Raw genomic sequence first — 140,163 nt, 5'->3', positions numbered from 1 at the left:
CCTGCCCTTCTCTCCGCCAGGCCCCGCCCAGCCCCGCCCCCTGCGTACTTGGCTGCCCCGCGGCCTTGCAGGTGGGCAAGGGTCGCAACGTTGCTCCGAACCGTCCTCAGACTGGCCAGGACCTGCGAGGGGGGGTGGCCAGCGTTGAGAAGGAAGGGTCGGCTCTACCTGCCCGGCACACGGGAGAAAGGAGAGGTGGGTACCCACCTGGGCAAAGGGTGTCACAATCACGTCTTCTCCGTGTCTGCGGGGAGACCAGACATGGGAGGGCGGTCAGAGGGAGCCCTCCCACACGTTCCCATCTTCCAGTTTTTTCTGGTTTTTTTTTTTTTTTTTTCCTTTTTTGCGCCACGCGGCATGCGGGATCTTAGTTATTGAACCCGTGCCCCCTGTAGTGGAAGCGCAGAGTCTTAAGCACTGGACCGCCGGGGAAGTCCCCCATCTTTCAGCTTTTACCCACACTGTGCCCTCAGCTGAGGGCATCCTCCTGTCCCGACTCCCTCTTTTGGGTGTCTTCCTAGTAGTTCCTGGACTCCCCTCACCTGACTCTTCTCTGAAAGCAGCCACAGCCCCTCTGACCAATCACTCACTTTATCCCCATCTCACAAATGGAGAATCTGAGTCCCAGGGGCAACAGGAGTCTTAGTAGAGGCAGGAAATTATTGCTACCAGAAAGCTCAAATCAAAGTGTACGTTCGGTTGCTGTTAATTGGACTTAATGTCACTGGATTGCCACCCAACCCCAGCCTAAAGTGAAGCACAGAGGATCACTGGATATCATTCTTAGCATGTCCTACTGAACAAGCAAATAGGCAAACTCCTACATAAACTTTAAGGCCCACCTCAAACGGTCATTTGAAGGAGGTGTGCCGAATGGAGGAATAAAGGAAGGAAGGAAGTAGAAAGCGGTATTATCCCCCAGCCTCAGACTCACAGGTCGCTAGCCACAGAGGAGTTCCGGGACATGGTCTTGGACGAGAGTTCGTAGTCACTGTCTGAGCGGTACAGGAAGGACTCCCGCCTCTGGCTGTGCTGGGCAGGGGCTTGGATGACCCGGCCAAGGCCAGACCCAGCCTGATGGTCCAGGGCGCTTCTTCTGCATGATAGCCCATTTTCCAGGTCCAAGCTGAAGGAAAAGGAGTCACAGTCAGAGCCGAGGGTCCTGGCATATGGATGCTGGGTCATGGCCTATATCAGTTTTGTCACATCCTCCCTGGGGCCACGCGGTGGGCTGGGCAGGAGTGGCCTGCAGCTTGTCCATCTGTCCCACGGTCACACCCCCACTCAGGGACACTGCCGCGTCCCTCACGCCTCCATCTCCACCTCTGTACCCCAGAGTCTTTTCCACTGGGACTAATCTGGACTCCAGGACGTGAGTTTCAGATCTGTCTCCAAGTGGCTGTTGTGACCATGGGTAGGTCTCAGCTCTTCTATGGACATCAACAACTTTGTTTCTAATATGGGTGTGGTAGTCTTCATCCCCAGGGTGCTTTTAGGGAGCTTTTTAGGGTGCTTTTACCGAGCACCTGAGGAGAGCGACAGGGCTCCCGTATTACTAAGGAGTAAACTGAGGTCCAAGTCGCAGGGTAAGTTCATGGGGATTGGAAACGACTTCCTGGGCTTTCCCCTCTGGAGGGGACCTGGGCCCCGCCTAGACGGGGCACACACGAAGGCTCCTCACAGCCAGGAGAGGCCCCATCCCCAGCCAGCTTTGGCTACGCCCTGGACCACCTGTCCCCTTTCCCCAGCTCCAGCCCATATGGCCCCACCCCAATCTCACCAACCATGCCTCCAGCTCGCTCTGGCCCCCTATCCTTAGCTCCCCAGTTCTTCCGCTTTATTTTTGGCCTGAACGCTCTGCCTGTTCTCTTCCACCTCTGGGCCTTTGCACAGGATGTGTCCTCTCCCCAGAGCACCGTCCTCCTCCTGTTCCAGGCAATCCCCAATCGCCCCTCCCATCCCTCCCTCCAGCCACACTCTGACGGAATAAGGAGGATCTACTACTCTCACCCTTCGAGTCAGAGGTCAGAGAAAGAGTGGCAGGGGGCATGGGGCTAGAACAGAAGTGTGGGAGGGGGAGTTAGCAACCAGGGAGAGGGGCTGCAAGTGAGTCAGGTTTCTGAGAAGGGAGCGGGCAGGAAAGACGGAGACAGGAAGACGCCAGGGGCCGCCCCTAGACACGCCCCTCCTGGCCGAGGGCCAGTGTCCACCTGGTCCCCCTCCAGGTCACCCCATCCCAGTCCACGGATGGGATCGGCGCCTGCCGGAAGATTCCGAGCAGGGAATTCGGCTCAGACCGGGTTGGGGGTGGGGAATTCGGCAGGATTCTGTCCGGTTCAGCTGGATTCGGTCCGGCTCGGTCAAGTACGGCCAGGTTTGACTAAGCTGGGTCTGATCGTACAGGATTGGACCTCTTCCCCTGAGTTCTGTCGGGTGAGTTCGGTAGAATTCGGCTACAACCGACCGCATTCGGGTAGGTTCGGATGCGTTCGGGCGTGTTCGGCTACGTCCAGTCGCGCCAGGTTTTCGAGCAAGTCCGGGTGGCACTCGGGCCAGGTCGGGCATATTCGGCTTAGTCCGGCCTCACTCGGGTGTTCGGCTATGTCCGACCGCTCTCGGTCTGTTCGGGTTCTGGGTCTCCCGGAGAAGCCCCTCAAGTCCAGCGTTTCTGAGTTCCCGCTTCGTGACATCACCCGGAGGGGCGGGACTTCTTAGCTCTTACCCGGCCTCCGAGTGTGCCCGGTGACTGGAGGAGAGACACTCTTGGGGGCGGGCTAGTGGCGGTGGATACCCTAAACCTGTGCTCAGAGGGGGAGGCCTGGGAGTGGCTACCACCTACCCCTCCCTCTCATCTCCCCAAAAGTTCTGGGAAAAGCACACCTATGGATGAATAGGGAAACTGAGGCCGGGAGAGGCCACAACGTGCTGGGTTCGAATCCAAGTAGCGAGCACGGAGAGTTAAGGGCTGAGCCGGGGTTTTGTCGCTACGGGGGAAGCTGTTTTTCTTTCTGCTCTAAACTTAGCCGAGAGCTGCTGGGTCAGGCCGTGGTTCCATGACGCGGGCAGCGGGGAGGAGCTAGCACCGACTGTGGGAACGGCGCGTCTGTCCATCTGTTAGACAGGTAAACTGAAGCACAGGGGCCTCGGAGAGACCTGCCCTCGCCCAGCCTCACGCCCTTGACGTCCTCGACGCCCCTGTGCTCACTCCGGAGCCCTCGGCGGGGACCCCTCTTCGCAAGCTTCTGGTGCCCTGGGGGCGCTCTCCCGGACCCGGGACCCCAGTCTCGGCCTGAAATGGCCCATCAGGGACCACCGTCACAACTGCCCCCCTCTCCACCAGCTGCCACTGGCCGTGTGACCTTGGAGAAGGGACCTTTAGTCTCTGAGCCGCAAGATGCCAAATTACCAAGTGAGAAAACCGCACGAGCCAAGCGCAAGGTATGAGACCCAGTCGGCGCCCACCAGCCCCACCTCCAACCCCAGCCTCTGCCCTGCGACCCACGATGTGACAGTCGCTTCCTGAAGGGCCGGAATTCGAACCTAAAGCGGTGGAACGAGTCCTTGGAGAACGCAAGCGAGTGGGGCTGCGCAGAGGCGGCGCTCTGCGCGGGTGCGCAACAAGCTCTCTTACACCGCGAACACCCTGCCTCAAAGGCCTCCATCAAATCACTTCTTCCTCCGCGGAGATCGAGGGCTTAGTGTGAGGCCACCAGGCCATCCCGTTGCTGGCGCCAGAACGGATGGCGGGGGCAGACCGAGGGGAGGAGTGACCCTCTTCCCTCCACCTCCAGGACTCTCAGCCCGCCTGCCCCGGGTTGGCGAGGGTCAGAAGGAGACGTGAGCCTCAGCCCGTCCTGCTCCAGGCCGCACAGCTGGAGAGGGACAGACGGCTGGTCCCCTGGGCGTGTGTCCAGGCGGTGGGTGGAGGGAAACAGAGATGGAGAGAGACAGTCATCAACTAAAAGAGACAGAGATAGGACAGAGGGAGAGAGATACCGAGAAAGGGCAAAGAGGCAGAGCCTTTATGCCCTGACCCCCAACCTGGCCCCAGCTGTCCTTGACTCTGCCCTTCCCACCACCAGCCCGGCTGTTCCCATGAGCCCTGCGAGGCCCACTGTCTCGCCTCACCACAGCGGATGGGCCACGGTGAAGCGCCGCTGCAGGCGGATGCTCTGGTTCACCAGGAGCTTCCTGAAGAGCCCGGGGGAGCCGCGCGGGGAGCCCCGGGGGGAGCTGGGCACAGGGGCCGGGGCGGACGCAGGGGGACCCTGCATCGCCAAGACCGCGTGGAGGCTGGACGGAGTACAGGCTGCGCGGGACCTTTTCTGGACAACCACGGGGGCGGGGCCCGGCGGGGAGAGGGCAGGAGGCGCACCCGCCCCGCCTTCGCCGCTCAGGGACGCCCTCACCGGGACAAATGGGGAAACCGAGGCACTGAGCTAGACGGGACACTCTCTGCTTCCCCTTTGGGGGAGCCCAGAAACCGCATCTTATACCACTTCCCTCTGCCACCATGTCCCCCAGTAGTGCAGCTTGCTCAACTGATAACTCGGCTGAAAAGAGATACAGAAGTCAAAAAAGGAAGCGCTCTCCATTATCAGGGAGTCACCGAGACACAGAGTTTGCCGAGGGGCTGCCCAGATCCCACACAGTGCTTGCAATACCCCTCTACCCATTTTCCAGATGGAGAAACGGAGCACTGAGCCACCAAGGGGCTGCTCAGAAACTACAAACCCTTTAATCCTTTGTCAGGGGGGGAACTGAGGCTTGGAGAAAAGCGGTAACAGACGCAAGTCTTCATGGCAAGGCAGCTCCCCCTCTTCCTGTCCCCCTCCACAAGTCCCCACATGACCTCCACCTGCTCTGACATTCCCCAGGCCCTGTCTCTGGATCGTTTCCCCTCTCCTGCTGTCTCTACTGGACAAACATCCGTACTCCACTCCTGCCAGGCCTTCCGGTCCTGTGAAGCTTCAGCTGCCACCGCCCACCCCAGGAAGGACCCTTGGAAAGGGAAGCCTTGTCCCTGGTATCAGGCGGGGCTGTTCAGGGGTCTGTACCAGCTGGCCTACCCTCAGAATGCTGGGGTTGGGTGGTCTTGCCCCATTCTTCAGAAAAGGACACCAAGTCTCGGAGAATGTCACACTTGGAGGCAAGACCCAGAACAGCCACCTCTCAGGCAGAAGCAACCGAGGCCCACCTGAGGCCACACAGAAGCTATGGGCCTGACTGTGTCCTGCTGTGGGATAACAAGCCCCCTGCCTGGGCCTTGCCCCAGGGGACTGCACTAGTTTTGGGAGTCCCAGACAAATGCCACCCAGGTTTCTGGCAATCCTGGGGGGATGTGAGATACTATTTCGGGAGATCAGGGCTTCAGTGGTGAGACCCTGACCCTCCCCTGACATCTCAATCATACTACGGTCCCCGTTGCATAGATGAGAAAACGGAGGCTCACAGAGGAGTCACACTGGGGCTCAGGAGGACAGAGAGTCTCAAGGGTCTGGCTGGGAACCCCCTTCTGTCCCTGTGGCCCTGCAACCGGACACCTGGTGGGAATCAGACTCTCTGTCCCCAAGACAAAAATACCATCTGTAGCTGCTGTGGCTATACCTAATTATAGCTTGTCCCCAGGGGATAGAGGCCGCCAGGATCAGTCTAGTGGAGAGACTGGGGCTGGGTCCAAGGAGCCTTGACACCACCTCAGCCCCATGGGGGAGACTCACAGCGTTCTCATATCCCCAAGGAGAGACTGAGGAGATGCAGTCCTTCTCCTGAATTCACAAACATAAAATGGAAGGTTAAGGCTAAACACATGGGTACGAACTGAGCACTCCTTGCTCTCCCGGTGCTGAGCCAAGGGCTGTGCATGTAAAAGTCATTTTATTTTCAGAGCAACTCTATAAAGTGGGGACTATTATTCCCATTTTGTGGATGGGGAAACCGAGGCACAGAGAGGTGTGCTCATTGCCTGAGGTCATTCAAGCCTAGGTTGGCAGCCTCCCCAGCCTCTCCCAATGGCCCCATCTCCTCTGCAGTCCCAGGTGCTACTCTGACATTAACGCTTTATCAATAGTTTTAATATTAATGTTTCATTAATAGATTCAACTTTAAATACTTTATAACCAGTTTTAACGGTAATGCATTATCAATAGCTTTTTGGATGGAGAAACTGAGCCACACAGCCAAGATTCAGCATTGAAAACCTGGCCTGCCTGACCCTGGGAGATGACCCCAAGCTTCAACCAGGAAGGGACAGAGGCCAAAGGAGGGGTTGACGTGACTTTGTTTCACCCTAACTTTGTCCCTGCACGCTATGTGACCTGAGGAGGTGCCCAGCAGCCTCTAATGTCCTTAACACTTCGGTGTCTCAATTTCCCCTATTTGAGCCTCTTCCCTGGGCAAGCACTTGTCTCCTCTGCCACCAGGTGGCCCCCGTGAGACAGGAGGTGGGTGCTGTTACACCCATTTTATGGACGAGGATACCATAAGTCTGACGCTTTGCACATTCTGTTCCTTCTGCTTGGCATACTCTTCCCTGCACTCCTCCCGGCTGACTTCTCTTTACCCTTCAGGCTAAGCTTGGATGTCACTTCTTCCGAGCAGTCCTTCCTCACCCCCTACCTCCAAAAGCTGGGTCAGAAGCCTCCTCTGGGCCCCACGGCACCCTGATCTCTCTCCATCACAGCACAGATCACTCTGTGTTGTCTCCAGCTGGTATGAGTCTGTCTGGAGAGGAGAGATGACTTGCCCAAGTCCGCCTGAAGAATCTAGTTATCTTTTTTTGTTTTTCTAATAATAAAAAAAAAAGTTTTGGCCCCACTCCAGGACATGTGAGATCTTAGTTTCCTGACTACATATCAAACCCGCACCCCCTGCCTCGGAAGCGCAGAGTCTTAACCACTGGACAACGAGGAAAGTTTCCCTTTGAAGAATCTAGATAGAGAGAGGAGGGTGGAGGCTGAGTCACATGTGCAGATGGTCACATGGGTCAGATCTCACCCTCCTCTGCTCCAGATCCTCCTGTGGCTCCCCATTGCCCTCACTTCTGAATCCATACCTCCCTGGACGCCTGTGTGGCCTCACTCCTGCCGGCCTCCCCAGCACACTCCTCTTGGCTCACTCTGCTTCAGTTTCATCATCCCCTCCCCACTTGCTGTTTTTCAAAGCATCCAGGCTCATTCCTATCCCATGCCCTTGCCTGAAGGCTCTTCCCCTGCTAACTTTTTTTTAAAATTTATTTGGTTGCACCGGGTCCTTAGTTGCGGTTCACGGGCTCCTTAGTTGTGGCATGCGAACTCTGAGTTGTGGCATGCATGTGGGATCTAGTTCCCCGACCAGGGATCAAACCCAGGCTCCCTGCACTGGGAGTGCAGAGTCTTAACCACTGCGCCACCAGGGAAGTCCCCCCTGCTACCTTTTTTGTCTTTCAGGTCACAGTTGAAGCATCACCCCCTGCAGGAAGCCCTCCGTGACCAGCCAAGTAAAATAAATATTCTCAGAGCACCCTCCTCTCATGGGTACAATTTCACATTTACTGTCCTGATTATTTGATCTGTGTCTGCCTCACCTGCCAGCCCCTTGAGGGCAGGACGAGGTCTGCCTTGCTCCCAGTTGTGCCCTCAGTGCCCAGCACTCAGTAGGTGCTCAGTAAATGTTTGTGAGATGAAGAAGAGCCTCCCCTCCCACCCTCCAGCCACACTGATCTGTGTTCATGTCCTCATATATCTGATCCTCTTGAGTCTGACGCTTTGCACATTCTGTTCCTTCTGCTTGGCATACCCTTCCCTGCACTCCTCCCGGCTGACTTCTCTTTACCCTTCAGGCTAAGCTTAAATGTCTTCTTCTTCCGAGCAGTCCTTCCTCACCCCCTACCTCCAAAAGCTGGGTCAGAAGCCTCCTCTGGGCCCCACGGCACCCTGATCTCTCTCCATCACAGCACAGATCACTCTGTGTTGTCTCCAGCTGGTATAAGTCTGTCTCTACCTTTAGCCTATGAGCACCTGCTTGCCCTTGGGCTGTGGCCCCAGTACAGGGCCTGGCACATGGTAACTGCTAAATAAATGCTTGCTGAACAAGATGCTCAGACCCTCCCAGACCCATGTGATCCACCTGGGGTACTGGGGAGGAGGGCCACAGCTGAGGACCATGCTCTGGCACAGACCGTGCATGACAAAATGCAGAAATTACGGGTTTGTGTTTGCATCTCACTGATGACACAGGCTCAGGGAAGCACCACCGCTTGCTTGGCAGTGCACAGAACATTGGCCTTGAACCTAGCTTCCCTGAAGGCTGAGCCTCTCCCACCACATCAGCACGTATATGCATGGGCAGGACACACACACACACTCACAGGAACACAACCCACCACTCCTGCCTTCCAGAGCCACGTGGTTCTCCCCCGAGATGGGCCCAAACCTAGTCTCTGTTTGTTCTTTCTTGAAGATGGAAAGTCATGAGTCACGGGGAGAGAGGGGAGGAGAAGCTGAGGGCTGGAGGGTGGAGGCAAGGGGCCTGCTGGGTCACCTAGGAAAGCTCCAACCCTTCTGGGCTGTGGGGCCCTTCTGCCCCAGACACCAGCCAGGGCTGCTGGAGGGCCAGGCTGGGGTGTTAGGCCAGGCTTGTTGATCAAGAAGTCTGTGGCCCCGGGAGGTCCAGGGACCAAGGCAGGAGAAAAGTCCAGAGAGGAAAGAAAGCGACTCACCCAAGGTCGCTCAGCCTGGCCTCAAACCCAGGGCTCTAGATCTGGCCTGATTTAGCTCCCCCTCCCATCCAAGGAGGGCCTGGGACTCCTGGATCCTGCTCTTTGGTGGCACTGAGGCCCCTCTGACCCCACTAAGGCCCCTGTTTTTCTGTGTTTCTATTCTGTCTTTGTCTTATTCTGCCCCCCTCCCTCAGTTTATATGAAACGGCAGCAGCCCCTCCCCCACCTCTACTCCCCTCTTCTCCACCTCATTCTTGTGTGGAAGAAACATCCTGTGCTCAGGCTTCCCAAGAGGCTTCCCTCTGACAGCAGGGGACACGTGAGTGTGTGCGTGTGTGTGTGTGGACACGCCACAGAGGAGGCTCCTCCCCCAGCACAGCAGACAGCCTGCCCTGGCCCTCTCATATACCCAACCCAAGCTCCCCTGAAATGCTTGCCGTGGCCACAAACCCACAAACACCCGAGGACACTCCAGGGTCTGGAGGGCCCTTGGACACCGAACTGGATCAGAGCGAGGACAGTCGCGCCCAGCCACACACACGGGCACCACAAGGGGAAACACCAAAGCACGTAGGTAACTGGTATACACACACCTGAACACATTCCCATCACCCACAGACACACAGCCAGCTGTGGACACTCACACAACAGATAGGAGCACACACGGGGTCGCAACTGCTCAGATTCACACGCATTCGGATGCAACGGCACTTGGGCACACCAGGTCACACAGACCCATAAGCGATCATGGCACTGCCACCCCCCAGCTCCACCCTCCTCTAAAGCGCCAGCCTCAGCCAAGAGGCAGAGACCCCCGCCCCTGGAAAAGCAAAGACCCTCCCCTACTCCCGCCAGGCCCTGCGCGCCCCTCCCCCACTCCGCGGGAGGGGCTGCCCCCGCCCACCTACCGCCTGTGGAAGGAGGAGGGCCAGGAGCGCAGCGACTTCTCGAGCGCCGGCCGCGGGCTCAGGTCCCGCTCCCTGCGGCCCACAGACTTGTCCGGGTCTGAGTGGAAGCGCCGCTGGATGAGGATGGGGTGCCGGGGCTGCCGCCACAGGTGCTTCGGAGCCCTGGCTATGCCTTGGCGGCTGCGAGCGCGGTTCAGCTCGCGGGATGCCTCTACCCCTTCTTGGACCCCTGGGGTCTCCATGCGACCGAGCGGGGGAGCAGGCAGAGAGCAGGGCGCGGGAGCGGTCCCCGGGAACGAAGTGTCTGAGCCCGGGTCCGGCCAGAGCCGGGGGTGGAGAAGACAGAGAGGAGCTGTCCGCGCCGGAGGTGCTGAGGCGGGAGAAGGTAGACCCAGGGGCTCAAGGTGGGGCTGACACCGAGGAGCTGTCCTTGTTGAGAGGGTGCTGAAGGATAGATAGCAGGCGAAGAAGAACTTGGGAGTGAGGGTTGAAGACAGGATCTGGGGAGATCCCCAGCGCCAAGAATGGCCTGAGGTCCCCTCTGGTGCTGAACGAAATAGGAGCAAGACATGGACTTGGAGTGAAGACAGAAATTGTCCTCCCGGTTGCTGCTGAATGGAGAGCGGGAAAACAGGGGCTCTGGGGACCCCCAACACCAAGGCACTGCCCCGACTCCTGATGCCGAAAGGAAAGAAGGCAGTAGATTCAGGAGCTCCGGGTGGCTGAGACAGAGAGGAGCTGTCCGCGACCTGTCGGTTCTGAAAGGCAGGGCAGGAAGACAGACAGGGGTTCAGGAGAACCTTCAGACCAGGGTGCCGACTGCCCAGGAGGTGCTGAAAGCAGTGGTGGGTCCTCAACCCTCCCGCATGACTGTAGCAAAGACGAGTCTGGAAGCAGAGTCAAGGGCTCGGGTCTTCAGTGGTAGGCACAGATGTCAGCCTCTGCTGAGGAAGGTAGGCTTAGTGGTTCAGCCCCAGATGGGGTCTTTCTGGGACCTTAAAACGCCCATACACGCAGGGCAGGAATCCGGGATGTAAAGAGAGATGGGGGAGGGCTGTGGCAGGGCTCTCCAATGCCTGGGATGGGCACACAGAAGCTGCCTCTGGTTGGGATTGCCAACAGTGGGGGTGGGTAGAGAGGGGCACTTTTTTATAGCCACACTGACACCCAGATCCTCAGCAGAAATGGCAGGATCTCATTCGCCCTGTGACGCCCTGGGCCCCTCCTCACTGTCACAATTCCTGCCTTCAAATCCCAGGCCTGCCCCTGCCTTCCACAGTTCTAGAAACTCAAGGCCCTGCCCACAAGGCATTCTAATCTCAGGGGTAATTTCCTGGGAAGTGGCAAAGGGAGGGCGAGAATATTTTAGATCACGGTTAACAGAAGTAGACATGGACAAGAGCAGGGCTGAGAAGGTGGGTGTGGCTGGGGAAGGGAAGCATTTGCAGCCATTTGGGAGCAGAGAGCTCACAAGGACATCTCAAGGATATTTCCCATGAAGACTCTCTACCCTCTACCCCAGTTCTCAAGGCTGTTTCCCATGAAGACTGTCTTCCCTCTACCCCAGTTCTCAAGGCTATTTCCCATGAAGACTGTCTACCCTCTACCCCAGTTATGTCCCCAAGTTGGAGGAATGGAAAATGCTTGGGCCAGGGATTCAAGCAGACTGAGCTCCAGCCCAAGTACTACCGCATCTTGCTGGGTGATGCGAAACAAACTGCTTCTCTCTGTCCATTACATATGGCTCAGTCCCCTACCCTCCAAAGCTGACAGTGGGAGACAACTTGGTCCACTGGTGGGAGATGTGGGCTCTGTCACTGGCTGGCTGTCACTTTCCCTCCACAACCCTGTTTTCTATTCCAGAAAATGGGGATAATGATGGTGTTCCCACCTTTTGGCATTGTTGCGAGGATGAAAAGAAATGTCCCATGTGAAGTGTCAACGACCAGGAGCTGCCCATTACCAGTCCCGGCTCTCTCTCACCCCCTGCTGGTGTCCACCAATGCCTGATGTGTCTACTTCAAAAATAACCTACTTCTCTCTAGCCCATGGCTCCTGTCCTGGTCCAGGCACCACTGCCCAGGCCTCTTCGTTGGGCTCCAGCTATTTCCACTCCTGTTCCTGACACTTCTTCCTACAGCAGTCACAGGGAAGTTTTTTAAATGCCAACCTCACGCCCCTGAAAACCCACCCATGTCTCCCCATTACACCCCATGAAGTCTTGTGTGGTCAAGCCCCTGCCCACCTCCCCAGGCTCCCCTCCTACCCTCCAGCCACAGTGCACCTGATCTTCTTGAGTCCAAGACTTTGCACATCCTGTTTCTTCTAATTGGCACACACTTCCCTGTGCTCCTCCTGGCTGACTTCTCTTCATCCTTTAGGCTAAGCCTACATGTCACTTCTTCCAACCGGTCCTTCCCCCACCCCTGCACCTCCCGCGCTGGGTCAGAAGCCTCCTCTGGGTTTCCACATTGCCCTGATCTCTCCAGCTAGTATGAGTCTATCTCCACCATCTCCCTGTGAACACCTACTTGCCCACGGCTGTGTTCCCAGTACAGAGCCTGGCTCACAGTAGGTGCTTAATAAATGCTTGCTGAACAAGTTAAAGAAAGGTTCAGCTAGACAGAGTACTCTCCCTCTCCTGGGACAGGGCCTCTTGACCCCCCACATGCCTCCTCACCTGCCTGGGGCCAGGCTGTGGCTTTGCTCATTCCCTCCAGCCTCGATGTTGAACACCACACAGGCACTGGGCTCCACGTCTCCAGTGGTCCCGAGACGGCTCGACAGTGGTGGCAGCAATGGGGTCCCTGAGAAGCACCTCCGGATGACACCACTGCCAAGGGGATTCGTGGGGGCCAAGCCAGAATCCGCCGACTCCCAGACTGACTGGGGAGAGAGTGACAAGATATGAGCCAGTTCCCAGGCATGAGGCCTCTCTGGGACCCTGGGGACCATGAGACTCTGAGACGCCCTCACCCAGATTCCTGGACTGACCCGGAGAGTTGTGTATCTCAGTCCTACTTATTCCCTGAATGAATTTCCTTCTCTGAGCCGCAGTTTCCTCATCTATGAAATGGGGATGTGGATCTCAACTTTGCAGGATATGAATAACGCCTGGCCCACAGTAGGCTTTGCAAACATACTTATTTATCAATCAATTAATACACAGTATATTCATTGTTTATAACATTATATAATATACTGCCAGTTATTATAATAGTACGCACTGTAATTGTATTCTAGCATGGTATATTATTTATTAAAATATAAAAATAAGATATGCAATAAGTAAACAAGTGAATAATGGCGGTACCAATAGGTAATCTTTCTTGTACACTCACTCCACATAGGTGGTGTTCTAAGGGTCCCTCATGGGTCAGCTCACAAGAACACACTGAGGCCATTTTATACAATTATCCTCATTGTACAAACAAGAAATACCGAGGCTCAGAATTTAAGTAATTTGCTCAAGGTTGCCGTTGGTAAGTAAATGGTGGAGATGGGATTCTGAATTCTGAGCTTTGGTGACTCATTTCTTGAAGGAAGGACTTAACAGGAAAAATTAAATGAGACGGCGTTTGCAAGCATGTGCTGGGTAAACACTTGGGACATTTAAAACTCAAACAGAATCGGGATGAGTTGATGAGTCGGGAGTGTGCGCTCTCCAGCCCAACAGATCTGGATTCAATCCATGTCGTGTGGTCTAGACCAAGAATGCCTCAGTGTCCCCATCTGTGAACCAGTGATGAAATCCAAACAGATTCCTTGGGGTTGTTGATAAGAAAAGGATTCGGCCGGCATGGGCCAGTCGTAGGCTGGGAGCTGTCCGCAGTGCTGACCCCAGGCAGTGGCACCAAAACTGGAACCCACAGCCATGGGGGTAGGAATGGGAGTCAAAGGAACAAACATGGGAGACGCAGAGCTCAGAGCCAGCCTTCTCCTGCTCTGCCCCTGCACCTCACAAGTGAGTCTGTCTCCGCCATCAGACTCAACATTCAGATGGGGAAACTGAGGTCCAAGACCACAAGGCTAATCAGGGAAGAGCCAGGATAGGGGGATGGGGAAGAAGATGAGAGAAGGAGACATCAGTTGAACCTCTACTATGTTTATTTCCTTCCTTATGAGGTGGATCTTCTTATTCCCATATCACAGAGGTGGATGTTAAAGCTCAGAGAGGAAATGACCTGCTGAGGGTCACACAGATGGGGGCGGCTCATGTTCCCCCTCTCCCTTCAAATCTTTGCAAGAATCTTCTCCTCCTAGGACCTAGGATACCTGACTGTTCCCTGACACACACCCCATTCAAGCACTACCGTCACCACCCTCTCCCAAGGGCGCCTGAATTCTAACGCAAAAATCGAAGTGTTCCATCCTAGGCGTCCCCAGGGAGGATTCCTGGCAGCCGGGAGGATGCGCAGGGAAAGCTGAGGGTGGGGTGTATGGAGACAGTGGGCCCCTCCCAGAACAGGAGGCTCACTGAGATGTCAGCTGTCTGTTTTCTTCTTGAGGAAACTGAGTTCCAGATGGGAAAACCACTTGCCCACATGTATATTCATTCATTTATGCATTCAGTACAAAAAGATAATTCGTATGGTGCTAGAAAGAAAATTAAACTATGTTAGAGCCTGGAGAGTGATTGGGGGAGGGGCCAGTAATATTGCTCAGGGGTAGTTAGGGGCCCTTCTGAGGAGACGACTTTGAGCTGAGACTGGAAAGAGGAGAAGGAGCTGGCCAGGAGAGAACTAGGAAAAAGCATACTTGGCAGAGGGAACAGAATGTGCAAAGGCCCCGAAGTGGGAACAAGCTGGTGTGGTTTGATGAACAGTGAGGGGAGGCCGGAGTGGAGTGCGGGGAGGTGGGTTGGTGGGGAATTGATGTGGGACCTCAGGGTTGGTTCTGGGAGTGGATTGAGAGCTTTCAAGAGATGCCACTTGTGGGACTTCCCTGGTGGCGCAGTGGTTAAGAATTCGCCTGCCAATGCAGGGGACACGGGTTCGAGTTCTGGTCCCGGAAGATCCCACATGCCGCGGAGCAATTAAGCCCATGCGCCACATTAGCCTGCACTCTAGAGCCTGAGAGCCACTACTACTGAGCCCGTGTGCCACAACTACTGAAGCCCACGCGCCTAGAGCCCGTGCTCAACAAGAGAACAAGAGAAGCCACCGCAGTGAGAAGCCCGCGCATCATAACGAAGAGTAGCCCCCAGTCACTGCAACTAGAGAAAGCCTGCACGCAGCAACGAAGACCCAATGCAACCAAAAACAAGTAAGTAAATAAACACTGATGAGTTTTGTTTTGGTTTTTTTTAATATAAATTTATTTATTTTTTGGCTGTGTTGGGTCTTCATTGCTGCGCGTGGGCTTTCTCTAGTTGCAGCGAGCTGGGACTACTGTTCTTTTTCTTTTCTTTTTTTTTTTTGCGATACGCGGGCCTCTCACTGTTGTGGCCTCTCCCGTTGCGGAGCACAGGCTCCGGACGCGCAGGCTCAGCGGCTATGGCTCACAGGTCTAGCCTCTCCGCAGTACGTGGGATCTTCCCGGACCGGGGCACGAACCCGTGTCCCCTGCATCGGCAGGCGGACTCTCAACCACTGCGCCACCAGGGAAGCCCTGGGGTTACTCTTCATTGCGGTGAGCGGGCTTCCCATTGCAGTGGCTTCTCTTGCTGCAGAGCAGGGGCTCTAGGCGCGTGGGCTTCAGTAGTTGTGGCACGTGGGCTTGGTAGTTGTGGCTCACGGGCTCTAGAGCGCAGGCTCAGTAGTTGTGGCACACGGGCTTAGTTGCTCCGCGGCATGTGGGATCTTCCCGGACCAGGGCTCGAACCCGTGTGCCCTGCATTGGCAGGCGGATTCTTAACCACTGAGCCACCAGGGAAGCCCCCGATGAGTTTTTAAAAATTAAAAAAAAAAGGGGCTTCCCTGGTGGCGCAGTGGTTGGGAGTCCGCCTGCTGATGCAGGGGACACGGATTCGTGCCCCGGTCTGGGAGGATCCCACATGCCGCGGAGCGGCTGGGCCCGTGAGCCATGGCCGCTGAGCCTGCGCGTCCGGAGCCTGTGCTCCACAACGGGAGAGGCCAGAACGGTGAGAGGCCCGTGTACCGCAAAAAATAATAATAATAATAAAATTAAATTTAAAAAAAAGAGATTCCACTTGCTTTATGATTTTAAGAAGCCTCCTGTGTCTGCATCAGGGACCATTGGGGGAGGATAGAGGCTGGGGCAGCATCTGGGTGGGACATGGGCCAAGGTGGGGCCCATGAGTGGATGCGGGACATGTTTTGGTGGCCGAGAGATGGGCCATGGCCATGGGGTGTTCAAGAAGATTCAAGGGTAACTCGTGATTATGATGGGTGACTTGTCACACAGTTCTCTGGATGGGTGGGGCCACCATGACCTAGATGGGGAAGATTTGGGAGGAAGCGCCACGATCTGGTGAATTCAGGTTCCACATGGCCTCCAGGGGGAGCCAGAGGAGGCAGTTTGATGTTTGGGTCTGAGCTTGTGGGGGGCCTGGCTGGTTTTGGGGTGAAACAGACAAGACAGGCCCTAGGGGGAGCAGTCGACAGCATCTGCAGGGGCTTGGGTGGTGGATTCTTCAGCAAGCCCCGACTCCCAGGATCTAGCCCAGCTGCTCCCCCCCCGGGGTAGTGTAAGGTAAGGATGGGGGCTCTCAGAGCTGCAGGTGGGGAGTGGAGGGTCCTCCGGAACTCTCAGCTGCAGCGTTAATCAACCTGCCACCCCAGACTAATTGCTTTCCTCCTTGAGAGTCTGGAGTGGGGACAGAAGGCCTGGCGGGATGGGTGGGGAAGGGATGGCGGGGAGGCTGAGAAGCTGTCTTTTGATTTGTCCATCTCTGCTGTCTCTGAGATCCTGATATGAGCTAGCTCTGGCTGCAAGCCCAAGTCCTGCCTCTAAGACAAACCCTAAATCTGTCCCTTGACTGATCCTAACCCTCCCGTGGCCTCCAGCACCCCTAGATCACAATCCACACCCCTCACCACAGCCCCCAAGACCCCACGTGCCCTAGTCCCTGCCCTCTATCACCTCTCACCTTCCTCTTCTCCCCTCACTCAACCTGCCTCAGCCTCACCAACCTTACCGTAGCTGCTCCTTAAACCTGCCTCAGGGCCTTTGCACAGGCTGTGCCTTCTGTAGGAAATTCCCTTCCCCCAGCTCTCCCCATGGCTGGCTGCTCGTTTTCATCCATTCTTCAGCTCAAAAGTCACCTCCACAGAGAAGCCCTCTCTGCCCGGCCTGGGCAGCCTTACTCACATTCACCCACCTCCAGAGGTTATCCTTTTTCTTGGTTTAATTTCTGTCTGCCCAGCCTGTGAGCCTCCATGTTCCCAGGCCCAGCACGGTAGGCACTCCACGTGCAAGTGGAATGACTGATGCTGTAAACTGAGTGTTTGGAGGAGCATAATGTGGTCCCCACTTTGCAGAGGAGGAAGGTGCGACTTGGAGAGGGAGTCAGCTGCCTGACCACACACCACATTAAACAGGGGGGCCAGGGCTTGTCCTGGGTGGTTGGAGCAGTTGGGGCTCAGCTCAGTGGCAGGGGTTCAGAGCACAGACAAGGGTCCCAAAGACTCAGGTTCAAATCTTGCTCAACCATTCACCTTAAGGGAGAGGTAGCCTCTCTGGGTCTCAGTTTCCTCATCTGTAAACTGGGACTACCCTTATCTTTCTCCTCCTCCCACAGACAGCTGGGGCGTGACTCAATGAGTTAAAGCATGTGGGACCTTGCCTGTTGCCGGGGCCCACCTCATCCTGACTTCTCTCCAGCCACAAAATGTTAGCCCCCACCTTTTTTTACACAAGCATATAGAGTCCCAGAGAAGTTAGCAGCCACTCAGGCATCAGCCTGGGATTCAGATCCAGCTCCTGCCCAGTTCCCCACTCACTACTGTCATTTTCTTCTGCCTCAGTTTCCCTGCCCCGAATGTCTGGCCTCACACCCTCCCCACCCTGGACTGAGGGCATCCAGGCCCCCTTTCCCTGGGCAATCAAAAACCTTGCATCCATACCCAAAGGGTCCCTAGTGCCCTCCCTCCCCCATGCCCCCCACCCCGGTCCCCTGCTCCCCAAAGCAATGGCTGCAGCCTGGGACTGGAAACTTGGATCGAGGCTTAGTGGCCTTTACGGGCCTCAGTTCCCCCATCTGTAAGTGGGTTTCCAGGCAGCTCTGGGTGTTTCCAAGTACTGGAACCCCCCCTCCCCCATGGCCTGGACAAGGGCACCCCACTTCAGTCGCAGCCCTCTCCCCACTGCTCACCTCGTTTAGCGGGAAGGAGAGCGCTGTTCTGCTGCGCCTCATGGCAGCACAAGTTGTCTCTGAACCTGGGGAGATGGACGTGAGACCTCTGGGCTCTGAGAGCCCTGCTATACTCCTGTGAGAGCCCCCCCCCCCTAGACAGGGAGCCCACTCCCATACCCTGCATCCTCTCCTGGAGCCCGCAGACACTCAGTCAAGGTAACCTGGGCCAGACCACAGGCACCAGTGTGGGGCAGCCACCCGGCCCTCTGCAGGGGCTTCCGTCTAAGGGCAGCGGGCTCGGTGCCCAGATATACTCCCCCAGCCCCCTCCCAACTCCCTGCCCAAGTCAGCAGCTTCGGAGCATCAGGACCCTCAGGAGGAAGGCCCCTGGCCCCATGGGAGATCCATTTAGCTCCCAGCCAAGCTCTGGAGGGTGCAGGGACCCCAGCCAACTACTTGAGAACCCCCCAAACTCACACCAGCTCTGCGAGGCCTGGGTAGGCCGGACGCTCACTGCCACCACTGAGTCCTGCCTGAGTCCTGTGACCTCGCAGGCAGCGGGGGAGGGGAGGACTTAGCCTGCCCAAGTGGCGGCCCAGGGTCCCCGCCCAAGTGGAGCCCCTTAACTGTCTGAGCGCCAGGCCTGAGCAGGATACACCCAGCCGGGAGGTGGGGGGCAGAACGACTGGGAGGGTGTGAGGGTGTCACCAAGAAGGTGTGAGAGAGAGTGGCCAGGAGCGAGTGACCACGTGTGTTTGCAGGGGGAGTGAGGGTGGGGCGAGGGGCGGGCCCAGAGTGGGCAGGTGTTAAGTTGAATTGTTCTAGCGTTTGCTTATGAGAGGTGGAGGGAGCCAGAGAGAGAAGAGGAGAGACGGGGAGAGAGATGGAGAGAGACAGAAAGATGGAGACAGAGACAGAGAAAGAGAAGCAGAGAGACAGAGAGGCAGAGAGAGGTGCAGTTTTGAGGTCAGAAGAGGAGAATTTTACCAGCTTGGGGTCTGGGACATGGGCTTCACAGCCAGAGCCCATGAGGTATGTCTTCAGGAGTTTGAAGATGGCCTTCAGGAGGTCCCTGGAGGCTCCGGGAAAGTTGCCCACCGTGCTCTGCTGCCCCAGGGAGATTGATGACCCTCCCTGGTCCTCTGGTCAACACTCTCTACAAACAGTGGGGGCTGGAGCTGCAGCAGGAACCTGGGGCCCCCAGGAGGGGTTGTGGGGTGAGGAGGGCTGTGGCCAGGGGAAAAGGGTTCATGTGACATTGCCACTTCCCAAGCTGCCATGAGTTAATGTTTCACCAGACCTGCTGCCTGCCTGGGAGGCCCTGCTGTCCCCTCTGCCCCCAAGAATCATCAGAGCATGACCCTCCCCTGGGCGGGCTTCACCTCGATGTGCTGGGTAACTTTGACCCTCAGCCTCTCTGACCACCCATCTCATTGTGGGTTAAACTCAGCCTTGAGGGGGCAGCTCCAGGCCTGAGTCATGGCCAAGGCACACGGTCGAGACCCAGCCTGCAGCCTCGGTGTCCCAATCTGCTAGAGAAGCCTGGAAAATCCCTGGGGGCGGAGTGGGTAGAAAGAAGAACCCACAGACCCACCAGGGTCCCCAGTCCCAGGCCTGCCCCTCCCCAAACTCAGTTTTCCATCCTGTACAATGGGAGGGAAGAGAGTGGACGCCCATGCTCAGACCCTGGGAAACAGAACTGAGACAATGGGAGTCGAGGAGGGGAGGGCATTTTGACTCCCTGTTCTCTGCATGCTTCTGGCCCTTTCCAGTGTCTAAGCGTTTGCACAGGCTGTCCCTGCCTCCTGGTTACCCCTGCTGATCTGCCCTCCTAAAGACTTGAAAGAAGACCGGTCGGATTCTGGAACTTGCTGGCTGGAGACTCCCCCATGGTGTTCTGGCTAAAACTCACACTTCTTCCCATAGCCCACCTGGTGCCCCACAGATCCCTCCCTCACCCAGCTCTGACCCTGCTCACCTCTTTGTTGTTTCCCAAACACCCCTAGTTTTTCCTACCACAGGGCCTTTGTACTTGCCGTGCCTGCTTCCTGGGACACCTTCCCTGGTTTTCCCCAGGGTGGCTCCTTCGCCCTTTCAGGTCTTGGCACAAATACCACCTTCCAGGGACTTCCCTGGGCGGTCCAGGGGTTAGGACTCTGCGTTCTCACTGCCGAAGGCCCGGGTTCAATCCCTGGTCAGGGAACTAAGATCCCACAAGCCTCGTGGTGCACCTTCCAGAGAGACCTCCCTACCCTCTCTGCAAACCTGGACACATGGGACCCTGGGATCCAGCCACAACCCCAATCTGTGACTTTCTGGCCCTCAGCCATCTGAAATTATGTCACTTGATCCCCTGGCTGTCGTCAGTCTTTCCCCTTGAGACCGTTGGCTCCGTAAGGGTGGAGAAATGGTCCCCACTGTGACCCCAGCACATAGTACGCACTCAGGAATGTTTGTCAAATGAATTCGTGATTCAGGATGCCTCAGAGGAACAGCAGGGGCTTTATTCCCACAAGCCTTGCCCCTCTCCAGACACCCCAGCCCCATCCAAGCCCCCCATCCCAGCCTCTTGAGGATCACTCCAGTGTGTGACAGGCAGAGGATGACCTTCAGCTCACACGCCCCTGAAGGAGGAACACACACAGGAGGTTGTTCAGGCACCAGTGGGCTTTGCAGCAGGGGCCTGCCCTGCTTGGGAGGGCCATCCCCCCAACCTAGCCTCCCCCCAACCCCATGGATACCTCATCCAGCTTCTGGAACTCAGACACACCTTTGTGGCAGCACCTCACGGCCATTATCACACATCAGATGAGCAAAACACACACCAGCAGACACACGGCCACCACCACACCTGGGTTCCTGTGCAACTCGGGGGCTCCAGTGTCACCTGGAGGGGAGCTCTGAGTCAGCCCTAGACCCCATCCCTTCTAAGGCTGAGACACCCACCAGGGCCCAGTGCCTTTTAAGTCCCCTCTCAGGAAGCTGTGCTTAATTCCCTCTCCAGTCTCTGCTATAACCATTTTTTCAAGCACATTTTTATTCTTTTACTTTTGTTTTTCTTTTCCTTTTTCTTTTTCTTCTGAATATATTTGTCTACAAGCAATCAATTTTGTTCACTGTGTTTCCACAACCATTGTTGGCCACTTCTGGGAGTTCTTGCAAAGTGAAAAAAATAATGCAACCTAGAACTCTGTTCCCAAATGCAGCGACTTTCTGAGGATACGTGCAAAATTTGACACTTTGTGAAGATGGTTTATATCCTGTGACTTTAAGCAAAATGTTATTACGCTTCGTGTTCGCATTCTTCTTTGCATGTTTTGGAGACAATGTATTATTTTGAACGACAGATTTTTCTAGACCCTCTGAAAATGCTTGGCCTCTATTGGACCCCTGGGGCCCTGTATGATCACACCCTGCAACTTCCTCACCCTCACTGCTCCCCACTAGTACCCCCACTCGCCCCATTCCAGCCATCTCACTCTTCTTCAGATGCACCAGGCGCAGTCCTACCTCAGGGCCTTTGTACTTGCTGTGCTCACTGCCTGGGCTGTTCTCTCCCTAGCTACCTGCGTGGTTCCCTCCTTTGCCTCCTTCAAACCAAGACCTTGGCTGAATAGTCTTTAAAAATTTCAAAACCTTTGCACTCACGTTCCAACCCCTATCCTGCTCTACTTTGTTCTTTTATAAACAAATATGTAATTTACTTATAACCTGTCTCCCAACATAACTGTGTCTCACAGGGCCCGACAGAGGATAGGTGCTTAATAAAACGTGCTTGGAATGAAGAAGGTCTGAAGAGGTTTAGGTGATGCTGGGGTGGGAGAAGAGGTCCTTCCCAGCATATTCTTAGGACTGTGTCTCCCCCTGGTGGCCAATCTCAGAACTGCACCCTGGTATCCGCAACCATCCCCCCATCTGCCCAAATGTCCCAATACTCACCAAGGTCAGAGGCCACGGATGTCCCGTCAGTGGTGGCCGAGGACACGGAGGAAGGCACCGTGCTGGGATTGGGGTGAGTGGGGCTCCGATGCAGGGTGGTCAAGGAGACAGAACTCAGGGGGCTAGAGTGGGATGTGACGGTGTGCTCTGAACTGGGAGAGCCGGAGCTGGAGTGGGTGACTGTCTCTCTGCTTGTGAGGAGATGGGCTGCATGGTGGACGTTGCCCCTGAATCTGAGGGGGTTATGGAACCTGCCTCTGAACTAGGGGTGCTAGGGTGAGGGGGTGGAGCCTGTCTCTGGGCTCTCTTGGCTGTTGTGGTTTTCCACTGAAGTAGGGGAAGGGTGGCTGGAGGGAGAAGTCAGAGATTAGGAAGTCAAGTTCTCCATCTCTGAGATTGTAACCCCTGAAAAGAAAACACCATTGGGGCGCAGGGAGAAGATGATTAGGAACAAGGGCTTGTGACCCTGGCCCAGACTCCCCTCTGGACGCCTCTTTCCCTATTACGTCAGATAGATGACACCCACCACTTAGGGAGACTTGAAGGATTTAGTGCCCCACGTGAGTGCTCAGTGGGAAACTGAGGTGCCCTCGTCTGAATTTCCTTGTCTGAACTCCCACAGCCAGGGTTCCAGTTCAGGGTGGACCCTCCCTGCCCCTTACTCTTGCTTCAGGGGTCTAGAAATCTCTGGATATGGGGAATGGCTGCAACCCAAGCAGCATGCTGAGCAACTCTCTTCTGGGACTCAGATTCCTTGTCTGTAAAATGGACATCACAGGAAGTCAGAGTCTCTGAGAGCTCACGCAGGTCTGGTACAAGGTGATGTTTGACGGCAGAGATCCACCTCTGAGCTCCCAAGGGGGATCAGCCCTAATCTGCTTCCCCAGGCACCTGGAAGGTCCCCATGGACCTTAGAGCCACAGAGGCCTGGGCTCTAAGACTCTGGAACCCCCACTACCTTGCTCCAGCTGCTCCCTAGCTTCTACCCCATCCTAGACACGGAGGCCAGAGGCCAGGCTGAGGGTAGGTAAAGATTTCATGGGCTGCCCCCCCACAATTACTTCCTTCCCAGTTCCAGGCTGCTGGGCACCTTAACTGCTTGCAAAGTTCATTCATCAACCACTCCCTGCCCCACCCCATCCACTGTGCCCTGGACCAATCTTTGTGCTTCCTCCCCTGACTCACCCCAAGCAGCAGAAATGCAGAAATAATATCTGGCACTGGCCCCAGGAAGGGGCAGGGTCCGCATGCAGACCCTGTTTCTCTGTCCAGTTTCCCAGGCCCCACGGGGATGACAGATGAGTCTAGAAGAGGCATGGTGTGCTGGCCTGACTTCATCCCCATTTTACTGGTGGGGAACTGAGGCTCAGAATGGTAGAGAGTCTGGCCCCAGGTGACTGGAAAGTGGGAAGAAGGCCCCTCAAAGACCTCCGAGGAGTCAAGGACTAAGAGTTCAGCCTCCCCAAAAGGCCTCCCACCATTATTTGAGGAAGAATACAGATGAGAAGAGTTATCTGCTGAAGTGAAGATGACTCAGGGGCCACAGTGGACCCCAAGCCAAGCTAGACCTCTGAGGAGTTGAACTTCTAAAGCAAACTGAGGAAAACTAGTGGGCCTGCAAGGAGGAGGTTGTTGAGGACATAAACTCTACTGAGTGCCTGGCACAGAGCAGACACTCATGAGCGGCTGGAGAGTTGACCAGAAGGTAAAATGGGGCTGTTTCTATGCACTGTGCCAGGAGTTTGCTTTGCCCAGAGACTCCTAGACCAGGAGACTGGCATGAGCCAAGTCAGCTGGTTCTAATCTGGGTCTGGCACAGGCTGGGAGACTCGGCTTGCCTGAGCCTCAGTTTCCAGAGCTATGAAATGGGGATAAACGTGGTGCCTTCTGAGTGAAGCCCTTGTCTGCTATAAGAGTCTCACGTGTGGTGGCCTCCACTCTGATATTCCAGGTTTGGGGCTGGGACATGGGTCAGAGAGAGCGATGACTTCTCCACCCTGGGAACTGTCTTATAGGGGAGCAGAAGGAAATTAAGTCAGGCGCCAAGAACTTCTTCTGGGAGCCATCGATGCTCAGTGACCAGGAAGTGAGCCCTTCTCCCGCCCGCACCCCCATGGTCCTGGGGACCTCACACTTCTCCCTTTGGGGTCTGGCTAAGAAAAACTGAGATTTGAAACGGAACCTCAAACTGGGTATGAGGCATTCACCAGCCTCTCGCTGGCTCAGGCTATGCTGGGGTGGCCGAACTGGCGGCCTCAGGGCTGGGGGTGGGGGTGGAAGGGTGGTGGTGCTCCCACTGTTCTCACGACCTCCCCACCTTGCTTCTGGGAGAAGGAGCAGCCCTTTTGGGGGGAGGGATGGAGTGCCAGAGCAGCGTGGCCTAAGGGAGGAGTCCAGATGCCAGGTGTGTGGCTAGGCCATATGCCCCCTCCAGCTTCCTGGAAGCTGGATCTCCTTCTTACCTGTTCTTACCTGTAGAGGTGACACTGGCAGTTCCGGAACTCCCACCAGGTTTCAGCAGCAGCAACAGAAGCGGCTGCGGCAGCTGGGAGCCCGCCATTCCTGCGTGGGGAGGGGGGACTGCGGGCTCCGCGCCGGTGTGTGGCCAGGTGCCTGCTCTTTACACCTGTGCGCCCCCTGCTGGCGGCACGCGGAGCTGCTCAGGGGCGAGGCGGAGGCGGGGCTTCCGGACGCAGGGCCTCTGGGGGGCGCTACGGTTCAGCAGGGGCGACATTCCTGACCCCCTCTCCACTTGGACCCCTCCACCTCTCCTAACAAACCCTCCTGATTCATGACCCTGAAGCCTTTACACTCTGCCTATCCCCTCAGGATACCCTCTGCCCCTTCTAGTTCCCCCTGGAGCCCCCATCTCTCTGTGCCCCCTCTATGGCTGCCCCACACCCACGCTGTCACCCCCCTCTACCCCTCCTCTTGGCCAGGCTGCCCCCTCTCTCCCTCTCTGCCCTGTCCCTGATCCCACCAGCTGGGGATGTCTATGTACGGCTCTCTCTCACCCAGATTGGGGCCCCTTGGGGCTGGGCCCAGCATCCCCCCAAATCTGGATGTGGCTGGAACCCTCTAGAAATTCCTGAATGAGGCACCCATGCATGCACCTGTAGGATTTTCCAGGGCCAAGGGACCCATGGTGGCCATTCTAGGCCAGGTCCCCAGACACTGGCTTCTGGAGTACCTCCATCTGGAACCGACGACGCTGCCCTGCTAGCCGTGGATGAATATGATGGTACGTATGAGGCCACGCTGGCAGCCCTGACCTCTGGGAAAGGCTTGGGGTCCCCATCCCAGCCACAGACCCTAGGTGCCAACTGCATGGTTGGAAGTTTTGGGCCCCTCCTGTCCAGGATGTTCCAGATCCCTCTCATTTTCCCTCGCACCATGCCCGAGACACCCCCGTAAGCATAGGTAGACCAAGACCCAGACTGTGGAGGGCTTTATTCATTAGACCCAGAGAGCCACATGGCTCCTCCCCTGGAGTTCCCCCACTGGTAAGCCAAGGTCCTAGACACCTAGCCACGGCATGTGCTGTGAGTTGTCCCACGCCGCTGGTCCCAAGAGCGCATCCGTGGTGAGAGAGGCCCGGGTGCAATGGCCGCGCCAGGTGGCTTGAAGCATCTTGGCTGCTAACCGCCGCTGCTTCAGCTGGCAGCGTACAGCGAAGCCCCTCCAGGCTGACTGAATGGCCGTGGCTGCCTTGCTCTGGCTCTGGTGATGGGGTTGCCAGGGGCTCTGGGGGTTTGACCGGGTGAGGCAGCCCCGTGGCATGCCGGCCTGGCCCGCAGCACCCTGGCCCGTGCCATGCAGCACCCGGGTGGGCAGGGTATGGCCGCATATGTGGCATGTGCGGGAGCTGGAACCCACAAGCATCACCACGATGGGTGGGCTCCCCAGTCCGGAGCTCAGTGACTGGCAGAGACTACAGACACGTGGGTGGCAGGACTGGAAGCAGCGGTGATCAGACGTGGTCCTGGCCCTGCTGCCCGTCTCAGCCCACATGCCTGGGAGCAGCATCTGCTGGGTGCAGCGCCGGCGGATGCAGAAGCCTCGCCACGCAGCCTGGATGACTGTGGCGGCTCTGCAGAGCCAGGCCAGGTCCCGCCGTACACGGTAGCCACGCCAGGCAGCCTGGATGGGGATGGCCCACTGATGCCACACCTTGATGGTACGGCGCACCAGGAAGCCACGTGTACACGCCTGGAGGATGACCACCGCATGCACGATTATCTCCTCCACAGCCTGCGCCGACGACGTCACCAGCTCCCCCGGCTGTCTGGGATCCACCACCGCCATGACATCCCACGCGCCCCCAGGGGCCGCAGTGCCGTCTCTGGGCCCGACCGCTCCACTGGGGACAGCAGAGTTCCACGCTTGGCTGCCAGACACGCCATTGTCCTCAGGACCCTGGAGTACAGCGGGAGTCAGGGATGCCCCGTGACTGTCTGCAGGAGCCACGGAGCTAAGGGAATTCCGAGACACCGGCGGCGACTCCTGGTTAAAGAGGGGCCGCCGGGAACCACTCGGTGAAGGCTCATAGCCCAGAGGCACACTCCGAACCCCCGGATTCAGCCTAGGGAAGACCATCCGTTGTGCCACCTCACCAGTGTAGACTGTTGGCGCCAGGGCCAGCGGTGCGCCTGTGGAATGTTTAGGAACTTCCTGTGAGGACCTGGGGGCATCCTTCTGCTCCTGATGGGCGGGGCCCGTCCCAGCCACAGAACTGTCCGGCATTTGTGGGAAAGGGACATCGTGCGTGGCCCTGAAGGATTTTCTAGGGCCGAGGGACTCATGGCCATCCTGAATCAGACCCCCAGACACTGGCTTCTGGAGCGCGCTGGATGCCACCCCTCTCACCAGGGGTGGATGAAGTGGCACGTGTGAGGCCACGCTGGTGGCCCCTGACTTCCGGGAAGTGCTTGGGGTCCCCATCCCAGCCACAGATCCTGGGTGTAAACCGGTTGCCAATAGTACTGCCATGGGCCAGCTTGGGTGACCCTGAGATGACAGTAGAAGCCATCGTCCCACGGGAATGGCTCCGGGACATGTGAGCCGCCGAGGGGCTCTGGGGCACAACATGAACCATGGAGGGGCTCCGGGGTACAGCGTGAGACACTGATGTCTGTTGATGAGCCAAAGTGCCCTTGACAGACCCTGTCTGCGCACCGGGGACCCCGCTAGCAGCCACAAGGTGGGAACTGGGGGCCCCCCAATTGCTGGCTGACCTCTGATGCAGAGTTGGGGTGCCACCACTGGCCATGGAGTGCTTGGCAAACCTCGGGGACTGTGGAGGGACAGAGGCCATGCCGCTGGTCATAGACATAGCTTAGCTGGGAGCCGCCTCCTCCAAGAGCGGCATTTGGTCTTTGGCAAGAGTCTGCAGGGAATTCTTGACTGTGGTCGATGTCAGTTGCCAGGGGACTATGGGACATCCACGGGGTTGCCTCAAGGACCTCGGACTCCCAGTTGGATATGGACCCCTGGGGCAAAGCCTCGTCCAGGTCCTCTGGCTTTATCACAGTCTGGTGGCCTGTGGTCTCAAACAGCATCATCCCAAGAGCTTGGCTCAACTGTGAGGCTCTTTGCAGAACCGTAGGCACTTGGTACACTCCCTTGGCTGTGCCACTAGCTTCCTGGAGACAAGCTTGAGCCAGGCCAGGGGTACGGGATGCCTGGAAGGAGGCTGTGGACGCTTCTCCTGCCAGGGCTCCGTGATATTGATGGGGAGAGAGCCCAATCAGCGTGGACCCTTGGGGCAGGCTCTGGGCTACGCCTCCAACTGTGGAGGGTGGACCAGCTGTCCTAGCCATGGACTCCAGAACTAGGTTCTGATCCAGTCCCCCAGGCATAGGGGGGTCCACACTAGAGGCCACAGGACAAGGAGGGGTACTTGAGCCCACCCCACTTGCCGCTGAACCTAGGAGCAGGCTTGGAGCAGTTAGACTAGCTGACGGTCTTACAGAGAGACCTTGCCTCTTCCCACCAGCACCGGATGCTGCATTCAGGCTGGGGGACACTGCAGTTGTGACAGAACTCAGAGGCAGGGTTCTGGCCATGCCACTGGCCCCAGAACCTGGAGGAAGGCCCTGACCCATGCCACTGATCACGGACCCTGGGGAAAGGCCCTGGCCCATGCCACTGACCACAAACCCTGGGGGAGGTGTCTGAACCACACCACTGACCATATAACCTGGTGGTGGAAGGCTGGGGCCACACAACTCATCATGGACCCTTGAGGAAGGCTCTGGCCCACACCCCTGATCACGGACCCTGGGGAAAGACTAGGGGTCATACCACCGGCCCTAGTACCTGAGGCCACAGCTGTGGTCATCCTACTGGCTACAGAACCTGGCAGCACACCACTGGCCATGCCCATCCCAGGCTCCTGGCTGACAGCATCTGCTTGTTGGTAACTGGATTTGGAGATTGGAAGCACAGAAGGACACTGTTGGTCCAAAGATATTGGGAGATCGACATTGACCTGAGATATGCCGGGGCCCACATTGGTGAGGGAAAACTTGGATGAACTTACATCCAATCCACCGGGCACTGAAGCTGGAGAGAAGCCAGGTCCCGCCTCTGAGGCTGGTTCATGGATCAAGGGGGCACCAGCCACAGAGGCCCAGGATGTAATGGGGGCCGTGCCCCCGGTCACTTGAGATTGGCTTGGGCCCATACCAGTCACCACGCTTCTCCACCCCATACTCCCTGACATGCCAGGGGATACAGGTACCCGAGACATACTTAGGAAGATACCAGCAGCCAAGGTCCCCAGAGGCACATTTGGAAGCATGCCAGCAGCCACGGTGCCCTGGGACATGCTTGTAGCCCTGCCCCTGAACAGAATCCCCTGAGATATACTGGTTCCCTGGCCCAGACAAGAGTCCTCTCCACTGGCCACAGATGCCTGGTAGAGACTTGGAGCTGAAAGAGTGACAGCAGACTGTTCAGTTATGCTTGGGTGTCTCCCACTGATACTGGATGGCTGATGAAACCCAAGGGCCACCTTGCGGAGCTCAGGGGCCTGGGGATGTGGGGTCACCCCACTAACCATCAGAGGATCTTGACACGGGTCCACCCTAGTAGACACAGCTGGCTGGCTCAGACCCCGGCCCATGCTGTTAGCCACTGATGGACATGGTGCACACGAGGTGACTTCAATGGCAAAAGAGGAATGACGCTGACGGGGAGCCACTGCACTCACCCTTGAGGACGGTAGATTTGAACCCATGCTACGGGCCCAACTTGGCTGACAGAGTGCACAACCGATACCACTAATCACAGAGGGCTGGGCCAGGCTGGGCATCCCCCTCCCAGCCACAGATGGCTGGCCTAGGCTGGGGGCCACCACATAAGCCATAGGAGGTTGGCCTAAGCTAGGAGCCATCCCACTGGTGAAGGATGGCTGGGCTAGGCAGGGGTTTACTCCAATGGTCATAGATGGTTGGCCTAGGCTAGGGGCCACCCCAATGGTCATAGGTGACTGGGCTAGACTGGGGGCCACCCCACCAACCCTACATGTCTGGCCTAGGCTGGGGGTCATCCCATCAGTCATAGGTGGCTGGCTTGGGCTAGGGGCCCTGCCATGAGTCACAGGCAGCTGGGCTAAGCTGGGGGCCACCCCACTGGTCACAGGTGGCTGCGCAAGGCTGGGGGCCACCCTGGTGGTCATAGATGGCTGGGCTAGGCTCAGGGCCACCCCACTGGTCACAGGTGTCTGGGCAAGGCTGGGGGCCACCCCACTGATCACACGTGGCTGGGCTAGGCTGGGGGTCCCCCCACAAGTCACAGGCAGCTGGGCTAAGCTAGGGGCCACCCCACTGGTCACAGGTGTCTGGGCAAGGCTGGGGGCCACCCCACTGATCACACGTGGCTGGGCTAGGCTGGGGGTCCCCCCACAAGTCACAGGCAGCTGGGCTAAGCTAGGGGCCACCCCACTGGTCACAGGTGGCTGGGCAAGGCTGGGGGCCACCCCAGTGGTCATAGATGGCTGGGCTAGGCCCAGGGCCACCCCACCAGTCACAGGTGGTTGGGCTAAGCTGGGGGCCACCACACCGGCCATGGATGGCTGGGCTAGGCTGAGAGCCACCCCACAGGCCATCAATGGCTGTGCAAAGCTGGGGACCACCCCATCAGTCACCAATGGCGGAGCTAGGCTAGGGGACACCCTATTGGGCCTGGATGTCTGGCTTAGGGTGGGGGTTATCTTACTGGCCTTAGATGGCAAGCTTAGGGTGGGAGTCATCTTACTGGCCACAGATGGCCCAGATAGGCTGGCGATCACTCTACTGGCCACAGAGAGCTGGTCTGGGTCTGGGGAGACCTTACTGGCTACTGTAGGCTGGGATAGGCATGGGGTCAACCTACCGGCCACAGATGGCCGCCAATAGACCATAGGGACCACATTACTCAAAGACAGACTGAGGGTCGACCCAGTCCTATAGGGTTTCTGGGACAAGCTCTCCTTCAGATTCATGGAGCTTTGGCCTGAGGACATATCTCCCTCATCATCTGAGCCCCAGTGGACACTCTAGGTCATGCGACTGGCCACTGAACTGTGACGCAGAAGACTGGTCGTGGAGGTTTGGGGTCATGTGCCCATGGCCTGCTCTCTCAGACTCTTCCATGCTCCCAGGTCCCTGGGACCTCTCCACAGGCGCCCCAGAGAGGAGAGGATCTAGATGAAGCTCCCTGTCCAAGCTGGCTTCCCAGGACTACTCCTCCACCAGGTCAACAGCGGTCATGCTGGCCACAGACTTGGAGGAAAGGCTGAGTGAACTGCAGTTGCGCAGTGAGCTCTGGGAATTGCTCACATTGGAGCCATAGTCTGTGGAGCCCTGGGAGAAGCTTCTGGCCACGTCACTGTCTGGACCCTGTGGCAAAGTGGACACCAGTTCATTAAGTATATGGCTAGTCACCAGCTCCTGTGGGCAGTGAACACTGGAAGTGGTACCCCGTGCTTGACTTTTCTCCTGCCCAGGGATGGCTGTATGGGGAAGGGTGGGCGCCAGCCTATTGCCTGGGGAGGCTTGGAACAGACTGGGATCAACCTGAGTCTTGAGTCCCCAGCAATGACCAGGAGCTACGGAGCCGGGCCGGAGATCTGGGGTTATGACACAGGCCTTGGGGGCCTGTGGTTGTGCTTTGCTCACCGTGGAGGCATGTGGTGGACTTGGGGTCACCTTGTTGGTCATCTCCCTAGTGCCCATGGAGGCTCGTTTAGGATCTGGGGACCGAGTTCTCTGCATGGTCTCCTCAGGGACCATAGATGACTGTTGCGGACCTCTGACCACTGAGGGTCGACACACACCGGGAGGTACCCTGCTGACCCCGGAGGGTTGACACCCGCAAGCCGACCCCACATAGGCAGCGGCACACTGGTGGGAGTGGGTGCCCCTCCCACGACCTGCAGTGACGGGAAGCTTGCCCGGTGCCACTACCCTGCCCTCCCCCGACGACGCCCATGGACGTGGGGCCGCCCTGCTGACCTCGTGTGGATTGTGGGCGCTTGGGGTCATGCTGCCACTGGCCAATGACGGCCGGCTCATGCTTGGGCCCACGCCATTGGCAATGAGTGGCTGCCACAGACTGGGGGGCGGCTGCTGGTGGGGTGAGTTGGGCAAATTGGGGTCCACATCACTCACCATGGGACTGAGATCTGAGGCCAGTTCACTAGCCCTTGGGTGCAGGCACACATTTGCCTCACGGACCTTGGGGGTCAGGTACAGATTTCGGGTGTCTCTGCTGGGTCCCATCTCCTGTGACAGAGTGGGGTCCAGGGCAGCAATCAGGGGATACTGATGAATGGTCAAGGGGTCCAGCAGTCAAGGAGGCGCCCACAGAGACCACCGAGGAGCAGGGTGACCCCCCGAGCATGGCTCCATCCCCCACCTCTTCCAAGAGCCTGGAGGGCCAGCCTGTGATGAAACCCTCCGAGGCCCCACCCCAGTGAACCCTGACCTTGCTGGGCTGTAGTCTCATGGGGCCCAGGGTGGGACCCCATGCAGCCGACGGGCTCCTCCTGCAGTCCACCTCCACCAGGGTCGGCATCACAGTCACCCCGCTTCCCGCCGTTTTCGCGGCAGCCTTGGGGAGGACGACTCCAGACCTCAGGGCCACCTGAGAAAAAGACTGGCTGAGGACTGTGCCCAGCTCACCCTGACACAGGGCCTGGTTCAAGGTGGCCCGCTCCCCCTCCATCAGGGCCTTGCTGAGCACGTCCGCCAGTCTGCCCTGAATGGCCTTAGGGAGCTCTGCCCGCAGCTCGCCCCGGGCCAGGGCGCAGGACAGGCTGGTGGCCAGCTTGCCCCAGGACAGCGCCTTCACCAGCGCCGTGCCCAGGATGCCCTGGGGCAGGGCCTTGGCCATCGTGGCTCCCGAGACCTCTTTGGACAGGGCCTGGTCCAGGGCCGCCCTCACTTCCCCCTGGGAGAGGGCTTTTGCCAGCAGGGCGCGGAGAGGTTCTCCTGGGAGCCCAGCAGGGCAGCCAGCTCAGCACATAGGGAAGCGAGCTGGGAGGCTGCCAGCTCCTCCTGGCAGGGCGGGGCTGGGCTGCTTGTTGACAGCTGGGCCCTGTCCCCCCAGGATTCGACATTGCACGTGGTGTGCCCAGCAGAGGCCAGCAGAGGCACCAGCGTGTTCTGGCTCTCAGAGGCCCCCTGGCGTGGGCCCTGGGTGGCCTTGCCCTGCACGTAGATGTGGGACAGGAGCTGGGTCAATCTGTCCTCTGGCTTGGCTCGGGGCAGGGCGCCAACGTGCTGGCAGGGCTGGGTGGAGGCCTTGAACTCGACTAGGAGTGGTTGGGACTGGGTCTTGCTGCTGAGCTCAGCGGCCTGGCGGGCTGCATGGAAGCTCTTGGCCGTTTCTGTGGCCAGATGTGCCTGGGACGGTGCCTGGGTCAGCGTGGTGGGCAAATGTGCCTGGGACTGCACCTTGGACAGATGTGACTGGGCTAGGGCTGTGGTCAGCTCAGGGGGTGGATGTCCTTGGGACGGGCCCTTGGTCAGCTTGGTAGAAACATGTGCCTGGGACGGGGGCTTGGTCAGCTCGGCCGGCAGACGTGCCTGAGGCGAGCCTGTGGTCGAACACGGGGCCGGTTGTGCCTGAGGCAGACAGGTACCCAGACGTGCCACAGCTGTTTCTATAGGCTCACATACCTGGGATAGGGCCTTCACGACATCCGTCCTCAGGTGTGCCTGCTCGCTCCCATCCTCAGCCACTTTTGACCAGGACGACACCACGGGCACTTCCATGGCCTCACTGATGTTAGACGCTGTTTCTGTTTTCACCCGTTTCTGGGAGAAGTCCTTGATTTTCTCACCTTCCGAAGGAGGCCTGGCTGTAGGCTTGGGATCCCCAGCCCCCAGATGTGATGGGGGGAAGCATTTCATTTTTCCCTTAGTCAAGTACGGGTGGGGTGAGACCTTGGTCACCCCTGCTGCCTGCCTCGCGTTCACCACAGCCTTGGCCTTCAGTCCACTTAGACATGTGTGGGATGAGGTGTCGGGAATTCCGGCTGCCGCCAATGCTGAAGATGGAGGTTTGAGATTTTCAGCTGCTGGAGGGGGCAGGCACAGGGTCCTGAGGATGGCGGCTACCGAGCGTAACTGAGCTGGGGTCTTGGTTACCATGGCCGCCAGGTGTGTCTGGGCAGGAGGACCTTTGGTCACCGAGATGCCTTGGAGTGTCTGATGAGATGGGGTCTTGGTCATCGTGGCTGCCAGGCGCACCTGGGGTGGGGTCTTGGCCGTCACGAGCGCTGCACACGTCTGGGGTGGGGCCTTGGTCATCCTGGCTGCAGGGCGTGTCTGCGTTGGAGACTTGAACATTGAGGGCAACAGGCATAACTGGGGTGGAGTCTTGGCCATCATGGCTGCTGGTCGTGTCCGGGGTGAAGTGTTGGTCATCGAAGCTGATGGTCTCATTTGAACTGAGGTCTTGGTCACCGGGGTCACTGGGCAGGGCTGGGGTGGGGTTTTGGTTATTGTTATCATGGGCACTGGGCACGGCTGGGATTGGATTTTGTTCATCGTGGCCGCTAGGCATGAATGGAGTAGGGTCTTGGTCACTGTGGCTTGTGAGCACGTCTGGGCTGGGGTCTTGGTTATCACGGGTGCTGGGCCTGTCTGTGGTGGCCCTTCGAGGACCTCTGCTTCCATGTGGGCCTGGGTCTGGCTCTTGAGTTGTCCTTGAACTGCCTGGGCACATCTTCCGGATGGTGGTGGCCCCGGGCCTCCTGCCTTGTTAGCTCTGGCAGTAACTTGCTTGGTCTTCATCATGTCCCCCTCTCCGTGGACAAGGCAGGCATTTCTGATGGTTCTTGTCAGCAGGCATGGGAGGCACTTCGCCTCTGGACTCACAGGACACGGAAGTCTGATGGCAGCGGTCTGGTGTGGAAGGAAGGCGACGCTGGGGCCTCCGACAGAGCACGTACCCGGCTGTGACATGCCCTGGGACTGCAGCAAGGCCAGCTGGTGGGTACGAGCGGCCAGGCCGTTGGAGGAAGGAAACTGGGTCTCCTTGCTCGCCATGGTGGGCTGGGCCAGAAGGGACTTGCCCTCTTCCAGATGCTGGAACCGCACCTGCCGGGGCGAGTGGTAAGGGATGTCCCTCTCCTCCACCTTCGCTTTTTTCTCCACCGTCTTGCCAGACTGGAGGAGGCACCTGGTGTTGAAGCGTCGCCAGGCCTCCTGGATGGCCTTGGTCACCATCACCTGAGAGATTACCTTCTGCCGGAGCCGGTAGCCCCTCCAGTTGGCTTGGATGAGGGTGGCTGCGTGGGACAGCATCATGTCCATTTCGTCCACCAGGACATTCTTGAAGGTCTGGCTCTCCACCGCAGCCCGGAGGCATGGGACATGATGAGCCACCGTCTCGTCCTTGTCTGGCTGTTGCACAAGGGTCTCCTCGGATGCAGGCGGCTCATGCCGGGGCCGTGGATGCAGTGTCCCTGCTTTGCCTTGGAGATTGGGGACGGGCTGATAGGAGCTCTTCCCACTGGGTGACACCTGTAGCTGCAGACGCAGTGTCCCCACTTTGTCTTGAAGGTTGGGGACGGCTGATAGGAGCTCTGCCCACTGGGTGACACCTGTAGCTGTGTTGCTTGCTGCCTTGCTTTGGTTCCTAGGTGGCTCAGCTCTGCCTGTGGGGGGTTATAGGGAAGTAAGTGGTCAGGGAGCAGTGTAATGTACACATGAGGCCTCCTGGCTGGGGCGGGCACTCACCCCAGAACCTACATCTTCTTGCTCCTGGCACCTTGCCATCTTCCTCCTCTCCTTGGCAGGCCCTCTCTCTCCCAGCCACATGCCCAGGTGGCCTTTGGTACCCATGTCTCCCTCATCATCCTGGGGCTACTCCAACACCAGCACGCAGGGCACGTTCTCACCTGAATGTCTGACCACCTATCTGCTTTTCGACCTTCTTCTGTATCTGGAACATACTGTGAGTACAGCACTGATCACAGTATTTTGGAAATATCCTGTTTGTGCGTGCATGCGCCTGGTGTTATTATTTGCTTTTCTCCATCGACTGTGAATTCCTAGAGGGCGGGAACCAAGTCTGAGTCACTTCTGTGGCCCTACCTCAGTCACAGGGCTTGGTTCCAAGTTTTGAACAGGTATTGGCTGGGTGGCTAGCTTGACCAATAAATGAGTGGATGAGTGGACTGAAAGTTGGATGGATAGATGGTCTCATGGCTAGATACTGAATGGATAAATCAGTGGACGCGTGAATGCTGGATGGGTTGGAGGAATGGATGAAGGGTAGGGCTGCAAATGGATGAGTAAATGAAGTTGACGAATGAATTGATGAACAGATAAGTAAATAAGGAAATGGACACATGGATGGATGGATGAACGGATGGATGAGTGAGTAAACAGATAAATGGATGGATGTGTGGGTGGATGGAGGAATGGATGGCTGGAGGAATGGATGGATGGATAGATGAGTAGGTGGGTGGATGGATAGATGCGTGGATGGGTGGGTGGGTGGCGGGATATATGGATAGATAGAGGGAGGGAGGAGAGATGAGTGGGCAGATGGATGGATGAAACCTGAGTAGATAAATGTGTGTGAATGAAGAAAGCTGAAGGAATTGGTAAAGAGATCAATGAATAGGAGGTGGACTGATGAATGGCTGGATGGATCAGTGAATGAATGGGGGATAACGTAGATGATGGATAGATCAATGACAGATGGAAGGGTGGTAGAGGGAAGAATGAGGGCATGACTGGCTTTCAGAAGTACTTTGACTACCTGCTGAAGACAGAACCAACTGACCTTCCTGATGACTCATGAGGAACCAGTCCTCAGTACAATCTAGCTCTCTCTTACTCATGAGCAGTTAGGGCTGTCTCCCAGTGGGAACGAGGCCAAGGCTGTCTTATCTTTAGGTTGTCTCAGTTTCATGGCAGAGCCTACCCTAGGTTGGAGGCCTGGCACAGATCTTCACGCCACCTCCAGAATGGCGCTGGGATCTTTCTTGTCTCTGGATTTCAAGTGTTTTAATAGGACACTCAATTGTCTTTCAAGTTGCTGAGATAAATGAAATCTTTTTAAATGTTAATGTTAAGTAAATAAATAAATCTTAGTCCATCTGCTGTTAAAAAAAAAAAAAGAAGTACTTTAATGCAGAGAGAGTTCAGACACTGTCAAGCAGCCCTGATGTATAACCTGGAGCATAAGACACTTACTTTGCAGAAGTACCCCCTTCTGGCTGGACCAGTCAGACTTCATACCTTGGAGGGTCACAGACCTGGAGGAAAAGCAGGAAGAGAAGGTGCAATCTCAGAAGCCAGCTTGCAAGAGGAAGCAGCCTTCATCCCTTCAGCCCATGCATTGCGCAGCTACACTGCCCTGGGTTGGCTCTGTCCCCAAGACCAAAACGAAAAGAGATGTTAAAAGCAAAAAAACTAAATTCTCTTTAAAAAAAAAAAAAAAACACAACTTTTTTTTTTTTTTTCTCTTTGCAAATCTCGCTCATTCAGAGGTAAAACTAGAGAAATACCAGTTAGGCCAAAGGGTAGGATAAAGCCACCATCAAAAATTGGCACTTCTGGGGCTTCCCTGGTGGCGCAGTGGTTGAGAATCTGCCTGCTGATGCAGGGGACACGGGTTCGAGTCCTGGTCTGGGAGGATCCCACATGGCGCGGAGCAACTGGGCCCGTAAGCCACAACTACTGAGCCTGCGCGTCTGGAGCCTGTGCTCCGCAACAAGAGAGGCCGCCATAGTGAGAGGCCCGTGCACCGCGATGAAGAGTAGCCCCCACTTGCCACAACTAGAGAGAGTCCTCGCACAGAAACGAAGACGCAACACAGCAAAAATATTAATTAATTAATAAACTCCTACCCCCAACATCTTCTTTAAAAAAAAAAAAAAGGCACTTCTGGGCTTCCCTGGTGGCACAGTGGTTAAGAATCTGCCTGCCAATGCAGGAGACATGGGTTCGAGCCCTGGTCCGGGAAGATCCCACATGCCACGGAGCAACTAAGCCCGTACACCACAACTACTGAGCCTGCGCTCTAGAGCCCGCGAGCCACAACTACTGAGCCCACATGCCCCAGCTACTGAAGCCCGTGTGCCTAGAACCCATGCTCCACAACAAGAGAAGCCATCGCAGTGAGAAGCCTGCACACCACAACAAAGAGTAGACCCCGCTTGCCACAACTAGAGAAAGCCCGTGCACGGTAACTAAGACCCAATGCAGCCAAAAATAAATAACTTAATTAATTTTTTTTAAGAATTGGCACTTCTGCTACAATTGTCAGTGAATCTCCTCCACACACACGTTTTTGGATTTAAAAAAAAAAAAAAAGATGAATGTGCAAGGAAGTCTATTCCAGTGGGGTTTTTTAAAAAAATTTTATTGAAATATAGTTGATTTACAATGCTGTCTTAGTTTCAGGTGTATAGAGAAGTGATTCAGTTATACATACCTAAATATATATACATATATGTTCTTTTTTTACATTCTCTTCCATTATAGGTTATTACAAGGTATTCAGTATAGTTCCCTGTGCTATACTGTAGGCCCTTGTTGGTTATCTATTTTACATATATCCAGTGTTATTTTGTACTTAAAAACAAAACTGGAAATAACCAAAAAGGTGATTGCTAGGGGGCAGTTACAAGTGCATAAAGAAAAGTACTCAAGGATGTTCATCTCTATAATTTTGAGAAGAGTCAAAACTGGAAACAAGCCAAATGGTGGTTTAAATTAATCAATTGAATATTCATACAGTGGTATACTATCCAGCCATTAGAAATGGTGTCCAGACCCACAAGAATGGCTAAAATTTAAAAGGTGAATACGTCACAACCACTTGCAGAAACGATCCATATCTTGACAGGAACTCCACAATTCCACCCTGACAAATATACTCAAGAGGTCCAAGTGTTTATACTCACCCCAAACCAGAAAGCACCCAAATGCCCATCAACAGAATAATGAGTATCAAGTGTATATTCATCAATATATTAATATGAACGAATAGGACTAGAAATACTGACTTATTTATACCCGTTCAACACATCAATGAGAATGAGGTCAGCACTATAGAGAAATCTCACATACATTGTTTTGAGTGAAAGAAGCTGAACATAAAAGAGGACAGATTGGTTATTCCAATTATAGGACATTTAAAAGGGAACAGAAGGGCTTCCCTGGTGGCGCAGCGGTTGGGAGTCCGCCTGCCGATGCAGGGGACACGGGTTCGTGCCCCGGTCCGGGAGGATCCCACGTGCCGCGGAGCGGCTGGGCCCGGGAGCCATGGCCGCTGAGCCTGCGCGTCCGGAGCCTGTGCTCCGCAACGGGAGAAGCCACAACAGTGAGAGGCCCGCGTACCAAAAAAAAAAAAAAGGGAACAGAAGAAATTAAGGTCTGCTATTAAAAGTCTGGCCAGTGCTTCCCTGGTGGCGCAGTGGTTGAGAGTCCACCTGCCGATGCAGGGGACACGGGTTCGTGCCCCGGTCCGGGAAGATCCCACATGCCGCGGAGCGGCTGGACCTGTGAGCCATGGCCGCTAAACCTGCGCGTCCGGAGCCTGTGCTCTGCAACGGGAGAGGCCACAACAGTGAGAGGCCCGCGTACCGCAAAAAAAAAAAAAAAAAAAAAAAAGAGTGGCCCCCGCTCACCACAACTAGAGAAAGCCCACGTACGGCAACGAAGACCCAATGCAGCCTAAATTAATTAATTAATTTAAAAAATAATCATAAAAAATAAAAAATAGCCCAGGACTTCCCTGGTGGCGCAGTGGTTAAGAATTCACCTGCTAATGCAGGGGACACGGGTTCAATCCCTGGCCCAGGAAGATCCCACATGCCGTGGAGCAACTAAGCCCATTTGCCACAACTACTGAAGCCCGTGCGCCTAGAGACAATGCTCTGCAACAAGAGAAGCTGCCTCAATGAGAAGCCTGGGCACCGCAAAGAAGAGTAGCCCCTGCTCACAGCAACTAGAGAAAGCCCGCATGCAGCAACGAAGACCCAACGCAGCCCCAAAAAAGGATATAGAAAAAATGAGGGAGTTTGGCCTTTTAGTCAAGGTGGCAGAATGATGTGATGTGGGAACCTGACCCCCTTCACTCCAACATAGAAATAACAGATAGAATATTTTAAAACAATGTTACCACATGGTGATCCTTTTTTAATGTATAGAAATATCAGATCACTACATTGTACGCCAGCAACTAATGTAGGTCAATTATACTGCAAAAACAAACAAACAAACCCATAGAAAAAGAGACCAGATTGTGGTCACCAGAAGGGGTAGGGATGGGGGCAGGGGAATTGCATGAAGGCAGTCAAAAGGTACACACTTCCAGTTATAAGATAAATAAGTACTCGGGATATAATGTACAACATGATTAAAATAATTCAAACTGGGGCTTCCCTGGTGGCGCAGTGGTTGAGAGTCCGCCTGCCGATGCAGGGGACATGGGTTCGAGCCCTGGTCCGGGAAGATCCCACATGCCGCGGAGCAACTAAGCCCGTGCACTACAACTACTGAGCCTGCGCTCTAGAGCCCGCGAGCCACAACTGCTGAAACCCACACACTAGAGGCCGTGCTCTACAACAAGAGAAGCCACCGCAATGAGAAGGCTGTGCACCACAACAGAGTAGTCCCCGCTCGCCACAACTAGAGGAAGCCCGCGTGCAGCAACGAAGACCCAACGCAGCCAACAATAAATAAATAAATTTATATATTAAAAAAAAGAAGAGTAGTAAAGAGGACTTTGACTTGCCAGATTATAGACATCCTCAAAAGCCATCATAATCACAGCATGGTTCCCATCCAGGACTAGACAAAGAGACCAGTGTGACAGAAGAGTGAAACCAGGAATTAACACCAATGCACCAAGGATACATTGTATTTCAATTCAGGAGGGGAAAATTCTGTGTTTAAACAAGTGGTACAAGGCAATCTATTTGGAAGAACATAAGTTTGGACCTCTATCTCATACCATATTCTAAAAAATTCCAGATGGACTGAAAAATGATAAGAACATTTATTAGTCTGTGAGTATAACCCGTAAATCACTGAGCTGTTGTAAAACTAAACAGGAAACCCAGAAGCTTTGAAAAAGGTAAACATGTTTGACATCATAAAGACCAAAAAAAATATTATGGCCAGTGACGCCATAAATAAGGCCAAAGTACAAAAGACTGGGGGAAATGTTTGCAGTGAATGTGATAAAGAGTCCTTAATTGCCTGCTAAAATAAAAATACCCATACTTTTTGGAAGATTATGACAGCATCCAGTCTCTGCATCTTAACATTCACAATGTCTAGGTATAATCCAAATTGACTAGAAATATGAATAAACTCAAAAAAATGTAACTCATTCTCCTGAGAAAAATTTATCAATGGAGTATGACCCCAAGATGCCCCAAATGTTGGCATTATCAGTCAAGGATTTTAGAGCAGTTATTATAATTATGCTAAATAGGAAAATATACTCGTAATGAGTGAAGAGGTGGGACATCTCAGTAGAGAAATAGAAAAATAAAGGTATTAGAAAAGAACCAGGTGGAAATTCTAAAACTGAAAATATACAATGTCTGGAATTCAAAAATTCTCTGGATGGGCTAAACAGCAGAGCGTAGATGACAGAAGAGTCAGTGAGTTTGAATATAGATAGAAATTATCCAATCTGAAGAACACAGAGGGGATAAAGAATGGGCCATAGAGCAAGCGTTAGGGACCTGTGGGACAAGATCAAAAGGTCTAACATAGATGTAATTGGGGTCCCAGAAAAAAGAGGAGGGTATAAAAAGTATGTAAAGAAATAACAGCCAAAAGTCTGTTGGAAAAAAATTTATAGGTTTAAAAAGCTCAGAAAACCCTACGCAAGATAAGCACAAAGAAACACACACCTGGCTCAACACAGTCAACATCCTGAAAAGCCAAGATCAAATCTTGAAACCAGTCAGAGAAAAATAATACATAACATACAGTGGAGCCATCATTCAGCCAGCTTCTCATCCAGAAGACACTGCAGCAGTCTGGGCTCAGTCAGAAGATCGAAACCACACCACAGATTAAATGAGGGAAGTTTAATACGAAGAATTGTTTATGATGATAAAACAGTAACTATGGGCTTCCCTGGTGGTGCAGTGGTTAAGAATCCACCTGCCAATGCAGGGGACACAGGTTCGAGCCCTGGTCCGAGAAGATCCCACATGCAGCGGAGCAACTAAGCCTGTGTGCCACGACTACTGAGCCTGCGCTCTAGAGCCTGTGAGCCACAGCTACTGAGCCAGCGTGCCACAACTACTGAAGCCCGCACACCTAGAGTCCATGATCCGCAGCAAGAGAGGCCACCGCAATGAGAAGCCCGCGAACCGCAACAAAGAGTAGCCCCTGCTCACCGCAATTAGAGAAAGCCCGCGCGCAGCAACGATGACCCAGCGCAGCCTAAAGGAAACTCTAATGTGGTTTCCTAGGGAGTATCCCCAAGGAAGGGCAAATTTGGAAGAGGTTAAGCCGCCTTGGAGAAGATGTGGTTTGACCCACCAGATGGCAGAGATATTTGCTGGTTTGGCCAGACCGAAGCAGAGCTGGAGTTGCCAGGCAAGCAAAAGGCCACCCCCTGAAGTGCACGTGGAGGAACAGGTGATCAGTAACTGGTGATATGAGCACACGTCAGGAGTCCAGTTGCTGGTATGGGCAGAAGGCCTGCAGAGTGTGTGGGCCACCGTGGGGGCTTTGGGTTTTGGGTCAAGAAGCCTACAGAAAGATTTTCACCAGGTCATGTCTGCAAAGTCGCAAAGGGATGACGTTCTAGACCCATGAGTGGGGCAGGTTCACCAGGAATCTTCACACCTCTACCACTGACACTTCCCAGCAATGTTTCACCAGTACCCTCTACTCACTTGAAAGGAGACAATGAAAGGAACTCCTTGGTATATTACAGAGTAATGGACATATTGAAAGGTACATTTGGAGGCAAGATGTAATAAATTGAGAACTGACATGCACCCTAAGTGATGAAAGAACAAAAAAACCTGCCAACTGATAATTCTATACCTAGCAAAAATGTCCTTTGAGAGTAAAGTTCAAGACATTTTACAGAAAACAGAAGCTGGTCCTCCTTGAGTTGCATCTTTTATTTTTTTTTAATTTATTTTTGGCTGTGTTGGGTCTTCATTGCTGCGTGTGGGCTTTCTCTAGTTGCGGCGAGCACGAGCGGGGGCTACTCTTCGTTGCGGTGCACGGGCTTCTCATTGCGGGTGGCTTCTCTTGTTGCTGAGCACAGGCTCTAGGCGCACAGGCTTCAGTAGCTGTGGCATGCGGGCTCAGCAGTCATGGCTCGTGGGCTCTAGAGCTCAGGCTCAGTAGTTGTGGCACACGGGCTTAATTGCTCCGTGGCATGTGGGATCTTCCCGGACCAGGGCTTGAACCCGCGTCCCCTGCATAGGCAGGCGGATTCTTAACCACTGCACCACCAGGGAAATCCTTGAGTTGCATCTTGAATTGCCGCCTAGTTTTGGTCAATTTACCCCGGGGAAGTCCTGCAAGCCAGAATAGAGATGACTGTATGACACAAAGCATCACTGAAATTTTTCAAAATGGATAGGCTTTGTGGAATTTCCCCGCTCAATGTGGGGTTGGTAGGCTAGGCGCTCAAAGAAATCTCACGCACACCTTTCTCTGTAGACTCTATGAAGTAACAGCTGTCAACGGAGATACTCAGAGATTTCAAGCTGCATAAAAAGGTTTTAAACTCCTCAGAAACAAAAGTGGTTCTCTAAGCAGTATGCAAAGAATGAGAATCAATTCTGCCTCAGAGAGGAAGTAAAAGAAGCAAGATGATCGATATCTTGTAATAAACTCTAATGGGAAAGAAACTGGAAAAGAATATATATATATATATATAAAATCTGAATCACTTTGCTGAAATTAACACATTATAAATCAACTATACTTTGATAAGAAAGAAAGAAAGGGAGAGAGAAAGAGAGAGAGAAAGAGAAAGAAAGAAAGAAAGAAAGAGAAGCAAGATGACACATGACTGGTCATCTCTGCTTGGTCCAAAATGTGCAAAGAACCTGGTTTATGTGGCTTGTGTAGCTCCTATGCCCTGAGAGATGCTTTGTGCCCGGACGGCAGTCATGGGTGATTACCTCCAAGATGACCATGCTAACTGGAGAGCAAGGGCTGTACTGCTGTGTCCCCAGCTCTATTGCCAGCCTGGCACATAATCAACCAACACAGATTGCTTGTTGGGTAAGTGCTTGTGGATGTGTCTTGTTATTAATCAGTTAGAGGGTCTGATGCCACCATACCTTCTCAGGTGTGTCCCTTTAGCTTTCTAAGAATCTAGGCGTAGGGGATTAAGAGGTACAAATTATTATGTATAAAATAATCTACAAGGATGTATTATATAGCACAGGGAACATAGCCAATATTTTATAATAACGATACATGCAGCATAACTTTTAAAAATTGTGAATCACTACACTGTATACCTATAACTTATTTAATATTGTACATCAACTATACTTCAATAAAAAAATTATTTTTGAAAAAAAATAAATAAATAAAGACATTTTCAGGTAAAAAAAAAAAACTAAAAGAGTTTGTCACCTGCACACCTGCATTACAATAAATGCTACTAAGAAAGTTCTTCAAGCTGAAGGAGATTTACACTTGAGGGAAACAGATCTTTGGGGAGAAATGAAGAACACATAAGAGATGATAAATACCTGCATAAATAGGAAAGACTATTATTTTCCTCTTTTAAAGAACACATATAACTGTATTAGCAAAAATTAAAACATTGTCTTGTGGCATTTATAATCTAGGTAGATGTCATTCATATGACAAAGAGAATAAAGGACAATGGTGAGGGTTACAAGAACTATACAGTTGGAAGATTTTTACATTTTAGGTGAAGTAGAACAATAGTAAGTCCAAGTCAATTGTGACTTAAGGATATATGTTAAGGATTACAGTTCCTTGAGCAGCCCCTAAAAAGGAAAAAAAAAAGGCAGTAGTTAATTTAAAAGAGAATTCTGAAAAAGATTCAAATAATCCAAAAGAAGGCAGAAGAGGGGGAACAGAGGAATAAAATTCGGAGACCACAGAAAGAAAAGTAGTCAAATGGTAGATTTAAATTCAATCATATTAATCATTGATATGATAATGGACTAAACATCTCAAGACAGAGATGATCACAGTCGATTTGTTTTCAACAATATCTGGCCCCAAGATGGGCCAGGCCCCAGGCACAACGGGCATCAATGTGAACTGAATTGTAACAGCAAACTGGCCTGAAGCTGGCTCCCTGGAGGCGGGCACAGTCACTGTCCCCATGTCAGAGGAGGCAACACAGTGCGTCTTTTTTTCTTTTTTTTTTAAATCTATTTAGTTATTTGGCTGCGCCGGGTCTTAGTTGTGGCATGCGGGGCTCTTAACTTGCGGCATGCAGGATCTAGCTCCCTGACCAGGGATCGAACCCAGGTCCCCTGCATTGAGAGCGCGGAGTCTTAACCACTGGACCACCAGGGAAGTACCAACATACTGTGTCTTACTTCTTTATATCGTTTCCTATTTGCCTCCCCCGTTAGACTGTGAGCTGCCCACCAGGGAGGACCCTTTGTTTGCCCTTGTCTCAGTGTCTAGAACAGTACACATAGTATGTGCTCAAGAGATATTTATGGATAAATGGAAGGATGAAAGGAAGGATAAATACATGGATGGATCGATGGATGGATGGATGAATGTGGCCCAGGATTCAGAACTTGGTGACGGCCGCTTCAGGATCCAAATTGGTCCATCCCAGGTTCTGAGGTTTTCTCAACCACATGGCTCAGCCCTTTCAATAAACTCAATCAGAATAAGGAGACAAAGAAGGACAGAGTGAGAGAAACAGGATGGCAGGAAATGCAAAGAAGGAATAGGAGCCGCGGACACATAAGCTCAGTGGCCAGCTAGGCAATTTTGAGTAAACCCCTCTGAGCCTTCCACATGTGTCGCATGAGCTGAGACCACTTTCCCAGCTTCCCAAGAAGACATGACAGGCTCTCCAGGCTGGGCCCCCAAGGCAGACAAACCCACCATCAGGCCTCTGGGGGCCCCTAGCACCCCTGCTGTGAGAGGCTGTGGAGCTGTTCCACCTCTCAAAGCAGTCTGGAGGGCCCAGGAGGACTCTGAAGGCACTGGGGGCCAGGGGAGAATGACCAGGTCTCCATGTACTGCCCCCCACCAAACGTGCCATCAGCCTCACTCACCTGCCTTTGAAGCTGAACCCACCAGGCGGATGGCCGGCCTCGGGGCACTGGTGCCACAGTGGCTTTGTGACTCACAGCCAGGTTCCTGGCCAATCCCATCTCCTGGGGGGAGGGGGTATTAGAAGGCTGACTCAGTAGGGTGGGGGAGGGGGCAGGACCCAGGTCAGGGTCAGGGTTGAGGGCATGGTGATTGCTACATCTTGCCTGCCCATCCTGAGTAGAAAGTTAGGGCTCTGAGCACAGAGGGGACCCCAAAATCTCCCCCTCCATGTGTCTGGAGGTGGCCTCAGTCTCATCCCTTGGGTCTTTGCTGAGCACTTACTTTGTGCTGGGACCTGATCTGGACCTGGGGACACAAACAACTCAAATAATCTAGGGGTGTGAAACTGTTACGACGGAACCAAAGTGGGGGTGGGATGGGCTGAGCCCCACAGAGAGAGAAAAAGAGTTGGCTGGGGTGTGCTGTGGGAAGGGCATCCCAGGTGGACAACAAAGCATGTGCAAAGGCCCTGTGGTGGGAACAAGCTGGGCACGTTTAGGGAATATGGAGGAGGCTAAAGTCATTGGAGAGAGGGAGAAGAGGGCAGGGAGGGTGACTGTATAGGTCAGGCTTCAGAGAGGACTATATAGGAGTTTGGGTTTTGTTGAGAAGGTGAGGGGTAAGCCATGGCTCTTGTGCTCTGACTTACATCCTAAAGGGTTTAGAGTGTCTGGCTTTGAGGATGGGGGCTCCTTAGGGTAGTGCCAGGCCCAGGGCCCCTTGGGATCTTCCCACTGCCTGGCAAAAATAGGCACTGACCCTGAGCCACAGTCCTGGAAGGGGAAGTGAGGCCACCATCCCCGGTCACCTCCTGGGGCTGGGCCAAGGCCTCGTGTGAATCACTGCTGGCTGGGCCACGGCTGACACACTCTTTGGCCTCAGCTCAGCAGTGTCCTGCCAAAGCCACACAGCCTGGCCCAGAGGCCTCTGCCTGGCCTCCCTGGGAAGCCACTGGGGGGCATCAGAGCAAGAGGCCAACAGGGACGTCCAGCCTCCCTCTGCAAAGATCCTCTGTCTTCTCCACCCTGTGGGTGTGGCTTTGGGCAAAACTAGGGATATGGGAGTTGGACAAGACTTACGTCCTTTGCTTCAGCAGTGACCAGGACAGTTCCCATCCATGACCTGAGTGAGCCAAACACAAACCCAGGGTGATCAGGGCGATAATAGTGGAAGCACAGAGCACTGATGGAGCCCAATAAGGGCATCTGCAGCAGAGCTTGAGAGGTGAAGCTCAGCTGGGTGGCTGAGGGAAGAGGGGTATCAGGCTTGCAGCTGTGCCGAGGTCCCGAGGCCAGAAGGACGGGAAATAGTTCCGGTGGGGAGCTGCCTGGAAAGAGACACTGACCTGCCCAGGGCCAGGTGCAGTCAAGGCCTTTTTTCCAGAAAAGTGGCAAGTAGGGGCCAGATCTATGGTTTCCAAAAAGCCCTTCAGGTCACACGCTAGTGAAAAGACAGGGCCTCCACCTAGCCCCAAGGCTCCTTTTAGGCAGGTAAAAGGCTTGGGTTTGAGCCCCCCCGTGCTGCAATCATTTAGCAGGATCTTTGTCCCTGGTTCCTAGCACACAGCTCCTAAAACTTCTGTAAACTCCGGAGTGGTGCGGCCAGGGTCCTTAGATAGCTTCAGGATGGGGGCTGGTCTCCAAAAAGACCAAGGCATGATCAGAGGGTTGTAACTTTCTGCTGCACCTCCCAGACCTCCTGGGAAGGGAGACAGGCTGGATATTGAGTTAATCACCAAACGCCAGGGATTTCATCAATCCTGCCCAAGCATTGGTGAACCCATGGGGTGCTGGGAAGATGAGGTGCCCAGAGAGGGCATGGAAGTTCCTTGCCCCTCCCCCATTTGCCCTTCCCCCATACCTTGCCCTATGCATCTCTTCCATTTGGTTGCCCCTGAGTTGTATTCTTTAAAATAAACTGGAAAGAGTGAGTCAAGTGCTTTCCTGGGCTCTGTGAGCTGTTATAGCAAATTATTGAACCTAAGGAGGGGTTGGTGGGAACCCTCGGGTTTATAGCCAGTCTTTAAGAAGTACCGGGGTGGGGGGGGCGGAATTCCCGCGGAGTGGTTAAGACTCGGCGCTTTCACTGCAGGGGTCACGGGTTCGATCCCTGGTGGGGGAACTAATCCCTGCATGCCCATGCCGCCCAGGGCCAAAAATAAATTAAATATTTTTTTTTAATAAAAAGAAGCACAGGTGGCAACCTGGGACCTGTGATCGGCATCTGAAGTGGGGCAGTTTTGAACTCTTCACCTGTGTGGTCCGTGCTAACTCCAGGTAGAGTGTCAGAATTGAATTGGAGGATACCCAGTTGGTGTCTGCAGTTGGAAAACTGGTTAGTGTGGGGGAAAAAAAAAACCCCACTCATTTGGTGTCGGAAGTGCTGTGAGTAAAAACCTTTCAGGGGGTATCCGGTAGATCTCGTAACCTCCCTGGGCTTCCCCTTCTCTATAGGTTGGGGGCTGCACAGTGTACGCCTCGCCTGAATACTATCTCACTGCTGTTCATCTCCCAAGCACTTCCAACTTCTGACCTGAGACGTTACCTGGACACGGGAAACACATCCTTTTCACAGCACAGTAGGTAAAGGCCAGAACCGGGAGGGAACTTGGCTGAGGTTACAGCGGCAAATTGGGCAAATTGGCACCCAAGTTGGGACTCAAGCCTCCTGAAGAGTGAAGCTCTGACCCCCAGGCATGGTTCTTGGTCTCCTCTGTGTGGACACCCCAACCTCAGCATCAGCCTTCTTTTCACTTCAAACCCCTCTCCTGAAACATCTGCCTGAAGGTGGTACCAAAGAGAGGTCACATAGTTTAAAAAAACAAACCCCAAAGCAGCTCTTAAAGCCTTGAAAGGTGGGCAGCCAGGTGATCCGGAGGAAGAGGGAACTTGTATGTGGTGAAGCCCCACTCTTTCGATGGCTGAGGGACTGTGGGCACAAGGCGTTTCTTCTCTGCACCTCTCTGCACCTCAGTTTCCTCATCTGTAAAACAGGCATGATTTGCCCACCTTCCCTATCTGGGTTGGGTACACAACTGGAGTTCAAAGCTCACTTGCCCTCTTGCCCTGTGTCCTTGGCCACCGATGCTTATGTCCCTCGGGCCCCAAGTGAGGCAGAAGCCCAAGGTCCAGGGTCTTTTGCCCCCACAGTAGCAAAAGCCAAAGCAGGCAGGGGACGAGGGTAACCTGGCAGTCAAGGCGCTGGAAGTGAGAAACCCAAGGTGCAAAATGTCCCTGCACGGTCTCCTAAAAAAGGCTGTGTGACCTGAAGCCTGTCACTCAACCTCTCTGAACCTTAGTTTCTTCAAAATGGGAGAATAGGATGTTGGGGGAGGAGTGTTTCAGACAGTACTTGAAAAATCCTGGATTCCAGGTCAGTGGTCCCACAGAACCTAACCACACCTCCAGTCCCGGAGGCAGACTGCCTGGGTCAGATCCTACCTGTGCCAACCTTCCTTCTGTTCCGGAAACTCACGCTCCCCATCCGACAAACGATAATACAAGCTTACACTGAGCACCACCCGTAAGCCAAGAACTGCTCTGTAAACGAACTGTCTTAATCCTCACAACTTTAGGGAACAAGTTTACCATTGCTCTGCCTATTTTACAGACAGGCAAACAGAAGCCCGGAAAGTTAGTTTCTGCCTTTTCCTCCCTGCCTCGGGCTGAAGTTGTCCCCCTTCCCTCCCGCAGTCCCTCCTCCGCAAAGGGGAGACAGAGGGGACACCCTCGGGCTGGCTAGTTCCAAACTCAGGTTGGAAACCCCAATGTCCCCCGCCCAACCCGGACAGGAGTCGGCCCAGCGCCCAGGCGCTCCTAGATGGCGCTCTCTGAGCGCCAGATGTGCAGGTTCTTCCCGGACGCCGACTCCCTCCTCCTCTGAGCAGGGGCGGAGGGAGGAGGCGAAGGAGGCAGGAGGGGACGGGGACCGGGCCAGGCCCCGCCCACCCCGTCAGGCCCCGGCAGGAGAAGAAGGAGGCGAAGAGCCGAGCTGGCGTAACGAGACTTTACTGAAAACAGAACACCGGGCGAACCAAGGATTACAAACAGGAATGTGGACTCGTAGCAAAACGGAACAAAAAAACAGAAGAAAAACGGCGGGACGAGGGGGCGCCGGAGGGATGGAAGGGGAAGGGAAGCGAGAGCGAGGAAAGGGAAGGAGGGAGTTTTTTTTTTCTTCTTCCCATTTCTTTAAAAAACCCACACAAGAAAACACACACACACACAACCAACGTTTGTTCCCGAGTAGAAACATAAATAGGGCAGAATCGAACACTCTGTTCTTCTCTCTTCCAAAGTCAAAAAGTAAAAGAAGAGAAAACGCAGGGCTTGAGCCTGCGCCCCCTCGGAGCCTCCTTCGGCGGCGGTGTGTACAAAGGGGCGGCCAGAACGCGCGGGTTTGTGCAACACTGGGTGGCCGCGCGCCCGGGACAGAGGCAGCGCGAGGGCGGGGGAGGTGGGGGTCATGCGCTCGCCCCCCGGCAGCAGGGGGTCCAGCTTGTCAAGTCTGAGGCGCCCTCTCCGACTCCTGGCACCCTCAAGGGGGGGATCCCGGGGCCGCGCCCTCTGCGAGTCCGGGGCGCCCACGCCCCCCCCCAACCACGCGAGCCCGCCTCTCTGGGAGGAGGCCGCGCATGCGCCCCGCGCGCGAGCTCAGTACGCGGGCACCTGGTGCTGGGGCAGCAGCTGGCAGCCGCTGTTGACGTGGCTGAGGACCTTCTGCTTGAGCTGCGCCACCTGCTCGCGCAGCAGGCTCGCCGTGGACGCCAGCTCCGTGTTCTGACTCTTGAGCGTCTTCACTTTCTCCTCGAGGCGCGAGATGCGCTCCAGCTTGCGCTTGCGGCACTTGGAGGCAGCGATGCGGTTGCGCAGCCGCTTGCGCTCCGCCTTAATGCGCTCCTGCGTGTCCATGTCGATGGGCGACAGCGGCGGGCTCTCGCCGAAGCTCGGCACGTCGGGCACCGTCTGCGGCTCATCCTTGAGCGCGGCCAGGCGCGGAGGCCCCAGCGCGCCTGGGGGTGGCGGCGGCGGGAAGGGCACGGGCTCCGCGGCGAAGGCGACCGTCGCAGCACCCCCCGCACCCCCGGTACCGCCCGCGTAGCTGCTCAGGTTCGCGTAGACGGGCGCCTCGGGCGTGGCCGCTGCCGGGGCCAGCTCGCTGGGAGGCGCGGCGCCCGCAGCCATGCCAGAGGGTCCCCCGGCGGCGGCGGCAGCGGAGGCCGCGCCCGCGCCCAGCTGGTTTTGCTTGTGTAAGTCCTCTAGGGCTTTGACGAAGCCCTCGGCGAACTCCTGCTCCTCGCTGGCCGCCACCTTGGGGTAGAGGAACTGCGTGCTTGTCGGCGTGGTGGTGACCAGCCCGTTGGACTGGATGATAAGGCGCTCGAGCTCAGGCGAAGCGAGCTTGAGCAGCCCCAGGTCGGGCGAGGCAAGCAAACCGTCTTGGGGCGCCGCGCCAGGGGCGCCGTCGGTGCGCAGAGGGGCCGGGGGCGGCGCGGCCGCGGGCTTGAGCGCTGCCGCCACCTGCTCGCTCAAGCTCAGCGTCAGCGCGTCCTTCTTCATCATGCTGCCGGCCGCCGCCGTCGGGGGCGCCCCGGGAAACAGACGACCCGGGGACGCGAAGCTGCCGTCACTACCACTGCCGCCGCCGCCCAGGCCGCTCAGCGCCTCATCGCCGTAGAAGGGTGTTTCCATCCTCCGCCTCCCCCGCCGCGCCGGCCCGGGGGGGAGGAGTGGCCGCGGCCGCCCGGGGGGCCCGCGCCCCCCCGTCCGCTCGGCCCTGCTCCCGCCGCGGCCGCTGCGCCCGGCCCTCCGCTGGCGGCGGCTCCTGAGCCGCGCGTCCCGCGCGCCCCCTTATAGCCTCGGCCGGGCGCGATGAGCTCACTGTCCCTGCTCGCCATTGGGCACGAGTGACGTTGCTCATTTGCATGGCGGGGCGGGGCCAAGTCACCAACGCCCCCCTCAACCCCCACCGACTGCCGTTGTCCGGGTGACGCGCGGTAAACGGCACAACAGCGCGTTGCCTTATGGGTTGACGTCATGGGGGCGAGCAGAGCGCCCGGCCTGGTCACTCCGCCCCAGGAGTGCTGTGTACGACCAATGACCCCAGTGCCGCCTCCCGCCAAGGCACGTTCCGGGTGGCGTGATGGGCCCGGCCACCCGGCGCCCGCCCGCCCGCCCCGAGGCCCGGCCCCGCCCCGCGTCCGCGAGTGGGGCCCCGGCCGGGCGGGGGCGGTGCCGACCTCCGGAGCCCGGAGGGGGATGGGGCTCCGGATGGATAAATAACTCCCTGTCGCCTCCCGCTCCACTGTGCCGACTGTACCTTCCTTAGCGCACCTCTATCTAGGCTTTGTGCGGGCCTGAGGGAGCTGTGCCGGGTGGCTCGCCGGGGGCGTGCGCCAGGTCTGTCTCCACGTCACCGCCACCCCCACCCCAGTCCCCGGTGGTGTGTTTGCCCCAGGAAGACGGGGGAGGGGAGAGGAGGTTTCAGCCAGAAGTTGCTGGAAATGCTTTGATCCTGCTATTCTTCACTGGGTGGGGTCTAAAGCGCGGGAGTCCGACTTCCTGACTTTACAGACGGGAAATTAAGGCTCTGCGAGGTGCAGTGACCTGCCCTCGGGGCCAGAGCTGTGACCAGGCCTGAACTCTTATCCATCTGGTAGAACCCGGGCGTCCGTGCCCCTGGGCAGCCGCCTACGTTGTATCTCTGCGTCTGCCAGGGCCTCCTGTGGGTACCCCGGTGACTCCCGGACTGGGTTGTTAAGGCAGGAATCCAAGCTGGTAATTATTACCTGTTTATTACTATTATCATGACTGTCAGGTCAGGCTTAATGGGCCTCCATAAAGGCTGGCTGGCGATGGGATCTGAGGGAGGTGAGAGGGGCCCTTCCCCACACTCCCAAGAGATCCTGGGGACATTTGGATCCGACCTACAGCCCCTGCACAGAACCCCTCCATGGCTCTCACCACACTCGGGATGGCGCCCAATCCATAAGCAGTTGGTGGAGGCCCCATACGCTCCTTTGCTCTTTCGGGTGACCCCCTCTAACCTTTCACCCTCAACCTCTCTGAGCTTTGTCTTCCCAACTCATTGCTGCCTCATCGATAGGTGCTATGCCCTCAGCCTGGTGCTCCCTTCCTCCCCCCACCATGCTTACACTTGTCCTCAGAGAGGCCCCTCCCACTCACCTTGTTTCCGTTATATTCTCAGAACCATCCAGAATGATGGGATGGACCGTAAGGCCCAGGAGGGCAGGGACCTTGTCTATCTTGAGCCTGCTGGATCCCCAGCTTCCTGCATAGGGCCTAGCATCCAACAGCCAGTGTTAAAGGAGAACACAGGCTGGTGGGGTGGCTGTGGCAGTTTCTGGCCTCAGTTTGTCTGACTGGCCTATGGACATGAGCACCCTTTCTTCTATTTCCCTTCCTCACCTGACCTTGCCCCTAACTGGGCTGTGGAGCAAGAAGGCCATGAGGGAGGTTGTCATCACAAGCAAGAAGCCTGGCCTGGCTGGCAGAGGGTTGGGGGTATGGGTTTGTGTCTACATACACACAAATGTCTGTTTGTGCCCACATGTGCCTGTGTGTGTTCATGTGTGGGTCAGTGTACCCAGATGTGTTCACACATGGGAGTGGGTGTCTGTGCCCGTGTGGATCCATGCACATGGATCTATGTACCCGTGTGTGTGTATAGGTGTATGTGTCTGTGTTTCCAGGAATGTGGGTCTCTGTGCCCTCCAGACCTGTCCTCTTGGGTACCAGCCTGAGCAAAGGGACCCCTAAATGGAGTGGATGCAGCCCCCAGCCTGTAACCAGCCCTGCCCTAGGACCCTTCTCTGGGCCTGTGCAGTGGGGCTAGACTGAAGGAGATGGGATCATGCTTCTCCCCAAGGCAGGAGGGTGAGTGGGCGGCCTAGAGAGGCTCCACCCTGACCTTGGGCCTTGACTTTGATAGGTAGGGATGGTCTGGTAAGCTGTGGACAGGGCCAGCTTGAGCTGAGCGGTCACCCAACAGACAGGCTTTGGGAAATGGAGGCACAGGAAGGCCAAGGCACGTTACATCTCTGAGTGTGTTTACTGCTTATGAAAATGGAACAAATAATCCACCTACTTCATGGAGTATTGTGACTTTTATTGGAAGTATTTGAACAAATAGTAAGGGCTCAATAAATGTTCTCTATAATTGTTTTACTTTATTATCATTTGGCCAAACTTAACTGCAGTTCTTTGGAGTACCCTCAGCCTGGAGTGCCCTTCTTTAGCCTCCTGGCAAACTCCTACTCATCCTTCAAAAACCACCTCCAGTATTCCCTCCTCCAAGAAGTCTTCCTTAACCATGCCTCCAGGGACTCCCCTAAACCCTTCCATCTGACTGAGCCCTGTCCACTCTGTGTTTCTGATTCTCTCTGCCCCAGGAGGGTCCTTGGAGCTAGGTGGGGAAGACCTGTCTTGGCCTCTAAGTGTGGGGAGTTGCCCTTGGCAGCCTCTGCCATCCCTACTCTCCAGTATCGACCCCCCTCAGGCTCCTCTGCTGTGCACTTGCTGTTCCCTGTGACCCAGTGCCCTTCCCCATCCTCTCATTCCTCCCGTTGGGACACTCCAGCCCTGCTCCTCCATTTGGACCAGCGCTGACCCTATAGAGCTGGGGGGCAGCTGTGTCCAGTTTTAGTCCTCCCAGACTGGGGGCTTCTCAGGCAGGTCAAGGGGGGGCCTGAAATCCATCAACAGTCCCATGCAGTGAACTAGGGAAAACTCCCATTCATTCATTCATTCCACATACAATGATTGGGCACCTACTGTGAGCCTAGTGATGGGGACTCACATGGGTGACACAAACACCGGCAACCTCTCAGACACACAGTGTGAAGGAGGGACCTGACAAGCACAGCTTCAAGGAAAATAAATGGTACCTCCTTCACGGAGGATGAACGGGGTAGTGTTTTACTTTTTTTTTTTTTTTTTTTTTTTTCGGTACGCAGGCCTCTCACTGTTGTGGCCTCTCCCGTTGTGGACCACAGGCTCTGGACGCACAGGCTCAGCGGCCATGGCTCACGGGCCCAGCCGCTCTGCGGCATGTGGGATCCTCCCGGACCGGGGCATGAACCCATGTCCCCTGCATCGGCAGGCGGACTCTCAACCACTGCACCACCAGGGAAGCCCAAGGGGTAGTGTTTTAGAGTGTGGTACTCTGGGAGGGTCACCCCAGGAGGTGATGTTGAATACAGGAGGAGCTGGAGCAAATCATGAGATAATCCATTTGAGGGCAGTGTCCCAGCGACAACAGCAAGCGCAAAAGCCCTGGGGTAGAACCTGCTGGCCACACCGATGGAGAGTGGAGAAGCAAGTGAGGCTGGATTCACTGAGCCAAGGGGAGCCAGAGCAAGAGAAGGAAGGCAAGGGGGGCAGTGGAGGTACCTCCCCTGAAACCTAGGTGGTATTTGTCTCAAGGGCAGCAGAAGTGGCAGATAGGATTGAGGGACCAGAGGGTAACAGGGCTAGGTCGGGACTCTTTATTTTCACCTTTACTCTCCCTGCAGCTTCTTAAGTCTTGGGACATTATCTCACTTCCCAGAGCAGCGTCCAGAGAGGGTGCGCGACCTGCCCTGGGTCACACAGCCAAGGCCTCAGCCCCACCCACCCCAGCCTTCCAAATGCAGGCGGAACATAACGCCTCCCTCGCCGGCGTTCAAATCTCCGCAGCTCTGCCCTCTCCCCAGCGCGAAGAGATTTGCTTTCTTGTTTAAAGCAACCTGCAATTCGATTTAATGTTTAGTCTTTATTTGAAGCTCCAGAGACCTAAAATCTACTTAATAAAACGGAAAGCCCCAAAGAAAAAGAGCTAAGCAGGAAGCCGAAGGGAGTGAAGCGGGGGGGTCCTGGGGCAGAGGCTCTTGCCAAGGATGGTCCCGGCGTGCTCAGAACACCGCGGGGTTGGATGGGGCTTCTGCGGACAGTCCCCCGGCGCTTAGGACCCAAGGGCTGGTGGGGGTGGAACTTGCGGAGACCGTCCCCGGGTGGCAGAACCCCGCGGGTGGGCCGGGGGAAGGGCGCCGGGCTCGGGCTGGGGGCGCTTCTGGCCCCGGCGCATTCCTGAGGATCGGGTTACTGGCGCAGGCGGCGGCCCCTCCCCTCCTATCCCGCCTCCGCCCTCGCCTGGAGCAGGAACCGCCCTCCTGCCTCGTCCAGCGCAGGTGCTCTTCAGGCCTCTGGGAGAGGACTCAGCCCCTGCCCTCTGGCTCTTTCCAGTCTCACGAGACCATTTTACAGACGAGGAAGCTGATGCGCCGGCAGCCACCTTCAGCACCAGATGGACACCGGGCAGAGCCTGCTTTATGACCGGTGGCCCTGTTGACTCTTTCCCGAGGTTGTGGTGTCCCGAGGCTCCCGCAGGCTCAGAAGAGTCACTAGGTCCAATACTTGATTGATTGAATGAGTCCAGAAGGGCTGTGGGACAAGAAAATAATGTCTTATGCTATCCTGACCTCCACCCCCCAGGACAGGCAGGACTCCTGCACTCATCCAGTGCACATTTTGTGTACACTTGCTGTATACCCAGACCCAGGTTAGGTCTTTTCACAGGCCGACGTTGGGGAACCAGAAGATTTGGGGGTCAGAGGGCGGTGAGCTCGATTTCACAAGACCAGCTTCAGAAGTTGATTTGGTTTTGTTTTTTGCTTTTGGTCAAGTGCAAGCACCCTCATTCATCCATTCTACCACCCTCTACTGAACACCTGCTGTATGCCCAGGCCTGTGTGCTGGGGGAGGGTTTGGGGCCATCTCTCATCACCTCTGAGCTGACCAGACTCTCACACGGGATGGGAAACCACCACCATAACATAGAAGCCCGCTTTAGGTCAATGTCACAATTTTTTCCTTTAAGTCGACCCCTTTTCTGTTTCTACTTCAGTAAATAAATTTCAAGAGGGAAGCTTCGAGTCACCACCAGGAATGGAAAACCAGTTTCTCTTGCCATAAATAGAAAGAAACCGAAAAACGATGAAATGAGAGCAAAACTCAGGCATTCACTCCTCAGGGACACTCTGGGCCAGTCCTGGACCCCGAATGTTCCAGTATCCAGAAAGCATTAAAAGCAGGGAAGCCCCAAACCAACAAGAGTGGGGCATGTGCGTCCACAGGGCAGGAGGAGCCACAGGGACCCACCCAGCATTCCTGTCCCCAAGGGAAGGACCCCAGCACGCAGTAGGAGCTCAATAATGTGCCCAGCCTTGGTGATGAGCACCTATGACGTGGGGTTTGCCTGCAGCAGCCGGAATCCTCCCAAGGCCCTGAGAGGTACCGACCTGTCTGGGGGAACAGGTGGAGGCTGCAGTGGCAGGCAGAGGCCTCTCTGAGGAGGCTTCAGGTTGGTTAAGTGGAAGCTCCCATTTCTGCCTCAAGACCCTGGGGCTGTCCCCACCCACAGTCCTGTGGACCCCTGAGGTCGCTCCCAAGCTGCCTGGGATTGGGGAGGGTGTGTGTGTGAATCAATGGATATATTAATAAATAATTAAATGAATAAGTGGATGAGTGAGTGAAGTAATGAGCAGATGCTTCCATGCTGCCAAGATGGGAAACTCACTCTCGACGTTGTTCCTTTAAAACCCCACAGCAGCACCGTGAAGAGTGACACCTGTCCCCATTTTTCACATGAACAAACTGAGGCTCTGAGCAAGGCATGGGTCCGATCTTTGGAGGGAAGACTGGAATCCAGGTGAATCTCTACAGGCAGACAAGGCTCAGGGAGTTGGGCTGATGCAGAGAGAAGACGGGGCTGGACCTCGGGCCTGCGGGGGGCGGGGCGGGGGAGGACCTTGTGGGCCGGCAGCTGGTCGGCAGCCCTACGGGATCAGGCTCCTGTAGGGGAGTAGATCGAATGGGGGTGAAGCAAGCGGCCGAGGGAGCAGGGAGGAGGCGGCGGGGGCCCCCAGGGTGGGGAGGAGCAGGCAGAGTCCGGGTCGCTTGGGAAGGGGCCCCCCGGGAAGGAGCAGATTGCGGGGGGTGGCTGCCTGCGAGGTATATATTAACGCCAGTCGTGCCCCTTCCTGGGCGCGGGGCCAGGGAGACCCCCCCCACTCTGAACCTGAGGCCGTTCCTCTGAACTCCCTCGCCCGTCGCCTCCCACCCTTCCCCCATGCCCCCTCCGCCACCGCCTCTCCCCGGGAGGAAGTGGTGAGGATGTGGGGGAGGGCCCCCCATTCTCACTTCCCCTGGGGCAGGGCGGGGCCTGCAGGGTTCCCTCCCCCGTCGAGGGAATCGAGCCCCCGCCCCCTCAGGGGTGGGGCAGGGGAGCCGCAAGAGCTGGGGCTCGGCCAGGGTTACACGGCCCACCTCTGGGTGACTTACAAGTTCTCTAGGCTTCGACGGTTCTCATGTTAAAAATGGGTATAAGAAACTCGACCTTGAAACAGCGAATCGCTGGGTGACAGGTCCCCGCCCCGGGCCTGAGGAGCCCCCCCCATCCGGGGCGGGGAGACACAGCCGGACAAGGACACGCCCAGCCCTGGAGGGGTCAGGGCCGGGCCGGAGGGAGGGATGTCGCAGTAAACAAGGACTTGGGTTGGGGAGGAGGCACATTCCAGGCGCAGGCAAAGACCTGGATGCCGATCGGGGCCTCTCGCCTCTCCTGGCGGCTGGGCTGCCCAGGACCTGTCCCACGTCGGTCCCGGCAGCCTGGCCCCTCCTCTGGCGGGGGTGGGGGAGAGAAAGGTTACTGGGTGGTGGTGGTGGGGGGTCTCGGCGCGGCGGGTGGCAGCGCAAGAGTTAACCCCGCGCGGCGACCGGACTTTGTGGCTGCGAGGGGTGCGGGTGGCGTCAGCACCGACGTCAAGGCGAGGCGGAGCGGCGTAGACTCGGATGGTCTGGCCGCCCGGCCCGCGCCCCTGTAGCGCAGGAGACTGTGGGTGTGGTGGTGGGTAGGGTCCGGCCCTCCAATTTCCCCGACGTTGCGCAAATAGACTGGGAAACTGAGGCACGAGAGGCGTGGCCTAGGTGGGAAAACCCTGGTCCTCTGGGCTCCAGGCTCCTGCCCCTCTGCCCCAGCCCGCCCCTATCCCACCGGGTCACCGTCTCCCAAGCCGAGACCGCCCCCGGGGTCGCCTGGCTGGGACGAACTGGTGTTTTGGTTTTGTTGTCCAGCACGCAGACAAACGCGGATAAACGCTGGGCGGCCCCGAGCTGTGTCCTAGTTTAGTCGCCACATCTACGTGGGCCTCAGTTTCCTCCACCGGACAATGGGAAGAGAGCTGACATTTACTGCGGGCGCCGGGCTCGGCCTTCGGGGGGGTGGGGTGGGAGGGGGTTCCCACCCCGAGGGGCGGGGAAGGGAACCGAGAGCCCTGAGGTACGAGCTGGGGACACTAGCCAGGCAGGATTCGAATCCCCGGTTGGCTCCCGGCACCCCCTCCTTACCTCCAGCCCCCTTTCGTCCCTCTCCGTCCGTTTCTACTCCCCTCCACTTCTCCCCCGCCTCCTCTCCTCCCTCCCTCCCTTCCCGGCCCGGCCCCCCTCGCCCCACGCCCAGTTCGGCAGCCCCGCGGGGCTGCTAATTAAATGCAGGGCTGGGGGAAGGGGGACGGCACGCGGTTAACCCCTCCCTGCCGGGCCGTGAAGTGCTGTTGCAGCCGGGGAGGGAGGGACATGTCCGCTGCCAAACTCCCCTCCGCCCAGGACTTGAGGTCCTAGGACAAGCCCATTTGATGAATGGGTAGGTAGAGGCTAAGGGGCCGGCCCCAAGGTTCTGGGCAAGGCCGGATTTATCAGGGCCTCCTAACAGAGGGGGTTGGAGCGGGCACGTAGTGGAAGGGAAAAGGGAATTATAGTGAGTGAGAAATACACAAAGGAAGAAAGGCAGAGATGGAGGGAGAGAGGGGAGGGGGAGGGAAGCAAAGTCCGGAGGAGAAACACAGAGACAGAGACCAGAGAGAAAGGGGGTGGGAAGAGAGACCAGCTTGAGAAGGCAGGAGACACAGGAAGAGACAAATGACTGTTTTTAAATCAAGCCACATTTCTTCACTGGGATGCAGGGCCCTTGGCGGGGACTGGACCCAGTCTTCTGTCTCGTTGGCATGAAGAGAAGGTGACATTATAAATCTGTACCAGGAAAATACAGTGACTGTCTCCTAGGGATGATCAGTATGTGTGGTGATAAGGGGCTCACAGGCCACCCCGGGAGCTGGAGGCCCCAGCTGTCCTGGAGGCTCACAGGGCAGGATCCCTGATGCTGGCCGCGGCCCCAGCCTGGCTCACCCACTGCTCACTGACCTCTGACAGGGCTTTGTGGCCTGAAATGCCCAGGGAGCTGTAGGTCACTCCAAGTCCCCACCATGCCCCTGCAGCTCTGGGTCAGGTGGAGAGGACCCAGACACTGGTATTTCACTGCCTGTCTTCCCCTTCCCTCCGCACACTGGCTACTGCCATTGTCAAGCTGGGTAAACTGAGGTTCTCAGAGGGGCCCCCATTCTTGGGGTGGAAATAAGTGAAAACATAGATAATATAATATCTGGCAGTGACAAGAGCTATGAAGAAATCTCACTGGGAGGAGGGGAGTGGTGAATACAGAGGGTCCTTGACACCTGCAGACAAAGGGGGCTCCATGAGGAGGCACCTGCGAAGGATGTGCCTGAAAGCTGGATCAGCGAGTGCAAAGGCCCTGAGGTAGGGCTGCAAGGTGTGTTGGAAGAGACTCAAGGAAGAGGCCTGGAGTGGGGTGAGGAAAGGGGAGATGGGAGAAGGTAAGGGGGGGCGGGAATCGCAGGGGCTTCCATGTTGTCAGCAGCTGGAGTGGGTGATAGTTGGAGTCCTTGCCAGCCCAGGTAGAGCCCGTGACTACCCTCCCTGCCTCTGTTTCCCCACCAGTGTCCATGTTCCAGAGGATGCAGGGGAGGCACAGGGGGCATAGGGACTGCCAAGGGTCACAGGGGTCCATCTTCTGCCCTCTGTGAGTGCCACCCTGGCCTCCTCACACTCTCTGTGGCTCCCTGCCCATCTCCCTGCCACCCCTTAGCTCTCTGCCCACTGCTGCCATCGAGCCACCCAACCCTTGCCCATGATGTTCCCTCACCAGTGCCCACCTCAGGAGACACCCTGCAGCTCCCCTACCGAGCAGAGCCCAGAGACTCTCCCTTGGCTGGCTCCCCAATGCCCCTGGACCCCTCACTCAGCCTCCTCACCCCCCGTTTGGCTGCAAGCTCTGTAGGGAGGGGGTGGCTTAGGAGACAGAGAGGCTGATGGAAATGGGATAAGGTGGGCATCAGGGTCCTTGAGCCTGGGTAAAAATAGCTGTCCCCTCTGCCCCTGCCCCCTGTGAGGAGGCGGTAGTGATGGTGGCTGCAGTGATGGGGGATGTGCCCAGAGGAGCATCCGGCAGGGCCCGTGTTACCATGGTGATACTGACTCAGAGGCAGAGGCAGGTAGCGGCATCTGGTACCCAGCCGGCCCGCCTCTGCACTCACAGCACCCTCCCCAACCCCCACCCTGTAGCCTCCACTCCACTCCACTCATTTTCTGAGACTAGAGAGGGGTGGGTGAGGCCCTGTGGCAGCTGGATAAGTTCCTCCACAACCCCCATCCAATCACCTGCTGGAAGGTGGGGGACAATGTTCTCACTGCACCGACTTGGGTACCAGGTCTTCCTCCCTCCATTCACCTGTCATCCTGCCCATCTGTCTGTCTGTCCATCCCTCATTCATACATCCACCTAACATTTATGGACCACCTCCCGTGTGCCCACATCATTCTCAGCACAGGGCAGTTACCTCATACCCGTGCAGTCAAGGTATCAGAGAGGGGTCTGGGCTGGGAGGATGTGGGTGAAGACCCCCAGGCCACTTGGGTCCAGGCCTCAAGATGCTGAGGCCCCCTTCTCTCCCTCCTGCTCTCAGTCTCTCCCCCTCTTCCTGCGTCTTTCAGTCTCTCTCTCTGTCTCTTCATCTCAAGGTACAGCCCAGACCCTTCCCCACACTCCGCAGGCCCCACAGCTGCTGCCCACCTCCCTCCACCCTCTTTACTTATTCCACTCCAACCACGCCAGCCTCTGCACTTTTCCTCCAGCACACCAGCTCATTCCCACCTCAGGGCCTTTGCACATGCTGCTCTCCCTGCCTGGAAGACCCTTAGGGTCTTCACCTGTGTATTTATCTTGTTTAATTCTTGGTTTCCCAATTATCTCTCTACCCCCCAGGGTATGCCTTCACTTCTCCAACTGTGAAATTGGCATGGTGAGCACAGTATGACTTTACAGTGGGGGGGGGGGGGGATTATGTGCTTAGAACTGTGCCCACCGCAGAGTAAAAACTCAACAAACAGCTCAGATGTCCAGGAGCTGATGAAGGATAATCAAAATGTGATCCATTCATACAACGGAATATTATTCAGCCAAAGAAAGGAATGAAGCACTGATACACACTACAACATGCATGAACCCTAAAAATATTACGCTGAGTGAAAGAAGCCAGACACAAGAGGCTGCATAGTATGTGATTCCATTTATGTGAAATGTTCAGAACAGGCAAATCCATAGAGACAGAAAGCAGAGTAGTGGTTGCCAGGGGCTGAGGAGGAGGGAGGGGGTGTGGGGTTTCTTTTTGGGGTGATGAAAATGTTCTGGAACTAGATACAGGTGGTGGTTGCACAACATTGTGAATGTACTAAATGCCACTGAATTGCTCACTTTAAAATGGTTGATTTTATGTTAGTCAATGTTACCTCCATTTTTTTTTTAAAGGACATTAGGTAAAAACGAAGGAAATCTGAATAAAGGGTGGACTTTAGGCAATAATGGTCAACCTCCTGTGTCTCTAAGACACCCAGCATGCACCTTCCCCAGGGCCTTTGTGCCTGCAGTTCCCTCTGGCTGGAGGTTTCAAGTGACAGAGAAGCTGGATCAGACCCCAGGGGGCCAAGGCACAGTCTGACTCCGATTGCTTCCCTCGCCTTCCTGTGGCCACAAGAAAGGTTAAGGGGCCACAAGAAAGGTTAAGGGGCTCGGTGGTTAGGATGGAGTGTGCCCGGGAGGCTGAGTGGTTGGGATGACATCAAAGATACTTGGGTCCCTTGGAGGGGACGGTCTGTTCCCCTGGGGGAGGGAGAAGGATCTGTAACCTATGTGGGGTCCCGAAGCAAGTGGGCAGGGAAGGCAATGGAATTCAGTCCAGCTGGGGGCCCCGTCCTAGGGGCCTGCTTCTAGCAGCCTCGTGAACACAAACAGCAAGATCCATTTTCTAATTTTTAAGGAAAACTGCTGAGTAATGAAGATCTCCCTGGACAGTGTTGCTGCGCCCGGGCCTCCCCATCCAGGAACCGAGACTTCTGGGGGTTGTGGAAAAGGCTTCGCCCTTCCAGAGAGTTCTGGGGAACCTTGTCGAGTCTCTCCATGGCAACAGGGAGGGAGGGAGGCCACGTCGCCACCCTTCACACGGACTTGGGCACTTGGGGACATCCCACAGCCCTGCTGGCCTTGGACGCTTAACGTGCTGGAGGGGTGCAGCGTGGAGGGACAGGTCCTGGGGGTGCTTACAGGGACAGTCTTCAAAGGAACAGAGAAGGGAATGAGGGAGGGGAAGATGCATGAGGACTCGCCAAGTATTTTTAGGCACTGAATGCAGCCCTGAAATATTTCCATGGCCACTCCCGGAGAATGAGCTGGGTGACTATTTCGGTGCCTGGTTCCAGCGGGGGCAGAGTAGGGGTGAGTCACTGCTGGGTGGCTGGGCAAAGACCAGGAGGGGGCTCTCAGGGCAGGACCTTGGGCCTGTAAGGTGACGGCTCCCTAGCCCGGGGCCAGGTGTCTGGTGCTGGGCTCCAGGGTACAAAGGACAGTGGCCTGGCCACTCCCTGTAGCGTGGCACCACTGCCCAGGTCCCCCCTGGACAGCAAGCCAATCACATTGACCCCACGGCTTATGGAGGTAAAGAGGGTCCTGGGTGAGGTTTCAGACACTCCACAGGTGCTCGGTGAAGCGCCTCCTATGTTTTCAGGCACGTATGAGGGACTTCCTTGGAGGGCCAGTGGTTAAGACTCTGCGCTTCCACTACAGGGGGCACGGGTTTGATCCCTGCTGGGGGGAAAAAAAAGCACATATGGAGCACTGGCTGTATGTCTACCACCCACCCTCCCTTCATGTAATCCTCCCAACGATCCCTGTGAGGTGGAGTCCCCTACTATCCCTGCTGACCAGTGAGGAAACTGAAGCACAGTGGGGTTACACTTGCTGGCCCTCTGTGTGTTTCAAACTCTGTCCCTCAACTGAGGCTATAGCCAGGGGAGTGAATTTTAAAGCAGGTGCCGAGGGACTTCCCTGGTGGTCCAGTGGGTAAGACTCCATGCTCCCAGTGCAGGGGGCCCAGGTTCTATCCCTGGTTGGGGAACTAGATCCCACACGCATGCCACAACTAAGAAGTCCACATGCCGCAAGTAAAGACCCCGCACACTGCAATGAAGATCCCGTGTGCTGCAACTAAGACCCAGTGCAGCCAAAAATAAATAATAAATAAATATTTAAAAAAAAAAAAAACAGGTGCCGACTTCACCTGCCCCCATTCCTAATTCTACACCTGACACAACTGACCTGAGAGAAGGTAAATGGATCCTCCAAGTTCAAGGAGGGGACAGAGGGAGGAGCTCAGAGGAGGCTCTGGAGCGGTGTGTCCTGGGGGCTGTGTGTCCTGGGGAGGGTCGCTCGCCCTCTCTGTGTCTGCGCCTAGGCACTGCCTGGCACATGTTAGACTGTTGTTAGTTCACGGCCCTGGGTCTCTTCATCCTCTCTGCCCTTCCCAAGCAGGCCATGGAAGCTCAGGGGATTTGCACTTGCTGTTCCCTCTACCTGTTGTTCCCTGTTCTCTTTCCGAGGCCAGAGGCTTCTCGTTGTTCGGGAATTGGTTTGACCACGTCCCCCTTCGACTCTTTGGAAAGGACCCACCCCAGCATCCTGAGCTTCCTGCAGAACAACAGCCTGTCTGCCTGGGCCCTCACGGCACCCCTGCCCCTTCTCCTTTCACCTCTACAGCCTCTACCTTGGACTGAGCCCCCAGCACTGCCTACTCTTGGTCTCTTGGCTTTCACCCTTGCCTCAGTCTGTTCCAGAACGTTCTGCAGCTTCCCATTTCGCTCAGGGCCTGCACCCGCCCCATTTCCTGTCCTCTCACTTTGCTCCGGTCACCACTTGGCACAGGACCTTTGCACAGGCTGTTTCCCTGTCAGGAACGCTCTTCCCCCAGATGGCTGGCTCCTTTGACTCCCTCAAACCCTCTTCTCGAATGTCACCCCCTGGCCTGCCCAGACCACCTCTCTCCCCCACCCTTGCTTTCTACTCTGAATTTATGCATTCGGCTTGTTTGTTGCCAGCTCACCCCTGTGGAAGGTAAGGGCCACCATGGTGGGGACTCTCTGCCTAATTCACAGCTGAGTCTCCAGTGCCTGGGATGGAGCTGTGGCCCCAGTTCCTCCGCCCCCGGCCAGCCCTCTTCTCCCGTTGTGGCGGGCAGCTTCCCCCACTGAGATCGTTTAAGTGGACATCAGACCATTTCCCACAGGCCAAGCGGCCCTTTGTCCACAGAGAGATGTCAGAGGACACCAAAGCACATGCTGAGCCAGTAGGGGCACACATGCTGCTGATGCCAGGACACGCGGACCCCAGGGTCCAGTTGAATGGGTGGGGAGGACAGCGGCCGTCAAGCCTGCCTGGAGGACGTGGGAGGCAGCAGTCTGGGGGCAGGGCTTCCCGGGGGAGGTGCTCTTGGAGCAGCAGGTGAGGCCCAGGAGAGGAGGAATCCGAGCAGAAGTGTGTGCAGGCGGGAAAGCAAGAGACACCCTCCCACCCACCACCAGCTTGCGGGGCTGCTGCTTGAGGCTGCCCACTGAATCCAGGTCTCTGAAATGGACTCATGGCCCCAGGGTGAGGCAGCAGGGCCATCCAGGCTGGCGCTGGCCCCAGGCTGAGTCACACCCTGGGTGTGTGGGCCTCCCTGACCTGTAGCAGCTGGAGCAAACTCCAAGGGGAGGAGGTCGGGGCCTACAGGAACCACCTACACTTAACCACCTACACTTAAGGTAGCCCGCAGGCTGCAGGTCATGCAGCAGTCAGCTGATGGGGGGGGGTGAAAATCCCTGGGGACAGACCATCAGAAGGGCAGAAAGAAGGAGGCCGAGTTGTGGGAACCAGGCCAGCACTTTTGGTTTCTCTTCTTGTTGAAGGGGTTGAGGCTGGTTTCTTGAAACCAACCAGGAAGAAGACTGGAAAACGGGCCTGTCCCGACACCCAGCTCAGGAGGACGACGCCTTCCGGAAGCCCACAGCACCTATGCGGCCAGGGCCGGGGAAGCGGCTCATATCACCAGCGGGCAAGGAGAGAAATGGGAGCCCGGACTGCCAGGCTAGAAAGGTCAGGGTTGCCCGGCGCGGCTGGCGGCGCGGGCGGGAAGCCGCGCTTACGCACGCCGAGGATGCGCCCCCGCGCGGAGACGGGGCGCGTCCGGGACCCACGACCCTGAGCTGCGAATGGGCCCTTGGGAACGTCTGAACACGTTCCTGGTCCAGAGCCGGGTAAGGGAAGAAAAACCAAACTGCGGAGAGCAGGAAGGGGCGGGGCTCCTAAAGGGCTTCCCATTCACAGCCGCGCAGGACACCAGAGCCCCACGGATTTCATCAAAGCCTGACTGGAGACGACCCGCGCCCGGCAGGGGGGAGACCTAGCCCCCCAGACCAAGGCCCTGGAGGCCATAATGGGACTCTGCGTCCAGGGCCATGGGGGAGGGGAGTTGTGAACACGGCCCCCTCCCTCCCCAACCGTCCTTCTCTTCTTGCGCCTTCATGTCAGCCGGGCCCCTGCACAGCCCACGTCTGTGATGAGGGAGGTGGGTTCTCAGGGCCCAGGTCACACTCAGACCCCACACCCCTGTCCTCAACCTACGCCAAAGTGTTGCTTTGTCACCAGGCAGGGATTCAGGCAGCAGCAGGTCCCTGGAGGGGGGGCCCGGGGAAGAAGCAATGATGGGGGTGAGAGTGGCGGCAGGGTATGGCACTCTGCAGACAGGATGGGGCTGTGAAATCTTAGTCAGAGGTCTTCGAGCTAGCTAGGCCAGCACTTTGCAGACCTGATAAGTGGCAGTTCTACAGGCACCACCACCTTTTCTTCCGATCACCCCTCAGAACCGGTCTCAACCCCGTGACAGGTAGACCCCGCACCCACAAGAACCGGCCTCCTAACACCAGCCTGTCTCTGCGGTTCCCAGGAATATCGGTCAGCAGACCATGTCACCGGAAACATTTTCACAAGTGCTGGCTCAGCGTCTCAAGCAAATCACCGGGTTGTGCAGAGGCAGTGCCCTGACTTGAAGAAGAGGTAAAAGGTTCACGAAAACCTTCCTCACGTGTTCCTCGAAGCAGCCGCCTGTCATGGCTTCTCTCTCGGTGAACTCTGGTGTGAATGGTGCTTGCAAAACAGGGACGGAGGGCAGAACACTGGTGGCAACGCCAGGCGGTGTGGGTGTCCCGCTGGCTCCCACCTGGGACTTTCCTCCCCCCACCTCCCCACAAAGAGAGGAGGGGGTCGCCTACTGCCCAGAGCCCAGTCTTGCCTTCCACCTTTTGTAAGAGGCTGCTGAGGGACATGGGAACCAGTGTCCCAACAAATTGCTTCCCCTCAGTGAGAGGCCACAGGGTACAAAAGGAAACTTCTTGCATGGGGCTGTGATTTCCTGAGGACACTACCTACTAGATGCACCCAGTGGTTCAAAAGGAATTATGGATTTACCGTTTGTAGTTGTATTTGTTTTTATTTTTGTAACACAAAGAGGGAGAGAGGAAGTGAAGGGACAGGGCCCAGCGTCGTCCCCCAGAACAGCTTCTGAGGCATACGTTCGCCTGGATTCGTTTTGAAAAGGCAATTTTGGGGTCCGTGTTTTAGGAAACTCTCCAGGCTGTCAATCTCAGCGCAAACAGCTTAAAATAAAAACCTCCCGTCTGTTCGCCACACAGGGATCTAACACAAAATGCAAAACAAACCTGTTTGGAAAATGCCTGCCCTTAAAACAAGAGTGAGGGCTTTAAAGATTCATTAAACACAGAATCTTCAGGAATCAAGTTGGCTGCGACTTCACAAAACCAGAAGCACAGAATAACGTTTCCAACTGTAGAACTGCTGACTGACAAAAAAAGAGGAGGATCACAAGATGACAGGCAGGGGGGTCCTCCCCCAACACCTGCCTCTTCTTTTTGTTCTGAACAGACTCATAAACTGGAGAGTAGAAACGCAGCCTTGTGGGTGGAAGCAGATGCCCGGTGGCGGTGGCTCAGTCTCTGGGGAACAGAGGGGCGGCTCACTGTTTGCCCGCCTGTCTGCCTGGCTTCTTTTCTGGTTGACCTCTGCCGGTGCCTGGGATTCCACCTCGGCCCCGGCCCCCAAACACACCTGTGAGACAGGGGAAATGGGCTTTAGCAGAGCCGGGCTGGGAGGCCCACTGTGGACTGGGACCAGGAACTGGAATCCTTAGACTGTGGCCAAGTTGTTTAATCCCTCTGGGTCTCAGCTTCCACTTCTGTAAAGTGAGGGCAGTGATCCTACCTCTGGCGGGAAGGGCAGGCTAAGAATCTGAGATGGAGTGTCGACCAGGGCTGGGCATGGGTAGTGCTCCAGAACATTCTCAGTGTGACAAGGGACCAGACCAGGCCCCCCAGGGGTGTAAAGGATGCCAGGGAGGACAGAGGTTGGCACCAAGTCACACTGGGGCTTGGGGCGGGCTTCCTGGAAGAGAGGGCTGGGGGCCAAGGTGGAGGGCAGTCACCAGAAGGACAAAGCCAGAAGGGCTTCCAGGAGGAGGAGGGTGGAGGGGCATGAACTAAGACAAGGCCTGGACTCAGTCCAGGGATGGGGCAATGACCCCCAGCTGTGAGGCTGGGAGCTGCACCAGGGGACCTGGACCTTCCTTGCTCTGGCACCACCCGCATCTGGCCCAGGAGAGAAACGACTGGGTGGTTTGTGTGTGTCCAGCCTGGAGAAGGGGCAGGGGAGCCTCCTGAGCCCTGACCTCTGCAGTCAGTGGTGGGGCTGTTTCCAAAATACATTTTACGTGGAACAATGGCACTGCTGTTGGGGGAGGTGAGTAGTCGGAGGGAGGGCATGCCCCCGGCCCAGGGAGGTCCCAGAAGGATCAGGGCAGCATGGGGACACAGAAATGTACACACAGGCCCCCTTCCTCCACAGACATGCAGGGGGCCCTCTGGGGACAGAAGCCAATGCTGGCAGGGTCTGCCTAACCTCACGTCTCATGGGGCAAGACCAGCTTTGCCAAGGGGAGCCTGGCTATGCGGGGACCCCTGTGAGAGTCCCACTGGCTGTGGAAGGCCCCGTGGCCTCCGTTTGGAGCCGCCCGAGCAAGCCGCTCTCCCCGTCCTCCCTGCTCCTTCAGGCAGTTTACTTGACAGTGGTGGCCTCCAGTGAAGGGTCTAGCCCTGGGGACAGGTCCTGGGACCCCTGGGACCCTGCTCACCCCCATCCTAGGCTACTCTCCACCTGGGGTGCCCTCCTGCCCTCTTCCATCTGGCTCCTTTATGATTGTCACGTGAGCCTCAGCTCATGGCTGGCTCCTGTGTCCTTCCCAGCCCTGCCCGTGAGCCCCCAAGGTGGGCCCCGGGCCTGGCACACAGGAGGCCCCTCCAGAGGCAAGAGACAAAGCCAGGTCCCTCCAAGAACAGGAGCCGGGCGGGGGAGGCGGGAAGGGCAGGGTCTGCAGATGGCCTCTGGGCTCAGGCCCCAGCTGACTGCACAAGTTTAATTTTATGCCAGATTTATAATCTCAGGGTGGTATGCTGGGATCTATCCAAAAGGCATGACCTTAGCTTTGTATAAAGGAGTCATAGCAGGGAAGGGTCCCATGCCGGGGCCCCGCGCTGGGGTACTCACCCGCAGTCTAGTGAGGCGGGCACTGTGGGACCCTCTCTGCAGAGGGGAAACTGAGCCTTGGCGAGGTGCCCAGAGCACCTGCCAGGAAACACAGGCAGGGCTCAAGTCCCAGGTCTATGTGGGCCTGGACCCAGACCTAAGGGAGCACTGAGAGCCACTGTGGGGCAGGAGGGCCCAGGTGGGTGAGGGTCAGCACTGACCACCAGGACTCAGCTGGGCTCCCCAGGTTGGGCTCCTGCGGTGGGGACAGGCGGCAACCAGCAGTGTCAGCTGTTCTGCAGAGGAGCCCCATGAGTCACAGCCCCCCAGCTCCACGTAGGAGGGGCTCAGAGCCAGGCCCTCGGCACCATGACGGCACCAGCCAAGAATGTCAACACTGGGCCGGGACGGATGCCACGTGCTAGAGTCACCCCCGCCAATGGGGAGGCCCCAGCAGCCTGCTAGGGAGGAAGCAGGGAGAGAAGGGCATACCTCGCCCAGCGCCCCCCATTCCGCGGCCCTTCTGCTGCTTCTGCTGCTGCAGGCCACCGCGGCCGCGGCCCTTGGCCACCACCTCCTCCTTGACCATGTCGATGATCTCATCAGGGATGCGCAGGTACTTGATGGTGCTGCCGCGGATGTAGCACTCGGGCATCCGCCAGAATTTGTCCCCGTCCTGTGAGAGAGGGTGCGTGTGCCAGATCTTTGGGGGGGGTGGTAGGGTCCCTGCAGAGCAGGTGCAGATGGCCGGGGCAGCATCTGTCCCCTCAGGCCGCCTGCACCTGGCATCGCCCCCGCAGGCTGCAAAGTTCTTCGTCCTGGACGGGACACTGGAGGGGCCACCCTCCAGCAGGATCTCTCCAGATCCTTGGCAGCCCTTCACACACAAGAGAGGGTGGGGCAGGGCCTCGTGAGAAGCCTCCGTGTCCTCAGCCTGTCCTCCAGTGGGGGACGCAGCCCGAAGCCTGGAGAGGGGTGAGGCTGTCCCACGCGCCAGGTGCTGCCACGGCCCAGCTCCTCCCCCTCCTGCCCCCAGCCTTCCAGAATTCACCTTCTGGAACCCTCTCTATGCACCCTGACTCATTCATTCACACAAGTATCTCGTGGCAGGGTCTGAGCTGGGCATGGGACACACGTGAGCAGGACAGAGACCCTGTGTGATGGGTGAAGAGGGCCAGGATGGGGGTGGGGAGCCAGGTCTGGGGCCAGCCAGGGGCAGCTCCCAGTGACGCCAGTTTTCAGGAGAGCTATTGGAAGCTAGAGAGACGAGGGGCTTGTAAAGTTGCAGACTCCTGAGCAACGCCAACCCTGCAGTTCTTAGGATGCTGACAGTTTCCCCCCCACCGCCATATACCCTGCGACCAGCAAAAGGCCTTCCCTCCACGCTACCTCCTGCTGCCCTTGGGCGGGAGCCCGGGGCCTCATCCATCAGATGAATTCTCAGCCCCATCCCTGTTGCCCAGGCCAGAAGCCTGGTAACCCTCCCCCGCCACGCCTAGAAATCAGACCAAGACACCTCCCTGCTTAGATCCCAATCAGCGCCCCGTTGGCCCAAGGACGAGGTCCAAACTCCTCACTGTGGTTCCAGAGGGCCTGAGATCCAGCCCCACCCTGGCTGCCCTCTCTCGGCACTCGATGTGCCTTCCAGATGGAACTTTCTGGAACACACACGGTGGGCTTCCGGGCCCCAGCACTTTGCACACGCTGTTCCCACCTTTTCACGTCTGGCTAACTCCAGTCCTCAACAGGCCTTGCTTCCAGCCTCCCTGCAAGCCCCAGTCCTCCTGCATGACACTCATCAGCGGTGCCTGGGCCGATCTGGCCCAGCCCAGTGGAGGTACTCGGCAGGGACAAATGGAATGTTTGCGGGCCAACTCTTCCCAGGAACACACACGAGAGCCCCCGACCCATACAGGAACCCCAAGAGGCCTCAGAGCATTCCTTTCCCAGAAATGGTAGGCGAGGGGCCAAGTCCGTGGGGATGCAAAGTACAGCCAGACAGAAACAATGATTGTGTGGAAGCTCAGGGCCGGGGCCGGGGCTGGGGCTGGGGCTGGGGCCGGTGGCTCAGCGCGAGGCTTTCCCTCAGCCAGGGGCAGGCCGAGCCCAGCGCGCTCCCTGTAGGAACAGGGTTTACTGTGCTTTCCATGGGGGCAGCTAAATGCCTCCTGACCCTTGCTCTCCCGTGCTTTCTCAGCCCCTGGGATCTCTGTGTTCAGCCACCTGCTACCCAAGGGAAGGAGGGGCTGCCATCACCTGTTTACAGATGAGGACTCTGTGTGGCCTGCGTGAGACGGTACCTCCCACCAGCCTCTCCTCCTAACCGCTGGGTCACAGAGGGGGACTCCCCAGGGGGAGCCACGCGTCCAGTCTCGGCTGGCCATGGAGGCCGGACGGACCTTGCCCTGAGACCCAGCGATTGGTTCTAGGTCCCAGAAGTGGACACAGACGTAACAGCGGCGTGCAGAAGGACAAGCGCTCAGCTGTGCACTGTGGCATCGCCTGCCACAGGCACACTGCAAACGCCTGCCACCAGGAGTTCGGTCCCAAGAAGCAGGTCACAGAGCCAAGCAGGTGAGGGTAGGGGGTCACAGCCCTCTGTCTGCCTTTTGGGGTGTGAACTGTCCAGGAGCACAGACCGGGGTGAGAGTGGCTGCCTTGTGCTCTGCTGTATGCTGGCGTGGTGAGCCCTGGGGGCACACTGCCTGTGGCTCAAGACAGCCGGGCCCTGCCTGGGCCCTCCAGGAGCTTCCTCCCTGTAACATGAGGGGCTATCTTGGGCAGGGGGACAGAGACTGGAATCAAGGTGAAAGGAAAGCTCTAGCAGAACCCAGTGCAGATTAGGGGGAGGGAGTCCTGCCTTCATCACCGTCCTCATCACTCTGTGGATCATCCCAAGGCGGGGATGACCCTGGGGAACATTCTCCCCCACCCCGGCCCTGCACTTCCTGGTTTCAGGCCTCAGGGGAAACAAGTCCCGTGGTGGCCTGCACATCCCACAGTCACGCCACCATGGCCCACATGGTGGGCAATGCCCACAGCCAGGACCAAAGGCAGCAGAGGCTAACAAGGAGGGTGGGGCCTGCCCTGGAGGCCACCCCCTCCCTGTAGAGCAGGGATTTATGGCCAGAAGCACCCCCCAGGCCTAAGTCCTTCTTGGTCAGGGGTGGCACCTGGGGATGCAGGAGCAGCTCAGTGCCTGCCGGGCAGCGTCCCCGCAGGTGCAAAGTCCAGGGCACTAGAGAGACTTGGAGCCTTGTCCGGCTGTTCCCCCCAACATCCCGACTAGTCCCTTGGGCCCCGCCCCTGGCAGGATGACTGGTGGTATAGGCTGCGGTAGGCACCCTCCCACTCCTCCCACACGTCCAGGGAAGGGCTTTTACCCCACTTGGAGGCGAGGATGCTGAGGCTCTGTAAAGCCCCAGGTCCCAGTGCGCATTCCTGGCCACACGACCCCCATTCGCTCTGCCCACCAGACCGGAGCTGCCCCAAGGCCCCCAGGCAGCGAGTGCAGACTCGGGGTGGAGGGCACTCACCCTGGACGTGCAGATCACCTCACGCAAGTTGATGTTCATCCAGTTGTCGCAGCTCACCAGGTGCCCATTGTACGTCTCCCCGTTTTTGAGCTCCACCAACTGGAGAGAAAACGGGTCCCACGTCAGTCTCAGGCCCTAAGAGGGGTGCAGACTTACCCCGAAGAGCAGGCCACCACCACCGGGCCTCATTCAGACACATCCTCGTGTCTTCTTCGGACCCACTGGCCACAGCACACGGTGCCCAGGCCCCCAGGGGCCCACCTTACAGGAGACACGCTCTGCTTTCTCGCTACGCTTTGCTGGGCATTGTAGACTTTCTACGATGAAACCATTTTTTTGTGTGCGGAAGAGAGAAACAGACAAAAACCCCCCCCACATCTTTAAAGGAATGAGTAAGGGTGGCCGGGGGCCGGGCAGGTGCCCGGTGATGGCACACATGTGATCCTTGGTGGTCTGGAAAAACTGTTTTTCATTGCAATAACTACTTGCTTATTTTGATGTGTTTCCGGAAAAGCGCATCATGCAGAAGACAGGCTTTTGCTAGGAAAAGGCTGAGACTTAAAAAACAATCAATTTAGAGAATGAACTTATGGTTACCAGAGGGGATTGGTGGGGGGAAGGGATAGTTAGGGAATTTGGGATTGACATGTACACAGGACTATATTTAAAATGGATAACCAACAAGGAAGTACTGTATAGCACAGGGAACTCCGCTCAATATTATGTAACAACCTAAATGGGAAAAGAATTTGAAAAAGAATAGACACATGTATATGTATAACCGAATCACTTTGCTGTACACCTGAAACTAACAACATTGTTAATCAACTATACTCCAACATAAAATAAAAAGTTAAAAAAAAAAAAGTCAACTCTCAGGGCTGGAGAGGCACTGGGCTCACAGCCGCCACCTCTGTATTGTTCCATGGGCCGGGCATGGGTGCAGGCGCCGGCATAATGAGCGCCAGCGGCAGCCTGGTCCATGCCTATGACTTCCTACTGAAGTTCCTGCTGGTGGGTTACAGTGACGTGGCGAGGGTGAGATCTTGGCGAGCCTGCAGGACGATACAGCCGAGTCCCCGTACGGCCACCTGGCAGACATGCGCTCTCCTGCTGCCTTCTGCAGTGCTGCAGACATTTTCCAGCTACTCTGCCCGTTTCCCTTGGCAACCACTTTAAGATTTAAAATATGATTTGTAAAGTCATCACTTTCAAGTTTGGAAAAAAAAAAAAGAAATAAAAGGAATCAACTCAGCTATCTGCCCAAGAGAAACGAAGACATACATCCATGGAAAAATGTGTTCACGGATGTTCCCAGCAGCTAAAATCTTCACGAATAGCCAAAAAGTGGTAACAACCCAAATGTCCATCATCAGTGGACAAATGGATAAATAAAATGTGATGTATCCACAGAATGGAATATCACCTGGCCGTAAGGAATGAAGCTTTGACACATGCTACAATGTGGACAAACCCCAAGAACATCATGCTAAGTGAAGGAAGCCAGACATGAAAAGCCACATGTTGTGTGATCCCACTTACAGGAAATGTCCAGAACAGACAAATCCACAGAGACAGAAAGCAGATTTGTGGTTGCCCGGGGCTGGGGCGGGGGGCGGGTGGAGGGGGAGGGGAGCAGCTGCTAATGGAGACTGGGTCACCTTTTGGGGTGACAGGATTGCTCTGGAATACATAGAGGTGGTGGTTGCACAAAAGTGTGAATGTACTGAATGTCCCTAAACTGTACTTCAAAAGGCTGAATTGTATGGTATGTGAATAACGTCTGAATTAAAAAAAAAGAAAAGACAACAGAACATATTGACAGATACTACACTTTATCACGAAAGGACAAAGCAGCTTAGGGAATGAGCATCGCATGAACCTATCCATATTTTAAAAACTCATTCACGCTTACACACACGTTAAAAGTCCAGATGTGTATATATCAAAGAATAGTTAAATTGTTGGGAAGATGAACAAAGAGGAGCTTCCACTTTCTCTGAATCTCTAGTATTTGACACTTTTAATAAGCATGTATTACTTTGATCAGGAGCAGAAATGACACAGGTCCTGACGCATGTGGGAGGGAAAAGAGGACAGGCAGGAAGTCGCTTTGGCTGGAGGCACCTCACCCTTTGCCCAGTGTCCCTGTCCCTGTGCTGAGGCTGGTCCCCGCTGAAATGTGCCATCCCAGACCAGCATGTACTCACCATTGGGTGATTCTGAGCCGTTTTCAGCAGTGACAAAGGAAGCTGAAAGGCAAACAAAAGCACATGACTTGTTTCATCAGCCAGCGCTGTGGAGCCCTGGCCTCTGGGCAGGGCTGAGACTCCAGGAGCACACATTCCCCGACAGAAATGCAGCTTCTGAACTCTGCCCAAGCCCAGGACACATACCTGCCTCCTAGCTTAGGACAGAAAAGTCTCAGGAACACCCCCACCCCTGCAATTGCAGAGGCATCTGCCCTCTGGTCTTGGCGCTGACCATTCCGGGCATTTCTTTGTAGCTCAGGCTGCATACAGTCCCACCCCTGACAGGACCAGGTGTAGCCCTCCATGCTTATCAACAGCATCACAGCACACAGGTTCTGCTGCTGCTTGAATTTTTTGCTCCACTGATGTTTCTGAGATACATCCAGGCTAATACATGCAGCTCTAGCTAGGCCGTTCATTGTCGGCATGGTAGGTGGTTATCATCACACCCACTTTCTGGACGGAGATACTGCAGCTTAGAGACTGAGGAACTTGCCCGGCACCAGTGAGCTAGTGAGAGATGGAGCTTGACTTGACCCCATCTGTCAGAAGCCAGCTCACGCTGAGCCCACAGGGGACTCAGGGGGCAGCCCTGATTGAACCAAGAGTGATTTGGCCAGGCGCCACTGGCCTCCCAATCAGAGGCCACATCTGAGCTGGGTGTTCATAGAGGAATTCACCAGGTGAGAGGAAGAAACATTTCAGAAGAAGCCTGTGGTCACTGCAAGTGAGAGCAGATAAAGGATGGGATTTAAAAACGCCCCCTGATAAGGTGAACTTTCAAGATAGTTCTTTTCCCATTATTGCTGAATTTCTTTTTTATAAAAAACATATAGTGTAACTGGGGAAAATAAGTCAGTTCTTTTCATTTTAGGTACACAAATCACAACCCATACACTGGGGCCTGTCTCTGGGTCTCCAGAACGGTGACTCAGGTGGCAGTGCTTGGGTCCAGGGTCCAGGGACAGCCTATCCAGTATAGCCAGGTGAAGGTTCTAGACCAAGGGCCCCACAAGATGGGAAACTGCCTCAGCAAGGATCACACCTTGCCCGAGCAACTTTGGAATCCTAAGTTGGCCTGAGCCCCAGGACTTCTTGGCAGGGGAGTCCCAGCCCACCCTCACCCTCCAATGGGGGGCAGCTGCTTCTCCAGGTGGTGGGGACTGTGTGGCCTCTCTCAGGAGGCCACAAGGGGCCCTCAACCCCCAGAGGATGGCTCCCTATGGAAGGGCTTGGTGGGGGGGATATCTCACATCCCACGGGCCTTCCCTAAGAGCCACCCGGGGAAGATCCAGGGGCGGCAGGAAGCCAGGCCCAAGCCCACTTCCTGCACTGGCTTCCTGGAAGGGCACGATAAGGAGGAAGAAGGAGCCACGTGGAGAGGAGGTGGCTGCTCCGAGGAGGGTGGGCAGGCAGGCTGGGGTCCCAATGTGGCCAACCCTGCCCTGGGCCAACCCTGCCCAGCTCCTGCCCTCTCCTCTGGAATGCATCTGTGTGATGCTGCCGGGTGCGGAGAGCTGGAGGCTCAGCCGCGCGTGCGCGAGCCACACACCCAAGGGCTATTTTACAACGGAGAAGCCTCACGCTTTGCTGGGCAAGCCTGTTCTCTGTGCCCACAATGGGAATCTGGACCAGGGCGATGACACACCTAGGTCCTCCTCACAGATCAGCAGAGAGGGGACAGGGCCAGCTTAGCCCTGGAAAGCGAGAATGAAGATGGACTCAGTGCTGAGAGGTGGAGGGAGGGTCACAGCAGTACAGTCAAGGCCCCTCTAGATGAGGCACCAGCGGTAGAGCAGATGGGACCTGCCCAGGGACATGGAGCAAGATCCCGCTAAAGCCGGGGAAAGTAGGCTGATGCCTGCCAGCAGGGGACCCACAGACATCCTTCAGTGGCACACAGAGCCTCTATGCCAGTCCCTCTCAGGTTGCCACCCTGTCCCAGCTACCGGCAGCACAGCCCTGAAGGACCCACAGCCTCCTTAGCTGTTGCTGGCAGTGTGCCCTCAGAATACGGCTGCGACACAGATGGGTCCAGCACCTGCTCACAACCCTCGCCTGCGCAGCCGCCCCCTAGGCGGGCCAGAGCCAGGCCTGACACGGTCCAGCAAACTGGCCCACTCAGCGCCTCACACACCATGCCCGGTGCTGCTGGCCAAGCTTTGTTCCTCGGTTCCCTCTGCCTGGGGTGCCCTTCCCCAGGCTGGTGGCTGCTCCCTCGGCCAGGCCCTCATTATAACCCCATGGAGGGAACAAGGTTTCCACCTGGGCCACCCTCTGCTGTTTCTATTACAGGACGTAGCCAGTCTCTAATTAACTTGTTTATTTATTATGTCTCCCTGGCTAGACTGGAAGTGCCACAAGCCTCCTGCTAGACTGGAAAATTCAGAGGGTGTGGACTTTGTCCAGCACTGAACACCAGGGCCAGGCACACGTGAAGGACTCAGTAAATATTTTCTGAACAAATACAGCACACACCACCAAAGGAGGCACTTGGGACAGGGGGGATTCTTGCTCAAAGGAGAGGTGGCACTGGGATAGCAATGCCAAGCAGTGGCCACATCTTGCCATCTTCTATGTCCTTGTCCCCAAACTGTGCTGGAGACAGAGGCGAAGGGAAGGGGAGGATCCCCGGTGAACTTAAAAGCCAAGGGGAAGGGGCGGCGGCAGGGGTGGGGGGATGGAAGACACTTGAAGGTGCCAGGGAGACAGGAAAGGGCCAAACACCCAGTTCAGGGGAGACAGGGTCATCTGGAGTCGGGAAAGTCATAAAAGAGCTTCAGGCATGAGAACTCCTTTTTCTGGCCTTTCTCAGAACGCCTGGGGTCTGACCGTCAGGCCTGGACCAATCCAGGACTAGACCTAATAGTATCCTGAGGCTCCCAACTCAGGAAGCTGGTTGCAGACCACCCACTCCCTCGCCCACACCTCTGCTTCCGGCCCTGCCCTGACCACAGGGAACAGGCAGTGTGTCATGCCTTGTCCACTCCTGAACACTCCTGAGAAGGCGCGAACAGGCTGAATGAATGAATCTGTACTTCACACACACTGTTCTAGGCTCTGGGACTATATGAGGATAAAAGACAAAGATCCTGTCTCCATGCCCAGTCCCTCAGACCAACTCTACCCTCCAGCAGAGAGGAACCTGATTCCTTCTCTCCATCCCTACACTGACCAGGAGAATATAGTGAGCCCTCACGGTCGGCTCTGAAAAATGTGCAACCATCTCAGAGCAACTCAGGTGCTGATGGGCCAGGTACTCTCCCGAGAAGCTCCCAGCTCTCAATTCCTGTGTGGACCTCCGTTTCCCTGTCATACGCTGGGGGCACAGACACTCTCTGGGTTAGATCTACAACTTCCACAACTTGTGAGCGCCATGGCCCTGGGGAGGCTTCCTGTCAGGGCCTCAATTTTTCTTTTTGCGAACTGGGAGGATGCAGTTAGTCCATCCTTAGCTCAAAATGCCCCCTCTCCCTCTGAACGACATACTGTGTGACACAGGAAGAAGCAAACCCTTCTCTGGGTCTGTTTGTCAGCCTGAAAAAGAGAGGCACAGGAGGTTGTGCGGCTAGCATTCTAAGGGCCTTACAAGCCCTGAAATTCCCTAAATGGGTTTAATTTGAGAACGCACACCGGCCCCCTACTTCTTGGCGCCCTAGCTTTACAATCTATGAGGTAGACTGGGTCGGATGCACTCGGAGTCACTTCCCTGCCCGAAAAGTCACTCTGCGGCATTCACCGGGCCCTTCGGTGGGTCCCCTTCCTCTCCGGCCTGTTTCCCCACCTGAAAAATGGGAAGACTGCGGCTAGACCGCTATACTATGATTACACGTTCGGTCAGTCCCAAGTTCCCCTGAGACCGACTTGCTCAGTGTCCTCAAAGAAGCCCCTGCCGTCCCCGGTCTCAGTTACCACCTCCTCGGGCCGGGGGTGGGAGGACTCGAGGCCCGGATGGCACGCTCGCTCCGCATCACCCCTGCCCCAGCAGCCGCCCCGAGGGCCCTTGGCGGCCGGCTCCCCCGTCGTCTTGCCCTCACCATGGTGTCGGCGGGGACCGGGCTCGCCGGCCACTTCCGCCACCGCCGCCGCCGCTCACGTTCCCGCCGGTAGCAGCCCCGCTGCGCGCCACTAGGCTGAAATGGAGTGGCAGCGAAGCGAGCCAGTCAGAGAGGGGCTCGTGGGAAGGACAACCAATCCACGCAGAGTAAGGCGAGGCCTACTAAGCACGAGGGCGGGGCGGGCCGTGTTCTCACAGGAGAAATGAGGGACGGACTCGTAAAGTGCCGCCGTGAGTGCTGCAAAAGGGGGCGGAGCAATGTGCGCAGGCGCAGGAGGCCTTTTGGGCAAAAGCGCATGCGCAGGCGAAATCCTCGCGGATCTCGGCTCCACGCCGTGGGCGAAGGCGGTTATTACCTCTAGTTTCGAGAGAGAGAAATGGAAGCTGTTTGGTTGTTATTGGGATGTACTTATGTCTCCCTTCGGGCCCCTCCTCTCCTGAGTCTCATTATTGTAGTTGACCATTATCCAAGGCACGTCTTTTGGTAGGTTGGAATCCCGGCTGTGCCCTTTGAGCCTCAGTTTGCCTCCCTTTGAAATGGCCGTAATAATAGTGTATGCGCTAGAAGGTTGCAGTGAGGACAGAACGAGTTAAGCCACGGAAAAGCACGTAGAACAGAATCTGGCACATACTGAGCACTTGATACACGGGTGTGCAACATTGAGCACCTACTATGGACCCGCTCCTAGAAACACATAAGTGAATAAACCAGACAAAACTCCAGGCCCTCCTGAGGCTTAGGAGCCCACTGAGGAGACAGCCGGTAAACAAAATAATTAGGAAAAGGTATTAGTTTCCTTGGGCTACCGTAACAGAGTGATCAAACTGGGTGACTTTAAACCATAAAACTTGACCCAGAAGTTGAAATCAAGGTGTTGACAGGGTTGGTTCCTTCTGAAGGATCTGAGGCACAATTCACCCTATGCCTCTCTCCCAGCAATCCTTGTAGTCTTTGGTTTATTTATTTCTTTTTATCTTTTCATAAATGTATTTATATTTATTTTTGGCTGTGTTGGGTCTTCGTTGCTGCGTGCGGGCTTTCTCTAGTTGTGGCGAGCAGGAGCCACTCTTCACTGTGGTGTGTGGGCCTCTCACTGCGGTGGCTTCTCTTGTTCCAGAGCACGGGCTCTAGGCATGTAGGCTCAGTAGTTGTGGCGCACAGGCTTAGTTGTTCTGCGGCATGTGGGATCTTCCCAGACCAGGGCTCGAACCCGTGTCGCCTGCATTGGCAGGCGGATTCCTAACCACTGCGCCACCAGGGAAGCCCTGTAGGCCTTGGTTTATAAACACATTACTCCAGTCTCTGCCTCTGACATCACATGGCTTTTCTCTGTCTCAGATCTTCCTCTTCATTTCTATGAGGACACTCCTTTCTCTTATTAGGCCCACCCTAAATCTAGGATAAATTTCATCTTGAGATCCTTAATTATATCTGCAAAAAGACTTTATTTCAAATAAGGTCATATTCACAGATATGGGGGTTAGAACTTATCTATGTTATCCAAGATATGCTAGAACATTTCTTTTCAGGGACAATACTCAACCCACTACGTCAAGTATTAGCTATGATTCCTTTGAACATAGACATTTATTTGAATAGTTCATGTCTCCTAGGTGACCATGCATGTACTTTCACACACTCATGAGCATATCTGCAGCCTAAATTTCCAGGAAAGGTCCAGCTGGATGACCATCGAGGGTTCCTTCCTCTGCCTTGACTTTCACAGATGTCTTGACCTTCAGGTCTGTAAATGAGACATAGGTGTTCTCCTCCAGTGACTACCCTTTTCCAGGCCTCCTTAGTGTAGTGCTGGCCCGAGAGCTTTTTCTTTTCTTTTTAATTTTTTGACTGCACCACGTGGCTTGTGGAATCTTAGTTCCACGACCAGGGATTGAACCCGCCCCGGCAGTGACACTGACAAGTCCTAACCACTGGACGGCCAGGGAATTCCCGAGAGCTTTTTCTTACCAAGCCCAGAGCCAAGCTCTTCCAGCTGTAAAGTCCCTATTCCTCTCAGAGCCAGCTCAGGGAGCCCCTGATGCTCAGCTTCTCAATAAAAGATTCCCCTGCATCAGGTCTACCCTGATCTACCCTCCAGGACCTGGTGAGGGGAAAGGGGTCTGGGGACCAGCTTTGCTATGAAGGGACTGAGTGACTCAGGCATGTTTGTCCCTCTCCCTTCTCGTTAAAAACAGGAATACAGGGGCTTCCCTGGTGGCGCAGTGGTTGAGAGTCCGCCTGCCGTTGCAGGGGACATGGGTTTGTGCCCCGGTCTGGGAAGATACCACATGCCGCAGAGCGGCTGGGCCCGTGAACCATGGCCGCTGAGCCTGCGCGTCCAGAGCCTGTGTTCCGCAACGGGAGAGGCCACAACAGTGAGAGGCCCGCGTACCGCAAAAACAAAAACAAAAACAAAACAGGAATACAGATCTTCCTGGACTTATGATGGGGTTACGTCCCAATAAACCCATCATACGTTGAAAATATTGTAAATTGAAAGACATTTAATACATTTAGCCTACTAAACATCGTACCTTAAACGCACTCAAAACACTCACATTAGCCTATAGTGGAGCAAAATCATCAAACACAAACCTATTTGATAAAATGTTGAATATCTTATGTAATGTGTTGAACACTGTACTGAAAGTAAAAAACAGAATAGTTTTAAGTGTATCAGTTGTTTACCATTGTAACCATATGACTGACTGGGAGCTGAGGCTCACTGCCAGCTGCCCAGCATCACGAGAGTGTATGTCTAGCCCCGGAAAAGATCAAAATTCAAAGTTCAGTTTCTACTGAATGATTGCTTTTGCACATCATGAAGTTGAAAAATCTGAAGTCAAACTGTCATAAGTCGGGGACAGTCTGTGATCATCTCTGCAAATCAGGGTTATTGTGTGGCGTGATCACATGTGAAACCCATATAGAGTGCCAAGCACCTGGTAGCCTTGGACCCACAGTTGTCCTTCATGTCTTAGTTTGGGGTCTGCCCTCCCCCAGAAGCTGACCCTGAGATGAGGACTCAAGGACACATGGAGTATTCAGGGGGTGACCCCAGGAAGTCCCCACTGGGGATGGAGACCTGAGACAGGGAGGGAAGGATCCCTGCAGTGGATGCCAATGAACAGGTGACAAAGTGGGCACCTGAGGGTTAGTCCAGCTGTGGACCTTAGGGAGACAGCATAAGAGCTTGTGTCTCAAAGTGGTCCCACCCAGGGTCAGGGCAGAGTTTATTTTCCCCTCTATCCTTGGCTTGGGGATGCTCCCAGGGTTGCTGGTGAGGTCAGGGAAGTGTGCAGGATGCTAGTAAGTGGCCAACAGTGATATGCCGATTGGGCTAGAGGGATCGGTGTGACCAGCCGAGGCTTATTTGCCAAGGGTAAAGGCCGCTTTGATGTAAACAACATAAACTGGGCTACATGAAGTGCTCCAGCGTCAACATGGTGGTGGAAGTAGGAAGAAAATTGCATGCTGGTTCACCTCGTTCTGACTTTTCTAGACTTTTCTATGTTCAGTCCTTCTCCTTTTGCATAACTGACAAACTCCTGTTCATCCTTGAAAATTCTGCTTGGGTGACCCCGTGTGGCGGACTATGGTTACTGCAGATTTGGTCAGCTCTTTCAACACAGGGGTGGCCAATCGGAGTTCTCCGTCCACCTGGGCATAGTCGTTGGCCAAAGAGGAGCAAGTGACCAACCAAAGCCAATTAGACTCACCCTTGGGACGGATACTGAGGGCCAGAAGGGAGAAAAGTGCTTTTCATAGAGGTTTTTTAAAGTGCAATAGTGAAAGCCCAGTGCCATCCCGATTGATCTTCTGGAAGAAGCTCTCTGCAGGTTGAATCTAACATAGAATTCCTCTGTGGAAAAGAGGCACAGTTTGAGCCCCTGGATCTAGCTATATCTGAAGTCATAAGGTGCGACTTTCCACTTATATGAGCCCAACAAGTTGTCTTTTTTTTTTTTTTTTTCTGTACGCGGGCCTCTCACTGTTGTGGCCTCTCCCGTTGCGGAGCAACAGGCTCCGGACGCGCAGGCTCAGCGGCCATGGCTCACGGGCCCAGCCGCCCCGCGGCATGTGGGATCTTCCCGGACCGGGGCACGAACCCGCGTCTCCTGCATCAGCAGGCGTACGCTCAACCACTGCGCCACCAGGGAAGCCCGAACAAGTTGTCTTTTATTGCTTAATTCACTTGGAGTGTGGACTCTGTCCCTAGCAGTTGGCAGGCCCTTCACTAATGCATAGCTGCTCTGTGAATCCTTCAATGGCTGCCCCCCCCCCCAATCTAATCATTCCTTCTCTTATACTTTGAACTTCAGTACCTTGCATTGATTTTCATCATTACCTGGTTTGTAATTGTACCACGCTGTAATTGCTCATTTGCACACTTAAGCCTTCTTGACCCTGACTTGTAGGAGCAACGTGAGAGTTTGCATGGGCCGCTATTTTAGGCTGTCAGCACAGTTTTTCCTTCCCCCCATCATGGACACATGACCCGGGCTCAACCAATCAGAGGTCTTCCCTGGAAGTCTCCTGGAATTGCAGAGCTGGAGTAATGTGAGTCCGGTACAGACATGGCCATCTTTTCACTTTAGAGTCTTGGCCGTGTTTAATCCTGGATCCAGCTGTACCTGATGCTTCAGAAAATCGTCATCCTTTCCTATCCCTTGAAAATACTCCTCTATTTTTTTCCAGTCCAGTTTAATTTGTATTTCTGACAGCGGAAACCTGAAGCGTGTGAACCAAGGTACCTATCAAATTTAAAAAGATACACTATCCTCCACTTAAAAAAAAAGGGGGAGGGGGATCATAAAACTCAGTGCTGGCAAGGTTGTCGTGAAACTGGTAGACATATATTTTCTTTTAAGTGGGGGAGAAATGGCATTATGTTTCAAAATCCATAAAAGTGTCACACCCTGCAACTCAGTAATTCACTTCTGAAATTTTATACTAAGGCGGTCTTGCAAATGAAGGGAACTGCTCCATACCAAGACCTTGCAACAATGTTGCCAATTCTGAAACAGCAGAAAGAATATAAATGTCTAACAGCAGTGGACTGGTTGAGTAAGCTATGTTTCCTCCACTAGACAGAATATTTTCCATTCATTAAAAAATTATATGTAAATCCTCCCCTACCCCCACCCCCCGGGAGTAGGCAGTGGGCTGAGCTTAGTGGTTAGAGTCTTAAAAAGAGAGAAAAGGGGGGGCTTCCCTGGTGGCGCAGTGGTTGAGAGTCCGCCTGGTGATGCAAAGGACACGGGTTCGTGGCCCTGTCCAGGAGGATCCCACATGCCGCCAAACCGCTGGGTCCGTGAGCCATGGCCGCTGAGACTGCGCGTCCGGAGCCTGTGCCCCGCAACGGGAGAGGCCACAACAGTGAGAGGCCCGCGTACCGCAAAAAACCTTGGTTAGGGAACTAAGATCGCACATGCTTCAGGGCAACTAAGCCCGCACGCACCACAACTAGAGAGAGCCCGTGTGCCGCAACGAAGATCCAATGCAGCCAAATAAATAAACAAATAATTTTTTAAAAATGTAAGTTCTTAAAAAAAATAGATTTATCTTCCTTAATTTTGTTTTCTTCTGTTTTAAGTTGCAGGTGGAAACTGCTTCCCCCATCTCCCCCTCCTGCCACTACATTCATAGCCTCTGAGGATTACCAGAACCCACTTTGCAAAAGGAGTACAGGAAAAAAAGAAAATTGCTAGAAAACTATACGCATCTTTTTTTTTTCTTATTCTTTGTTTCTCTGTTTCTTTCTTTTTAAAATTTTGGCCACGTGGCTTGAAGGATCTTAGTTCCCTGATCAGACCTGCGCCCTCAGCAGTGAAAGCACGGAATCCTAACTACTGGACCGCCAGGGATCAGCACAAGCTGATCACATACCCTGCGACCCACCTCCCTCACTTGGCCTTGAAAAATGCTTTGCTGAAACCTTTCTGGGTGTTTGGGGTTTTTGAGCACAAGCCACCGGAGCCACCCTTCTCCTTGGATGGCACCTTACAATAAACCCTGCACTTTCCTTCACCACAACCTGGTGTCAGTAGATTGGCTTTACTGCACGTGGGTGAGCAGACCCAAGTTTGGTTCAGTAACAGAAGCACCCGCTCCATCTTCTAGTCTGAGCCCCCGAAAGGACTCACACATCTCAAGACCACCTGGAGAAAAAGGGGCATTCACCCTTTGAAACGCGCATGTCTACCCAGAAGTCACTCTGCCTAACTCGGCCAAAAGGCCCATCCAGTCCCTGAACTGGCAGAGCCAAAAGGAAGGAGCCCCAAGAAGGCGCCATGGGGTCCCATGGGCTTCCACTCTCTCCCACCTCCCCCAAGGCCACACCCAGCAGGAGCTGGCAATGCGAAGAGTCTTGGAGATCCTAGGGGTGGGATCTGAATCCAGCTCCAGTCCTAGCCTCCCCCACCTGGCTCTCTGTGGCTGTGAGCCCCTAATCTCCCAGGGCTGTCAGGGTGGGGGCCCACAGAGAAATGCAGCTTCTTTCCCAAGCCAACCTCCAGCATGGTGGGTTCTGCTCTACTTAGCATATTTATTGAGCACCGATTCGTGCTGGACCCTGTGCACAGCGGTGACCAAGTCAGATCAGGTCTTTGCCCTCCCATGCTCACAGTCCAGAGGGAGACAGTCAGCAGCTGCACAACTGTATGAATAAAAGTGAAATTACAGCAGTGACACGTGTTAGGAGAGATTGGAGTTGGCATGGAGAGATAGCATGTGGAAGAAACTGGATAGACTGTGGGTTTGTTGATTGACTAAGCAATACATCACACTCATCTTTCCATATGCAAACAGCGCATTCTATTTAAAAAATACTGTATAGTGCAGGTAATAAATTCAATATCCTGTGATAAACGATAACGGAAAAGAATATGAAAAAGAATGTATATATATGTATAACTGAATCACTTTGCTGTACAGTAGAAATTGACACATCATTGTCAATCAACTATACATCAATAAAAAAAAAAGATGCTCCATGAAGACATTCTGTGTGACCACATTGTTATCTATGTTAATACTCCTATTATATACTTTACCTTCCTTCCCAGGACTCACTGGGGCCCCAGTACTCTTTGATCCCCATTTTACAGATGAGGAAACTGAGGTTTGGAATGGGAAAATAACTCATCTGAGAGCAGGCACCACGTGAGGAGCCAGGCAGAATTTGAACCCAGGCGATCTGGCTTTAACCACCACACTTGCTGCCCTCCATTCTCTCCCTAAGAATATTGCATAAAAATTTTAAAAGGAAAAATTCTTCACAAATGAAATGTTTTTATTTGTTTGTTTTGTTTCTTTGTTTGTTTTTACAACTCCAGGAAATAAGGTGTGGTATCTGAGTCCATTACATCGTACCGTCAATTTCCTGTTTTTTTTTTTTAAATTTATTTATTTATTGGCTGCGTGGGGTCTTCGTTGCTGCACCCGGGCTTTCTCTAGTTGCGGCGAGCAGGGGCTACTCTTCGTTGCAGTGCACTGGCTTCTCGCTGCGTTGGCTTCTCTTGTTGCGGAGCATGGACTCTAGGCGTATGGGCTTCAGTAGTTGTGGCACGCGGGCTCAGTAGTTGTGGCTCGCGGGCTCTAGAGTGCAGGCTCAGTAGTTGCAGCGCACAGGCTTAGTTGCTCCGCCGTGTGTGGGATCTTCCTGGACCAGGGCTTGAACCTGTGTCGCCTGCATTGGCAGGAAGATTCTTAACCACTGTGCCACCAGGGAAGCCCCAATATCCTGGTTTTGACAGTGGTTTAGTTAAGTGTCCATGGAGAGGGAACTATTTTTGCAACTTTGTCAGTCTTAAAATATTTCCAAATAGGAAGTTAGAAAAGTTGAATGGTCTAAAGAATTGAAAGCAGGATCTCAAAAAGATACTTGTGTATCCATGTTCACAGCAGCATTACTCAGGATGGCCAAAAAGTGGAAGCAACCCAAGTGTCCACTGATGGATAGATGGATAAACAAAATGTGGCCCATTCATACAGTGGAATATTATTCAGCCTTAAAAAGGAAGGACATTCTGACACATGCTACTACATGGATGAACCCTGAGGACATTATGCTAAGTGAAATGAGACAGTCACAAAAGGACAAATACTGTATGATTCCATTCATATGAGATCCCTAGAAGTACTGAAATTCACAGTGAAAGAAAATAGAATGGTGGGTGCCGGGGGCTGGGGTGGGGGGGGAATGGAGAGTTGTTTCGTGGGTACAGTTTCAGTTTTGCAATATGAAAAGAGTTCTGAAGGTTGGTTGCACGACAATGTGAAGAATGTACTTTTAACATTGCTGAACTGTACACTTGAAAATGGTCAATTTTATGGTTTTACCACAATTTAAAAAAATCGAGTGGTGTTTTTTAAAAAAGAGAGTGTATCATCTTTATTTCTTTTTTAAAAAAATTTATTTATTATTTATTTTTGGCTGTGTTGGTTCTTCGTTGCTTTGTGCAGGCTTTCTCTATTTGCGGCGAGCAGGGGTTACTCTTTGTTTTGTTGCGCGGGCTTCTCGTTGCGGTGGCTTCTCTTGTTGCGGAGCATGGGCTCTAGGCATGTGGGCTTCAGTAGTTGTGGCTCATGAGTCCTAGAGCACAGGCTCAGTACTTGTGGCTCACGGGCTTAGTTGCTCCGCGGCATGTGGGATCTTCCCGGAACCCGTGGACCCTGCCTTGGCAGGTGGATTCTTAACCACTGCACCACCACGGAAGCCCTCATCTTTTATTTCTGAGTAGTCCATGTATGTACACAGTGGAAGAAATGCTGAAGGTGTCTCCCCTCCACCCCCACTTTCACCTCCCCCATATTCTGGTTCCCTCCCCAAAGCCCCCACTGTTATCATGTTATCAATGATATCTTACTCTTCCTTCCTCAGATATTTTCTGCATTTGCAAACACATTTTTCTTACTCTGACATTTGTTTTTCATTCCATCAGTGCTTCCACGCTGTTTTTTTTAATCATTGTGATAAAATACACATAACACTTACCACTTCAACCATTTTAAAGTGTATGATCCAGGGACTTCCCGGTGGCGCAGTGGTTAAGAGTCTGCCTGCCAATGCAGGGGACACGGGTTCGAGCCCTAGTCTGGGAAGATCCCACATGCTGTGGCGCAACTAAGCCTGTGTGCCACAACTACTGAGCCTGCGCTTTACAGCCCGCAAGCCACAACTTCTGAAGCCCGTACTCCTACAGCCTGTGCTCCGCAACAAGAGAAGCCATCACAATGAGAAGCCTGCGCACCGCAATGAAGAGTAGCCCCCCGTTCGCCACAACTAGAGAAAGTCCACATGCAGCAATGAAGACCCAACACAGCCAATAAATTAATAAAAATACAATTAAAAAAATAAAGTATATGATCCAGTGGCATTAAATACATTCACCATGCTGTGCAACCATTGCCTCTTATCTAGTTTCAGAACACTTCCATCACCCCCAAAAGAAACCCTGTCCCCATTAGCAGTCACTTCCCATCTCCCCTCCTGCAGCCCCTGGCAACCACTAGTCTGCTTTCTGTCTCTGAATTTTCCTGTTCTGGACATTTCATATCAATGGAATCATACAGTATGTGGCCTTACGAGTCTGGCTTCTTTCACTCAGCCTGGTGTTTTAAGGTTCATCCACGCAGTAGCATGTGTCAGTGCTTCATTCCTCTTCACTGTTGAGTAATATTCCATTGTATGAATGGACCACGGTTTATTTCTTTAACTGTTGATGAACATTTGTTTTCTTTTCTTCTGGCGATTGTGAATAGTGCTGTCATGAACTTTCACCTATAATATTTGGACACCTATTTAATTATTTTGGCGTTATCCCTAGGAGTGGAATTGCTGGGGCCTATGGTAACCATGTTTAACTTCTTGAGGAACTGCCAAACTTTTCCACAGTAGCTGCACCACTTTACTGCACTTGGCTTTCCAATGTAACCATCTTGGTTTTTTAAATAAAGAGCTCTCCATCCCTCACCCTCCCTTCACCTCACCCCTCACAGGCACTGAGCTGCTTGTTACACTGTTGCAAAGCCAGACTGTGTCTCTCTCTGTGAACACATAACTTAGCCCCATCTAGCCAGCTTTCTTTGGCCCTTCTTGTGCTTCCTTAAGGACTTTGGTCCTGCTTTTCCTTCCCTAAGGACTCACCCACTTATTTCTGATCCAAATCCCAGCCCCTTCCATGTGTGACTTGGGACGAGCGGCTTAGCTGCTCTGGGTCCCTTTTCCTTACTTGCAAAATGGGAGAAGAATAGTTCCTCTCTCCGAAGATTTGTGATATTAAAAAAGAGAACATCAGTGATGTGCTTAAACAGGGCCTGCATCCAGTGAATACTAACTTTTACCCCCGTCACTCTCGGCAGTAGCATGTGACTCCGTTTTTCTGATCACGGCTAACTCAGTGTCATCAATTTCCTTTTTTTTTTTTTCCCATTGCGATGGGGGGGAAAATGAAACCCTCTGTGGTTTCCCTCTCTTCACATCCCCAGCTTCTAGCAATACATGCACTTTGTACCAGACACTTATTACATGTTTGAGTTATAAAACCAGATTCTTGGTGAGATTTTTCTTCTGTTCTTTTCTTCTACTTGGCTGAGGTCTCGCTCCCACAGCTGGGCCAGGCTGGATTTCAGATTTTCTGAATTCTACCTGAAACTGCCAGAGACCAAAATAGCCACTGAGTGTGTGACCTCTGGTCTGAGCTTGCAAACAAGGCTGCCGGGCAGTTCAGAGAACATTGCTTTGGATATTCTGAGGCCTGGACCAGAGGCAGGCGGTCCTTGGTCAGCACCCTAACTAATCTGGGCCAAGGCTGCTTGGAATGAGATGTCAGTGACCCACGTCCAAGGTCCAGTCCTGTTTCTAAGGACGTGGCCAGAAACTCAGCCGTATTTTTTGGCTATATTTGGAAGAATGCTGGCCTCTGCTGAATGTGGGTTGGGGACCTACTGTGTGCCAGGCACAAGGCTCTAATGGAGACATAACCCTTTTCTGGAAGTCAGGGCAGGAAAAGGGAAATAAACCAGAAAAGCAGTGTCGGGCTTCCCTGGTGGCCCAGTGGTTAAGAATCTGCCTGCCAATGCAGGGGACACGGGTTCGAGCCCTGGTCCAGGAAGATCCCACATGCCAGGGAGCAACTAAGCCCGCGAGCCACAACTACTGAGCCCGCGTGCCTAGAGCCTGTGCTCCGCAACAAGAGAAGCCCCCGCAATGAGAAGCCCGCGCACCACAATGAAGAGTAGCCCCCACTCACCACAACTAGAGAAAAGCCCACGACGTGCAGCCAAAAATAAATAAATAAATAAAATTAAAGAAAAAAAAAAGAAAAGCAGTGCCTATAAAGGAATGGTTTCTGAATGTGATTGCTGCTCTGAAGAGGATGAAACAAGGAAATGAGACGGACCTACTGGGGTGGTGGTGAGTTGGGGTGGGGGATTTCAGCCAGGGTGAGGAGGACCCCTAGGAGGAGGTGATGTTCCAGCTAAGCCCTGAAGAAGCAACTAGTTTTGCAGGAACCTGTAGGGTATGTTCCAGGCAGAAGAAACAGCAAGTGGTGCAAAGGCCCTAAGGTGGGACTGTGTTGGGTGGGCCCTTGGAGGACTGCTGGGTCTAGAGCAGCTGTGTTTGGGGAGAAGGAGGGAGGGGAGGCCCAGGTGTCTGGGGCCACGTCAGCCTCCTTAGCAATACAGGAGCCTGCTTTGGGCACCACCCAGCTGTGGGTGCCCGGTTTTCACCTTATTTCATCCCTCCCTCAAACTCCTGGCTTGAATGCCGCATCTGTGACCCCAGGAGGATTTAGGTGAATGGCCTTCCGAACTATGCCTCAGTTTCCTCATCTGTAAAAGGGGCCGAATAATGGAGCCTTGCTCACAGGGAGGTGGGGGGCACCGATATAACTCACAGCAAGCGATCGGTGAACATTGTGGAATGCATAACAGGCTCGTCCCCAGCGTGTGACTCGAGTTCAAGCGGCCACAGCCTGCAGTACGAACTGTCCCCATCGTACGAGTGGGTAAACTGAGGTTGGGGAGTGGGGGCAACCACGCACTACTGTGGGGAGAGTTAGGGATGGGGCGTGCACTCTGCGTCTTGGTCGCGGGGACGCGCACGCCAAGCGGCCCGGCCGGGGGCGGGGCCAGGGAGGGGCGGGGCCGGGCTTGGGGGCGGGGCGGCGCGGTGGCCGAGAGGCGGCAGCGGCAGCAACGGGCTCGCCGGGCCGGACAGGAGTGGGTCAAAGGCGCAGCCTGAGCCCGCCATGGAACAGCCCAGGAAGGCGGTGGTGGTGACGGGTACGGTCTGATGTAGTGCTCTGATGGCGGCCGCGGCAGCCGCGGCCCGTGGCGGGGGCGGGTCGGGCGGCTCCGGAGGCAGCGGGGCCGGAAGAAGCGCGGTGGCCCGGGTGGGGCAGGTGCTAGAAGTCGTCCCAGGTTTGGAAGATGTCATCGCCCGCGGGAGCCCAGCTCAGTCCGCGCGACAGAGAAAGTGGAGAAGGGGGCGCCCCTGTGGTCCCACTGTCAGGAATCGGGGCAGGCAAGGACGTGGGTGTCCTGCCAAGTGCCCCACACGGAGCAGGCCCCTCTGGCCTCCTTCCTTCCCCGGTTGGGGACAGGGACCCTCCGGGCACTTGTTTGTTGTGTCTGCCCGGCCGGCAGGCTGGACTGGACTCCTCCCTGCCCCTCCCGAGGTCGGGTTTGTCACCAGCCCCGGTCCCAGGGGACAAAGGTCGATTTGCGGGCAGGAAGTGTCCCGTGATAAGTTAATCTCTTGCCAGCCACTGCTCCCCGAGCCCTGAGCTAATGGGGGGTTGCTCCCCCCAGGCAGGGGCAGGTGAAGTTTGGGGAGCCTCGGGTGCCCGGCCGTTCTTCCGCTTGTCCCAAGGACTGTCCTGGTCAAAATCTTTCCTGCCCGGGCTGTTTGTGGGTGAGTCTGGACCCCTGCCCCACTGTCACCGACTCCCCAAAACTAACTGCTTCTCCTCTAGGAGACTCCACCTCGGAGCCTCGTGTGCGGTCAGTTTCTGCCAGGCCTCTGGTCGGCGTGGGGGCGTGCGGTATTTTGACCCTGTCAGGAGGGTCAGAGTGAGAAATCCAGCTAAGGTTCGAACAGGTATATTGTGGTCCAGGGAGGTTTGGGCTGGTCCTGGAATTCCCAGGAATACGGAAGAAGCCACTTATCTGACAAACAGGTGTGTCAAGTTGCCAGAGGGTCACTTTCCCCTGCAGCCCTCCTATATCTGCTTATTTATTACTTTAGTCCTGACTCAGCAGGCAGCCACGGGACTGGGCATTTTTCTTGCATGAGCTCGTTAAATCTTTACTGCCTCCATTTTGCAGAGGGGGAAACTGAGGCTCACAGAGGTCACCTTGTTTGTAAGTGGCTGAGCTGGGACTCATACTTGGTCCATGCAGGAGGAGGAAAGGGGTGGAGAGGTTCTGACCCTACTTGGGGGCCCCCTGCTGATCCAGGGAACAGTATGCCTCCCAGGGCCATGATACCACTTGGGACACTTGGCCCAACTGGAGTGACCCATGGTTCAATGACAGCCTTTCTTGGAGAGGTTTATTTTTTAGAGAGGTTTATTTTTTAGGTGTGTTGGGGGCGATTAGAAGAGGGAGGCCACAGACTTTCCTGGGTCTGTGTTTGAATCCGTGCTCTTCCGTCTTCTTGCTGTGAGACCTTGGGCAGCTGGCTTCACCTCTCTGTACCTCAGTCCCAGCTCCTCTAAAATGGGCCCAGGAAACACCCGTGCCTGAAAGAGAGGCACAGGGAGGCTGAATGCCACAGGGCATGCAGAGCACTTAGCACATGCTCAGGTGAGAATCTGGTTTGTAAATGGGGCCTGGAGTTTGAGTGAGTAGGGAGGAGGGTGGTGGGATGATGTCTGGACAGCCTGACCTGGGAGATATACACATGCATCCCTTAAGGGCCGTTCCTTATCAGGTGATGATTCACAGACCGCCTATGGCCCTGCAGTTCCAGAGTCCAGGGAGGAGGCACAAAGACAATGATAAAATTATATTATATTTGGGGGTCAAGGATAGGGGAAGAAATCGGGAAGGGAACAAAGGCCAGCCTTTTCTGGGGCAAAAGGAGGGCACTGGTCTCTTGCTGGGCATGAAGGTCAGGTGAAAGTGAGGACGAGAAAGGACTCACAGCTTCTGTTAAGAGCAGACAAGTTTGTGTGATGGAGGGCTCTGAAGGGCCACTGGGTGCACCCCAAACTTGGGACCAGGCCCCCGACATTGTCCCAGGTGGCAGCTGCTCCCGAAGCTCCCTGCTCCATTCTCCTGGATGAAAGCAGCAGCCTGGCCCTGGGCAGGCCAGGAGGGGCCGCTGGGTGGTGACATGCTGCTTTTCTTATTTTTTTCAGGGTTCGGCCCTTTTGGGGAACACACTGTGAATGCCAGCTGGATTGCAGTCCAGGTAACTGGATCCAGAGGGGAGGAATCAGGCTTGGGGCTGGGCTTCCCCTGGAAATACTTGACACCAAAGAAAGGAAGTAACCTACGAAGAGAGCGTCTCCTGTGAAGCTTCCTGAGAGATATTTAAGTCTGATATACACTTCCTCTCAGATAGTTACCACTGTAGCTTGCGTTTGTTGAGTGCTTGCTCTGCGCCAAGCGTTTTTTGCCGCCCAGCATGCTGAATTCTCCCAACAACCCTTAGGTGCAGTTATTCTTGTGCCCACTTTATGGATGAGGAAACTGAGGCACAGAGAGAGTTATCTGAGGTCATCCAGCTCAGAAACCAGAGTGGCATTTCTTCGGAAGTATCCCATGCCACAGCCAGGTTTGGGGGGACCAGGCAGGGATATTGGGGGATGTATTAACCTTGTGGAGGGGGTGCAGTGACCCTCAGTGTTGCTTCCTGGCAGCTGGAGGAAGCAAAGGCTGCATATCGCGGGGGAGGAGGTCTCTCCCGCTGTCCTGAGCCTTCCAGTTTCTTTGTCAGCTGGGGCATTTGGAGGGACAGACTGGGGAACAATGGGCAGAGAGAAAGAGAGAAAAGTTTCCTCCTTATATAAATCAGATCTGCATGGACCAGAGCCAAGCTCGTGTTAATCCTAGCCCATTAGCTTCTTGATTTAAAGCGTCCCCAGCTTTCCACTCCAGAGCCCTGAATTCGGAGAAAAATCCAAGCTGAAACCTCAGTGTGTCTATTCCCAGTTGGGGTGGCCCACCTTTTTTGTTACCCTCCTTCCAGACCTCAAAATCTTGGCCACATTCCTCTCCCTTTTTAAAAATGTTCACCCCACTTTGCTAGCGGAACAGAGGGACAGGATCCCCGGGATTCTGCAGATGGGAGCATGTCTGAGGCCCTGCTCGTCGCACCCGCTCCCTGGAGCCCCAGACAAAAAGGAAACAGCGTGTTTCTGAAGACGTGTGTGTCTGGCTTTGTGCGAGTTTCAGACAGGAGTCTTCACGGGGCTGAGTGGACACAAAGCCGTGTGTCTGAATTCCTGGGCCCCAGACACTATGATCTGCATCTAAATAGGAGAAAAATCAATTAAACAATCTTTGGAAATCCCTCCGAGCTTTGGGACTCGGATGGTGGAGGATGGCAGCTTTTCATCCTGCTGCCGGTGGGGACATACCCCTTATATTTCAGTCACCCATCTCTCCAGACCTCACCTCTAGAAGACTTTCAGTTTTCTTCCTCAACTTTATGAGACAAGAAGAGAGAATTCTCCACCATTCCCCAGCTAAAAAATGCCAACCTTCCCAGATCCAATTGCTTCCCTTAAAAAAGCAACAACAACAAAAACTGGAGTTGCCCATACATACCCTGAGTGCGCACAGCAGTGTTAGCCCATGAAATTTGACACGTGTACCTCCGCAGCACCTGAGTCCAGATCAAGACCTAGAACATTCTCAGCCCCTTCTCTGTTCGTCCCCATTGCAGAAGCCCCTTGTGTCCTTTCCCAGCTACTCCCACTCCATCCGCCAACCCCACTCCCAGGTGTAAACCTCTCTGCTGACTTTATGGCCTCCATAGGTACGTTTTACCTGTTCTAGAACTTGGTGTCATTGGAATTGCACTTGGGTCCCATGCCTTCTGCACAGCAGAGCATCTGCCGGATCCACCCATGGGGTGGCTAGGAGCCGCTGGTGGTGCTTTTCAGTTACTCTGGATAAAACAGATTTGCCCATGGAAAGGGTGTAGTCATTGGATGGGTCAAATCCGTCCCTCAAGAAAATATGCCTCAGAGTGTTCTTGGTGTGATCCAGACATGAGTTGTGGGCAACCATTGATGTCTGTCACCTCAAGCTGAAGATGGGTGTTTGGTGAGGCAGAGCGAGCAGCCGTTACTTCCTGTCCCAACTGATTTTTCTGAAGCTCGAGTTGCCACCTGTGGAAGGAACTCCTTCTCCTCTGCCAGGGACCAACTCACTTCTCTCTGTCTGTCTCTCCCCTTCTCTCTGTTTCTCTGTCACTCTCAGTCTCTCTCTGGGTGCCTCTATCTCTCTCTGGGTCTCTGTCTCTTCCTGACTCTCTCCCTCCCCCACCTCCTTCTCTCTCTCTCTCTCTCTCTCTCTCTCTCTCTCTCTCTCTTTCTGTCTCTCTCCTCTCTCTCTTATCTGACCTTCCTTCTTCATGCCCTGGGTGAACTGGCGCCCCAGCAGAGAGTGAACTGTTTCCCACCAGCCACATTCTGGAGGTGGGAGTTCTGGGGACAGAGGGGCACCCCTCCTTTCCTCTTTCCCAGGAAAAAATGCCGCTGCCCCTGGCACCCCACACAGGAGGGACTGCATTTTTCAAGTGTCCTGTCTTCCCGCAGGTCTTGGGTGGTGGGAGTGGGATGCTGGCTGCGGGTCTTTCTCGCCCTAGGAGGCTCAGGTGGGTGTTGAGGGCTTGGACTCCCTTGGCTTGGGGCCAACTGTAGCCTTCTCTGCCCAAGTGGGGCAAGGAGGAGTCGGGTCACAGGACAATTACTGCCACAGTGAGTCTAGACAGACCTGCTAAGGATATTAACCAGGGAACAAAGCAGGTCTTTGTTATGGGGTCAAGGGAATCGGTCAGACGCAGCCGCGCGGCAGGGTCTTGTCAGGTAGTGGGGTGTAGACAATGTGTTGTCTGGGGCGCACGAGCCCCGTTACTTTCACAGTCTGTGCTTGGTGGCTGTGCTGGCTGCAGATTGTCGTGGGACTTGGGGTGCGCTGCTACCCTCCCCCCAGGAGAACTGTCCAGTCCTTCTGGAGCAGAAAGTGGTCAGAGGCCAAGAATTTCGCTTGATTACGGGCCACCTACTTCTCTTAACTTCAGATGAATGGTACAGCTGCTCCTCCCCCACCATTGCCCTTATTAAAATTGGGGAATCATTTGTATAAACACATGTACAGATCTTCAGTGCCCCCATCACTTTGGTGAAAAGTATTTATGCCCATGTCACCAATACTTCGATCAAGGTGGTTGATTCCCATCAACCCAGAACATTCTTTCCTGCTACCCCACCCCCCACCCCCCATCGCTCCTCAGCTGCTTCCTGAGCTCCGTCACCGCAGATGAGTTTTGCCTGGTCTCAAGCTGCAAAGAAATGAATGGGATGGTGTGTTCCTCTGGCACCGGCTGCTTTTCCTCACCCTGTATTGGGGTGTGTGTGTGTGTGTGTGTGTGTGTGTGTGTGTGGCGGGGGGACAACTGTCTCCTTTCCCGACCCACCCCTCCTCCCATTGGCACTGACACTGGGGGCTTCAGGGTTTGCTCCCCAAGAGTAAAGCAACAAGGATGCCCCTCTCAGGGTCTCTAGCGAGCATGCGGGCGCCTCTCTGTGGGGATGCTGGCCATGGGGTGTGTGTATTTCTTTGATGGTGGGTTTCTTAGTTTATTTTTTCCCCCAGATGGGGAGGGGGTAGGTGGGGACCCAGAGGACATGAGGAGGAAAGGTTAGGACAAGAAGGTGACTCACTCCATGGCTCCCTGGTGGCACCAGGTCATTTCCTACCGTCAAAAGTCGATGTGGGCGATTCTTCCCACTAATGCTTGGTAAACATCACCCAGTGGGAGAGACCCTTGAGTTACTCTGGGCGGGCAGTGGTGCTCAGCATGTAGCGCCTGTTCTGCTGGGCGAAGGGAGAGGGGCAGAGACAGGATCCATAAGGCGGGGCTGCTGCCCTGAGCTGGGGGTCCGACCTTGGCGTATCACATGTCATGGTGGCCACCGGGAGGGTTACTGCGCCGTATAGTGGGTTCCTTGGCTTGGTCACTAACCGAGTTAGTAGCATCCTCAGTACCGCACCCCCCCTGCCCATAGAGATCCTTCCACCAAATTGACTTGCCTGGGCATATGGGTGGCCTGTCCCGTGGACAGCTTTGGGGATAACTCCCTGAGTGAAACTCTGAACAAATAAAGATGATCCTTTTAAGTCCTCACCTCACCTGGGGGATGAATTCTTTTCATTACTGGACTTTCAACATGTTGCCAGAAAGCACTGCCAGGGCCATGCGGAAAAGAAACGGGAGGGGGCAGGGAACTTTCAAGCTGTGGGGGACAGGAGGGTAAGAAAAAGTTGGGTCGTGGTTGACAGGATGTAAAGATAGATGAGATGATTTACCTTATGCTGAGATGTCTTTGCTGGAGATTCTCCTCCCAGCCACGGCAGGAGAGGAAGACAAAGAAGTCCTTTCACACCCAGATTCCCCAAGTGTTAACGTTATATTACATTTGCTCTTTCTCTATAGATAAATACGTAGGTAGATAATATAGTTTAAAAATGTTTTTGACTTCCAAGTCATTTTTTAAACTGTGGTAAAATATATATAACATAAGCTTTGCCACCTTAACCATTATTATAAAGTGTACAGTTGAGTGGCAGTAAGTACCTTCACATTGTTTTGCAGCCATCACCATCATTGGTTTCCAGAACTTTTTCATCTTCCTAAACTGAAACCCTGTCCCCATTAAACACTAACTGCTCATTCCTCACTCTCCCGGCTCCTGGCAGCTACCACATTCTCCTTTCTGTCTCTATGGATCTGACTACGCTAGGGACCTCATATAAATGCAAGCATACAGTTTTGTGCTTCTGCGCCTGGCTTATTTCATTTAGCATAATGTTTTCAAGGTTCATTCGTGTTGTAGCATGTGTCAGAATTTCCTTCCTCTTGAAGGTTGATATATATCCCATTGCCTGGTCGCAAGCTGTATATACCACATTTTGCTTATCCATTAATTGGTCAGTAGACACTTGGGTTGCTTCTGCATCTTAGCTCTTACGAATAATGCAGCCATGAACATGGGCCTACAAATATCTCTTCAAGATCCTGCTTTCAGTCCTTGTGGGTATAGACCCTGAAGTGGAATGACTGCATTCTATAGTAATTCTGTGTTTAATATTTTGAGGAACTGTCGTGCTCTGTGTCATTTAGGGGTCAGTTGCAGACATGATACTCCTCTATCCCTAAATAAGTCACCGTGTGTTTCCTAAAACACAGCCTCAGCACAGTGATCAAAATCAGGCTTATTGGACATTGATACAATTCTATAATCTACAGACCTGATTCAGATTTTGCCAACCACCCTGTTAATGTCCTTCACAGCAGAAGAAAGTTCCAGATTATATGTAGGGTTCAGTTGTCCCATTTCTTTAATCCCCTGTGGTCTGGAAAATTCCTCAGTCTTCCTTTGTGTCTCATGGCATGACATGTTTGTTAAGAACTGCTCAATCCTTCAGAGAGTGTCCGTCAGGGTGTTTCCTCATGGCTAGATGGAGGCTGTGTGTGTATCGGGGGCAGGAATCCGACAGAAGTAATGTGTCCTTCTCCGTGCATCATATCAGGAGGCACTGGTTATATTGCTGCGTCTCATTCTTGGTATCATTGACCTTGATCACTTGCTAAAGGTGAGGTCTGATGGATTTCTTCTTTGCAAAGTTACTATCTTGCCCTTTGTGATGAGAAAGTATCCATAGAGAGATACTTTGAGACCCTGTAAAGAGATGCTTTGAGACCATATTAGCATCCCCTGGTGAGTCTCACCTGAATCAGTTATTATTTTAGTATGATGCTTGCCAAATGATGGTTTTCTAATTCCATCTTACCTTCGACACTTTTTAAGACCTTCTGTGAGTTTATTTGTATCTGCGTGGACTCATGGGTACTGTCTTCAACAGATGCTAATCTCTTAATTTTTTTAAAATTTTTATTTTATATTGGAGTATAGTTGGTTTACAGTGTTGTGTTAGTTTCACGTCTACAGCAAAGTGATTCAGTTATACATATGTCTATTATTTTTCAGATTCTTTTCCTGTATAGGTTATTGCCTCCTTCTCTCTTAATTTTGATGTTCAAATTGTCCCAGATTTGGCCCGTGGCAGCCCCTTCAGGCTGGCTCCCGTATCATTCTTGAGCACTTCCTTCCTTCTTGGTTTCAGGCTCACTTTTTGGAAATGCATTTTTTTAACTGTATTTTTTTATTCAAACAGAAAGTCACACAAATTATAATCATCCTCATCAGTTCACTCAGTCCCATGTAATTAATTGTTTTTCATCTTGGTCTTCTGTTAGCACTTTTATGAATTCATCACTTTTCCATTAGAGTTCTGAAAATGCTTATTCATTCGGTTCAGCAGTATAGTCAGTTACCAGAAACCTGTACTGGTCAGAGCCTTTTCCATGAATTCTTTGAAGATGAAACCCTTTAATAGGAACTTTTTTTTTTTTTTTTTTTTTTGGTGGCACGCGGGCCTCTCACCGCTGTGGCCTCTCCCGTTGGCGGAGCACAGGCTCCGGACGCGCAGGCTCAGCGGCCATGGCTCACGGGTGCAGCCGCTCCGCGGCACGAGGGATCCTCTCGGACCGGGGCACGAACCCGCGTCCCCTGCATCGGCAGGCGGACCCCCAACCACTGCGCCACGAGGGAAGCCCAAGCCAAGTGTGTTTGACTTTAGCCTCTTTGGGCCAAGTGCTCACTTTTTCTTTTTCACTTTTGAAAACATAATTGAATGTGGCCTTTTATGTCTCCTTTCACTCAGCATAACATTTTCAAGGTCCGTCCCTGCTGTAGCATGAATCAATGCTTCACTCCTTTCCATGGCTGTGTTGGGTCTTTGTTGCTGCGTGCAGGCTTTCTCTAGTTGCAGCGAGCGGGGGCTACTCTTCGTTGCAGTGTGCGGGCTTCTCACTGCAGTGTCTTCTCTTGTTGCGGAGCACAGGCTATAGGCACGTGGGCTTCAGTAGTTGTTGCATGTGGGCTCAGTAGTTGTGGCTCGTGGGCTCAGTAGTTGTGGCTCGTGGGCTCAGTAGTTGTGGCTCGCAGGCTCTAGAGCGCAGGCTCAGTAGTTGTTGTGCACAGGCTTAGTTGCTCCGCGGCATGTGGGATCTTCCCAGACCAGGGCTCGAACCCGTGTCCCCTGCATTGGCAGGCGGATTCTTAACCACTGTGCCATCAGGGAAGTCCCCACTTTCCTTAAAAATGAAAAGTTTGTGTATCCCCATTTCCCCTACATGTTCAAGATCCTGATAAAGGGACACAGTTCATCATTTAAGGGAAACGAGGAGGACCCCAGATTGGGTGCCTTCACATATCTGGGTCCTTCCTCCTGCCCAGGCAGTTGGGAATTTGAAATTCCTGCAAATTATGTGTGTGTGGAGGGCTTGGAAGTGGATATTTACTCTGTAGATTTTATTTTGTTTCACTTCATTTCATTTCATTTCTTTTTGGCCATGCCACGTGGCTTGAGGGATCTTAGTTTCCTGACCAGGGATTGAACCCGGGCCATCGGCAGTGAAAGCATGAAATCCTAATCACTCGACCACCAGGGAATTCCCTTGTCCTGTTTCTTTTCTTTTCTTTTTTAAATTTATATTTACAATGGTTACATAGCAGGGTTTTTTCCTTTCTTTTTAAAAAATATTTATTTATTTTATTTTTGGCTGCATTGGGTCTTCGTTGCTGCGTGCGGTCTTTCTTTAGTTGTGGCGAGCGGGGACTACTCTTTGTTGCGGTGCGCGAGCTTCTCATTGCAGTGGGTTCTTTTGTTGCGGAGCTTGGGCTCTAGGTGCTCGGGCTTTAGTAGTTGTGGCATGCGGGCTTCAGTCGTTGTGACTCACGGGCCTAGTTGCTCCACTGCATGTGGGATTCCTGGACCAGAGCTTGAACCCATGCCCCCTGCATTGGCAGGCGGATTCTTAACCACTGCACCACCAGGGAAGCCCCGGTCCTGTTTCTATTGATTGATTTTTCTCTTCATTATGGGTGGTAGTTTTTGGCTTCTTTGCATGCCTGGTAAGTTTCAACTGATGCCAGACCTTGTGAATTTTACCTTGTGGCATGCTGTATCCTTTTGTATTTCCTCAAAGTATTATTGATCTTTGTTCTGGGATACAATTAAGCTACTGGAAACAGTTCCTTTCCAGGCTTGCTGTTCAGTTTTGTTAGGCAGAACCAGAGCAGTCTCCGCTCTGGGGCTAATTTTTCTCCACTTCCTTGTGAAGTTTTTCCATTCTGGCTGGTGGGAACAAGTATTTCCAACCTGGTGTGAGCTCGGAGGCTTGTTCCCTCTGTTCCTTTCAAGTGGCTCTATCCCTGGCCTCTGCATGTGTGTAAACCCATCAGTCCTCGGACTCTCAAAAGATCTCTGGATCAACTTCTAGATTGATCTCTCTCTCTCTTCCTCCCTCTCTCTCCCTCTCTCTTCCTCTTTCCCTCTCTACACGCTCTCTCTACCTACTTCCCTCCTCCCCTTCCCCTCCCCCCTCCTCTCCCTCCCCCTACCTCCTCTTCCCCTCAGGTACCTCCTGTCCACGACTCCACTCTGCAAACTGTAGCCTTCTTACACTTTCTAGAACCTCAGCTTTGACTCCTCAACTCCACGTCTGAAAAGTGTTATTTTACACATTTTGTCTATTTTTTTTTCACTTATGCCATATTAGGCAGAAATTTTGGATTTTTTTTAAAGGAAACACATTAATGTTTTAAAATATAATTTAACATTGTTTTATTTTTTCTAGTTTCTTCTGTTGTTTTATTTTTTCTCCCTATGACATCGGTACTACTGTTCACCCATTTACAGATGAGGGAGCTAAAGCACAGAGAGGTTGAGTGACTTACCCAGGGTCACCCAGCCAGGGAGTGGGGGGAGGGGAGGGAGAACAAACCTGGTCACCTGGCTCTAGAGGCTCCACCCCTGATTCCTACCCTCCACCATCCATGCAATTAAGAGCTGCTTTTTTCCTTTTTAAAAAAATTGAGATGAACTTGCATAGTGTAAAACTATTTTAAAGTATACAAATCAGTGGCATTTATTACATTCACAGTGCTGTCCAACCACCACCTCTATTTAATTCCAGAACATTTTTATCATCCAAAAAGGAAATCCTGTCCCCGTTAGCAGTCACTCCCCATCCCCAGTCCCCAAGCCCCTGGCAACCATTGATCTGCTGTCTGTCTCTGTGGATTTGCCTGTTCTGGACATTTCACATAAACAGAGTCATATAATATGTGACCTTTTGTGTCTGGCTTTTTTCATGCAGCATGATGTTTTCAAGGTTCATCCACATTGTAGCATGTGTCAGTGCTTCATTCCTTTTCATGGCTGAGTAATATTCCACTGTATGGATGGACCACATTTTGTTTATATTCCTCCATCCAGTGATGGATACTTCAGCTGTTGCAAATAGTGAGGAGCTACTTTTAAATGTAGGAAAGGAGGAAAAGGAAAGGGGTCACAGCCAGCAGTGAGTCCAAACCCCCACTTACAGCTAAGAAAAACAAGGCACCCTCAGGAGGGTCGGGTACTTGCCCAGGCTCACCTGGGTCTGTATTTGTTCTCAGTCCAAGCTTGAACTGCTCACTTGTTCAGCCGACATTCACCAGCACCTAATGTGTGCACATCTTGGGCCGTGGCCAGGACATTGACCTGTGGGACCGAGAGAGCATGTAAAGCAGGCTGGGCATCCAGAATGCCTTCTTGGGAGGCTGAGACATGAAGGCTAAGGAGTCAACTCACCGGAAAGTGATGGGAAGAGCATTCTAAGTGGAGGGAATAGCCCGTGCAAAGGCCCTGAGGCAGGAATGAGTCTGGTATGTGGGAGGCTGTGTCGGGAGAAGTGAGCAGAAGGGACAAAGGGAGAGGAGGGCAGCATCCCGACCCCTCAGGGCATCGTGGGCTATGGTGGGGAGTTAAGATTTTTATTCTGAGCGTGGCAGGAGCCACAGCAGAGCGGAAGCAGGGAAAGCCTGCGTTGTGATTTTATATGCTGCCTTGGGGGACAGGAGGCTGGGGCAGTGCTGGGGAGGAGATGGGGCTTGATCTCCAAATCAATTTGCCAAAACAAAACTTGGGTGTATCCAGCAAGCGTCAAGCAAACAGTGGTCTATAACATCCTATTATTTTTAATGTGTGGCCATTCAAAATAATCACTCCGGGCGTGCGGCGTGCACAAACAGGGTGAATATTGATAAAATCACGGGAATGGAAACAGGGAGCACAGATCTAAAACCTCCAGCGCTTCTCAGGGGTTCAATGGTGTAAAAAACAATACGGTCAGGTAGGAATCATGGTTGTGTGCCAGCGAGCACCAGGCCTGCCTCGTCTCTGAATCCATAAACCCTTGAAGAAAGTCCCCTCTGATTCCCACCACCACACTCCAGGGAGTTGAGAAGACAAAGGAGCATGAAGAATAAAAACATTAGTGACTAAGAAAAATGATTGTGGGAGAAATTAAATATTTTACAAAGTTTTCTCTTTAGCGTCTTTTAAAATAGATCTCACACAAAATATAACCACCCTCCCCCCCCAGCCCTCTACCCATCAGTGTCTGCAGCTCACCGTGCACCACGTTTGGGGAGCAGGTTTGCACTCTGCCCTCTTCTGTCCGGTGGGGAGGGCTTCCTGATGTCACACGTAACTGGGCTTAGCAAGAGGGCTGGGGTCCCAGATCCTGGTGTTGGCATTTGAGACTCCCCCCCCCCGCACACACACCTGCCTCGCCCCACCTACCCTCCAGATGTCCTTGTCTCCAGGTGACCTCTCTGGGGAGCAATTTGGAATTATCTATCAGTGAGGAAAGACCTGCTGTTCCAGGCATCGGATACTCTCCAGAGCAACTGCAGTCAGTGGGGCACAGATTTGGCATAGCGTGGGTATAGCAAGGTCAAGGCAACCAGAGAAAGAAATCCTGCAGCCGCTGCAGGAGATGCAAGAACTCACCTCTAGGGACTTCCCTGGTGGTCCAGTGGTTAGGACTCCACACTTTCACTGCCGTGGGCCTGGGTTCGGTTCCTGGTCGGGGAACTAAGATCCCACAAGCCGCGCAGCATGGCCGAAAAAAAAAAAAAAAAAAAAGAGCTCACCTCTAGTGAATTCGGCACGGCCAGATGCAAAAACTGCTTCGCCTGGGACCTGCCCATAGAACTCTGTAACATCCGCCAGTGGTACCATGTCCAAATTGTGGTAGCATGTCTCAAAGTGGTAGCATGAGATCTGAGAATAATATGAAACAGCCTGACTGATAATCATTATTTGGGGTATTAATTTCACCATGAAGAATGCTCAGTTTTTGATATTGAGCTGAAACCTTCATCCCTGAACGTCTCTGCTCACCCCTGGACGCCAGAGCTGCCAGGATCATCATTCCTCCGGGAAAGTTGGTTCTGGGTCTGCTGTGTGCTGGGTTGTGGGCCATCTGGGGGAAGGAGGCCCAGTCATGGGCTCTGCCACATTGAGAATCTGAGGAAAGCGTCTGTGTTTCCCCAGAAAAGTACGCATGTGGTGATCCAGCATAGCCCTTTTTTCCCAGATATATATTTATATATACATATATATGTATGTACTTATGTATACATATTCTTTTTCAGATTTTTTCCATTATAGGTTATTACAAGATAGTGAATATAGTTCCCTGTGCTGTACAGTAGGTCCTTGTTGGTTATCTATTTTGTATATAGTAGTGTGGATCTGTTAATCCCAAACTTCTAATTTATCCCTCCCCGCCCTTTCCCCTTTGATAACCGTCAGTTTGTTTTCTGGGTCTGTGAGTCTGTCTCTGTTTTGTAAATAAGTACATCTGTATCATTTTTTTTTAGATTCCACATATAAGTGAGATCATATGGTATTTGTCTTTCTCTGCTTGACTGACTTCACTTGGTATGGTAATCTCTAGGTCTATCCATGTTGCTGCCAATGGCATTATTTCACTCTTTTTTTAAAAAAATTATTTATTTTTGGTTGTGTTGGGTCTTTGTTGCTGCGTGCAGGCTTTCTCTAGTTGCAGCGAGCGAGGGCTACTCTTCGTTGCAGTGTGCGGGCTTCTCATTGCAGTGTCTTCTCTTGTTGCGGAGCACAGGCTATAGGCACGTGGGCTTCAGTAGTTGTGGCACGTGAGCTCAGTAGTTGTGGCTTGTGGGCTCAGTAGTTGTGGCTCGTGGGCTCAGTAGTTGTGGCTTGCAGGCTCTAGAGCGCAGGCTCAGTAGTTGTGGTGCACAGGCTTAGTTGCTCCGCGGCATGTGGGATCTTCCCGGACCACGGCTCGAACCCATGTCCCCTGCATTGGCAGGCAGATTCTTAACCACTGTGCCACCAGGGAAGTCCCTATTTCACTCTCTTTTGTGGCTGAGTAATATTCCATTTATATATATATCACATCTTCTTTATCCATTCATCTGTTGATGGACATTTAGGTTGCTTCCATGTCTTGGCTATTGTAAATAGTGCTGCTATGAAATTTGGGGTCATCATAGCCCATTTTTGTTTATAATTCATGATGTTCTTAAACCCCTTCATTCCTGAGATGGTTAGAGGCTCCCTAAGGAGTTGGGTCCATCTGTAAATATATGTTGAGACCCTGCTATCTACCATGCACCAAGTCTATAAATAATTCTTAACAGGTGTAACAAAGGGAGAGCGTAATAACAAACAACAAAAATAATAGTAGTAATGGTAGTCAACATTATTCGAGTCCCTACAGTATGCCAAACATTGCTTGGAACTCTTTAGCGTGAATTAGTTCCTTCATTTGTTATAACTACCTTGTGAAGTAAGTACTTTATTATCCCCATTTTACAGATGAGGAAACTGAGGCACAGAGAGGTTAAGTGACTTGCCCAAGTCACTGCCCTTCCCCCCACAGGCAGGGTGCATATCCAGGAGACTAGCCTCAGAGGCCATGGTATCATGCTGCTGCCCACGGAGATGCTGAGAGAGTGGGTGGGGGAGGGGCTGAGGGAGGAGCTTTGGGATAGGCCAGCGCATGTGCCTTCCCGCTCCGCACAGTGAGTCAGGAACCCCGCCTGTCTTCTGAGGATAGGTCACTCTGTCCCCAGGGATCTAGTTATCCCTGCAGCCCTGACCTAATGCCACATTTCCTCTGCTCTTGCTCCCAGGAGCTGGAGAAGCTGGGGCTCGGTGACAGCGTGGACCTGCATGTGTATGAGATTCCAGTGGAGTACAAGACAGTCCAGAGGCTCATCCCCGCTCTGTGGGAGAAGCACAGTCCACAGGTAAATGGGGCAAAGATGAGTGGGGGAAAGGTAGGTGCTTCCCCATCAGGACCTGCAGGTGGGGGCCCCACACATGGATGGCTTGTGTGACTTTGTTCCTGCTCTGATGACATGGCTGACGCCCCAGCCTTATTTCCTAAAGTGCCGCACTTTCCTGGGTTACCCTTAGAGGTGAGGGAGGAAAGCAAACATCTGGAACTTCACAGAGCCTGGTTCTGTCCCACTTGAGTTCTGTATCAGTCATGACCTGTTTGGTGACAGTCAAATCACACCTCAACTCAGCTTGAGCCCAAATGTTGGTATGCTTTAGGTATAGCTTGATTCAGGTGGTCACCCAATGTCGTCAGCCTCCTCTCTTGACCACGTAGCTTTGCTTTGCTTTCCACTTTGCTTTTGCTGTGGCAAAGATAGGTGGTTGCCGGCTGATATCCTCCCGACTCAGCCGCTCAGCAGAAACAGAACACCCCTCCTCCAAATAATTCCCCAAAGTCTATGGCTGATTCTCATTGGCTGGCTCGGGTCACAGGCCAGTCCCTGAGCCAATCACTATGGTTGGGGAAGAAGGAATGCTCTGATTTGTGAAGCCTGAGTCCCACATGCCCACTCCCGTGGCCAGAGGGTGGTGTCACCTCTCTCCAAACCTCCTAGAATGAGAAGAAGTGGAGGGTGGTCCACAAAGGGAAAATAGCTGTGGGAGGGAGCTGTGGTTTTAACCCGATGTGACGGAATGGAGGCCAGACAGGCAGGAACCACACCCTCCCACAGAGGTAGTTTTGGCCCAGCCAAGACCTTGGGCAGGAGCCATCTGGGAACTTACCTGGGCTGGTATCTCTGACAAGTGCAGTCCCAGTCCCCTTTGTGCGGGCCTCACTCAGCTTCCGACCCTAGCCTGCTGTTTCAGATTCTCCAGGGCTGGCTGGAGTCATCTTCCTTTCTAAGAAGCCCTCTCATTGCACCTCAAGTAGAATTTGTCCCATGAGGGGTGGGTGGGTGGGATAAAGTGGGAGGTTGGGGTTAACATACACACACTACTATATATAAAATAAATAACTAATAAGGACCTACTGTATAGCATAGGGAACTCTACTCAATACTCTGTAATGGCCTATATGGGAAAGTAATCTAAAAATGAGTGGATATATGTATAACTGATTCACTTTGCTGTACACCTGAAACACAACATTGTAAATCAACTATACTCCAATAAAAAACTTTTTTTTTTGAATGTGGCTACTTTCTTATTTTTATTATTGTAATTAATGAAGTTCTGTGTCCTAAGGTACACATTACACTTTGTATCCATGGACCCTTCTTGATACATAAAAGTATCATCAAGTATGTAAAAAACAAAAAGGTCAGGCAATAAAGCAAAAATAGGACAGTAAAAACAATATGATATTCACTTTTGTTTCCTTTAAAACAGAAGTGTTCTTAACAATTGCTTGCTGTTGGCTCACAGAACTAGAGAATGTATATTAGAACATCTGTACTCAGAACAATGATCTTCCTTGGCTGTTACTGTGATAAGAAGCAATAAGCCATATAATTTACAAGAAGAAAGCTAATGAATCCTTCAGAAAACACAACCTGGCCGTTTATCTTCAGTGCAAAATAATAAGGTGGCAGGAGTGTATAGAGAAACAAGTCTTGGAGAACATCCTGTAAGGGAATCCAGCTGTGCTTGTATGGTCACAAGCTTGTTATAGAAATCAAACAATTCCTTGTGACTGAATTCCACAAGAACTTCCTTCAGGCTCTTCGACTCTTCACTGCTCACTCCTAGCTGTAACACAGCTTGAGGAGATTCTAGTTTTGCTTGGGCAGAGTGAGCCATCTATCTGAAGGTTAAGCTGCCATCCGACCGTCTCCAGCTCGTGGGGTGCGAGAATCCTCTGCCTGAATTTTTCAATTGCTTCTTGACCCATAGACGACCAAGCATTGACAAATGCTTCTGCTTTGTCTTGTCTAAGATGAATGTTCTCTAACTGCTGCTGCAAAGCAGCTGGCTTCACGTTGTGATATACGGCCTGTTCTAAAATGAATGATATTGTTGCAAGAACTAGGTGAAGATCTTGTCTCTCTAGAGAAAATGCAGCTTGGAGTCTTTCTTCCTCTTCTTCACTGAAACTATTCTCAGCCTTCAGGTGAAGTTTTTGAAGAATTGGGGTGAGCAATTGTGGAAGTCTTCCTATATCTATTTCATTTATCAGCGACACAGCTTTTTTCATGCTGGGGCTGTCCTGCAGAGTCAGTGCCGTGGATGCCGCCATCCTTGAAGCTCCCTCAAAACTCTTTTTTAAAAATTAGAATTGGGGGGCTTCCCTGATGGCGCAGTGGTTGAGAATCTGCCTGCCAATGCAGGCGACACGGGTTCGAGCCCTGGTCTGGGAAGATCCCACATGCCTCGGAGCAACTGGACCCGTGAGCCACAACTACTGAGCCTGCGCGTCTGGAGCCTGTGCTCCGCAACGGGAGAGGCCGCGACAGTGAGAAGCCCGCGCACCGCGATGAAGAGTGGCCCCCGCTCGCCGCAACTAGAGAAAGCCCTCGCACAGAAACGAAGACCCAACACAGCCAAAAATAAATAAATAAATTAATTTTTTAAAAGAATTAGAATTTGTCCCTTTTTACAGAGGGGGACCTGGAGGCTCAGTGAGATGTGACTGAAGGTTCTGTGAATGAGCTTTTTCCTCTACTGTCTATATAGTCCTGCCTTATTCTAGCTAAAAAGAAAACCTAAGGCATGAACATGTCTTAAAAATGTCTCACTATATAGAAAGGAATAAAGAAGAAGGATTTTGGGTCCAGGCTGCTACTGATGAGCTGTGAGGTCTCAGGGAAGCTCCTTGGGCTCCCCGTGCCTCAGTTTCCTCCTGTGACAGGTGGAAATAATAATAGTCAGGAATCAACCAAGCACAGATCAAAAATATTTGAAAAAAAATTCCAGAGAATTCCCTGGTGGTCCAGTGGTTAGAACCCCATGCTTCCACTGCTGGGGGCCCGGGTTTAATCCCTGGTTGGGGAACTAACATCCAGTAAGCCGTGCAGTGCAGAATAAATAAATAAATAAATAAATAAATTCAGAAAGTTCCAAAAAGCAAAACTTGAATTTGCCTTGAGCTGACAGCTACTTATTTATATAACATTTGCATCCTATTAGGTATCGTAAGCAATCTAGAGATGATTTGAGGTATACAGGAAGATGTGCAGTAGGTTATATGAAACTACTATGCCATTTTAGATGAGAGACTTGAACATCCCCAGATGTTGTTATCTGAAGGGGGGGGGGAACCTGGAACCAATCTCCTGTGGATACTGAAGCGAGGGGTGACTGAAGTACTAAAATTCTACCACCCAGTTCCAGCGCGTGGGTGGGGTTATCCCCACACCAAGCAATTCTTGGAGAGCGGCTGTGGGTCCTACAATTCAACTCAATTCTGACACTACCTACCCAGAGATAGACTCGCATTCCACAGGGTAAGGGCTCCATCCTACAGCACTGCCCTCCACTTCAGATGCCAATCTTTTTTTTTTTTGAAGTATAGTTGATTTACAATGTTGTGTTAATTTCTGCTGTACAGCAAAGTGATTCAGTTATACATATATATACATTCTTTTTTTAATATTCTTTTCCATTATGGTTATCACAGGATATTGAATATAGTTCCCTGTGCTCTACAGTAGGACCTTATTGTTTATCCATTCTATATAAAATAGTTTGCATATGCCAATCTTAAGTCTACAACTTAACAACTACTTAACAACTTAACAACTTAACTTAAGTCTACAACTTAACAACTACAACTACTACAACAACTTAAGTCTTAAGTTGTTACCTGTGCTTCTGTCCAACTGGCTATAAATCAGGGGTTCCCATGACCCCTTCCTTGGGTTCCATTAATTTGCTAGAGCAGCTCACAGAACTCAGGAACCCCATTTACTCACTGGATTACTGGTTTACTATAAAAGCATATAACTCAGGAACAGCCAGCCAGATGAAAGAGATGCATAGGACAATGTATGCTTTGTCCTATGCCCTCCCAAGCATATGCTGCTTCGCCCTCCCGAGCGCCCTACTCTCCCCAGCTGAACTCCATCTCCAGGCCCTCTCCCTTCCTCTGAGGTAGGGGGGTGGGGCTGAAAGTTCCAACCCTCTAATCATGTGGTTGGTTCCCCTGGCAACCAGCCCCCATTCTAAGGTGCTTTCCAAAAGTTACCTCATTAACAAAACAGGGGAATTCCCTGGAAGTCCAGTGGTTAGGACTCCACGCTTCCATTGCAGAGGGCACGGGTTTGATTCCTGGTCAGGGAACTAAGATCCCACATGCCATGCAGCAGAAAAAAAAATTAACCAAACAGGACATCTTTATTGCTCTCATCACTTAGGGAACTCTAACGGTTTTAGGAGCTCTGTGCCAGGAAGAGTGAACTAAGAACAAATATATATTTCTTTTTTTATTTTTAATATTTATTTATTTATTTTGGCTGCACTGGGTCTTAGTTGCGGCATGCGGGCTTTTAGCTATGGCATGAGAACTTTTAGTTGCAGCATGCATGTGGGATCTAGTTCCCCAACCAGGGATCGAACCCCAGGCCCCTGCATTGGGAGCATGGGGTCTCACCCCCTGCACCACCAGGGAAGTTCCAACACATGTACGTCTCTTACTATAGATCTCGCTATCACAAGCACTAGCATCATGAGTTTGTGGTGGGGATGAGAGAGATGAGGCCAGTAGGGCAATAAGCAATTCTCAGCCCACCCCAGGGTTTCTCAGCTACACTGGAGCCAGAGCCTGCTCTGTGATGGGCTGTGCTGTGCACTGTAGGGTGCTGAGCAGAATCCCTGACCACCACCCGTGAGATGCCAGGAGCACCGTGTCTCCAGTTTGATACCCCATAACGTTTCCAGATGTTGCCAAACATCCTCTGGAGGCAGGCTCACCCCTGGTTGAGAACTCCTGGTCTGTAGTAAGCTCTTTTTTAAAAAAAATATTTATTTATTTAGGCTGCGCCAGGTCTTAGTTGGGCACACGGCATCTTCGTTGCGGCATGTGGACTCTTAGTTGTGGCACGCGGACTTCTTAGTTGTGGCACACGGACTTCTTAGTTGCGGCATGCATGCAGGATATAGTTCCCCAACCAGGGATAAAACCCCAAGCCCCTTGAATTGGGAGCGTGGAGTCTTACCCACTGGACCACCAAGAAAGTCCCTATAGTAAGCTCTTAATAGTGGTTAACTGGTACCATGGCTATTGTCATCACTCACATCTTCTTCACACACATGCATCTTCATATACATTTGTGCTCACCCGCAAGTACTGTTTAAGCATCGTACTGCATGGATTAGCATCCTGTGGCTGACATAACAATTGACTGCCAACTAGGTGTCTTAAAACTACAGAAATTTATAAGCACACAGTTCTGGAGGCCAGAAGTCCAAAATCAAGGCATGAGCAGGGCTGTGGCTCCCTCCAAAGGCTCTAGGGGAGGATCCTTCCTTGTCTCTTCCAGCTTCTGGTGGCCCCAGGCATTCCTTGGCTTGTGGCCTCATCACTCTATCCTCTGCCACTGTCTCCACATGACCTTCTCCTTTCCTCTCTCTCTGTCCCTGCTCTGTGTGTCTCTTTTAAGGGCATTTGTCAATGGATTTTGAGCCCATCCAGGTAATCCAGGAGGACCTCATCTCAAGATCCTTTACTTAATTACATCTGCAAAGACCCTTTCCCAAATAAGGTCCCAGTCACAGTTTCCAGGTATTAGGACAGGGACATACCTTTCCTTTTCTTTTTTTTGGTGGTGGTGGTGGAGTCACCATTCAACCCTCTATACTACAGCTACTTTTTTTTTTTTTTTTACTTTTTAGCCGCACCGCGCGGCATGTGAGATCTCCGTGCTCTGCAGTCGAGTCTTAACACGCAGGGTCTTAACCGCTGGACCACCAGGGAATTCCCTACATTCTTTTTTCATGCCCAGTCTCTGAAACTGGTGTGTGTGCTGCACTGGCATCTCAATCTGTATCAGCCATGTGTTGGCAATCTGTATATCTTCTTTGGGGAAATGTCTATTTAGGTCTTCCACCCATTTTTGGATTGGGTTGTTTGTTTTTTTGATATTGAGCTGCTTGTATATTTTGGAGATTAATCCTTTGTCAGTTGCTTCATTTGCAAATATTTTCTCCTATTCTGAGGGTTATATTTTCGTCTTGGTTATGGTTTCCTTTGCTGTGCAAAAGCTTTTAATTTTCATTAGGTCCCATTTGTTTATTTTTGTTTTTATTTCCATTCCTCTAGGAGAATCTTGCTGTGATTTATGTCATAGAGTGGTCTGCCTATGTTGTCCTCTAAGGGTTTTATAGTGTGTGGCCTTACATTTATGTCTTTAATTCATTTTGTGTGTTCTTTTTAAATTAATTATTTATATTTATTTTTGGCTGTGTTGGGTCTTCGTTTCTGTGCGAGGGCTTTCTCTAGTTGCGACAAGCCGGGGCCACTCTTCATCGCGGTGCACGGGCCTCTCACTATCGCGGCCTCTCTTGTTGCGGAGCACAGGCTCCAGATGCGCAGGCTCAGTAGTTGTGGCTCACGGGTCTAGTTGCTCCGCGGCATGTGGGATCTTCCCAGACCAGGGCTCAAACCCGTGCCCCCTCCATTGGCAGGCAGATTCTCAACCTCTGCGCCACCAGGGAAGCCCATTTTGTGTTTATTTTTGGACATGGAAGCAACCTAAGTGTCCATTGACAGATGAATGGATAAGGAAGATGTGGCACATATGTACAATGGAATATTACCCAGCCATAAAAAGAAATGAAATTGAGTTATTTGTAGTGAGGTGGATGAACTTAAAGTCTGTCATACAGCGTGAAGTATGTCAGAAAGAGAAAAACAAATACCGTATGCTAACACGTATATATGAAATCTAAAAAACAAAAAATGGTTCTGATGAACCTAGGGGCAGGACAGGAATAAAGACGCAGACACAGAGAATGGACTTGAGGACATGGAAAGGAGGAAGGATAAGCTGGGACGAAGTGAGAGAGTAGCATTGACATATATATACTAGTGGGAAACAGCTGTATAGCACAGGGAGATCAGCTCGATGCTTTGTGATGACCTAGAGGGGTGGGCTAGGGAGGGTGGGAAGGAGGCGCAAGAGGGAGGGGATATGGGGATGTGTGTATGCATACAGCTGATTCACTTTGTTATACAGCAGAAACTAATACAACATTGTAAAGCAATTATACTCCAATAAAGATGTGAAAAAAAAAGTCACTGTGAGATATATCACCATAGGGAAATAACCAATAATCAAATAAAGAAAATGCGTAGAAAAAAAGTTTGTATCAGCCACATTTCAAATGGTCAATAGCCACATGTGTCCTGTGACTGCCATATGGCACAGTGTGCTCATCAGTCTTTATTTTAAATGTTCACATATTTTCTTACAGTGCCCTTTCTGTATATAAACATACACACAAATAATTAATATTTGAAGTTAAACTGTATTCAGTTTGGTATCCTGCCTCTTATAAATATGTTATCATGAGCATTTAATCACGCAGGTCATGAAAAATTCTCCCTTAACATTATTTTAACAGCTGGGTAATATTTAGTAATTAATACAACCATTCTCCTATTATTGGGCATGCTGGTCATTTCTATGTTTCGGGGTTTTTTTCCTCACTTTTATAAATAACACCGAAGTGACCATCGGCAAATTATTATCTCTTTGATTGTTTTTAGGTTAGATTCCTGGAAATTATACCTTGCCTTTTGTGTTTGGCGATATGTCTTGAAGATTATTTCACACAGAATTGCCTTGGGCATGTTAACAGCTACAAAGTAGCTCATACTTTACTTATCCAACCCCCCCCCCGCCCCCACCTCACCATGGATGTCTAATTAGGTTGTTTCCAATATTTGATTGTAATGACAAAGCTGCAATGAACATCTTTGCATATTTCACATTCTTGCATGTTTCACTTGGCACACCTTTCTGTAAGAGTGACTGTAGGGTCTATTCCAGCAGCAAGATATCAGAAAGCACGTAACCCCCAGCAGAGCTCTGTGAGGATGCTGCCCTCTCCTTGGCCTGGGGGGACTCCCAGTCCCATGACCAGACCCTATTAAGCCTTGCCCATCTGTCTGCAGCTGGTGGTGCATGTGGGGGTGTCAGGCATGGCGACCACAGTCACGCTGGAGAAGTGCGGGCACAACAAGGGCTACAAGGGGCTGGACAACTGCCGATTCTGCCCTGGCTCCCAGTGCTGTGTGGAGGATGGGCCTGAAAGCATTGACTCCATCATTGACATGGACGCTGTATGTGAGAGGGTTACTACACTGGGCCTGGATGTGTCAGTGACCATCTCACAAGATGCCGGCAGGTAAGGCACCATGGGGCCCTATGGTGTAGGTGTGAGTAGGGGTTTCCCTCCTACATCAGCCCAGGCTGGGTGTTGAACAAGCCAAGTGTGTTTGACTTTAGCCTCTTTGGGCCAAGTGCTCATTTTTTCTTTTTCACTTTTTTTTTTTTTCGGTACGCGGGCCTCTCACTGTCGTGGCCTCTCCCGTTGCGGAGCACAGGCTCCGGATGCGCAGGCTCAGTGGCCATGGCTCACGGGCCTAGCCGTTCCGCGGCATGTGGGATCTTCCCAGATTGGGGCACGAACCTGTGTCCTCTGCATCGGCAGGCGGACTCTCAAGCACTGCGCCACCAGGGAAGCCCTCTTTTTCACTTCTGAAAACATAATTGATTTACCACCTGATTAAAGCATGGGATAATTTTTTTTACGCATGGGCTATTTTAACAGTATTATACATGATATTTTTACATAGAATTTCACAGTATATAAACCTCACCATCCATGAGGCACAGAGTTAAGTATATATGTGTATGTGTGTGTATATATATATAAACCAGGTTCCACGGATTCTGCTTCTGGAACTCATTGTGTGTGGATTGTGGACGCCGGCATCTCCCACCTGCACGTTGCTCCGGCCGTCTCCCTGCTGTTCCTCCGGCCACCTCTACCCCAACCCCGACAGTCCTTCTCTCCTAAGCAGTCAGTTTCTCTATTAGTCTCCTGTGGCTGCTATATATAACAAATTACCATGTTGGTGGCTTAGGGCAACAAACATTTATTCTCTCCCAGGTCTGGAGACTAAAAGTCCAAAGTCAAGGTGTCCGCAGGGTTGGCTCCTTCTGGAGGTGCTGAGGGGAACCTGTTCCATGCCTCTCTGGCTTATGGGGGCTGCTGACGACGCTGAGTGTTCCGCGCCTTGAGATGCTTTACCCCAATCTCCGCCTCCACCTCCACACGGCCTTCTTCCCTGTGTGTGTCTTCACATGGCCTTCTTTTCTTTTATTTTTTTAAAGATTTTTTTGATGTGGACCATTTTTAAAGTCTTTATTGAATTTGTTACAATATCGCTTCTGTTTTTTTAAAATATATACATTTATTTATTTATTTTTGGCTGCGTTGGTTCTTCGTTGCTGCGCACAGGCTTTCTCTAGTTGCAGCGAGCGGGGGCTACTCTTCGTTGCGGTGCGCGGGCTTCTCATTGCAGTGGCTTCTCTTGCTGCGGAGCTTGGGCTCTAGGAGCGCGGGCATCAGTAGTTGTGGCGTGTGGGCTCAGTAGCTGTGGCTCGCAGGCTCTAGAGCGCAGGCTTAGTAGTTGTGGCACACGGGCTTAGTTGCTCTGCGGCATGTGGGATCTTCCTGGGCCAGGGATCAAACCTGTTTTTCCCTGCATTGGCAGGCGGATTCTTAACCACTGCGCCACCAGGGAAGTCCCTGCTTCTGTTTTATGTTTCAGTTTTTTGGCTACGAGGCACATGGGATCTTAGCTCCTCGACCTGGGATCGAACCCACACCCCCGGCATTGGAAGGCGAAGTCTTAACCACGGTACAGCCAGGGAAGTCCCCATGTGGCCTTCTTACAAGGACACCAATCATTGGATTAGGACCTACCCTAAACCACTATGACCTCATCTTAACTAATTACATCTGCAAAAACCCTATCTCCAAATCAGGTCACATTTTGAGGTTCTAGATGAACACAGATTTGGGACAGAAACTAACTATCCAGCCTATTAGAGGGTCTATTAATTTAAGTCCGATGATGTCCCTAACTTGCTTAATTCTTCCTACAGCTTCCACTGCACCTCGAATGAAAGCCCAACTCTCCACCACGCACAGGTTCTGTGTGGTCTGACCCCTGCCCACCTCTCCACCCTCCTCTGCCTTCACTCTTGCCTCACCACTGCCTTCCAGACCCACAAACCAGCCTCCTCCTGTTCCGCAAACACACCAAGCTCACTCTAGCATCAGGGCCTTTGCACATGCTAAGACCTCTGCCCAGAGCTCACCTCCCTCTGATAATACCTCTTTCAGGTCTTAACTCCAAAATGTTGCCCCCTTGGAAAGGACTCCCCAGCCTCCCAGACCTCTCTGTTCTATGCCCTCTCAACACCAGATACCTTGATTTCTCAACACTTTGTACACCTCTCCAGTCCAAAGGCGGCAGGTGGCAAATTCAGTTGACAGAATGAAGTGGCTGAATTTACCATCAGTCTTTTTTTTTAAATTATTATTATTTTTTAAAGATTTATTTATTATTTCTTTATTTAATTTATTTTTGGCTGCGTCAGGTCTTAATTGCAGCATGCGAGATCTTCCCTGTGGCATGTGGGATCTTTCGTTGCCACACGCGGGCTCTTCTCATTGTGATGCATGGACTTCTCTCTAGCTGTGGCGTGCGGGTTTTTTCTCTTCTCTAGTCGTGGCTCCAGGGCACGTGGGCTCTGTAGTTTGTGGCACTTGGGCTCTTTAGTTGAGGCTTCTGAGCTCAGTGGTTGTGGCGTGCAGGCCCAGTTGCCCCGTGGCATGTGGGATTCCAGTTCCCTGACCAGGGATTGAACCCGTGTCCCCCTCATTGTAAGGCAGACTCATTACCACTGGACCACCAGGGAAGTCCCTTAATTTATTTTTTTATTAAAGTATAGTTGATGTACAATAGTATACGTTACAGATGTACAATACAGTGATTCACAGTTTTTAAAAGTTACACTCCTGGGCTTCCCTGGTGGCGCAGTGGTTAAGAATCCGCCTGCCAATGCAGGGGACACAGGTTCGAGCCCTGGTCCGGGAAGATCCCACATGCCGTGGAGCAACTAAGCCCGTGTACAACAACTACCTAGCCTGTGCTCTAGAGCCTGCGAGCCACAACTACTGAGCCCATGTGCCACAACTACTGAAGCCCGCATGCCTAGAGCCCATGCTCCGCAACAAGAGAAGCCACCACAATGAGAAGCCCGCTCAAGGAAGAGTAGCCCCCACTTGCCGCAGCTAGAGAAAGCCTGCACACAGCAACGAAGACCCAAGCAGCCAAAAAGAAATAAATAAATTTATTTTTAAAAAGTTATACTCCATTTATAGTTATTATAAAATATTGGCTATATTCCCTGTATTGTACAATATATCCTTGTAGCTTATTTTATACCGAATAGTTTGTACCTCTTAATCCCCTTCTCCTATATTGCCCCTTCCCCCTCCCACCAGTCATTTTTTTTTTAAATTAATTTATTTTTGGCTGCATTGGGTCTTCATTTCTGCACGCGGGCTTTCTCCAGTTGCAGCGATCGAGGACTACTCTTCGCTGCAGTGCGCAGGCTTCTCATTGTGGTGGCTTCTCTTGTTGCGGAGCACGGGCTGCAGGCGCACGGGCTTCAGTATTTGTGGCACGCGGGCTGTCTTTTTTTTCAACTAATATTTTTTGTTTTTGGCTGCGCCACACAGCTTGCAGGATCTCAGTTCTCTGACCAGGGATTGAACCCGGGCCCTGTCGGCGTAAGCCCGGAACCCTAACCACTAGGCCACTAGGGAACTCCCTTAAATTAATTTTAAGTTACTCAGATAATTCTAGAGTATATTCTCATACTTTCCTGTTGTGAAAGATTCTCTTGCCCTTTCTCCTCCCCCCCCGCCCCTCCCCGCCCCAGGGATCCCTCAGTTAAATCAGAGACTTAAATTATGACCCTTCCTACTCACCCACACATATGTTTCCATACATATGTAGGACATCTGGCGTACTACTTTCGAATTTTGTCCTGTTTCACTTCGCTTTCACGTGGATGGGGTTACGTGGTGTGCATTTTCATGAGAGTTCCCTTCCTTGGTTTCACTTGTGGGCATGTGACATGGGTCTTAGCGAGTTCTGTCTTCCTGTGGCTCCACTGCCTGCCTTGTAAACGGCTGCATAGTATTCCACTGTGCAGATGAACCAGAGTTCATTAAGCCACTCCTCTGTCAGGGGACACTTAGGTGGTGTTTTAGTCTGCTATAACCAAAAAAAAAAAACCCCAGACTGGGCAGTGTATAAACAACAGAAAGTTACTGCTCACAGCTCTGGAGGCAAGGAAGTTCAGGATCCAGTCACCCTCATGGTGGTGTTCTGATAAAGGCCTTCCTATAGGTTGCAGACTGCCGACTTCTGGCCGTGTCCTCACAGGGTGGGAGGGGATTTGGGGGGACATTCAGATCCTAGCCGGTTGCTTCCTGTTTTTCTGCTTTTACACATCATGCTGCAGCAGATACCTTGTTCGTCTTTCTCGTGCTTGTGTGCAGATGGCTCCTGAGATAGTCTAAAAACTCAAAACATCAGGTCATAAAGTCTATGCATTTGTAATTTTTAAAAAATTATTATTATTTATTTTTTTTTGCGTTACGTGGGCCTCTCACTGTTGTGGCCTCTCCCGTTGCGGAGCGCAGGCTCCGGACGCGCAGGCTCAGCGGCCATGGCTCACGGGCCCAGCCGCTCCGCGGCATGTGGGATCTTCCCGGACCGGGGCACGAACCTGTGTCCCCTGCATCGGCAGGCGGACTCTCAACCACTGCGCCACCAGGGAAGCCCAAAAATTATTTTAAAAAAATTTTATTGAAGTATAGTTCATTCACAATGTTGTGTTAATTTCTGCTGTACAGAAAAGTGATTGAGATATATATATATATATATACACATATATATATATATATTCTGCTTCATATTCTTTTCCATTAAGGTTTATCACAAAATATTGAATATTGCACATTTGTAATTTTTCTAGCCTGCCAGATTGCCCTCCCCTGGGGCAGTTTGTATCCCAGCCATAAGCATCTCACACTGCTTCCTTCCCCACATATACCCCAGCACTTGGAGTTATTTATTTATTTATTTATTTGCTGGCCTGGGGAGGGAGAAGCAGTATTCTGTCTTGTGGATGACGGGTGAGGTTGGGGCGGGGGGGGTGTCTTATGATGGATTTCAATGGAACATTCACTCTCTGACCCCGTTTGGTCTCCTTCCCATCCCCCACGCCCTGTGGCTTAGGTACCTCTGCGACTTCGCCTACTATACCTCTCTGTACCAGAGTCACGGCCGCTCAGCCTTTGTTCACGTGCCCCCTCTGGGCAAGCCCTACAATGCAGACCAGCTGGGCCGGGCACTTCAGGCCATCATCGAGGAGATGCTGGACGTCCTAGAGCAGTCAGAAGGCAAACTCAACTGTTGCCACAAACACTGATTGCTGCTCAGGCCTCCCAAGACCTCATTCTGCCAGGGACCCTGAGAGAGACGTCCGCCCTCCGGGGCCTGACCGGGAAGGACGAGCCCATCAGCTGGGGATCTGTTTTGGATCAAATATGCCAACTTACACACCTCCTCTCCCTTTTTCTCTGCAAAAGCACTGGTTGATTTGAAGGCCGCAGTGAAGATTTTTTTCCTCTATTTCTCTTTGCATCTGGGGATACAGCTGTGGCAGCCAGGAAGCCGGGAGGTCCTGATTTCTGCAGAGAACCCCCGCTCAGGTGTCTCTATTCCGTGATCCCATGGCTGGGGCTACCTGCCATTCTGAGTCTGTGGTGGAGGGATTCCAGAGTTCCCTCCGTCCGTGACTGTTTCTTCCCAAATGTAAACACGTCATGGAGACTCTCTACCCCGATCCATGTCCCAGCAGCCTGGACAGCCCCGGCAAGGGCCGCCTTGGGACGTGGCATGGCTTTTTTTCTTCTTTCTTATACTCTTTTTAAAAAACAATAGTGCTAGTTTGGGCACAGAGTAATTTATATTCCCTTTGGTTAAAACGCGGGCTTTAGCCAAACACAGAAGTGTCTTTTCTTTTTCCTGGGGTGCAGCCCCTTCAGCCTCCTGGCCTGAACGCTGGACCTACAACTTTGTTTTGGGGGTGACATTGAGGTCCCCTTGCTCAGGGCTTGTGGCACTGGGCCCATGGCCAGACCACGGGGAGTGGGGGGTGGCTGGTGCCCCAGGAGACTGAAAGGGTTGACTGACCCTTTCAACGACCGAGCTGTGAGCTGTACCCACGGGGCCGCTGGGGCCGGGCTGCCGGTGGGAAAGCAGACTCTCATTTCAACAGGCACATGACTTTTTTCTTTTTTTTTTAATGGAAAAGTGCATAGGAGCTGCAAACCTACCCCACATCTGACCTGGATTTTCAGTCTTGGTGCTTGTTTTCCTTAAGGGGAGAGGGCCAGAATGGAGTCTGGGGGCTGAGCTCCATGTGTGCTGGTGTATTTGAGCAGGAGAGCGGTGGGGCAGCCAGCAGGTTTCGTGTAGTTGGTTTTTGGATGCGCCTAGGACTCGGTAAATTTTTATCTCAGTCCCTGGTAAATTTTTATCTCACTCCCTGGTGACTTTGAACTTACCAGCAGGGTTGAGAGTGACATCTCCCAGGAGGCAACTAAATTCAGCTGGACCCTGACACCCATCAGAGAGAGGGGGTGGCAGGAGCAACCGTGAGGAAAGCACACGTTTTGGAAGTATTCTTCTATTTTTTTGGAGAACGCGCAGTTTTACCGCTTCACGAAGTGTGAAGCGTGCTGTAGTCTGATGCTGTGTTGGATCATGTTGGTGTTTCCCAGCATGCAGCTCTTTTGAAAACAGCTGAGATTTTTGTTTTGTTTCGTTTTCTTAAACATTCGCCCTCTTTCCCTGCTGTTCCGATGCCCAGGGTGGTTGCTGCCTCCGTTGAGCTGCTGTGTCGCTTGGAGACCAGGTTGATAGGTTTCTGAGTGAAATGCATTTTCTGAGTCCTGGGCTTTTTCTGGAGGGGAAAAGTGGGCACAGGTGGGTGACCTGGGGTCAGCATATGGCATATGGTGACGTGGGGTCAGCATATGGTGGGTGTGTACCATGGCCCGCAGGGTAAAATGATCAGGACCTAGCTCCCCTCTCCATGCCAGCCCTCCATCTGCCAGAAATGCCCCCTCCACATCCCTGGTCCGAGTTTGCAGTCTCCTGAGAAATCTGGAGCATAGGATGTCGTGGCATCTACTCACTCAGCTGGCTTCTGTGAGCAGAGGTTGTGGCTTTTTGAATGCGGTGGGGGGCTCAAGGCCAGGGGGTCCCCCAGAGGTCTTATTAAGAATGGCATCTGGCTCTAACTAGCTCTGTTCTCTAAAGGTCTGATCTGTGGGGCTCTGAGGAGGAAATAGACCTAGGCAAGCTGGAGTAGGGAGGGAAGACTGGAAGTGAGCCAGGTTTGAGCTTAGCTGGGTGCCCACGGAACCCAGACACACCATCCCCAAACTCTGCATTTTCATCTTTCTTTTGTCCTCCCTTCTCTTCTCTGTTTAAAGCACCATGTGGTTTAGCAACTTAGAGATATAATTTATTGTCTGATCATTGTCGAGTGTGTGTGTGTCATTTTTGTGTTCCTGCCATGGTTTTAGATTTCCTCCTCAAGTCAAACCAGAACCCTGTCCTTGTTCATGATGTTTGTTTAATCAGATAGCCATTAAACGTTTCACTCGCTCCCTGCCAGCTTTTAAATTTTCCTGTTTTAATTACTTTTTATCATTTTCTTTGGGGCAAACTCAGCCATTCAATCCATGGTATATCTGTCTGCATTTGTTGGGTCCCAGAAAAAAATGTCCCTGTGTGAGAAGAGGGGGGCCAAGTCTCATTCCTTCTGCCTTGTCATTTCAGAGTCTGGGTTGTCGGGGGCACAGAATAGGGAAAGGGATGAGTCTGTGAAGCGCGTGCAGCTTGGCATGTACGGAGGTGAGCAATGCCAGAAGGGGTGGGTGCAGTGAGTGTTAATGGTGGAAGGATGGGCTGAGGGATGTGGCGGGAAGGCTGGTGGGGGAAAAGTGAGAAGTGATGCTGGGGGTGGACTCATAGGAAAGTGGAGGGGGGCCTCTCTCTGGTGAGTCCTGTGGAGGGTACTGAGGTGGGGGATGGGGGCAGAGACAGTGATCTGGGCGTCGGGTGATGGCATCTCCTTTAAGGTGCCAGAGCCTCTGCACCTTATAACTTTATTCTTCTCTAAGCCCCTTTGACGCCCCGCTTCCCACCAAAAAGGAGGTCGGGGGTCTGCATATGAGTACGTAGCTCGGAAAAGAACTAAGACGGAGTGGATAGAAAGAAAGGTAGGAAGAAGCAGCAATTCCAGTTGGTGGACTGGGCTTGGTGCCACCTGGCTCACCTGGTCCCATCAAGGAACAGCCAAGGTCTCCTGGCCACTGAGAGGGACAGGGCCGTGGGGCAGCAGGGGGGGGTGGGCAGAGGTCATGGCTTCCCAGTCGGTGCCAGGTCTTTGGGGAAAGGTCAGATTGTGATCGTTTCAGCAAGAAAAATAGTTTTCAGCTGCCCTGCTCTTTGCTGGCGTGGAAACTTCTAGAACAGAAAGGGCCTGCTCAAGGGGATGACTGGAAAAGGATACTGTTGATGCCTTTCTGTTATCTTAGAAGTTTCTGCCAGGAAGCCGGGCCAGTGGCTGTGCATGTACACCCACAGGCCTGTTCCCCCGAGGGGTGACCGGGAGGGGGAAGGGAGCTGCTCGTGGAAATCCACCCACCACACTGGCCTGTTTTTTGCTGCCACTGTCTAGACTGTTGACCTTTGACCTCTTCACCTCTTGGAGTGTCTGAACACAGAAGTCCCCTTCGGGGATGGTGGGACAAAGCCCCATTCTCCTCTGAGGGCCCAGCCTCTGCCCTGAGGCCACTGGAAGCCTTCTCAAGCCTGCAGCCAGCGTGAGGCGCTGATGGTGGTCATACAGGCAGAGGCTGCTGCCTTATTGTCAGGTCATCCCTCGTGGCCAAGAGTCTCATGGCCTCCACAGACTTGTGGGGAGCTAAAAAGGGCTTTGTTTTTATAACCCCAGTTAAATTTCCCTTCTCATGGAACAAGTGCCTCGTAAAGGGACCAGGGCTGCCCCTGGGAGGAAAAACATCTCCATTTTTGCAGTGAAGAAGTGTGTTAAAGGCCAGGATCCCCCTCAGACCCAGGGCAGAATGGCTGTTGAGGGGAAAGGACATTTGCCCAAAATCCACATCTTGAAAGTTAGTTCTTGGATGGACACTGGGCATACCTGCTACGAGATCCTGTCCTCCAGTTTAGGGGCAGTTGTCACAGCTTGAGTTTCAGGGGTTCCTAGACCCCCAAGGGCTCCAGTCCAGCCCGAGCTACTCCCCCCACTTAAGACCTTTTTCTCCTCCTCCCTCTCCTCACCCAAGGCTTCCCTTCAGCTGCCCAGAGACCCACAGAAGTGCCTGCCTCTGCAGTACACATGGGGCACAGAGAAAGGGGACAGGATGGGAAAGAGAGAAGCACCCCCAGGCCCTGGTTCCCCGCTGCCCAGACCGGCCTCACCCAAGCCGTTTGCAGGGGTGGGACCTGGCGCCAGTGGCTTTTGTGTCCTGCACACTTTGAGGAAATCCCAGAGAAAGCCGGTTTGGAATTGGGCTCTCTGCTCCCAAGGCCTGGCTGGATGCCACGGGAGACCCATCTGGATCGTGGGAAACAGAGTTGGCCTTCCTCCTGCCCAGACATGTTTCCGGAGCTCCCTTAACATCTCAGGTTTCTATCTTGTCGTAAATCTCTCTCTAGGAAAAACCCTTCCCGCTGAAGGTGACCCCGTGTTCTGTCCCCAAAGGAGGGTCCAGCCCCTGCAGCTTCGGGGTGGCTTTTCCCTGAACCCTATGAGTGCCTTGTCTGAAAGCGCCGTGTCTGGGACCCCAGGCCGGGCAAGGGTCTGCCAGACTTTGCTGGGGGCTGGACCCTGGGAGACCCCAAACTTGACACCCCAGAAAGCAAATAAAACAGTTGAAATATGCAATTTCTTGTGTGTCTTTGTGAGAAGCTGGCATCCGCCAGGGTCATCCTCAACCTGGGGTCATCAACTGGCAGAGGGGGCCTCAAATCACCAGTATTTCTGTCCTTGGTGCTTGGTGTGTGACCTGGTACTTGGTGTGTGGCCCCTGCAATGAGTGTGCTGAATGGATAACGATGAGAGGATTTCTGTACTGAGTGTTCTACCTCCTACAACCCACTGCCTTGGTTCTGATGCACAGAGAGGTTGAGTAACTTGCCTATGGTCACACAGCAAGCGGGGTGGGGAGTGGGATTTGAATCGTGATCATGTTGACCCCCAGTGTGTGCAGAATTCCCCTGTGGGGGAGGTGCTATTACCACCTTTTACAGCTGGGGAAACTGAGGCTCTGTCAGTTGAAGCCCCTTGTCCCAAGGAGAGGAGGGGCGGGAATGTGAACCCAAGCCGGCTACTCTGGACTGAGCAGCTTGAACACCGGAAACAGGATTCGGTCATCCCCCTGTGTCTGTCCTCAGCAGGAATGGGGACACTCCAGAGTCAGTGGCCTTCAAAGAAGAAGGGGCTTCAGCAGTAAGGAAATGGCTTGTTTTGGGGAACATGGGTCCCAGGGGAAGGGGTACCCCCTCCAAGTCCCTGAGCCCCCAAGGTCTTTGCACCCCAAGATGAGGTGTCTATAGCACGGTGGTTTTGCTTCTAAGGCTGGCTCTTTCCACGGCCCTGGGGTGTGAGCAGGGCCCCAGGTGTACCATATAGATGCTCCTGTGGTCACTGGAAGGGGCTGTGTCCTTTTTACATGGGGGATCCTTTTCCCAAATCCTGGAAACCTCCCCTCACCTCCCTGGTTCAACGGGAACCGCCGCCTACCCTTGGCCACGCTGCCCAGAGAGAAACCCCCTGACCTCAACTGTACCCTACAAGTTGCAGGCCAAGAGGGATGGCTGTGTGTGGAAGAGATTGGGTGATTCAGGTGGAGGGGATGTGGGAGGGGTAGCAGGGCTGATGGCGCAGGGTCTCAAGGCCTGGCGAGTGGTCTGGGTGTTATTCCAAAGGCTATGAGAAGCTGAGAGGTGGGGGACGATCTGAGGCCCACTTCCCTGAGCCTCCGTTCCCCGCACTCATGGGCCTTGTGTGAGAATTCAGTGAGATTCTGCTTTTACAGCTCTGGCACATAGTACTTACTTAATAAGTACAACTACTATTACTTCCTCCTCTAGGAAGCCCTCCTGGCTGTCCAGGTACCTCCTCTGCCTCCCATAGCTGCCTGGTTCCCCCCCACCCTCGTGCCAACATACTCTGGGTAGTAACTGACTAGTTCTATGGGAGTCCCGGAGGACAGGCAGGTCTGTCTGGGGTCCCCTGTGTCTGTTGCACCCAGAACAGCCCTGGGCACATAATACGTGTGCAATAAGCTATGGGAGAGAGGAGAGGGGTCGGGGCTGGGTGTTCCATTCTGAGGCCAACAGGGGGCGCAGGGAGGCGCAGGAGCCTCCAGGGAGGGGAAGGGGGATGACACGCCCCTGAAGGCCAGGCGCCTCCTCCAGCTGAGGCCCCCACCCTGCCTGTTCCCTGCCTCTAGAGCCCCATCTCCTCTTGGCTGCTCCAGGAACTTATAAATTACCTACTGTGCACTGGGCTTTGGACTGAGGACACACCAGGAAACCAGCAGCTTCCAGGCTGGGAGTACAGTGCAGGGGTCCCAGCTGTGATGGGGGACAGACAGGCAGCTGAAGGGTCTAAGGTATATTCAGGGAGGCTCATTCAAGGGTAAGCCTTGGCCCCATTCAACAGAGTTTTCCCTCAGCTCTCGCTTGGATGTTCTCGGTCTTAAAGGTGAGGGTCTCAGACAAGAGTCCATCCCATTCCAGGGATCTGCCTGGGCCCCTCTCCACCTCTCACACCCTTGGTGGCTCCCCTTGGCCCACAGGAGCAAGCCAGACTCCTCTGCTGGACATCTGAACCCCTTTTCCCTTGTCTCTGCTGACCCCAGCTTGTCTTTTCTGCCTGGAAGTCCCCCCTCCTCCATCTACACCTAGATAACTCCTATGCATCCCTCAAAACCCAAAGTTTTGGGGGAAGATGCTGAGGTCATCTTGGGACACTCTAAGTGTGACAGGCCTGGGTGGGGGTAAGAAGGGCAAAGCACCACACCAGAAATCCCAAACTAGGCCTTCCTGCACACCCTCTTCAACCTTCCTACTGGCTCCTTCCTGCCCTGGCATCTTGCCACTAGGCAGTCAGCAGTTTCTACAAGGAGTGTCCAGACCTGCCCGGACGTGTCCTGGTCCCCTGGAAGAGAGGAGGGGTGCGTTCAGGCTGTCCCCACCCCCAACACACACACACACACACACACACACACACACACACACTGATGGGGGTGGTGGTGAGAAACAGAAAAACAGAAATGCAGAGAGAACAAAGGAGAGAGAGAGAGGGACTGAGGGAGGCAAAGAGAGAAAACGTGGAAACTTCCTAGCTGTTTTTTCTTCTAAGTTGCTGTGTTTAGGGTGAGGACACCTAGAGGTGGAGAGGGCCCCAGCCAGCCAAGGAGGAGGATTTGGGATGCTGGGTGACTGGGACACCACGCTGTGTGAGTCATACACAGGGCTGCCCTGTTCTGGGCCTCAGTTTCCCCCAGTGTCAGGGAACTGATTCCCCCAGCCACCTGGCAGGGCTGGGGGTCCACACTCAGCCAGGGCCTAGCGCACAGCAGGTGCTCCGTAAATGCACACTGTGGTCAGTGAAACCATTACGGGAGCAGGCTTGCAAACCAGGGTGCTGGAGGGGGTCGTGTGGGGGCGGGAGGTCGGGAGGTTATGGGTTCCGGGCAGTGAGTATGTGGGGCTCCAAGCCTGATGCCTCAGCTGACCCACTTCCTGCCCGGCCTGGGCTGTGCTGGTGACCACCCGCAGCCAGGAATCCGCACAGCCGGTCCCAGGGCCCGAGCTGACCACTTCCGGCCCCCGCTCCGCCTGCAGCCCAGGCCCTGCTGACTCACACTCAGCTGTCCCCATTCTTCCCCCACTGAGCTCTGATTCTGAGAGGTAGGGGCGCTGGCAGAGGCCCAAACCCCGAAGGCAGGGAAGTCACGGCCGGCTGAGAGCATCACGGGAAGAGAGAAAATTATACCCCAGGCTTAACTGCCTGAAAAATGAAAACCTGCTCTTGACAAGGAAAAAAAAATGAATACTTTTGGGACAGTCCTTTGGAATCAGTCACAATTTCAAACTTTCGGCCACCAAAAAAATCCATCAAGAAATTGAAAAGATAAGCCAGGGACAGAGAGGAGATACCTGCGATGCATTTAACTGACCAAGGAATAGCTTCCAGGACATATGAAGTGCCCCCACTCCACCAGACACACTAGACGGAAAGAAAAAACACCACACAGAAAAATGGGCAGATGGCATTGTTTTTGCCATAACAATGACCACGAACTGGGTCTTACATTTCTGCTTTACAACAGCAGAAATTTATTCTCTCACAGTTCTGGTGGCCAGAAGTCCCAAATCAAAGTGTCAGCAGGGCTGGAGGCTGTGAGGGAGAATTGGTCCCAGGCCGCTCTCCGGGCTTCTGGTGGCTTCTGGCACTGGTCGGCGTCCCTTGGCGTGTGGCTGCATCACTCCAATCTCTGCTTCCATCTTCGTGTGTCCTCTTACAAAGTAATCAGTCCTTGGATTTAGGGCCCACCCTACTCCAGTATGACCTCATCTTAATGTAAATAATTACATCTACAAAGACCCTCAAGGTCACAATCTGAGGTTCTGGTGGACATGAATTTGGGGACACACTATTCAATGCAGTACAGGCATGAAAAGGCAATTCTGGGAAGATGAACCCAGGACAACCAATAAATAGAAGCTCAATCTAGTCATCAGGGAAAAAAATTCACTGAGATCCCATTTCACTCTTAGGCAGGGGACAGAGTCACTGGTGATGGGCGTGGGAATTGGCTTGACCACTCAGAAGAACAATTTGGCCATGCTAACACAGCTGAGGATGGCTGGACCCGCCCTCCTGGTCCTAGTGTGAACCCTAGAGAAACCTACATGTGCATGCCTTCCAAGCAGCATGGTTCATAATAAGAAGGAGCTGGAAACTTGGGAAATATTCGGGTGTGTTCTTACGATGGACTACTATACAGCAGTGAAAAAGGATGGGCCAGACTTGCAGGTAAAAATCTCCAATCCAGACCCTTGAGTGAAAATAATTGTAACAGTGTGATACCATTTTTATAAAGTTTTTTTTAATTTGCATTTTTGTATTGTGGTAAAATATATATAACATACATAGAATTTGCCATTTTAACCATTTTTAAGTGGACTGTTAGTGACATTAAGTACATCTGAAATGTTGAGCATACATATAGTATAACACCACTATCTACTTCCAAAACTTTCCCATCACCCCCAAACAGAAACTCTGTAACAGTTAAGCAATAATTCCTCATTTCTACCCCCTCTTCCTCCAGCCCCTGGTAACATAAAATTGACTTCCTGTCTCTATGAATTTGCATATTCTAGACATTTCATACCAGTGGAATCATATAACGTTTGTCCTTTTGTGACTGGCTTATTTCACTCAGCATAATGTTTCAAGGTTCATCCACGTTGTAGCATGGAACAGAACATCATTCTATTTTTATGACTGTGTAATAGTCCCTTGTGTGGATATACCAAATTTTGTTTATCCATTCAGTTATTGGTGGACATGTGCATTGTTTCCACCTTTTGGCTATTGTGAATAGCGCTGCTGTGTACATTGGTGTACAAGCTCAGTTTGAGTCCCTGCTTTCAATTCTTTTGAATATATATCCAGAAGTGGAGTTGCTGGATCATATGGTCATTCTGTGTTTAGCTTTGTAAGGAACTACCAAACTGTTTTCCACGGCAGCTGCACCATTTCACATTTCCCCCAGAGGTCCAAGAGGGTTCCAATTTCTCCACACCAACACTTGTTATTTTCCTAATAGCCATGCTAATGGGTATAAAATGGTATCTCGGGACTTCTTTGATGGCGCAATGGTGAAGAATCCCCCTGCCAATGCAGGGACAGGGGTTCCAGCCCTGGTCCAGGAAGATCCCACATGCTGCGGAGCAACTAAGCAAGTGCGCCGCAACTACTGAAGCCCGGGTGCCTAGAGCCCGTGCTCCGCAACGAGGGCCACGGCAATGAGAAGCCTGCGCACCGCTACGAAGAGTAGTCCCCGCTCACCGCAACTAGAGAAAGCCCACGGGCAGCAACGAAGACCCAACGCAGCCATAAACAAACAAACAAATAGATAAATACATTTTAAAAATAAATAAAGTGGTATCTCACCATAGTTTTGATTTGCCGCAACTAGAGAAAGCCCGCATGCAGCAATGAAGACCCAACGCAGCCAAAAATAAATAAATTTAATTTAATTTAAAAAGAAATTGGAGTGATGCCTCTACCAGCCGAGGAACACCAAGGATTGCCGGCAAACACCTGAGGTTAGAAGAGGCAGGGAAGGATTCTTCCCTATAGATCTCAGAAAGAGCGTGGCTCTATCAATACCTTGATTTCAGACTTGTATCCTCCAGAGCTGTGAGAAAATAAATTGCTACTGTTTTAAGCCCACCCCCGCCCCTGGCAAAAAAAAAAAAAAGAAGAAGAACATGAAAAAGATACGGAGATGTGGAAGGCAAGGCATCCGGGAAGGGGCACACGGCTTCCATGCCCTCTTGCAGCACCTGCACGTGTTCACCAGCCCGGAAGCTCTCTGAACCCGGTTCTTTTGGGATCTTTATGGAGGCGTCATCACGTAGGCATGATCAATCATTAACTCCATTTTCAGGCCATCCCCCCTGTCTGGAGAATGGTGGGGGAGGGAGTGTGGCTGAAAATTCCAAACTCCTAATCATGGCTTGGCCCTCCTGGTGACCAGCCCCCATCCAGGGGCATTCCACGAGCCCACCCAGTCCCATCATTACAACGAAAGACACTCCTATCACCCAGGAAATTCCAGAGGCTCTAGGAACTCTGTGTCAGGAACTAGGGTCAAAGACCAAATATTAGAACAAAAGATGCTCCGAGCGTTCTTATCACATAGGAAGTTACAAGGTTTTCAGGAGCTCTGTGCCAGGAACCGGGGGCAGAGACCAATATATATATATTTTTTTCCTATTATCTCACAGTGTGTAATTTTCTTTTCTTGCAACATATTTACCTGTCATTATTATCAGAGTAATTCTGGCCTCGTTAGAACTGTCACTTCCCCTTCTATTATTTCGAAGAATTAGATAAGAATTGGTATTATTCCGTAAATGATTCAGAATTCACCAGTGAAGCCATCTGGTCTTGGACTTCTCTGTTGGAAGGTTTATTATTATTATTATTATTATTGGTCACACAGCGTGGCATATGGGATCCTAGCTCCCTGACCGAGGATCAAACTCACGTCCCTTGCATTGAAAGCGCAGAGTCTTAACCACTGGACCACCAGGGAAATCCCGAAGTTTTTTGGTTCTTTTTGTTTTTTAATTAATTAATTAATTTTTATTTTTGGCTGAGTTGGGTCTTCATGGCTGCTCACGGGCTTTTCTCTAGTTGCGGCGAGCGGGAGGGCTACTCTTCACTGCAGCGCGCGGGCTTCTCATGGCAGTGGCTTCTCTTGCTGCAGAGCACGGGCTCTAGGCGCATGGGCTTCAGTAGTTGTGGCACACAGGCTCAGTAGTTGTGGCTTGCGGGCTTTAGAGTGCAGGCTCAGTAGTTGTGGCGCACGGGCTTAGTTGCTCCACGGCCTGTGGGATCTTCCCAGCCCAGAGCTCGAACCCGTGTCCACTGCATTGGCAGGCAGATTCTTAAGCACTGCACCACCAGGGAAGTATCTCTATTATTTCTTTATTCTCTACTTAATTTATGTCTGCTCTAATCTTTATGATTTCCTAACTTCTACTACCTTTGATTTTAGTTTACTCCTATTTTCCTATTCCCTCAAAGTATAAAGTTAGGTTCTTGATAACTTTTAGTATGTTTATAATTGACCAGGACCCTATGGGGCCTTCCTGGGACAGACCCCCCCACCATGACCCCGCCATGTCCTCTGCCTGCCTCTTGTCTGTAGAAGAACATTAGGCTCCTAGGCCTTCTTCAAGTTCCAAAGCATAAATTTAATCAGAGAAGTGAGAAAATGCAGAAAGGAGGGAAAACAGTCAATCAAGACAAAATAATACTAGTTTAACCATTAAACAGTCGAGAACCTTTAGTTCCATCTCAAGGGCTATAGATAATATTCTGAGCCACATCCTTTGAGTTGTTTTTCAGATACTTGAAACCTCCACCAGGTGGAAAAGGGTAACCATATGCTGCCCACAAGCACGTAGACCTCAGGCCAGTTGGAACCAGAAGGTTGATGATGTTGACTCCCGATTACCTCACCACTGGCCAATCAGAAGAATGTCCATGAGCTGATCACACACCCACAACCCCGCTCCCTCACCTTGTCCTTAAAGACCTTTCCCTGAAAGCCACCAGGGAGTTCAGGTGTTTTGAACACTAGCTCCCTGGACACCTTGCTTGGTACCTGCAATAAATGCTGCACTTTCCTTCACTACAACCTGGTGTCAATAGATTGGCTTTACTGCACGTGGGCGAGCAGACCCAAGTTTTGTTCGTTAACGTGTTGTATTTTTGTTTTCATTCATCCCCAAGTATTTTCCAATTTCTTTTGTGATTTCTTCTTTGATCCATCGTTTCTTTAAAAGTGTGTTAGCAGTGTGCTCAGCAGTCCCGTGCATCTGTCTCTTGCTTCAACAGTGTTTGGATGGAACAGACCCAGGGACACCCTTTGCTCCAGCCTCTGACCACCCTCCAACATTTTTTTCCAGTCACAGCCTTCAGAATCAGCCACTCAGTTATCCTCGGTCACCGGGACCAGCCAACACCATTTTTCGAGATTAACTCCTTATTACCGATCAACCATGAGCTCCCAGATTCATCAGAATTATTCCACTGAGGTGGAGGCCGCCATCAATCGCCTGGTCAACATGCATCTGTGGGTCTCCTACACCTACCTGTCTCTGGGCTTCTAGTTTGATCCTGACGACGTGGCTCTGGAGGGCGTGGGCCACTTTTCCCTCGAATTGGCCAAAGAGAAGTGCGAGGGCGCTGAGTGTCTCTTGAAAATGCAAAACCAGCGCAGCGGCCGTGCCTTCTTCCAGGATGTGCAGAAGCCATCTCAGGATGAGTGGGGTAAAACCCAGGACGCTATGGAAGATGCCATTCTCATTGAGAAGAACCTGAACCAGGCCCTTTTGGACCTGCATGCCCTGGGTTCTGCCCATGCAGACCCCCACCTCTGTGACTTCCTGGAGAGCCACTCCCTAGATGAGGGGGTGAAACTCATCAAGAAGATGGGTGCCACCTGACCAAACTCCACAGGATGGCTGGTCCCCAGGCTGGGCTGGGCGAGTATCTCTAGGAAGTACTCACCCTCGAGCATGACTAGGAGTCTCTGAAGTCCAGCAGCCTCTGAGGAGCCCCTCTGGCATCAGAGCTTCTGCCTGAAGCCCGTCTCTGCAGCCACTAGGCAGCTTTTTAACCACCCTGCAGCTCTCTCCCAAGCCTTGAACCAAATGGAAACAATAAAACTTTCTGCAGTGGAAAAAAAAGAGTGTGTTGTTTAATATCCACATATTTGTGAACATAACAACTTTCCTTCTGTTATTGATTTCTAGCTTTATTCCATTGTAGCCGGAGATGATTTCAGCCTTTTAACATTTATTGAGAGTACATCTGTAACTTATATAATATTGTACATCAACTATACTTCAATAAAAAATAAAATTAAATAAATGATGCCAAAAAATGTACTGAGAGTTGCTTTTTTGCCTAATAGCTGATCTATACTGGAGCATGTTCCATGTGCATTTGATAGAGATGTGTATTGTGGTGTTGGAGTGTTCTATAGATGTCTGTTTGGTCTAGTTGGTTTAGAGAGCTGCTCAATCCTCCATATCTTTAATCTTCTGTCTAGATGTTCTATCCATTATTAAAAATGGGGTATTGAAGTCTCCAACTGTTATTGTAGAACTATTTACTTCTCCCTTCAAGTCTTAGATACAGCTTTGAGTTACTGTTTAGGGTCCTTTCATTTTAACCAGCAGGACTCCCTTTAGCATTTCTTGCATGGCAAGTATAATGGTAACAAACTCCCTCAACTTTTGCTTACCTGAGAATGTCTTGATTTCTCCCTTTTTCTTTCCTTCTTTCTTTCTTTCTTTTTTTTCTCTTTTTCTTTCTTTCTTTCTTTTTTTTTTTTGGCCATGCAGCACAGCTTGTGGGATCTTAGTTCCCCAGCCAGGAACTGAACCTGGGCCCTGGCAGTGAAAGCGCCAAGTCCTAACCACCGGACCACCAGGGAATTCCCTCTCCCTTATTTTTAAAGAATGGTTTTGCTGGATATAGAATTCTTGGTCAACAGTTTTTCTTTCAGCAGTTTAAGTATGTCATTTCATTGCCTTCTGGAGTCTAGGGTTTCTGATGAAAAACTGGCTGTTGATCTTATAGAGGATCCCTTGTACTTGATAAATAGCTTTCTCCTAATACTTTCAAGTTTCGCTTTTTCGTCTCTGGCTTTCAACAGTTTGATTACAATGTGTCTCAGTGTGGGTCTGAGTATATTCTACTTGGAGTTCACTGAGCCTCTGAGATGTGTAGATTTGTATCTTTCATCAAATTTGGGAAGTTTTTGGTCATTATTTCTTCAAATATTCTTTCTGCCCTTCCTCTCTCTCTCTCCTGCTTCTGGGACTCTCATAATATATATGTTGGTCCTCTTGATGGTGTCCTACAGGTCCTTTAGACTCAGTTCACCTTTCTTCCTTCTTATTTCTGCTCTTCAGACTTGATAATTTCAATTGTCCTGTCTTCAGGTTTGCTGATTATTTCTTCTACCTGCTCAAATCTTCTTTCGAACACCTCTAGTGAATTTTTCATTTCAGTTATTGTACTTTTCAGATTCAGAATTTCTGTTTGGTTTCTTTTTATAATTTGTGTCTCTTTATTTATATCTCATTTTGTTCATAAACCATTTTCCTGATTTCCTTCAGTTCTTTTTTCATGTTTTCCTTTAGCTTTTTTTTTCTTTCTTTTTTCCTTTAGCTTTTGAGCATGTTTAAAATAGTTGTTTTAAAGTTTTTGTTTAGTAGGTCTGATGTCTGGGCTTCCTTAGGGATGATTTCTGTCAATTACTTTTGTTCCTTTGAATGGGCCATTCTTTCATGTTTTTATGTCTTGTGTTTTTTTTTTTTGTTGAAAACTAGGCATTTGAATATTATAATGTGGCAAACTCTGGAAATCAGGTTCTATGCCTTTCTGAGGGTTTTGCTGTTTTGATTTTGTTTTTGAATTGTTGAAGCCTGCAGTATTCCTTTTGTTTAGGTACTTTTCCAAACTATTTTTGCAAAGACTGTATTCCTTTTCATGTGTGGTCACTGATGTCTCTGTCCATTTAGCTCATGTCCGGCTAATGTCTTGACAGAGATTTCCTTGAATGCCAGGAGCTAAAAATGAAAAACCCAAACAAACAAACAAAATCCACATCTCCCAGTGTTTGTAGATGGGTTCTGGGCTGGAATACTCCTTTAACTTTTAGCCAGGTTTGTACTGAGACTAGGGATCAGCCTGAGGTGAAGCTCAGAGTCTTCTCAGTTCTCTTCTGAGCATAAGTCTTGCCCCTGGGTGTGTACATGGATTTCTAAATTCCCTTCATATACACAGGTGCTTTTGAATGTCCTAATTTCCCAAATAATATCCCCCAGCTTTTCCTCTCAGGGTTTAAGTGGTTGATAATGTGTTTTGCCCTAAGTGTCTGTATATGTTTGGTTCAGCTTGCAGTGCTTTTGAGCAACAACCACCACTTTTCCAGCCCGGGCTCCAAGTTAGGCAGTTCAGAGGTGAGCACCCATGTCAGTCCTTCAAGAAGCCCCAGACAGGTTAGAATAGACCTACACAATAATTTGTGAATAAGATCTGCACTGCTCCCACCAGATCCAAGGACCAGGGTCCTGCACTGGGAACATGGGTTATTTCCACTACAAGACCACAGCTGTGGGACTTCCCTGGTGGCACAGTGGTCAAGATTCTGCCTGCCAATGCAGGGGACATGGGTTCAATCCCTGGTCTGGGAAGATCTCACATGCCGCGGAGCAACTAAGTCCATGCACCATAACTACTTAAGCCTGCGCTCGAGGGCCCGTGAGCCACGACTACTGAGACCGCATGCCGCAACTACTGAAGCCCACACACCTAGAGCCCATGCTCCACAAGAGAAGCCACCACAATGAGAAGCCTGCACACCACTGTGAAGAGTAGCCCCCGTTCGCTGCAACTAGAGAAAGCATGCGTGCAGCAATGAAGACCCAATGCAGCCAAAAATAAAAAATAAATAAAAATTAAAAAAAAACAAAGACCACAGCCGAGCTGCAGAGTGGGTGGGGCAAGGGCAACTGGAAATGCCACAAAGTTTTCCTACCATTTTCAAGTTGCCTTTTTCTTGCTTCAATATGCACTTAGTTGTTACAAATTTCTGTTTTCCAGAGTTCTAACAAAGTCAATTCTGATAGTTTTTGTTTGATGGTCCTGTAGGGGAAGGAGACGTTGGAGCTGCATACTGCACCATTTTGTTGATAAAATTTTAAATATACTTACTATATATATGTGTGTATATATATATATATATATATATGTGTGTGTGTGTGTGTGTGTGTGTGTGTGTGTGTGTGTGTGTGTGTGTATGGCATGCATGGGGATGATCAAATCAAATCCCAATTTTAGACAAAGGCTTGATGAGTGGTGGGTGGTGGAGATGTACACGGGCTTCAGCTCTCTTGGGAATGTTTCTTCAGCAGGGTGCTGGGTACTTGGGTGTTTGTTACTTTATTATTGATACTTTTGTGTATATGCCTGGAATATTTCATAATGAAAAATAAAACTGACAGGAGAAGGCTTGGTGATTTCTCAACAAGTTAAACGTAAAATTAACACAAGACCCAGCAATTCCACTCCTTGATATATACCCAAAGGAACTGAAAGCAGGTGTTCAAACAAAAACTTGTACACACATGTTGATACCAGTGTTACCGAACTGGGTCCATTTGCCTGACACACAGCAAACCAAACACTGAGACTCTGAGGTTTGCAGCAGAGAAAGAATTTATTCATAAGGCAGCCAAGCGAGGAGACGGGAGAACAAGTCTCAGATCTGCCTCCCCAAAGACGAGGAGGTTGGGATATTTATGGGAGAAGCAGGGTGGTCTTGGGCATAGGAAAAGGTGATTGGAGGTAGGGGAAAAGGTGAGGTAATCAGTGTTCTGCACAGGCGTATCTGGGTTACATGTTTCTGCATCTTCAAAAATGGAGGCACTTAGCATGATCTGAGGGTGGAGTTTTCTGACGTCAAAAGGCCATTCAGGGCTTCCCTGGTGGCGCAGTGGTTGAGAATTCGCCTGCCGATGCAGGGGACACGGGTTCGTGCCCCGGTCCGGGAGGATCCCACATGCCGCAGAGCGGCTGGGCCCGTGAGCCATGGCCGCTGAGCCTGTGCGTCTGGAGCCTGTGCTCCGCAATGGGAGAGGCCACAACAGTGAGAAGCCCGCATACCGCAAAAAAAAAAAAAGGCCATTCATTCAATGCTTGCACGGGCCCAGTTTTGGGGTCAGTGGTCCCCATCAGCCTTAGTTGCACAAGAGCTGACTCCAAGTTCCTGTAAAACAACTGGCCTACGTGACTCTGGGAAGGTATGCAATTAAAGAGAGGAAGAAAAGAATGAAAGAAAAAATAACTAAAGCAAGCTTAATCAGTGAAGACAGTTTACAAGCAGAGGGGTTTCAGCAAGCTGTTCCCCTATCTGTTGCTCTGCAAGACAAACTCAAGAATTCCTGTTAGTCTTCTGCTTCTGTCAACTCTCTGGGGCCAGTTTCCGTGGCTGCCAAGGGCTGGAGGAGGGGCCGTGGGGAGCGACTGCGGATGGGGACATGGTTTCCTTTTGGGGTGATGGGAAAGTTCTGGAAATAGATAACGGTGATGGTTACACCACGCTGAGAATGTGCTGAATGCCACTAAGTTGCACATGTTTAAATGGTTAAAATGATACATTTCATGTAATATGTATTTTACCACAATTAAAAAATTTATTTAAAAACAAGGTCCTATTGCATAGCATAGGGGAACTACATTCAGTATCCTGTAGTAAACCGTAATGGAAACTAATTTTTTAATTGTTTTAATAATAAAATAAACTAAAAGTGACTTTGCTCAAGTAACCCCGGCCATCAGTTGGGCACCTTTGGGGGTGCATTCACATGCTCACAGATTTTTTTTAAAACTTACCTTGACTGTGAAGAGCTGCAAAAAAACCTCTCCAGGTGAGGAAAACTACCTTTGACAAGGAAAAGATTCTAGGATGTGAAGTGCTTGCTTGCCCGGGCCACAGAGCCAAGGAGAAGCCAAACTCGGATTTGAACCAGGCTTGTCTGCTGTGAATGGCCTCATGGGCCTGCATCAGCTTTCAAGTTCCTTTGCCAGCCTGGTGCCTGGAGTTGCCTGTCTGACCTCAGGGTCTTTGAACATGCTGTGTTCCCCTGCCAGAATCACCCTTTCCTCTACTCCTCCCATGCCTAGAGACTTTTCTTTTGCTACTTGAAAGGAGGTCTGGCACATAATAGTTGTTAAAGAAATACCTGTGGAGCGAATGGATGAAGGACTGAATGGATAAATGAATAGATGAGTTCCTTTAAAGCACTTCTCATGTGAGCACAAGGAGAAAGACCTGTGGATCCTCACAGCTGTGGCCTGTCCAGGACTCAGGACATTGAAGGAAGAGTGGCACAGAGAGGCCAAGCCACCTGCCCGAGGTCACACAGCCAGGAACTGGCATGATCAGGATTCGAACCTGGATCTCCCTTCCCTGAGCCTGGGTTCTTCCCACAATGCCCAGGTATTGCAAGCCCATCATATGCCCAACATTTCAATTTCATCAGTCCCATCTGAAGGGTGGCAGAAGGTGCCACTCCAGAGCCTGCCTCTTTGGCATAAAGATTCTTCTGAGAAACTGCAGGTACAGGAGAAACTCTGAAAACAGTAGAAGTTATGCTTCTGTAAGGGGCATTTACGTTTATAAAAGAAGCCTCCAGGCCCGTGAGCCGTGGCCGCTGAGCCTGCGCGTCCGGAGCCTGTGCTCCGCAACGGGAGAGGCCACAGCGGTGAGGGGCCCGCGTGCCGCAAAAAAAAAAAAAAAAAAAAGAAGTCTCCATTTGTTGAGTGTGTCTCCCTCTCTGTACGAGGAGGAAGAGCCTGGCTCTGAATCCCTGGAGAATCTTATCAGTGGTGAGAGCACCAATTAAAACCTGCAGAACGAATCTTGCTTTCCCTGGTCACCTCCCAGAATTGGCCTCAACACCCACCCCAGGCCCAGCACCTTTCTTTTGTCTTTAGCGGAAGATGGTATTTAAGGGAGTGGCTGGGGCCCCCTTGGGGAGTTTTACTCAGTTTCCCTCTGTATCTCTCATATATACACGAGATATACATGTTAAATTTCTGTGTGTTTTTCTCTTGCTAGTCTGTCTTTTATTCCAGGGGGTCTCAACCAAGAACTCAGAAGGGTAGAGGGAGAATTCGTCTTCCTCCTCGCTGCTCCACATCTCATGCTGGCCCCTGAGGGTGGCCAGATCCCCTCTTTTTAGAGGCTCTGGGGGAGACGGAGCAGGCTAGGGGGCTGGCCTGGGCTTCAAGCCCAGCTTCACTGGTTTCTGGCCTTGGCACAATGCCTCTCCGGCCTCAGGTTGTCACCTGTGAAGTGAAGATCGTCATCCGCTCCCATCAGGTCTTATAAGGATTATGTCTTATGTGCCAGACACATAGTAGTGAAACTGAGCCCCCCTAAAACCGAGTTCCCTTACCAAATTTAGGATTAATCCCTCGATCCCAAACTTCATTCCCTTTCTTGTCCCGTCTGACCTCAATCCTGTGCTACCTGAACACTAATCAACCAGAGTCAGATGATTAAAATTGCTGACGTTGATAACATCGTTAATGTACCAAAATGGCTATTGTAGATAACATCGCTAACATACAAACTCAGCTTGTTTCTCCGGGGCGAGATGGGCTCACAGACCCCAGAGCCATGGACCACCTGGCCAGAGCATCGTAAACCAGACATATCCTAATGCCTGAAACTACGATTAAGAAATGTCACAGCAGGGGCTTCCCTGGTGGCACAGTAGTTACGACTTTGTACTCCAGGACTTCCCTGGTGGTGCAGTGGTTAAGAATCTGCCTGCCAATGCAGGGGACATGGGTT

General features: G+C 52.7%; 7 protein-coding genes and 1 pseudogene across 12 annotated transcripts in view; 2 read left to right on the top strand and 6 right to left on the bottom strand.

Annotated features, from left to right (window-relative positions):
- PDE4C (phosphodiesterase 4C) overlaps window positions 1-9,848 on the bottom strand; it is a gene marked incomplete at both ends in the record, with an annotated part of 16,604 nt that extends 6,756 nt beyond the window's left edge. Inside the window, 4 exons of one of the 2 annotated variants that reach the window (XM_082835792.1) lie at window positions 49-122; window positions 208-244; window positions 935-1,126; window positions 9,607-9,848. In XM_082835792.1, coding sequence (XP_082691918.1) covers window positions 49-122; window positions 208-244; window positions 935-1,126; window positions 9,607-9,848 — 545 coding nt within the window. Of the gene's footprint in view, window positions 1-48; window positions 123-207; window positions 245-934; window positions 1,127-4,128; window positions 4,275-9,606 lie in introns of those variants that run through there. The other variant, XM_082835793.1, reaches the window with a different exon arrangement.
- A 2,434-nt stretch (window positions 9,849-12,282) lies between these two features.
- Window positions 12,283-24,362, bottom strand: CIST1 (colon, intestine and stomach enriched 1; the record flags this gene model as incomplete). The annotated part of the gene is given in 7 exon segments (XM_082836522.1): window positions 12,283-12,492; window positions 20,605-20,667; window positions 20,671-20,750; window positions 21,803-21,980; window positions 21,983-22,084; window positions 22,086-22,162; window positions 24,275-24,362. Coding segments are annotated over 7 exon segments (798 nt in total).
- Window positions 24,363-25,318: 956 nt separating this feature from the next.
- IQCN (IQ motif containing N) lies at window positions 25,319-39,441 on the bottom strand (the record flags this gene model as incomplete). The annotated part of the gene is made up of 5 exons (XM_082836521.1): window positions 25,319-26,218; window positions 31,772-31,930; window positions 32,968-34,952; window positions 36,502-36,563; window positions 39,437-39,441. The coding sequence occupies 5 exons, from the start codon at window positions 39,439-39,441 to the stop codon at window positions 25,319-25,321; spliced, it is 3,111 nt and encodes a 1,036-aa protein (XP_082692647.1).
- Window positions 39,442-49,573: 10,132 nt separating this feature from the next.
- JUND (JunD proto-oncogene, AP-1 transcription factor subunit) lies at window positions 49,574-51,394 on the bottom strand. Its single transcript, XM_082836104.1, has one exon. The coding sequence runs from the start codon at window positions 51,270-51,272 to the stop codon at window positions 50,235-50,237; it is 1,038 nt and encodes a 345-aa protein (XP_082692230.1). The 5' UTR covers window positions 51,273-51,394; the 3' UTR covers window positions 49,574-50,234.
- Window positions 51,395-67,337: 15,943 nt separating this feature from the next.
- LSM4 (LSM4 homolog, U6 small nuclear RNA and mRNA degradation associated) lies at window positions 67,338-79,376 on the bottom strand. Its single transcript, XM_082835491.1, has 5 exons — window positions 79,276-79,376; window positions 75,197-75,238; window positions 72,987-73,085; window positions 69,943-70,126; window positions 67,338-67,980 (listed from the first exon to the last, which is right to left on the bottom strand). Exons 1-5 carry the CDS (start codon window positions 79,276-79,278, stop codon window positions 67,889-67,891), a joined length of 420 nt encoding a protein of 139 aa, XP_082691617.1. The 5' UTR covers window positions 79,279-79,376; the 3' UTR covers window positions 67,338-67,888.
- Window positions 79,377-91,491: 12,115 nt separating this feature from the next.
- Window positions 91,492-133,233, top strand: PGPEP1 (pyroglutamyl-peptidase I). Of its 4 annotated transcripts, none has more exons than XM_082837323.1 (5): window positions 91,492-91,587; window positions 93,669-93,721; window positions 106,620-106,736; window positions 114,884-115,116; window positions 120,101-120,407. In XM_082837323.1, exons 1-5 carry the CDS (start codon window positions 91,554-91,556, stop codon window positions 120,291-120,293), a joined length of 630 nt encoding a protein of 209 aa, XP_082693449.1. In that variant the 5' UTR covers window positions 91,492-91,553; the 3' UTR covers window positions 120,294-120,407. The 4 variants fall into 4 exon arrangements, with proteins under 4 accessions (XP_082693449.1, XP_082693451.1, XP_082693450.1 ...); XM_082837324.1 differs by lacking the exons at window positions 91,492-91,587; window positions 120,101-120,407 and adding exons at window positions 92,050-92,218; window positions 132,692-133,233; XM_082837322.1 differs by lacking the exon at window positions 91,492-91,587 and adding an exon at window positions 92,050-92,218.
- LOC309959543 (COMM domain-containing protein 10-like) lies at window positions 107,847-109,323 on the bottom strand. The gene is given in 2 exon segments (XM_082835883.1): window positions 107,847-108,570; window positions 108,575-109,323. Coding segments are annotated over 2 exon segments (693 nt in total). The 5' UTR covers window positions 109,007-109,323; the 3' UTR covers window positions 107,847-108,309.
- On the top strand, window positions 132,785-133,231 carry LOC309960493 (ferritin light chain-like; annotated as a pseudogene). Its single transcript has one exon. The product of its transcript is annotated as a ferritin light chain-like (transcript).
- Window positions 133,234-140,163: the final 6,930 nt, after the last annotated feature.

The sequence above is a fragment of the Leucopleurus acutus genome (assembly GCF_964270905.1).
Source record: "Leucopleurus acutus genome assembly, chromosome: 3".
NCBI lineage: Eukaryota > Metazoa > Chordata > Mammalia > Artiodactyla > Delphinidae > Leucopleurus > Leucopleurus acutus.
Note: the sequence above shows the minus strand (reverse complement) of the source record. Positions and strands in the feature narration are given on the sequence as shown.

What these genes read in the sequence shown, in the direction of transcription:
- LSM4 (XM_082835491.1), bottom strand. An exon ending in CGGCTCAGAATCACCCAATG is followed by an intron (nt 73,086 to 75,196) that starts GTGAGTACATGC and finishes TTTTCTCTCCAG; the next exon opens with TTGGTGGAGCTCAAAAACGG. An exon ending in AGGTGATCTGCACGTCCAGG is followed by an intron (nt 70,127 to 72,986) that starts GTGAGTGCCCTC and finishes CCTCTCTCACAG; the next exon opens with GACGGGGACAAATTCTGGCG.
- PGPEP1 (XM_082837322.1), top strand. Translation starts at nt 92,095, where the DNA reads ATGGGGGGTTGCTCCCCCCAGGCAGGGGCAGGTGAAGTTTGGGGAGCC. An exon ending in GGGAGAAGCACAGTCCACAG is followed by an intron (nt 106,737 to 114,883) that starts GTAAATGGGGCA and finishes ATCTGTCTGCAG; the next exon opens with CTGGTGGTGCATGTGGGGGT. An exon ending in ATCTCACAAGATGCCGGCAG is followed by an intron (nt 115,117 to 120,100) that starts GTAAGGCACCAT and finishes CCTGTGGCTTAG; the next exon opens with GTACCTCTGCGACTTCGCCT.
- JUND (XM_082836104.1), bottom strand. Translation starts at nt 51,272, where the DNA reads ATGGAAACACCCTTCTACGGCGATGAGGCGCTGAGCGGCCTGGGCGGC.